Genomic DNA, 144,179 nt, shown 5'->3' with positions numbered 1-144,179 from the left:
ATGTATGCCAACTACTGCAGGCGTGTTTACCACAGAATGAAAAGATACTGATTTGGATCATGAACTGAGGAAACTGTTGAAGGCCTGCCAGATGTTCATCATTGACCATCAGTCATTTATTTTATGAGTGAGGGGAGTTCGAGTTCAAGAATATCTGAAGGACTACACACACAAACACTTGTCTAATGCTTCTTTTTTTCCCTAAGCTGATTGCAGTGCTTTAAAAAGAAGCAGCAACAGCACTCCTTAGATCCAGTCTGGTTTAATTCATTCTAAACTACTGGCTTTGTTTTAGTTGTGTGCCTTCAAGTCATTTCTGATTTATGGCCATCCTATCACAGAGTTTTCTTGCCAGAATTAGTTCAGAGGAGTTTGTTCTTGCCTTCTTCTGAGGCTGAGAGAGTGATTTGCCCAAGATCACTCAGTAGGTTTCCATGGCCAAGTGGGGATTTGAACCCTGCTCTCCCCAGGTCCTAGTCCAATAATCAAATCACTTTTCCTTTGTCCTAAGTCCTTGGACAAGAAGAGAGGGCTACCCAAACAGGAGTTTCCCATTCCTACCCATGTGCTCCCCAGTGCTGCATCCTCCACCTTTCCCAGTGGAATGGGATAGGAATATTATGGGCATATGTGTTTAGTTACATATTTATTTTAATTTGTGTTGTACTGCCTCTTGAGCCTTAAGAAGATGTAAGTAAGAAATATGTTATTGTTGTTATTAATCAACATCATATTTTATGGCTTTTTTATTTTTACAATTGTCTGCTAAAGTGGCTTGCATCAAAAAGAAGCACAGGCCCTGTCCCCAAGTTTCCAAATGAAAAATCCAAGGCACAGGATGCTGAAACAGATGGAAAAGGTAGGAGGAGTTTGTACTTGCCAAATTGACATGAATTGCCACCAAGCATAGAGGTGGCATTGGGCCACAACTTGGAAAAAATAACATTTTTGGAGTACAGCACCCAGAATCCCTCTGCCAGCATAGCCTGGATGGCTGGGGTGTTCTGGGAATTACAGTTCAAACCATTTTTTATTTAATTTATTTTATTTTGCCAGGTTGGTCTCAGTCTTGTTATGATACTGTTCTTGGAAAGAAGAGGATACCCAGCAAGCCTAGTTAAAGCTCTCCCCCTGACTTTCACTTCTGAACCTGGTTTTCCACTTTAAAAGCTAAAACCAACACAATGTTCCTTGTACACGCAAGTAACATCTAGCATAACCCCAAGAGGCCAATTCATAAAAGTGTCTTCAAAATTTAAAGATACTAAATCAGCTGCACTCACTATGGGATGGTTTTCTTTGATGGAGTTAAAGGTGGGGCAGTAATCACTCAATTTTTTTAGTCCAGCTTTTAATGCAAAGTAGTGGCTGCACTTTCAATGGTTTTGATGTGTTTCCTTCTGCGTGCACATGCACAAGCGTTCCCACTTCTTACAAATCTAATTAAATACAACAGCAGCTGACAGTTCTCCCAAAATAGCAGCATACGCTCTCTGTCTGGATATACAAAGGAGAGCTGACCTAATTTTGGCCCCAGGCATTGGTGTAACTGTTTTAAAATTGGCATCTTTGTCATAGATGGCATTGATGGCCAGGTTGAGTCATGATTTATGCCCACTGAAAGAACACTTTGAGCTTGCAAAACTTGACAGTAAATTCCTCCAGATTTGGTAAGATTTACATGACTCTTAGAAGTTCTGCCTGTATCAGTGTCTTGCTGTAAATCCTAAAGGCTACTTGCAGCAGCCATTAGGTTGTTGGAGAACAGACATTATCTGTCAGAACAGGGAAGTATGCCTCATCCAAGTTAAAATCACAAAAATCCAGGCTTGTTTTGACACAAGTATTAGAACACATACATCTATACATACTATGCCATTCCAGTTTTTCTTCTATGAAAATAAATGTTCATATTACCCTATAGCAGAGGTGCAGAGATTATAGACCTTGGTCTGGTTCTATACAGGGCTGTCATTATCCTACCTACTTAGAAAACTTTTGGTTCTGGGGTCACCCATTCAGAGTTGTGGCCCTAGCTGATTTTAGGTGTGGCTCATTGCTGGAATACTGTTCCTAGAAGTTTCAGTCAAGATAATGCCGACCTCAGGTGGAAGAAATGTTCCACTTTCCTGCCCTGCAAGAGGATTTTCTATCTTGTGTTCAACCTCTCCCTTGTCCTGAAAGCACACCAAACGCTTGATCCAACTGGAGTAGGCAAGGAACTGCTACCCAAATATCCTTTACAGTGTGACTTCTGCCTGCAACCCAGTCTTTAATCTATCACATGAGTATATAATTTCCAACGGCTATCTGACTTTTTAAATGGGAAATTTTCAGCCTCAGGGTGAGCAGAACAGCTCCATCATGTGTGGGCCCAGAGACAGATGAAAGGTCCTCCCTCCCTCTTAACTGCTACCACCCTGGCCTTGGAGGGAGAGAAGAAGAGGCAGGCAAAGCTCCACCATGCCTAGGCCTAGAAACAGATAGAGAACTCTCCTCCAGTACAACTGCCACCACCCTCGCCTTGGAGGGAGAGTAGAACAGGCAGTATCTGCTGGACTTGATCCCCTTCTCAACTACCATTTCATTTTCCTTTTGTGTTATGCCCTTTTAGATTGTAAGTCTGAGGGCAGGGAACTGTAAAGTTTGATACCCAAGAGCCGCATGACAGAGTGAGCTTCCATCACTAGTCCCAGCTTCTGCCAACCTAGCAATTTGAAAGCATATAAAAGTGTAAGAAGATAATTAGGTACCACTTTGGTGAGAAGGTAACAGTGTTCTATGCACCACAGCATTTAATCATGCTGGCCACATGACCACGGAGTCATCTTTGACAACACTGGTTCCCTTGGCTTAGTAACGGAGATGCCCCCTACACAACTAGATAACCTTGTCAAAGGGGAAACCTTTATCTTTACCTTTAAGCCACTCGGAGAGCCTTTGTGGCTGAAGAGTAAAGTATAAAGTATAAATAAATACACATACAGTACAGTGTATCAGGAGAGGTACTACAAACCATCCTGACTCTCAAAACTATATTCTTCCTGCAAAAGCACTTTTGAGCCTCATAGTGGACAGGGACAGGTTAAAGTTTCCAAGGAGAGTGCTATACATTTTCAAATGGAGGGCCAGGTTTTACTGTTTTTCTATTACTGTCCTTGTCTCCAGTCAGTGCACAGCTATTGATAGTATGGCCTGATAACCCTTCTTAGATAATTTCCAGACCATTGCTCCCTATGCCACCTCAGAGCAACATGTATACTGCATGAACGTAATATAATTTTTTCTCTGCCCTTCCGTGTATGCTTTAAAAAGCTGATAAAGAATTTTGGTTTGGCCTAATGAAGGTATTTATTACCACAATAATGGACTATAATTTTTCTTATGTTCACCATGGCTGGCACTGCATTTCTAAGCTTTCTAAGATGATGATGATGATGATGATGATGATGATGATGATGATGATGATGATGATGATGATGATTTTCTTATATCCCGCCTTTCTCCCAATATAGGGACTCAAGGCAGTGATATAGGGACTCAATGTGTAGCTATAATAACTGGTATTGATGCTAGAGATTTGCCTCCCCAGTTAGAGTGCATCTTTTATGCATCTGCAAATGAGAATGTACTGATTTGCATTACATTTATTTCTATTCATTTCTAGTTGTAAGTGTGTGCTTAGAAATAACTTGTTAGTTGTAGTCATCTTTAAGCTGACTCCAGTGCATGCTGACCCTACCCTAGGGTTTTCTTGCAAACATTTATTCAGATGAGGTGTGTAATTCTGCTTGTGGTCTTAGACTTTGACTGACAGAGTGGAACTTACTAAAGGGTAACCAGTGAGTTTCAGTGGCTGAGCAGGAATTTCAATCCTGGACTCCCAGAGTCCTAGTTCAGTAGCTTTGTTGTTAACTGCCATCAAGTCAGCTTTGACTTCTGATGACCCTATGAATGAGAGATCCTATGAATAAGGGATCTCCATGTGATCGTGGCCTCCACTGGTCTTAGGGCTGTAGCTTCTTTGGTTGAGTCTATCCTTTTTTCCTACTGCCTTCTACGTTACCAAGCTTTATTGTCTTTTCTAGTGAATCATGTCTTCTCATGATATACTCAAAGTATAACAGCTACAGTTTAGACATCTTGGCTTCTAGGGAGAGTTCAGGGAGAACTCTTTAAATAGCTACTTTAATTTAAATAGAGATTATAATAGAAATAGAGGGGAGGCCCACCAAGGCCTTTGTGTACTTATGTGTTCAGCCTACCATCCAAGTACTAAGTCGAGATGGGAATCCAGTGTCCCGTGGGCTGCATCCCTAGAAGCCCCTCAACATGAAAGAAATCACCCCAAATAAAGGTTTATACTTCCAGGCCTCTAGCTAGCACAAGTCCTTCCCCATACCTCTGCACTATGCACAATGAATAACACTTTCTGTTTTACCTAACAGATTTTGTTTTTGCTTTCTTTCTGTTGGACCATGCTGCTACATCCCTATACATCACAGCACCCTCCAGACGTTCTGTACTACAATTCCCATTACCCACAGCAATGCTGCTGTTGCCAGTGGATTACAATGGGAATCATAGAATCGTAGAGTTGTAAGAGACCACAAAGGTCATCCAGTCCAACCCCCTGTCATGCAGGAAATCTCAATCAAAGCATCCCCGACAGATGGCCATCCAGTCTCTGAAGACCTCCAAAGAAGGAGACTCCACCACACTCCGAGGGAGTGTGTTCCACTGTCAAACGGCCCTTACTGTCAGGAAGTTCCTCCTAATGTTGAGGTGGAATCTCTTTTCCTGGAGCTTGCATCCATTGTTCTGGATCCTGTTCTCTGTATCAGCAGAAAACAAGCTTGCTCCCTCCTCAATATGACATCCCTTCAAGAATTTAAACAGGGCTATCATATCACCTCTTAACCTTCTTTTCTCCAGGCTAAACATCCCCAGCTCCCTGAGTCATTCCTCATAGGACATGGTTTCCAGACCCTTCACCATTTTAGTCGCTCTCCTTTGGACATACTCCAGTTTCTCAATATCCTTTTTGAACTGTGGTGCCCAGAACTGGACACAATATTGTAGTAGTTGTAGTCTAACACATGAAAGTAAAGAACCAGGTTGTGGGAGGCTGTGGAACTGTGTGATCACTGAATTGTACCTAGATAGTAGATTGTACAAAAAGACTAGGTTCTACAGTTATAAAAAGTTTTATTACATGTTTGTGTTGTGTGTCTATAATATACTTGATTTGCTTTCACTCAGTGTTTGAAGACATTTAGGTGAATGAGGGAATGACCTCCTTTGAACAATATTGTGTTGTATTGGTATTGATATTGTTGGCATTTTTCCTATGATGGTTCATTTACTTGTCATCATTCAGTATCATCGATTATCACCAATTGATAAATGTGCATTTGTACATCATCCTAAGATATTCAGTAAACATTCTGTCCTAATGGACATCATAATGAGTAAGCAGCCCACAGCAACAAAATTTTATATATTTTGCATCGCATTATTGTACTTACATATATTTTTTCAGTTCCATCCTATAAAGTATCAACAATGAGAGTCTAATCTTATGTTACGAATATAAGAAGGATACTGTTACTATCTGGCAATAATGCCTGTAAACCCATTTTATTGCTAAGCCTCCAATGTCACCATTTTAAATAAATCAGAATAAATAACTTTCTGGAAACTGATCACATGACTTTTTGGAACACCAGTATTCAGCAAGTAAGAAACGTTAAAATAAATTCATCTCCAAGTCTTCAATGCATTATTGAGCATCCCATGAAAGAGTCTGGGAGTAACCCTCTAGTGCTATATAAACTCCTAATTGAAGAAAAAGGAAACCATTAGATTTGGTTCTTCCAACAATAAAATATGTAATTGCCAAACCTGGAAGGCGTCGGCTCCTTCAGCATGGCTAGAATGGCTCCAGTTGTTCAGCTAAAAAGCTTGATTTAGAAAAGTTATTACCAGAAAAGGAAATGGAAAAAAAGCAAGGAGTAAACGTACCCATATGGATGATTGGAATATCCATGGCAGAGGCTTTGAGAAAAATACCAGAAAATTGGCCGAATGAACAGTATCAGAATGTACACTATGCAGGAAGACACGTATTGTAACACATAGTTCTGCTCTGGTTAAACAATAAAAACAATGTTGATAAAAGGGAATCTTTTGTTCTGTAATTTGGCCACCTAATAGAGAGGGATGTTGAATCAGACCTGTACCCTTGTTTTTCACTTCCTTCTTCAACAGCTTCCATTTGTCATCCAAGCTGAGGGTGTTAGTGCGGGTGGGAGGGAGGGAATCTGCCTTGGCTTTAAAGCATAACTTCTTTATATTTTTCTTGACTGCTGACATAATATGATCAGTATGGTGACGGAAACCAGATACAGCTGCAATAGACGTTTGCCTTCTCAGTAGCTGGACTTGTATTTAACTGAACTGCATCCAGTCTGGCTTATTTTAGAACCTGTTTTCTTAGTTGAAATAAATGTTGATGTTGTCATCAGTGAACTCTTGTGGTTGCTGTTGCACAATTTTACAGCCTCCCTGAATGATACAAGTGTCATTCAAGGGGGGGGGGGGGGCAGAGTCCCTGTTCGTTTCACGTGGCTCCAGCATTCGCCTTAAAGATGGTTGGTGGGGAGGGAGACATTCCTTTCTCCTGACCTCTTCATTCATTAAAGTTCTGGTCCATCCCCATTACAAGGACTTCTGTAAGGAGGTATTTCTTGAAAACAACAACTATTGATCACTGTTGTCTGAGACAGCAAAATAACACAAACAGCCCAGCTGCACTTTTTACAAAACTAAGTTCCTAGGGACAGGTCAGCTTCCTTCAACCTGGTTGCTCCCATTGGCCATGCTGGCTGAGAATGATGCCCAGGAGGGCTCCGGCGGCGGCAGCGGGCCTCTGGGAGGCCCGATGCCATTGCTGGGGTCCCCCAGGAGGGTTCCGGCGGCGGCAGCGGGCCTCTTGGAGGCCCTATGCCGTTGCTGGGGGCCCCCAGGAGGGGTCCGGTGGCGGCAGCGGGCCTCTTGGAGGCCCTGTGCCGTTGCTGGGGCCCCCCAGGAGGGCTCCGGCGGCAAAGAGGGGGAGGCCTCCAGCGGCAAAGAGGGGGAGGCCTCCAGCGCTGGCGGCCCCCGCCGGCTCTTTCCCAGCCTCTGACAGGGCCTGGGGCCCCGTCAGGGGCTGGCAAAGAGAAGGAGGCCTGGCCTTCGGAGGGTGGAAGCTCCGCCCCTGGCATGTGGCTCCGCCCCGGAGGGTGGAAGCTCCACCCCTGGCATGCGGGCCCGCCCCCAGAGGGTGAAAGCTCCACCCCTGGCATGCGGCCCCACCCTCGGAGGGTGGAAGCTCCATCCCCCGGCTTCGGCCCCCCCAGTTGTCTGAGGGACAGCAACCCGGCCCCCGGCTCAAAAAGGTTGCCTACCCCTGCTCTAAACCTTTGGTCCTCCAGATATTTTGGACTTCAGCTCCCCAGAGATCCAGTCAATGTGGCCAGTGATCAGAGTGCCAGAGTCTAATATGTCTGGAGGGTCAAACAGTGAGAACCACTAGTCTAACCAAATTGCTTCCTTTCTTCCAATTGCTTTCTAGAGGTATTGCATCCTTCAGCAAGCAGTGCTCTCATTTCATTTGGGCTCTCCAGTTAGGTCCCATAATCCTTAAACCTGATGGGTGAAAAATATTTGGAGGCCCAGAGATAAGTATTCATGAATGACAGGCAATAGCAGACTTTATAGCTCCCAGAATCTCTGAGCCTGTTGTTCTTTTGAACTATCACTCCCAGACAAATGACTGGAGATGAGAGGCAATATGAAGCCCAAGCATCTGTTGAACTACAGTAGGTCTTGCAAGCTGGGAACCTGTTGCATGGATCTGAGCTATGCTTTCCAGTCCAGGAAGCTTAAATGAGGGGCTTACGTCTGAGCAGAAATGCATGGATTAGAACTATGCTTTGCACATTTGATGGGGAAATGTTCAAAGTAATAAAAATTCTATTTGGCCTCAGTCTGGGCACTTGGGTCTTCCTACTCTGGAAAGTGTAGATCCTTCTCAAGATCCTCCTCAAGCTAGAAGAGATCCTCCTCAAGCTGGAATTAAGTCAAGATTCTTCTTAAGATGGAATTAACTTTCAAATAGAAAAAGTTTCTCTGCACTCATATAGATGAGACAGACAGTACAGGGCTAAATCTTGTTGTCATAGTCACTTTATCATGTTCATTTCGTTTTTATGCATTTATAGTACGGATAGGGTCAGTTACTATTCTCTCACCTGAAGGAACTCAGCACAAAATGGTTTGTAACAGCTGCTACTACTACTACTAATTGTTATTATGCAAAGAGATCTTGAAGCACCTTTGAGGTGACTTGTGCAAAAGAAGTTGTATCATAAGCTTTTATAGACTTGGTCTACTTCCTCAGGTGCATGGAGTGAACTGGTGCCCAGGAAGGACCTTGATAATCAGACTATATGAATAGCCATAAAAATGCAAAACTTGTGGGTATGGTGATGCGATGACAAGTTCAGATTTATTTATGGTCATTGAAGGACAAAGGCAATAGGAAAGATGTTGTCTAAGGCCAGGGTAGGTGAATGTCCTTATGAATGGTGGAGAACGTTTTGGAATATGGGGTGTGCAGGTTGGGAACCAGAAAGGAGATGTGATAAACTGGTCAAGAGTGCACTGGTGAGGCTGGGGTGTTAACCAGTGTTATAATAAGTATAGCGTGCCAGGAAGCCATTGTCTCTGTTCAACCCACTATTGATGGATTGTAGTTTGTGAATATATGCTAATTCAATGGTTTCTCATTCCAATCTTCCTTTGTAGTTGTTGTAGTAGTAGTAACAGTAGTAGTAGTTATTTAAATCAAACTGTTTTAAGGGGAGAAAAATGATGTAGTCTGAGGGAAGGAGAGATAAAATTCTTCCTTCCCAATTTGAAAACTCACAGATTGCTACAGCTTGGGGGGGAAGCCTCCGGTGGCCCAAATGGGAGGCCAAATAGCCAAATGGGGATTTTATTTTGAGGGGAGATAGCAGCATTTTGATGGGAGACAGCTGTGAGCTCCCAAACCTTCCATTTCTTAATTTGTACAGGAACTGGAATTTAAAAGTTTAATTTTGCATCAACGGAAGGCTTTTCTTTAAATATCTAACTGCTTCAGGGAGGGGAGGCTGGGGAGGCAGACTGCCAATTCCACCTCTGTACTTTGCCATCTCAGACCTAGACTGCTGATCCTACTACATGACTACAATCAAATTTTGAACAGGGTTGGCAAAATTGTAGGTTGGGCCTGAGAATATCTGTGTGCATTGATTTCTCTTCCATGCTGAAGAACTCAGAGAGTAGTTGGGTTTACTCTACATACTCTACAGGGTATAGACAGAAATGTCATCTCCAGAAGCTGAGAGCCTTTTTGGGCTATAATTTACTCCTTCTTCCTATGTTTCAGCTGGGCATTTAGGAATCACAACAAAGTGGGTATGGTTTTGCATAAAATTTACATAACCTGGTGTATACTCATAGATGATATTTAGAAATGCATAGAAACACAATGCATATCACCATTGAGATAAACACTATGATCAGGTCAGAGGTCAGAAGTGTTACTTCATGGGAAGATATGGGCATCAATATTAAAATCTCTCCTCTGGCTGCCAGTTAGTTTCCAGGCAAAGTATAAAGTGTTGGTAATTGCCTTTAAAGTCCTACATGGTTTGAGTCCATGTTACCTATGAGATTGCCTCCTTCCATATAATCCACCCTGTACAGTCAGGTCCTCCAGGGGGCATTTACTTCAATTGGCCAGAACTAGATAGGCAACTGGCAGCCAGAGATCATTTTCATTGGCTGCCCCTAGACTGTGGAATGACCTGCCAAGAGAGACATGCTGTCTGAATTTATAACAGTATTAAAGACCTATCTCATTCAGCAGCCTACCAGTCAATTTTAAACTTTTAATTTTAAATCAGTATTTTTAAATCTGGATGATTTTCATGTGCAATGGTCATTTTAATCCTATGTTTATGTGTTTTAACATATGTTTTTAATGGTTAGTTGTATTTTAAGCTGTGTTGTACCCAGCCTTGAGTTGTCATCATCTACCTGAAAACATCATCTGTTTGAAGAGAGGTGGGTAAGTCATTATTGCTGTTGTTGATACCAAAATCCCATGTCTGTGCTGGCATGAGGATGTTGAGACTTTTAGTCCAACAAATTAACATTTTCAAGTTCTAGATCAGATGACCTGCCTGCCTTTTTGCGCGGCCCGCTGTCAAGTTGCTAACTATTGATCATTCCTGCTCCCTTTTCTGGTGGTTTCTTATCTTTACATTAGACTGGCAGCCCTTCAAACAGAAGATGTTTTCAAGTAGCTGATTAAACTGAATACATTTGTTGTCTTCTATAAACGGGGATGCATGACCATTGTGTTTTAGTTTATGGTTGAGTATCCAATGGAACTGAAACAGCTGAAGGGTCTGAGCCCTGGCATAGATTGGGATTGAGTGCTTCTGTCTAGATGAAATGCCTCCATCTGGAATGTTGTGGTGATGGAAAAGAGTGGAATAGAGACCAGACCTGTGGTCTTAGTATGTTTTTAATAACTGGTTTTGTATATTATTAGCAAGATACCTCAAGAGATCATATGAAAAATGATATAGAAAATAATTGGGTTTGTATATTAGCAGAATGCCTCGAGAGATCATACGTGCATGTCACGATTGCTTATTTAGCTCATTTACTCAGCTAAAGTCTCCATAAGCCTTTGGTTTTCTACTGGTTTCATCTCTTCTGTTTCATCCTATTCCAAGAGAAGCAATGTAGCTCTTAGGAACAGCCACAAATCCAAATGCTGAAAGGAGAGAGTTACATATTGTTTACGTTGAGGTGATCACACAGATTTCAATAAGACCATAAAAGGGTCCATTTCTGCTAATCACCCCATTAAGAACGGAAACTAATCCTCTTTGGCCATTTTATTTTTCACCTGATGATTTCTCTAGGGCACTTTATTCTGTGAAATATGTACTGAAGCAACTGTCTGTCTAAGGCCAAAGCAAATACAGCCGCAGAAGTGAGAAGGTAGAAAACAAGAGTGTGATGCTATTCCGATTTTGAAATGTGTGCTGTCCCTTACTTTTATTGGTTAAGCTTTCACTAAATCACATTAAGTCTTGGATTGTATGCCCAACATTCCCATCTGGAACCCATTTCTAGAAGTGTCCTGCAAAATCTCCTTCCCTGTCACTGTGAAGAAAAGCAACTGCTGAGGTATTATTAATCCTCAATTTATTATCCCAAATATCTTGTCTCACTCAAGGCAGCCCTTATTCTTCTTGAGGATTCCTGAGAGCATCATCTCTTGGCCAGACAGCTTATTCTGAAAATGGGATATTTTCCCCGTCACACTGAATCCTATCCGTAAGGGCTTCATTTCCCTTCATTTGCCCCACCCTTCTTAATTCACAGCTCAGACCTTTAGCTGTTTGGTGCTCAGTCTTTATAGCATGGTCTAGTCCAGAGCCGCATATGTTCACCTAATCAAAACAAGTAAGCTGGGAGCTTTGTGTTTTTTGTTCTTACTGCCATGATGGTCAGGGATGTAATATCTGTTTGGATACTTCAGAATGACACTGGTTTTGGAAACAATCTTGACTGTTCCTAATAAATAACTTACAAAGTGAAAAACTGGAATTAGGTCAATTCTCAAGGAACAGAAAATACTGTCTCTAGCTGGAAAATGTCAGCTGAAGCTTGTAAATAATCCTTTCCTGGTCTCATACCCGATCTCATGGCATGGGGTCAAATTCACACTTTTTTCTTGCTATTATATACCCCACACTTTTTTTTTTGGTTTTTGAAAAAGCTGTCCCACATTCTTTCTTTTGCTTTTTAAGCTGTCCCACTTTGCAAAATTATAGCTACACTTTTGTCTCTTTACACATGGAAAGGATAAGTATTTGCCTCAAGCAGGATCTGCCTCAAACAGGATTCTCTCTGAGATGAAGCGAGGAAGATTATGGCTATTGGTTTAGGACAGTAGTAGGCAAAATGCAACTTGCTGACTCCATGTGGCTCCCTAGGACTGTTTTTATGGCCCCCAGGTGTCAAAAATGCCAAAGAGCAAAGGTTGATAACAAAAGCCTCCCCTGGCCCTAAAAAGGCCAGGAAGACCCCAAAACATGGTATCTTTAGGGGAGGAAATATTTTGATCCCCCCCAAGAGGTGGATATACAGGAGGCGTGTGGCCTTTCAAGGTCTTCTGGGGAACCAATGTGGCTTCCTAGCCTTTCACAGTTGGCCATCCTGGTTTAGGACTGCGGAGGTAATCTGATTAATCATTTTTAGTACTGTGGATATTAGATTGTTGCAACACTTCAGAAATCCTTCGGTATATTTTAGTATTATTATTGCATCTGGAGACAATAATTGTCTTCGTGAAGTGGATTATGTTGTTGGTATGTACTTGCATGTCATTTCTGATTTTTGGTGACCCTAAGGAGGTCCTATCACAGGATTTTCTGGCACTGAGACTGTGTGACTCACCGAAGATTCACCCAGGGGGGTTCCATGGATGAGCAGGGAATTGAACCCTGATCTCCAAAGTCATAATCCAATGCTCAAACCACTAACCATACTGGCTCTCTCAAAGTGGATTAAACCATACATATATACATTAAAAATGAAGTTTATGTGCATCTAGGAATAGAGAACATGCAGCAACATGTTAAGATATAGAATAGAGTGCTCTTGTTCAGGATTCCAGCCAACCAGCAGTGTCTTCTTCCAAGATATGCCATTCCATTCCCTGTTCTAATTTTCCCCACTAACAATCAATAGGTACGCCATGCTCACAGAGCATATTCAATCTGCACTGCTTCCCACCTTTTGGTTTCTCTCTACCCATTTTCCTTAGTTTCCCCATTCAAGATTTGGAGGGGGGTATTTCTACCAATCTTAGGATTCATCCAAATCTTTTGCTACCTTCCTCTTGCCTCTAGATGATGCTGTTTTGGCTATGTAAGGATACATAGACAAGGAATGGTTTTGCTATTAGTAACTAGGATAGTTATCTGTAGTACCATCTCAACCTACCTAGTGCATTTAATGAAAAAGATGATTATGTGATTTATTACACTATGAACTTTCTGTAGTCATTGAGGTACATCCAGATGCTAGGGCTTTTGTTGTTAAGTTCTGGAAATACTATGAACTCTGCATTCAGAGACTTTAGTACTTTGCTTCTATTGGGAAAGGAAAGTACTTGCCTTCTGATATGCATTATTAGTGGGATGAGATTTTGGATTTTTTTGTAATGTTAAAACTGTTTACTTCCAAAGGTTGGTGCAACAGGAAAAAAGCACCTTGTCCATAATATTATATGCTACAGCTGGGGAGGACCTAAATACTTTAAACCTGTCTGATCTCAGAAGCTAAGCAGGCTCAACCTTGGTTAATACTAAGATGGGGACTACCATCTAATACCAGGTACTGTAGACTATATTTTAGAGGAAGGAACTTGCAAAACCACTTCTGAGTAACCCTTGCATAAAAAAACTCTATAAAAGTAATGGGATTGCCATAAATTGATAGGTGACTTAAAGGCACACACACATGCACACATACAGAGGGAACCAAAGGCTTTCCAGACAAATAACAGGGTAAGCAGATGTCCTAACTGCAAAGGAGGACAAGGCACCGCAAAATATAAAATGTAGGATATGACCAAATTAAAAAACCACTCATATAAATATAAATTCATGCTTCTTAGTCCTGCTCAAAATGGAGAACATTTTGGAATTCCTCCTGGACAGAAGGCTGGAATGGAGTGCACATCCCAGAAAAAGGGGACGTCTGGTCACCCTGACTTGATGGCAAGCTGAATAAACCCAATGGCTGTCATGATTTTGAAGAAATGGAATGAAACTGATGGGTTCACATGGATGCAGTCACTGCATAAAGCAGACTTGTGTTGGGACTACACCTCTGGAGACCAGTGTTCGAATTTCTACTCAGTCATGGAAAACCACTGGGTGACCTTGGGCAAGCAATAGTCTCTCAGCCTCAGAAGAAGGCAAAGGCAAACCTCCTCTGCAAAAGTCTTGCCAAGAAAACCCCAATTTTTAGTTTCACCCTAGGGTTGCCACATTGGAAACAACTTGAAGGCACACAACCACATCAATTGTCTTATGTAGTTTATGTACTTTTGAAGAATTTTTAATTTTTTAAATACACACACACACACAGAGCACAGCATTTTAATTTCCAGGGTGTCCTGTTATATTTTAATTTACTTTAGAGCACACAATAAAATTATTACTAACCCTTATTTCCTTTTGAATGGAGACGTTAGACCAAAAAGGCATGGCTTATTCAACAGTGAACAGCAGCAGTGGAGCTGTGAAATACCAGTGTGGACCACACTAGTTCACTTACAACATCAGGTCTGTGTCTCTGTACAAGCTGTTTTAAAAACAGGTTGTAACCTGTGGTGTTCCACTGCCTGAATGCCTCAAAGAAAAACATCAAAACTAGCCTCTGGTTCTGAGTTAAAAGCCTCCAAGTACAACTTTACTCACAAACAGATTACAAGCCAACAAGAAAAACCTCATGCTGTTAATTGATATATACATAAACTGCCTAGCAAGGAAAAAAGACTTGCCTTCTATTCCCTTTTTTAATAACAGAAGTCCAACATTCCTACGAATTCAGCCGTGCCCTATATACAGGCAAAATGAATGCCAATAAGCGCGTCATCTTCTGAGCATAGTGAATAATAAAATGGATTTCACTCAACACTTGTACCCTTGGAAAAAACTTCTGTAGCCCATTAAAGACAGACTGGTTTAATGGCATCTAGCTTTTCGTACCTGTAACTTACTTCTGCAGGACAGCAAGGTAGAGAAAACAGAAAAGAATTGGCTGTCTGAGTACACTATAAATTCATGTGCTACTGAGGTTATTGTTTGTGTTTCAGATAATGTATCATTTATCTTTGATTATTTTGAGGTCTTGGTTATTTTGAAGATTATTTTAAAGTCTTGGCAAAAGGTAATCGATGAGTTCATGTAGAATAAAAACAGACAGAATTACAGTTTTATTGTTGCCTATGTGTGCATCTGAATGAGTGTGTATACAGAGATGTGCAAGTAAAACTGGGGAGGCAAATATTAGTTTTCATTACAATGACACACTCAGGGGGAGGCAATGGTAAATTCCCTATGAAGACACTTGTGAAGAAAACTCCATAATAGGGTTGCATTAAGGTTGCCAAAAGTCAGAAACAACTTGAAGGCATGCAACAACAATAACAAATTACAATGACACACTGGGGCCCGTTCTACACTATAAGGCCCTTCTACGCTATACCATTATAGCACTATGATTCCAGTTTAATTGCCACTGCCGCATTCACTGGAATCCTGACATTTGTAGTTTGGTGAGGCATCCACAGCTCTCCAGCTAAGAACTCTAAATTCCCCTCCCTAAACTACAAATAACAGGGTCTCATAGAATGGGATTATGGCAGTTAAAGTGGAAGCATTGAACTATAACTGTAGTGGCAAGTCCAATACTAGAAACATAAAAAATGATGGATATTAGATCGCAATTAGATCTAGATGCACTGTCTTCCATAAGATCCCCGAGATGGTTAGCAGGGGCCAAATCTCTTTTTCGGGAAGAAAGATATTTGTCTTTTGTGGCTTTACACAGCTCCAATTTGAGCAAATGGAAACCAGGATGTTGCAAGGCCGCTATCAGGGTATTCCTGTTCAAGACAGAATTTGCATATGTGGGACAGCTGTCATTAAAGATCTTGCCCACTACTTATTGCACTGTCAGATATAGGTTAAAATCAGAAACCACTACTTCACCCATTTCAAGCTAGTTTTGTTTTGTATATTATATTTTATACTTTACCATTTGTCGATGTGTTTCCTCGTTTACATTGTTTTTGGGCTTTTCCCCATGCTTTGAATTTTGCTTCTTCTGTTTAATTGTTTGATATAGTCGGCAGACTGCTTCAATAAAGATTTACTACTACTCAGTGTAGTGGCCAGGTAAGCAGCAGTCAGAACAACCACTGAAGCAATTTCAGATGAAAGAACAAAGAATAAATTTCACAATATTTCCATGGGGGGAAATATTCTTATTTCTAGAAAGAAATAAGCTACACACTCATCTTGTCAATAAACAGTACTTAAAATATGAGGAAAGCAATTACTTAAGATTCTTACAGGAGTGAAATCAGAAAAAGTTTTGCGATGCTAAGCAATCAAATTTATAATATATGAGAAATAAACTCATGAAGCAATATAAATTAAATAAATAGCTTAACTGAATACATTAGGTTTCATTCTTCCAGTAAATACAATGACCCTACATATTTTTTAAATTAGGTAAATAAAATTTTGTCTAGGTCTGAGCTAGAGGCTGCTGCCAAGGTTTTGGTTTTAAGAATTGTGCAAATGTGTTTTGCTGGGTACATTTGAGAGAAAAAGAAAACGCCTTTAAACTGAGTGAAGAATTTAGAAATGACAGTAACTACAGAGAATTGGGCAGGTATGCCAGCGAAAAATGCTTAAGTATTTATCTGAGGAATGTCCGTTTCTTCTTCGTGGTCTCTGCGAATCATACAAATGGGTTTCACTGCGCCTGCGCAGTGCTGCTCAGAAACTTCTGGAATCACTAGGCAAAGTTTACTTTGCAACATATAGAAACTTTTTGGCGGTAACTCCGCCCACCCGTTATAAGGCCCCTGCCTTCCCGCTCTTTTCCCCAGTTCCTTTTTTCCGCCGCGCTAGCTGCTTCAGGGAACTTTCGCTTGCTTGGAATCACTTTCGTTTTTGACCTCGGATTGTACTCTTGACCATTCTTTGTCTCCCGCCCCTGGTAACTTCGAACTTCGGACTGTTGATCTCGTTCTCTGGATTCTCCTTCGGCTGTGTCGTCCTCTCAAGATGCCTGCACCCTTCAAAAAGTGTGACATCTGCGGGGGAAAGGTGCCCGTCCAGGACCCGCACTCTTCCTGTCTTCTGTGCCTCGGCAAGGACCATGACGCTAAGGCCTGCCCGCTCTGCAGGTCCCTCTCTTCTCAGGCCCGGAAAAACCGTGAGTCCCGGCTCACCTTGGCGATCGCCCTGGGCAAGGTACAGGAGGGAGGTTCCCGCTCTTAATCCGTCCCGCCTTCCGCGCCCCCGGCTTCATCTTCCAGGGCCAGCGTGTCCAGCGTGACATCCGTCAGAGCCACCGTTTCCAGCGTGGTGTGTGTCCCGGCCGGGACAAGGTGGAGTCTCTCTACAGAGTCGTCCCGGCGAGCTGTCCCTGGTTGGCTGACCACCCCAGGCCCAATTAGGCTATTGTTGAGGGAGCTCAACACAGCTTCATGCCGAAACAGGCTACCTCCCCTGTCGACCGGGAGGCGAAGAAGGTGGATGGCCTGGCCAAGAAGGCCTACTCGGCAGCGGCCCTGGCGGTAAAGGCCATCAATTATACCGCCTGCATGGGGGCATACGTCCAAACCCTCATGGAACGTATCTCCCCTCTCATCCCGGACATCCCGGATGACGTCCAGAGGCAGTTGGTCGAGGTCAGGGACGAGACTCACTCCATCGGAACCTGGCTCATCACCACTTCCAGAAATATGGCTGACTGTGCAGGGAGGGCCATGTCTGCTTCCATGGCACCCAGGTGACATGCTTGGTTGAGGGCCTCGGACCTCAACCCTACCGTCAAGGCGGCCATCGAGGACATGCCACTCGACGGGACCGGGCTCTTCCATGCGGAGACTGACGACCGCCTGAACAGGAAGTTCAGGATGAAGGCGGCAGCTAAGAAGCATGGCATGTCCTCTGCACCTGCTTCTCCATTTCAGAAGCGTCAGCGCCCATGGCAGCCGCAAGGTCAGTCTCAGGGGACCTTCCCTCGGGATCGACAGTCCCAACAACAGGGCTCCCAGAGACGTCGCTACCCCTTGCAGTCTTCCTCCTCCTCTGGCCGTCGTAACTTCCCGCCTCAGTACCGCAAGTCCCGCCGGCAGGACACTGACCAGGGGAAGAAGAGAGCCTGAAGGGACGCAGCGCACTTCGCCTCTCTTTCACCCCCCTTCTTTCTGGACATTTTGAGGCCCTTCGCTAACACCTGGGCCTCAATAACATCGGACTCGTGGGTTCTCAACATCGTCCGTAGGGAATATGCCCTCGAGATCGAAGAGCTCCCTCCAACTGGAGCCTTCATGTCCACTCCCTCCTCGGACACCCTTCTCGACGAAGTGCGCACCTTGCTGGAAAAAGGGGCCATCTCCCCTTTACCGCCTGACCAATGTCCCAGAGCCTTCTTCTCCAGGTACTTTACGGTACCGAAAGCGGATGGGGGCATCAGGCCCATCCTAGACTTGAGACACTTGAATTTGTTCCTGGAATACCGTCGCTTTCGAATGGTAACCTTGGCTTCCATTCTGCCTCTGCTCCACCAGGGCCTGTGGTTCGCGACTGTCGACTTGAAGGACGCCTACTTCCACGTCGGGATCCGGGAATCCCACCGGAGATTCCTCGCCTTCGCTGTCAGCTCCACCTCGTACCGCTACAACGTCCTCCCCTTTGGCTTGGCCACGGCTCCACGGGTCTTCACAAAGTGCATGGCACCGGTGGTGGCATACCTTCATCAGAAGGGCTTCATGGTCTTCCCTTACCTGGACGACTGGCTGTTTGCCGCCGAGTCTCCACACGAACTGCAGGAGGCAGTCTCATTCGCCCTGCACCTCTTGGACTCGCTTGGACTGGTCGTCAACAGGGAAAAATCCCACTTCGCCCCAGCCAGGCAGGTCAAGTTCATCAGGGCAATTCTCGACTCCGAAAGATGCTCCGCCTTTTTCCCTCCAGACCGTTTCCAGGCCTTGACTGCGTCACTCAGACCTTGCATCTCCCACAGAAGGGTGAGGGCCAGAGATGTCCAGGTCGCTTTGGGCCACATGGCATCAACGACGTTTGTCACACCTTGGGCAAGGCTTCGCCTCCGACCGCTCCAATCCTGGTTCCTCTCCGCCTTCTCTCCGATGGAGGACCCTCCGTCCAAGTGGCTCACGGTACCGAGACCGGTAGCTGCTTCCCTGAGATGGTGGTTGGACTTCCGCAACGTCGGCGCCGGGATGCCTTTTCATCAGCCCCAGTCACAGCTGACTCTGACAACCGACGCATCCCTGGAGGGTTGGGGCGCCCACCTGCTCGACTTGGTCGTCAAGGACAGGTGGTCCGCCCAGGACAAGCTCCTCCACATCAACGCCCTGGAGATGCTGGCAGTGGAGAAGGCATTAAGGGCGTTCGAGTTCGCCGTCACAGGCAAGGTGGTCCTCCTGAGGACGGACAACACCACCATGATGTATTACATCAACAAGCAAGGAGGCACCAGATCCAAGACCCTGCTCGACCTGACGCTCCGCATCTGGGACTGGTGCATCCAAAGACAAATCCTCCTCCAGGCGATTCACCTTCCAGGAGAGGACAACGAGCTGGCAGACCGCCTCAGCAGATCCCCGTCAGTGTGCCACGAGTGGAGGCTCCATCCCGAGACGGTCAGCGACCTCTTCGACCGGTGGGGAACCCTCCCGGATCGACCTCTTCGCGACCAGGTGGAACACCCACTGTCCCCAGTTCTGCTCCAGGAAGTCGATGGACGGATCCCTCGGAGACGCATTCGCCTTCCTCTGGACGGGGGAGCTTCTCTACGCATTCCCTCCGTTCCCTCTCATCATCAGGGTAGTGTCCAAGATGACAACGGACCGCTCGCATGCGATCCTGATCACCCCGTGGTGGCCGAGACAGCCCTGGCTTGCATCCCTTCTTCACCTTTCCAAGAGATGCTTTCTCCGCCTCGATCCTCGTCCGGACCTGCTGTCGATCCAGGACGGGAGGATTCTCCACCCGGACATCGAGAGCCTGCCGCTGGTAGCCTGGAGGATACAGCCCTGACTGCCCTGCCAGAGGCGGTGAGGACGGTGATCCTGGCTGCAAGGAAACCTTCCACCCAGCGGTCCTATGCCTCCAAATGGAGGAAATTTGGCCTGTTCCTGGACCAAAAAGGCTTGTCTCCTGCTCAAGTGTCCACTCCAGTGGTGCTGGAGTTTTTGATGGCACTTTTGGATGAGGGGCTATCTCTCGCATCCATCAAGTGCTATTTGTCTGCCATTTGTGCCAAATATCAGTTCGGGGGGAGGGTTTCCTTCTTCAAGGACCCCTTGGTGAAGGGGTTCCTCAAGGGTTGTGCCAACCTGTATCCTCCTGTGTTGGTACCGACACCGGCTTGGAGTTTGGAGGCGGTACTGTCCGCTCTCCAATCCAAGCCCTTTGAACCGATGGCCACAGCGGACTTGAGACTATTGACTTGGAAAACCGCTTTTCTTGTGGCCATCACCTCTGCCCGCCGTGCGGGCGAACTCTGTGCCTTACGGAGGGACCAGCCGTTTTTGAGGTTCCACAAGGACAAGGTGGTCCTCCGGACAGACATTACTTTCTTGCCGAAGGTAGTATCTGCTTTTCACATGTGCCAGGACATTGTGCTGCCTACCCTTGCATCCAATCCGACGTCGGATGCGGAGCGACGCCTGCACTCTCTTGATGTCAGGAGAGCACTGGCGTTTTATTTGGACAGAACTGCTGCCTCCAGTCGGTCCAAGAGACTTTTCCAATGCTACTCGGAGCCGAAGAAGGGGTTGCCCGTGTCTGCGCAGAGGTTTTCCAAATGGGTGGCTGGTACCATCCACCTCTGCTATGAACTGCTGGGCAAGCCTCTCCTGGGCAGGGTCCGGTCCCATTCCACAAGGTCAGTGTCGGCATCCTCTGCATTTCTGTCAGGGATTCCCCTGGAGGATGTCTGTAAGGCGGCTGTCTGGTCCCAGCCATTGACTTTTATAAAGCACTATAGGTTGGACACCAGAGCCATCCGAGACGCAGCTTTCGGGAGGGCTGTGCTGGTTTCAGGGTTGCATTGATTGCACTACTGATGGTTGTGTTTCAGCATTTAATTTATAATGCCTTCTGTTTCCATTCTGTGAATGTTGGTTTGCACTATTTCAATGGGATAGGTCTTGCACGACCTTATCTTCCCTTCTCAGGTTTAGCAATGTCGTTTGTGCAAAACAATAAGACTGACTCTTTTTATGGTTCAAGGTGTTTATTGTTGTAATAAATGTACCTTTGGTTTACCATAGCTTTGGCCTCAGGACACTCCCTCTGCCGCATACCTAAGCTTGTCAGTCTAAACCCATTTGTATGATTCACAGAGACCACGAAGAAGAAGGACAGGTTGCTTACCTGTAACAGTATTTCTTCGAGTGGTCATCTGCGAATACATACAAATCCCACCCGTCCGTCCCCTCAGTGTCCTGCTCTCATTGGCTCTCTCCATCGCCTGCTTGGCGGAAAAATTGCGAAACTGGGGAAAAGAGCGGGAACGCAGGGGCCTTATAACGGGTGGGCGGAGTTACCGCCAAAAAGTTTCTATATGTTGCAAAGTAAACTTTGCCTAGTGATTCCAGACGTTTCCGAGCAGCACTGCGCAGGCGCAGTGAAACCCATTTGTATGTATTCGCAGATGACCACTCAAAGAAATACTGTTACAGGTAAGCAACCTGTCCTTATAAGGATTTGAATAGGTGGTATGTAACATTTGTACTGATTCAACACAGTTGTGGAAATGTGCAGGGGACTATTGGAAAAAATGTGGGTAGAAAGGGACTCTTTTAAGCATATTTGGTGGTCCTGTTAATATACTGGAGAATTTTGGCAAAAAAGAGCAGAGTAGATTAAGTAGATCTAAGGCCATGATATTCCCACGTGCCCTAAATTAATCTTGATGAATAGGGTTTATAAAGATGTGGAATGTTATACCTATATATATTCATTAATTTGTAGCACAAATCAGGGTGGGGGGGGGAGCTTAGGCACCTAGCATTATATAATTGGTGTATAACTCTCAAGATATTATCGTCAAACAGTTGCTAGTGGGTTTTTCACATGCAGCTGAAGCTTTGTAGAGGAAGAAGACATTCAAGAAGATATTTCTTGAAAACAGAGCTCTCTTTTTGCCTTAATAATGCTGAAAATGATGAACATTAATTGCTTAGCTGTTCAGATACAGACTTTGTAAGTTAGTACCAGGGCAACAGACTAAGGGGATAAAGGCCATACACAGTCTATCCTACTATAGTACCAGGAGGTATTGTATCCTTATTTTGTTATGGTGTGTTTTGAAGTCATTTCCAACATATGGCGACTCCAAGGCGAACCTAGCACAGGGTTTGCTTGGCAAGATTTGTTCAGAGGAGGTTTGCCATTGCCATCCTCTAAGGCTGAGAGAGTCTGATTTGCCCAGGATCACTCAGTGGTTTCCATGGCCGAGCCAGGATTCGAACCCTGGTCTCCAGAGTCCTAGTCTAACATTCTAGCTACCATACCACACTGGCTCAGCAGCAGGAAATACTGTATCCTTATTTCCAGAAGACTGATTTTTAAATGCCTGGTGGACTGTGGGATTCTTCTAGTAAAAAAGGAAGTAAATTGTGCCAGGCCAAAATTTGCACCTCAACTCTGTGTTTGGGATGTTTTTCTCTATTTGACTGACTTTGGGGTGCAGGGAGCACCATAGGTCTGATAGGACCAAGCTCATGTGTGCTGCTGTCCGCCCCAAGGATGCCACAAGCCCTTCCTGCTTGTGCTACAAATGCCATCCATAAGTCATAGAATCACAGAATCATAGAGTTGGAAGAGACCTCAAGGGCCATCTGATCCGACCCCCCCTGCCATGCAGGAACTCACAATCAAAACAACCCCAACAGATGGCCATCCAGCCTCAGCTTAAAAACCTCATATATATATATATATATATATATACACGTGTGTGTGTGTGTGTGTGTGTATACAGAGAGAGAGAGACAGAGACAGAGAGAGAGAAAGCAGTGGAATGGGTTGCTAAATAGTGATGACAATTAAAATCTGCAAGAGGCAGTAGGTGTGTATGTATACACACACACATATACAACCCAACACTCAAACCTCTACACTAGGTCGTGTGTGTGTATATATATATATATATTTGTATAAATATATATAAAGGGGTGTGTGTGTGTGTGTGTGTGTGTATACATATATATATATGCTTGTGTGTGAAACACACACACACACATATAAATACACACATACCCCTTAATATTTGTGTATACACACACACACACACACACACACACACACACACTGGAATGGGTTGCTAAATAGTGATGACATGAAAACCTGGAAGAGGCAGTGTATATATATATATGTGTGTGTGTGTGTATATATATATATCCCAACACTCAAACCTCTACAACAGGTCGTGTGTGTGTGTATCCACAGACACACAGTGGAATGGGTTGCTAAATAGTGATGGCAATTATGAAAACCTGCAAGAGACAATAGGTGTTTATGTACACACACACTTTTATATATATTTGTATAAATATATATAAAGATCTATCTATCTATCTACCTATATATGTTTACACTGGAATGGGTTTGTAAAGTAGCTATGTCAATTATTAAAACCTGCAAGAGGCGGTGGGTGTTTGTTGTTTTATTTATTTACATATTTATTGATTATTTTTTCCTGGCGTAGTAATGGGGGATGGGAAGGGGGTCGAAGAAACAACAAAGTGAAAGCGCCAGCAGTGTGTGTGTGTGTATTTATATATGTGTGTGTTTCACACACAAGCATATATATATATATATACACACACACACACACTATATATATATATATATATATATATGTATGTGTGTGTGTGTGTATGTGTGTATATATATATATATATATATATGCATGCTTGTGTATATGAGGCAAGGGGCTGCCTTTTCCCCCCTCAAGGCGGCGAGGGGCCTTGCCTGTGGCGGCGGGGGAGAAGGCCTCCAACCCAAAGCAGGCTGGGGCTGAGAGGAGGGAGCGTCGTTGACGACGAGGGAGGAGGAGGCTCTTAGTGTCGGAGTAGGCCTCGCTGCGTCTCCATGGCAACCGGGCCTCTGCCTGGACTCTGAAGGGAGACGGCGAGGGAGTCCAGAAGAAGGGTTTGTGTTGCGGGGGTCCCTTCCAAAATCTGGTTTGGCACCGCTTTAACTTCTTGTCTGGCTCTTTGCTATGGAATTCTGGGAGTTGGAGTTTGTTGTGGGGCCCAGAGGGCCCCACAACAAACTCCAACTCCCAGAATTCCATAGCAAAGATCCTTAGCCATGCTTGGGCTGTTTTGAAGTAAAATGCCTTTTATTCTTTTAATAGCTGTATATTTTAAGACTGGACTTTATTATTATTAATGTTGTTGTTATTATTAAACGTTATTTATAAAGCTCTGTAGGTTTACACACAGCGCAGTACGTTAAAAAAAACAAATAAAGCGGACCTGCCAATGGTGTGCGTTCTAGGAAATGGAACACAACACAAAATTAAGACACAATTTCATTAAAAAAATGCAAACAGATTAAAATAAATGAAATAAACTTAATTTAATAAATTTAATTTAATTCCTGTTCTTCAATGCACCCCTTTTCTATGCTTTTCATTGTGTTGTTGTTTTCATATTGTGACGCTACTCTGAGTTCCAGTTCTGGGAAAAGAGCGGGATAGAAATAAATGTAATAATAGTAGTAGTAATAATAATATTTTTCTTTTGCAGTCATGCTAGTCGTCAGTCATCCTTCCCACATACAGCTGAATGTCATGCTAAGAGTTGTTGTGATGTAAACAGCTCGCTCGTACCTTCAAACAACAACATCGTCCACACAACCTAAATGTATTTACATATAGTTTTTTGTGTGTTTATTGGGCTATGTGGCCATGTTCTAGCAGAGTTTTTTTCTGACGTTTCGCCAGCATCTGTGGCTGGCATCTTCAGAGAATGCTTTGCCTGGAAAAACTGGGTGTATATATATATATATATATATATATACTGTGTGAGCCTGGGAATGCAGGAGTGATTTGCATGTGTCTTGTTCTGTGCTGATGGCTGGATGCACAGGGAAGCCATTGAAATCCACAAACACCTGGACAATTTCAACTGGAAAGAAGAAACCCTTAAAATGAACAAAATTTGGCTACCAGTCCTGAGGAATAGCAAAATAAGGACTCAGCAAATGCAAATGGGAAACCATTCAGAGTCAGGGGCTTTCCCAGCAGATAATGATCACCAATTAGCAGACATTAATCCTCGTTTGCATTAGCCTCCCAGGCTGAGGCTGGCCATCAGCACAGAACAAGACACATGCAAATCACTCCTGCATTCCCAGGCTCACACAGTATATATATACCCACTTTTTCCAGACAAGCATTCTCTGAAGATGCCAGCCACAGATGCTGGCGAAATGTCAGAAAGAAACTCTGCTAGAACATGGCCACATAGCCCAAAAACCCACAAAAAACTATGGATGCCAGCCATGAAAGCCTTTGACTTTACATATTTACATATACATTGGAGAGTATCACAAGACGTCGTTATTATACCGTTCTTACTGCGCAGTTGCAATAAGATTTTACAACACAATCATGATAAGCTTTTCAGTGGTTATCAACACTATAGAAAACAATAAAACAACCCAACATAAATGTAGGAGAATTCCAAAGAAGTCACAGTTTCTAAAACAATTCACTCTGGGAAAGCCGGAGTGAAAACACAAATGTTTAATAAACACCAGAAACATGGCAGTGTTGGGGCTGACACTTCGTGAAAAGAAAACCATTCCACAAGAAGGAAAAGCACATCTCCATGTCACTGTGAAGTATACATCATGTTTTATATTCATTCATGTGGAATAAATTACATAATGCTTATACAACATATACCTATGAATTTGTAAGCTCTAGTCATGTAACATGCTGGGACTGTGATTTTTGTTCTTGCTTTTCTCCCTCCATTTGTTAAGGCCTGTGACCCTGGGATGAGCCTTTGCCATGGGAGTGGCACTGACAAGAGCAGCTCAGTGGACTGCTGCTGGTTCTGGAACTGGTCGACTTGAAATCACACCGCTGAATGAATCTCTCTTGAACGAAATCATCAAGTTTACAGAAAGCTTTAGCAACAAACATCCCCAAGAAGCTACATTTGTCTTTAAGGAGCCGCTTCAATGGCAGACAAAGCTAGAGACTTCAGCATTTGAGTTGGGCTATGACGTCAGGTAAGACTAAGGTCAAATAATAATAATAATAATAATAATAATAATAATTATTATTATTATTATTATTATTATTATTATTTTCCTACCCACTTCTCCCCATGGATCAAGGCGGGGAACGACAATTAACAAATACATGATGTCAGTTAAAACACACATCAGTTTAAATGGACAAATAAGCTGTACACATATTGAAACAATCCACATTTAAAATTTACAGTTTAAACATCAGCTGGATAAGCCTGCTGGAAGAGACTGGTCTCTAATGCTGTTTTAAATAAGCATTTATAATGCATGTGTTTATTAAACATTAAGCCTCCTCATTCTGATGGTTGCTCTTTATTACTCCTAAATTACATTTAAAGATTTCATGCTTCTTCGGGGCTGAGTCCAATGTTCTACTTAGGGAGACCTATTTAATCAATGGGAACTTGGTAAGGGAACATCAGTCTAAATTTCATTGATTGAATGGGCCTTTATCAGTAGGAGCTAACAATTTGATTTAGACCATTGAATTTGGAGCAACTTCAATTAGTTGTGACTAATAAACCCCATTCATTTCTGTAAGTCAAGTCTAATTAGTGCTTACATTGAATTTAGCCCATTTACATTTGTCAGGTCTGACCAATGCAAAAAGGAGATTATTCCATTAGCTAAAGCTATGTTGTGTTTCTTCTTGAAGATTCAGTGTTTGGAGAAGAAAACAATAGGTTATTGAAGAGGAACAACATGATAGGGCGTTTATTTTTATACGCCCAGAGCATTTCAGTTATGAATTAAGCTCTTATAGGCATTAAACAGTAAATATGTTAGAGTAAAGAGTAACATTTGTAAAAATAATAATTCAGAAACAAAAGTTTAAAATGGAGTTGGAAAATACCACAAGGGGATCCAGTCCAACAGCAAATGATAGCAATTTAATCTTCAATATTTTATTACATAAAACATCATAGTAGATTGTCATGCTTTATTTTAATAGCACATGCTTTAAAGTCTTTATTTGTGAATTAATGTTAAACGTCCCTGACATAGGATTTCATACCAGAAACACGCTGGGCTGTCATAATAACCAGTTTTCCTAGATCTTGTTGCAGTTTGCTTTCGTTATTTTCAACCTCAAGGCCAGAAATACATATATAATACAATATTGTAACACTCTCTCTCCCTCCCTCCCTCTCTGGATGTGTGTGTGTGTGTGTGTGTGTAAACAAGCACATCCACACATGTACAGAGAGAGAAGTATGTTGTTACTGAAATATGGCAACTTATAAATATGACAACTTACACAATGTATATGTGTATACACACACACACATACGTATGTGTGTATACATACATATAAAATATACATGAGAAAATATGATGCCTACGGGGCTGTGCAGACCAGCATCTTTGGCCAGCCTGGGGCCATAGTTGGGGCATGGCATCTACACAATGCATGGCCTAACTCTGCCACCAGGCCAGTGTGACGCTGTATGCTGCACAACATGGCATGCAGCGTCATGGCACTCCTCTGGCGCTGTGTCTAGATGACACAGCGCCAAAGGAGCACCGTAAAGCTGCGGTGCTGGCAGCTATGCTGTCCTTTCCCGGCTGCAAAAAGGAATTGCTTTTTGCGGCTCCTTTTTGCGCTGCGGAAAGGCCAGATTGCTGCCACAGCATGCAGTTGCCACGACCCCGATCTGGTAAACATGGAGGTGACTGCCAGCCACCCCACCAGACCTAAAAAGTTGTTATGCGTCAACCCAAAAAAGTAAAGTCCAGAAGGACACTCTAGTGTGAAGCAGTTGATTTGAAATTCATACAAAAATTTGGCACATAGCATTTGAGTCCAACAAATCATGGGCATGTCTAGCTTATTATTATAGAAAGCAGTTGTCCCCTCCTCCCCCCTTCTTTAACTACTTACTTTATTAATTTGGTTGTATCTACATATAAAACTGGCTGCTAATCAGAAGTGGGTCATGCTGGTTGGATTTCATTCATTACATTGGATTTTTATTCATTTGTGCTTAACTGTCCACTGTTTTTAACTCAGGAAATTATCCTTTGCTTTACTTGACCCTGTAGTCTTACCTTTTAAAAATAAAATAATGAAAACAAGCACAAATTTATTTTATTTTCTTAGTACCTTTCCAAATTCCAATGTAGCATACTTGGGTAGAGTTCTATGCCAAGAAATTGAATTCAGAGCAGGACTAGACAAATTATATAGATACCAGTGGATTTACATAGGTAAATTGGAATTTACAAGACTAGGGACTTCTAGAAGACAGGGATTATTAAAGGGAAGGTGCTAGTTCAGCTTTCTAAACAAATGCTGTTCCCAAGTGCAACCCTTCTGTTTTTTTCTCATATGAGTAAATAACTACCATTCACTCCCATGAGAAAAAGAAAAAAATCTGTACTACTCTTGAGAAACTGCCAAGATGGGAACTGACTCCTTATACTGGGTGACCTAGTCTCCACATAGCTCCTTCTGTGCTCCTCCCACATCTAAACGTTGAGTATTTCTTTTTCTAAATGCTGTATTATTCTTGTAACAAGATTCTGTTTGTAGAATCTCAGCCATTTAAAAGTAAAGCTAGCTTTGCCTCCAAGCTTGTGTTCTTATAGACGAGAAGGTGACGAGAACATGCTATTTAATTTCAAGCCCCCACCCCCCTACCAGGTTTGTGTGAATATTTTAATCTTTTTGTTGCTCCGTTTTCTATTATTCAAATATATCACAATTTTAGATCTCCTGGCAAAATGTTTGAATTCTGTATGCTTTATTAGGAACGACTTTCAACAGTATTTTCATAGCTGTAGTCTATTCAAAAATTTTCCAGTTATGAATTCTTGCCTATTAAGGTCTTATTTTCTTCCTCCAGTGAAAAAATGGTTCAGTCTCAAGAAAGAGACAAAGATGGGCAGCCACTGCTACTGATCAAAGGATCAACTATCAGCGTTCGCACTTTTGGGCAGCTGTCTCGTTTGCTTCGTGTGGCTGCAGAGAAGAAGCTAAAGGAAGCACAGGCATGCCTTGAAGGTATGCCTTCTGTCTTTGGCCATATACCACAGTGCCTCTGAATTATACAGGGAGGCAGATTTCCATCCTCATACTTCATGCCATGCAACGGGATTTTGTAGCATCTTTGAGACGCTGAAGCAGACAGCCCAGAAGGAGCAGCCAAAGGCCGCTCTGGCTGCGATTGAGCTGGGACTGCGGCGACTGCATAGCCCGCTTTCAAATATGGCTGGTGCCACAATCCTGAATGGGCCGCTGGCAAAAATGAATTAAACCACTCCAGAATAGTCTAGTTCCCGCTGCCTCAGTGTGGCTTTGGAATGACTTCTGGCTGCTTTGGGGATGTGCGTCATCTGAACACCATGTCCCCAAAGTGGCCAGAAGCTACTTCTTTTGCACATCTGTTTCAGGCCTGAAATAAAAAGTTTATCACATAAGCTTTCATAGATTGGGTCCACATTGTCAGATGCAACTCCATGCCATGTTTTGTTTCACATATACTTTAACAGTCAGAGTATAACAACATATACTTTAACAATGTAGAGACAGAATTTTTTTGCTTCTACACTCTACATCCTTCATGTGGCAAGGACATACAGTACCACTAGGGAAACCTCTCTGGGAAAGCAGGTTTTTTCTTGACTCAGAATTAGAAGCAATACGTTAAAATTAGATAATCCTTAATGATAATTAAAATATTATGATCTCACAGGGCATGCATAGCTATTTTATGATTAATCAGGCCCATGTATTTCCTAACATGGTGTTTATCTGAATTTTTTTATACAAATACGAATTACTTGTAGCCAATAGAGATCCCATTGTGAACATTCTTGGTCCTGGATATGGGACGGTCGAAGGAGAGGATCTGTCCATGCTTCGCTTATTAGACAAAGTGAAAAAAGATGATGCATCTGATAATGAAATGAAAATGAAAATTTCCCTGCTCCTTCAGCAGTTGGATATGCAGCTACTCAACAGCTCTTTAAAACAGATTTCACAGTGAGTATATTTCAGAACTTTGTTTGAAGTATTGCATCCCACTTTTGTAGGTTCAAAGGCTCTCAAAGAGGCTAACATTAAACTTTCATTTTAAGGAAATGGAAATATACTTTTACATCTGCTAATTTAAAACCTAAACAGCAGAAATAAAGGGCATAGAAATATCTGTACTGTTTATGTGGAAGTAATGTTGAGTTCTTTATAACTGTGCTGTAAAGATACCTAGACTTTGATCCTAGAATTAGTGGACATATTTGTGCTCCTGGAAGAGCTTAGGTATCTTAGGAGCACAGGAAAATCAAGCATGCAGGAATATTCCTGAATAAAAGTGCCCGGCCACAGAATGACTGCCCCCCACATCATGTATCAGCCCACCGCTCTGTCCTCGCTGTATTTTTATTGTGTTTTTAATAGATGTTTTAAATTGTAACTTGTTTAATCTTGTTTTAAGGGGGGGGGGGAATTTGGGATATAAATTTGTAAATGTGGATTTTAACGTGTTGTAAGCCGCTTTGATTGTCTGGTCACAGAAAAGCGGGATATAAATAAAAGTTTTATTTATTTATTTATTTATTATATAGGAATGTCCATGAACACAAATACACGAACCATGCAAGAACATGAGAATACCAAGGAATGGCAAGAGCACTGGTCACTTAAGACCAGAATGTTTTGGAATGTTTCCCAAAAGGGAAAGCTGTACTTGTACTAGATACATTTTACTTCTAGATCATCAACTGAGAATCTAATCAAGCTAGGGGTGCCTTGCCTTTGCAGGTTAGCTGTGATTGCCAGATGCAGGATACTTTGGAGGAATCCAGCTCTTTGATTGAATGTATTCACAGTGGAACACACTCCCTTAGAGAGTGGTGGAGTCTTCTTCCTTGGAGGTCTTTAAGTAGAGTCTGGATGGCCATCTGTTGGGGATGCTTTGATTGTGCTTTCCTGCATGGCAGAAGGTTGGACTGGATGGCCCTTGTGGTCTCTTCCAATTCTGTGATTCTATGATTCTATGACTATTCAATGGGGAGAGAGCCAGCATAGTGTAGTTGCTTTGTGCTTTGGACTACGACTCTGGAGACCAGGGTACAAATCCCTGCTCAACTGTGGAAACCTGTTGGTTGAACTTGGGCAAATCACACCCTCTCATCCTCAAAGGAGGGCAAAAGCAACCCATCCTGAACAAATCTTGTCAAGAAAATCCTGTGATAGGTTTACCATAAGGTGAAATCGACTTGAAGGTACACAGCAACAGCATTTAATGAGGAAGCATAATAAAGGCGGGTTATAGACCGCCGCTTTGAGGCGGTCTGCCGCCGTTTGCTCCGTAAGGGAGCCGTCGCAGCCACACCGCGCGGTTCCCTTGCGGAGCAAAAAAGAAGCTCCAAAATGGAGCTTCTTTCTGTGGCGCCCTAATGACGTCGCAAGGCGCCGCACAGCGTCCGATACGTAAAGATGGCGCCGGCCGTGTGGAATGGCCAGCGCCATATTGTATGGACAGAGTCCGTATTAGAGCCAGGGGCGTCTAGAAGAGACGCCCCTTTTTTAAAATGGGACGTCCTGCGGACGTCCCAAGTGCCGGTCTGTAACCGGCCCAACTTTGACATACACTGTTGGGGATATATGTTGTTATAATTGTATCATTTATGTTGTAAACCACTATGCTCTATATAGGAATAGCGGTATATAAATAAACTGTCATTCATTCATTCATTCATTCATTCATACAGAAGTCACACCATTATTAGAGAGAAAGGCTTTTTCTTAGGACTTTATCACACCTGAGGAATTTCTCTTAATTTCGAATGAAAAGAAAGTGGGGCCAGAACACATTCACGTGAATTCGCTAATTCAGAGAATTTATATGAATGCGGATTGCGTTCGAACTGGCTTCCCATTGCCTGAAAATAGCGTGCCATTGCCCAAATTTTGCGTGTGGTAGTCTACCATGCAATAACGTTAAACCCCATGATTGTGTTCAGATTGCCATTGGATTATACTTCCAATTTCCCTTGTCTGATAAACTCCCTAGAGTACAACAAGAATGGTTTGAAAATTTAGGTTTGCCCTTCAGTCTCACCCTCAGTATATAAATATTTTCCCTGATCATAAGTCAGCTGAAGCTTCAGTCTGCAATCCTGTGCACATTTAGTTGGAAGTAAATCCCATAGACCTCAGTGGGACTAATTTCTGAGTATATATGCAAAGAATTGTACTGTGCAACTGTAAATCCTGTCTTTCTGAGGAAAAAGGGGAACTGAATCCAGGCATTCCACTGCTATGGATAAGAATCTCTGAATTGGGTCCAATGAGCTCTTGTCAGAAAGAGACACATGCCCAATAAGCCTGGACAATTTCCATAGTTTTCTTTTTCTGGGGCATGGTTTAAGAAAAAAAAGGTTTTTGTTTGTTTCAAGTTAACTGTGCAAATACCTTCTCAGTTACTAGAATGTAACTAATTTATTCTATTTACAGAGAAGTGAGGTTAACCCCAGCTGCTGTGAAAAATGAAATAGAATTGCTTAAACATTTCTCTGGGGCAATAGAAGATGCTGTCCTTGAATCACTGGAATATACATCAGGTCCAAACTCTCTTTTTATTTTTACCATATATTTTTTTTAAATCAAATATTTGTAGTAAATAATAAAGCTAGAACAAGAGTTCTTAACCTTTTTTGGTCCATTGGCACATTTGGAAATTGGAAAAAAAATGTCATGGAAGTGTGTTGCTAATTATAAAATGCCTGTCTTGTGAGCCTGCTGGACAGAAAGACAAATAACCTGCCCAAGAAATGGCATGGGAGGCTCAGTCTAAGCACGATATACCAAACCACATATTTGACCTAACAAACCACAACAAAATACACATTTCATGAAAGGACTACTGAGAAGGCAGGCTGATGAAGTCAGGCAGGGCTATGGTTTAATGCTAAGCTACATACAGGACAAGATAATACTCATTTCACAAGAAAGTGAACCAGTTGATTTCCCCAGATCAAGTCTAAATGAAACAAAATCCTCTAAAATGAATGTATTATCCAGTAAACAGGTCTCCCATAAATCTGTTTTTCCTAAAATCATCACCCAAGTCAGTGGCTCATTACTTAACACTTCATGGACTTATTTTCTCTCTGCCAGGTAACTCAGACACACACATCCTTCATGAATCTTTTTCTCTTTTTCTCCCTCCCAGATAATTCTCTCTAAACAATCTTTCTTTCCCCACCATATACAGCCAAATGCACATAAACAACACACCACCTTCCTCCTGCTCTTTCTTACTATGCTCCTCCCCATTCCTTCTCATCTCAGCTCCATTTGCTCACTGTTGCTTTTCTGTCCCCACTGTACTCTGTGCACTCTTGTAACTTTTCACTCTGGCCCTAGCTGCTCCCTAAGCCCCTGTACCTCCCACTGTATTCCCTGCCCAAACTCTCAACCCCACCTCCTGTCCTCTAGTTGTCCTGTAGCCTTCCCAAACATCCCCATAGTGTTCTGTATCCCTCCTCCAGATTGCCAGGAACCAGGAAATGCATTATATTTTTTCTCTAGGGCAATTAGGTGTTCTGTACAATGTAGTTTTGGCCCAGATTCCAGCTGCCCAACTATTTAATTTTGTCAAAGTGGGGAAATTAACATGACAGACCAAGGGCAGGGAAGGGTGCATATGCCACAGGAGATGTTTCTGTCTGTTTGCACTGCATTGTGGAAGCACAAGGAGAAGTATGTGTAGAGTCAACATTCTCAAATGGCTTTCTGATTCACGTTAGAAACCTCACATCAGCTATGCCCTCATGCCTCTCCATGGTGATTTGGAAGGTAATGAATAAGGACTTCGGGTTTATATTACTATTAAAATGGAAATATATTTCATGTTGCTTTGCTTACTTCATTAATAACAAACATGGACCAAATTATTGCTCTTAATTATTTACAGACTATGAATTTGCCAATGGATGCCGTGCCCCACCTTGGAGACAGGTTCATGGGGAAATTTGCTATTTGACTATTAAACCACGTGACGCAGATCTTATGTATGTCACTTGCAGCACAGCTGGAGTATTTTTAAATGGAGTGAGTAGTACTTTATTCAAGGGCAGAGAGTAAAAAATTACACTACAGTGATGCCTAAATACAAGAAAATGGCTTATGTTAACTTAGGCTGGATCCACACTGCATAAATAATCCAGTTTGATACCACTTTAACTGTCATGGCTCAGTGCTGTGGAATTCTGAGAACTGTAGTTTTGTGAGGCATTGAGCCTTCTCTGTCAGAGAATTCTAGTGACTCACACAACTACAAATCCCAGGATTCCATAGCAATGAGCCATAGCAGCTAAAGTGGTGTCAAACTGGATTATTTCTGCAGTGCGGATGCAGTCCTCGATTATAGATGAAGAGCCTTGTTGGAGTGAGGGCCAAATTCCCTTCACCTTAGCCCTTGCTGGAATGGATGGTCTGATTGAATGGGACTGTATTCCTGACATGACAGAAGAGAAGTTTGGCTGATGGCTGGTTTCACTGGACACAAGCTTTCCTCATCCTGGTTAAACATGTGCTCAGAGAATCAGACTGTCCAACCAAGATGCCTGATAGAAGTAATGCTTTCCCAGCATGAACCTTATTTGAAGCAGTTTTGCCTGTCCCATACTTGCAATAGGTGAAGGGAATCTGGATGTGTGAATCACTGAGTACACTGCTGGCCCTCCCAGTTACTGACGATAACAGTAGCAATTCTCCTTTGTGCATAACTCACAATCTTAAATGGGAAGACAAGCAGTGCAGGAGGCATCCCTGTTTTTATTTCATATTACTGATCAGAGACAACTACAGGGATCCCCCTCCCTGTTAGCCTTGGTTGTGAGGTGCACAGGTTACTTGGAGAGGGGTAGTGTCTTGGTATGAGGCTTTGCAGGTCAAATGAGAAACGTCTAACAGCCAGAGATTATTTGTTCCTGATCAAGACATTACTGCTTTTTTCAACTCTTTAACCATACTGTGAAGTGGCTTCACTGGAAAAAGTGCTCCTTGACTTTCTCTTGAAGCAATATTTCATTCTCAAGCAATAACAGAAGGGTACAATTCTCTACTACCAAACCAGTGTAGTGGTAATCTACACTGCCTCATCAGTAATGTAGACTCAGATCAATTGACTTGGACATACTGTAAGTTGTACTCAAATAGCATCAATGACTTGGCATGGACTTTGACGTGACAAAAATGTCATACTGACTTGACTAGAGACTTGTATATTTTTAGTGACTGACATGCTGGTGTCATTCTCTTTGAGAAGCAGGCAAAACCTACCTCCAAAGTGTGGGACGTATTTCTTGGATGGAAACAGCAAATGTGTTAGGCAATGGGCTTGAGGCAGAAGGGCCCTTCTAAAGTTTTTGAAAAACTTAAAAAGGCTTCTCTGATGTGCAGAAGGGACAGGTTGCCAAGCAAAGCTTAACCTCCACATCAAGCCCATTGATTATCGCATTTGCTGTTCCCTCCGAGAAATGCACTCCACCTCCTTTTTTTCTGTTAAAAGTTGGCTTGCAGACATGAGCTCGACTTGAGACTTGACTTGAAAGTATCTTACAAGGACTTGAGACTCAGCTTGAGATCTGAAGGTAGAGACTAGTTGAGACTTGACTTCAGACTTGGACTAAAAGTCTTGAGTACATCACTGCAATTCTTTACACTTTTTACATGTTCTTTGCACATGCTGTCTTTTATGTTGTGCATTAACCTATCCTGTTTATAATCCAGTTTATGAATCAGGAAACAAATAGTTCTCCACTATGATACTAATGATGATGTGGAATGTATCAGTATTATTGGTGAAATAATATAAGACTTCATGGTGAAACAGACTGGCAGGAAGAAGTTGCCAAAAGCTGCTCTGGAGCCACGGCGAACACACCCTGAGGGCATCCGCTATCACAATCCCAATGGACCACATTTGGAAAACAGATGTTTCTTTGGGGGCCACCTTAAGCGACCTTGGCACAACCCAGAGGCAGCTTCCAGGTGCTCTAGGAGCGTGTATCATTTAAATGCCATACCCCCGAAAAAGCTGGAAGCTGCTCCCTTCTACCTGTCTGTTTCAGGCCTTCATGATGTTTAAGGGGAAGATATAGTCCTTAATAAATACTGCTGTTTTAGAAAGCAAAACTGCTATGAGACAATAAACTGGGATTATAAATTGTCTCTGAAATAGGTGAAAAAAATAATGTTACAACGAGTTTCATACTGGCTGAGCACTTGCACCTACTTTGATAAACGTCAAGAGAAATTACAGAATAGGATGGATTGAATCACGCTCTATAAATTCAGAACGATGTTTGCAATCTGTGGACCACTGGAAGTAAAATCCCAATGACTCTGTGGGGTTTACTTCTGAGTATACAAAACATTACCGTGCACATCTGTGTTCCTGAACATGAATGAAACTTTTGATATGTGTGACTAGGCAAGACTGGGAAATAACCTCATGTTTGCTTTTCTTACAGGGACGGGAAAAAGAGAGGGATGAAATAAATTATGAGAGAAAGAGTGATATATATAAAGACCTTGTTTCATTTTTAAGAGAAAGATCACCAGTGTTTGTAGACAATATGGCTAAGCAGGTATGCATTTTTGTCTCTGATACTTATTCCCAAATGATCTGCCTTAAGCTAACATCCTGTTGGTGCATTATGCTAATATAGGTGATGCAATGATGTAGCAGTTATGGGAGTAAAAAGGCCATGGACACAACTGTGGTGGAGGAAGGCAGAGAAAGTTGCCAATGTTAGAAGAGAGATCTCATGTGCAACGTAAATCTGAAAATCCTGGCATCTGGGTGGGTTGTCAAAGCCAGAATGTTCTGGGAAGGATGGCTTGAAAAATCACCAATGCCACGAAACTAGCAATTTTCTAACCTAGCCTTCCTAGAACAAGCTGGCTTTGAGGGCATACTCATAAGCTAGGTACTGCAGAAATGACCTGCTTGAGAATTGACAGCTTTTTGTACTAATGGCGGTAGCGATTATTGTTACTGGGCAAACCTTCAGAAACCGTAATGGTCCATTACACTAGACACATAGTGCACCAACATGATTTTGTCCATAGTATAAACAATTTGCACCTTGCACATTTTTATACAGACGTGGCTGTGTTTTTAAGGTGATTGTGGTTCATTCTGTTTATATCACATACTTCTGCAGTCACTGAGATATGTGCCATTAAAACATAACAGTAGAAAAAGGAGTTTAGCTAGCTATTTAAGGTACCATACCAATATATGTGCATTTCAGGAATAATTAATGTCTGGTTTATTGTTCTATTATAAATCATGGCCTGAATTTTGTTTGAGGTCTCAAGAAGAGGAGGCTCACTGAATTACTTGTTCAGTGCACTTACACAAATCCCATTCATTTGTGGAGCTACTCTAGCAAAAAGCACCAATAGGATTCCCTTCCATAAAAGAATTTGCCTCCTCATGGTTACTTTTATTCATTCCATCCCACCATTCCTTTATCTATATCCCTAACCCTAAGTATGGAGGCCAGTGTGGTGTAGTAGTTTGATTGTTGGACTACAACTCTGAAGATTAAGGTCTGATTTCCCACTTGAGCATATAAAAATCCACTGGGTAACCTTGGGCAAGTCACACTCTCTCAGCTTCAGAGGATGGCAGTGACACCCCCCCCCCCCAAGAAATATGTCATGAAAACCCTATGATAGGTTTGCCTTAAGGTCGCTATAAGTTTTAAAAAATGCCTATTATTATTATTATTATTATTATTATTATTATTATTAGGTGTTAGCCAAATGTGATGAAAAGGTTTATTGCAAAAGAAATTGCTAGAATTTAGTGCTATGGATAATGTTTGGTAATCTCGGTGTTTGGTTTTTTACTGAAAACTGAATGAGGCCATATTAATGTGACTTTATGGAAACTGAATGTGACCATTAATTATGGATAGTTGTAGGACTAAATCCAGTGACACTCCCATGCAGTCCTCTGTGCCACTCCAAAAACAGCTGTGGAAAGTCTACCATCTTTTCAGAGTAGATAGTAGGATTGCATGTGGGGCTGCAGCAGAAATACGGATTAGTCCCCTCCTGATTCCACTGACAGGAGCAGTTCCACAGTGGAAGAATCCCATGGATCCTGGTCATATCTAATTTGTAAAAGATTTTTCACCAAGCATTCGTTTGCAAGTTATGCTCATTTTTGTGGAACTAACATTCCAAGGAAGCAAAGCAAGTTTGGGATTGCTGCAGTTGGCAAAACCCATCTGCTCCTCTTTCAACCTTCTGCAGATGGTTTTCCTTTAAGCACTGGTATAATTTTTAAAGCAGGAAAATATCATATTTTAATGAAAAAGGTCAACTGTCTTTGACAATGCTTTAAATAATCAGAACCATTCCTCTTGTTAACTTCATCCCTTCTGATTTGAATAAAAGGAATATTCCTTATTTTATAAGAATTGTCTTTGATTTAAGCCTCAGACACAAGTGAGGTATTTCCAGCTCATACAGCCATGTGTTGCCAGTATGCTGCAGAAGCTTTAAAATTTAAGTGTTATTGGCTAGTCAGAATAAGAAATATATTTTACTCCTTAGAATAAAGTTCACACAGTAGTTATTAATTAAAGTTATAACATAGTTCTCATAACAAGCTTTTGCTTTTTTGAGAGTTTGCACGTTGGAGGAAAATTCATTTTAAGGGACCTAAAAATCAGCTGTGCTTTGAAAAAAGGGGAGCAAACTCATTTACTCAAGGGTGGTGAGCTTTGGGCTGCCTCTACAGTTACTCTACAGTTCCTTCTCCACCACCACAAAAGGTGCTGTCTAGTTTGGGAACATCATTTAGGCAGCATCCACACTGCAGAAATAATCCAGTTTGACACCACTTTAACTGTCATGGCTTAATGCTGTGGAGTTCTTGGAATTGTAGTTTGGTGAGACATTTAGCCTTCTGTGTCAGAGAGCTCTGGTATCACAAGAAACTACAGTTCCCAGAATTCTGTAGCATTGATCCATGGCAATTAAAGTGGTGTCAAACTGGATTATTTCTGCAATGTTATTGCATGTTCAGTGCAACAGAAAAGGCTGCAGCAGGAGAGGAAATCAGAAATGTCTTCAGACATACGCAGAGAACATATATGTCTTTAACGTGTACTAGGGGGCTTTTGGAATGCAGCTGTATTTAGGAAGAAGTTGTACAAACTTCTCAATTTTCTAACTATATAAAAATAATTATATCTATATGTAGATTACTTTTTATTTGAAGAAGTCTTTATGTATTTCTACAGTGCGCCCGCGCCATACGTGGGCGCGCCATACGCGGCCTTGAGCATATGCGCTTAAGCCGCGGCGCGCGCGCGGGGCAGAAGGGGCGGCGCGTCCCATTCAGTTGAATGGGCGCGCGCGCCCGTTGTGGCCCACACTGCCGCACCGCCGCGCACGAGCCCCATTGTTTGCAATGGGGCTCGAGCATAGGCGGAATTTGCCTTACGCGGAGGGATCCGGAATGGATCCCCCCCGTAAGGCGAGGATGGACTGTATATCGAAATGTTATGATATTATAAAAAAGATTTGGGCCTAAATCCAATTTGCTTATCAGAAATAGAGCAGAAGCACTGAATGATGTGGTGTTTACATTCCCCAGTGCAGAGCAATTGGTTCATGGTGTTTATCATCTAGTACATGAATTTAGGCTTATATGTTCCAAATAATTTGAAATTATTTAACTGGGATTTTTTTTAATCCTAAAGGCCAGTTATGTAGTTAATTAAACTTGTGTTGTTCAGTGTAATTTATCAGAACAGTTTGAGATTTGGAATTGTGATTTCACCAGATATAATATAGCTTCCTTGTTAAATTGGATGACCTCAACCAAAACACAAGCTTAAAAGTATGGAAGCTGCTTGTTGCTACTTGTTAATTAAACCAGACTAAATTGGCTTTCAAGCAGTACTTGCTACATTATGTGCACTACAATAATATTTTGCTAAATGTTCCCCTAAATCTAGTGTACTTTGGCTGTTTAGTGGCAATCATGTTTGCTTTCATTATCGCTACAAAAGATCATGCTATAGTCCTCTTGTTATTTTGTGAATATGTCTTCAGGATCATCTGACTACTCTAGATATGATATCCAGTCTGCAGATGGTAGCTTAGATCCTGCATTGTAATATAAAGTTCAGCAGGTGGAACTACTTTACATCTCTCCTCTGAACTCTCTCCCCTAGACTCACCATTTGGCTGTTTCAGCCCCTTTATGGCCATTCAGTGGCTAGGGTGGGGAATCTGAGAAGCATCTGGATATGTTCCCACAGCCAGACACAAACTGATGTCAGCTGCTGAGATATGCTAGGTCCGTATCTTCTAGAGGTCTCAGCAGGTGATGTCCTCATTTTGCATCTGGCTGTGGGGATTTTGGCCCGGAACAGACGATTCAAATGTGCCATGCTCGCACCGATTTTAGGCTTAGGGACCACACACCAACTGCACGGTCCCTAACACTAGTACATGCCGGTGGTGCAATAATGGCAGTGTCCAGTACATCGCGGCACATCCATTACATCACAAGTGCACCATGGCGCACCCGTGACATAACAATAGCGGTGCAAAAAGAACCCGATTTTTCTGGGTTCTTTTTACTCCGGAGTGACGGCACGTGGTTTGGGGTCTGCACCGTCCCTCCAGAATAAAAACAGGTGCCTGAAAACCGCAGTTTCTCAGTGGTCTGTACTCCCCCTTTGTAAGACATTTCTTTGTTTCCCTGTCCCACTCTCCACCAGCCACTGAATAGCCATGGTGGTGCTATTATTATTATTATTATTATTATTATTATTATTATTAACCTTTATTTATAAAGCACTGTAAATTTACACAACAAAATTGTGTAAATTGCACAAAATTTTTGCAACTATTGCAAAACTATTGCAACAAAATGATGAACCCTGGGGAAACTGGTTATTGCAGAGGTAAAAACAGAATACCAACCTCTGCAGTGACCAAAAAACAAACCAACCATATGTAGCAGTTTGTTGGACTTACGCTGAGACAGGTTGGCAGTATTAAAATGCTTTAATATGCATCCTCATTTCTTCGGGGAATTGTAAGTTGTAGGTCTGTGAGAATTTGGTGATCTATTATTACCAAATAACAATAGATTCCTAGGGTGCTTTTAAACTGGTATAAAATCAGTGTATGTTTCTACCATCTTGTAGCTGTAATAGCCCTTAAGCATTCTTATGTTTTGTTTTCATGAAACTCAAACCACTGGTGAGAAAACAGAGTAGCTGATGCTTCTGTTGGGTCTGCTATAAATGCCTGTTAAACTTTTTTTTAAAAAAAGTTTTACAATGGGAAAGAGCTGGAGTGTTTTTTGTTGTTGTTACTGAAGCCTAGCATATTAAGTTGCTTGAAAATTATATGTGGTGGAGACCAGAACACTTGAGAGTCAATCCAATATGTGAGGTCTGGAATAACTTGGTTTTATAATGTATGGTAAGGAAACCATGTCCAAACAGTTTGTACATTTCATGCTCTTTAAAGAGGAACAGGAAGCAACCTTCTAGTGTCTTAAAGAATCTCATCTTTTAAGCTGTATGTTGCAAATGCTCTTCATCTGAAAATTTCCATGCTCTGGATAATATCTGTTAACTTCCTGAGCATTTGAAGGACTGTAGTGACTGTGATTTTAAAAACAACTGTTTGTCCAGTTTATACATTCATCAGACTAATTTGCTCTCATCCAAGTATGTTTGCGTATTATTTGCTTGGTAAATTCACATTGCTTTCTCTACATCATGCCACAGATATGTAGGAATACAGTGTAGGGAGGCAGGATGCAGCCCATTTCATCGGTAGGCCCATTGGAATCATCACTGTTAGGTGTGATCAGAGATAGCTGAAGGGATTCTTCAACTTCATCTACCCTGGACCTTCCTTGAGTAGGGATGGCGGAAGTGTCAACTGAGTCATGTAGCAATACTTCTCAAGGGCACATGGCTTGGTCACTGTTTTACTTGCCCTGCATCTTACCTGGTAGGGGAAGACATGGGACATGTGAAGCCAGATTCCTGGCCAAGGTGCTGTGTTTTGTTCAGGACTCTCAATGGAATACAGAGCTTCTCCCTGTATTCATTTTTTTCTTTTTCATCCTGTCTGTTTTTAATGTCAGCAATTGTTCAGAAGTAAATGAAGATACATTGTGTGAAATCCTATGAGCTTTCCAGACTCAGCCATAAATATTAACAAGAGTTTTTCCTTTCAAGCACACCCAGAGATCAGGTAGTGCTGATAAAGACAATGTGGTGGTGAACCCTTGCCATTATTAAGCTCGCTTTAAGTCATTCCATTTAGCTTTAAACGTCAGCACTACACTTTCAGAAAATGGTGTAGATGGATGTCTGTTGGAGTAGTTGTGTGGTTAGAAGAAAATTGGATAAGCTATTCAGTTTCTTATAATCTCTTTGCTTACAATGTGATTATTAATATTTTTCTGCATTTATCAGATGACTAATGGTTATATGTTTACAAGCCAGTTCATAATCAAAAAGTAGAATTTCAAATGTACAATTCAAATAGAAATCCACTACTCCTTTGTTACAAGGAGTTATTTTGAAAGAAGATCACCATACCCCATTTCTTAAACCCCAATTATAAGCTGTCAGTCAAGTGTGCTGTTTTTGCAGCTTCTAGAAGTAATAACCATTTTCAGCTTTTCACCTTGGTATTATAAACAAACTCCAAGGGGAGAGCAGCTATTTTCAAGGACTATAGTATTCATTTCTTCAGTCTGCCTTCCAAAAAGTCAAAGGCTTATGGTGAAGCTTGTGTAAAGTCTCCCACAAGAGTCCATTCAGATCTATAACAGCTCTCATGCTTTTTCTTGCACAAGGGTTCAAGCAAGCTCCTTTTTTAATGAATGACCTAGACTTTGTGTGTTGACTCTGGATCCTGCTTACCTGACTTGGATATTGATGAACTCTCTTGCCAGACACGAAGCTTGTGAATGAACTCTGTTTGAGACTTAAGGCTTGTGTATATTAAAGTAAAGTAAGTGCTAAACTGTAAGCTGCTGTATTACTTTGCTTGCTCATTAGTATCAGCTGTGTAGCAACCAGCCTTTGGCTGGTTGTTTGGACTGTGTTTGGGACACTACCCTCTCCTGGCAGACCAAGCAAAATACAGACAGACAAGAGCAAAAATATTGTCCAGTCATTCAAAAGATTTCCTTTATTTGCTGCTTTAAAAAAGCAGGCAAAAGGAGTGCGGTGCACAAAGGCCCAACAGACCACCCTTTGCACTAAATTTCCTAACACCTCCCTGTCTTTCACAGTGCTTTACTTTCAATGCTTTGGGTGCCTCCTGTCTCCTCATCTCTGCCACAGGTGCAAAATGAAACAGACACAGGGAAGCAAATGTGTGAGACTGCATGGACAGCTGATTCAAAATCACCCATGATACTTGTGCTCTTTTCTTCAGTGATTTCTTCTCTTACCCATCCCATTTGATCTTTTATGTTATGGATTATGTAGAGAATGTGTGTTTGCAAAGAGAAATGAGATGAAATATTCAAGAGGGAAGGAAGGAGGCTACACTTTGGAATGATGACTCTTCTCCCACCTCCCGCCCCCCCACCCACCCCTGTTCACTTAAGAAGCAAGTTCCAGGCACACATTTGAGAAAGAAAGTGTCCCTGCTATGGTGATACAAGTTGAGAAAGGGGAATCCCATTCCACCTCCAAATGAAGTGCTGTAGGGATTTTGGAGGGGGTGAAACTTAACTTACAGCCTCAGTTTTTAAAAGGAGAATGCAACATATCCTTCTCTTGGATATGCAGGACAAGAAGGCAGGGAAGCTGTCACACACACCCTTCCAATTTCACAAGACAGGAGAGATTATCACAACCACTTCCCCTAACTCCTTAGAGAAAGAAACTCCACTTCTCCACCTCATCCTGTCTAACTGATGAGAAGCATTCAACTCAGCCTGTGTTCTCTCAGATATCACCCCACCCCCTCAGTAACATCCCCTCCCATTTCCCCTATGTGTTTAGGGAATTTCCTTCCGGATTGTATTCGGGCAATGCTACTTTTCCTATAGTACTTTCCTGGAAGTAAGAGCCATTTAATTTAGTTGAACTTTTAGCTCTCCAGAAGATTGGAATATACAATGATGTAGAAATAGTGGTGGAAATTTTCTTTACTTTTTGTGGAGAACTACAGCTTTAGAAGAAATTCGCTGAGCATGAGAGTCTTTCTCTGTAGGGGGGGGGGATAATACAGTATTGCAACCTTTTGCATCTGGAAAGGCTAGTGACATGCAGAATGCTCTCCCCCCAAATTATATCTGTTTGTATCATTTGTCTTGTGGAGTAGATTAGGCTGAGGAGCTGTGATTGTGTTATGGTGACAGAAAGGAGTTTATGGGGAAGCTAAGGTGTGCCCTTAGTCTGTTATATGCATTGGACAGTGGGCATCTGGTGGAGGGATGAGAAAAGAAAGCAGTGATCCTTCCTCTAAGAGAAAGTTGTAGGGTTTTTGGCTGAGTCTGGCAAAGATTTATTAATTTTTGGCTTCCAAAATGCATACCAGTGTAATAGTGTTAGGACAAATAATGGGCACACAAAGGTGAGCAAACATTTGAGATCTCCAGAGGGTTTATTTCAGACAAGATGCAAAGTAAGATGAGGAAAGAGAGCGGTGTAATTTCTGGAAGGGTAATTTTTAAAAAATATTCTTTATTAGTTTTAAAAAGACAACAGTGTAAAAACATAACAAATAAACAATACAGACGTATATATCCCATATCCTATGTTTGAGCATTAACAACAAAAGAAAAGAAAATTTTTACAAAGGCATACAATATTATCTTCTCTTTCTTCCTAATAGGATTGTCACCTTATAACTATTACATTTTGATCACCTTCAAATATAATTCTATAAAAAATGTAAAATTCTGCAACATATGTCTAGATCATAAATGTACTTCCGATACTTTGAAGTACTTGATTTTTCTACCTTGCATGAGTATATCATCCTTGAATCAAGTGTGAATAAAAAGAAAAAAAAAACTGTATTTACAATTATTCTATAATAAATGTTTAGTCCAGACCCATCGTGAAGTCTTTACCCCATTTTACTGCAAAATATTTTATCAAGAGACTCCATTGTTCTTTAAATTTTGTCATAGATTTTTTTTTAAATTAAGAAAGTTAATTTATCTCTTTCAATGACCTCATATAATTCCATTAACCATTCGTATGGACTCAGTATAATTTTCTGTTTCCATTTCCTTGCATAAACCATTCTTGTTGTCGTGATCATATAAAACAACAATTTACCATATTTATATTCCAATTATTCATCCAGGATTATGTTCAACAAATACGTTTTTGGGTCTGTATCAAATATTTCCTGTAGTATAATTTGCATTAGATTATGTATTTTATTCTAGTATTTTTTTGCCACTAGACATTCCCACTACATATGAAATATGGTACCGGTCTTTCTACCGCATTTCCAGCATGTCTTTTTAATTCTTTTACACATTTTTGATTTAGTTTATATGGAGTATAGTACCATCTTAGATATGATTTGTAGTAATTTTCTTTATAATTGACATCCAGAGTGTATTTTAGCCTTTTTACCCATGTTTTCTCCCACTGATCCAGGGGTATATTTTGCCCAATATCCTGTGCTCATTTGATCATTTGTGTTTTGATTTGTTCACTTTCGAGTTCAATTTTTAATAATACTTTATAGAATTTACTAATTTTGCCACCCTCATTCGATGTGATGACTTTTTCTAACTCAGCTTCTACGCTTCCAATTTTTGGAGTTTTAAGATCTGTTACAAACCTCTCTCTAATTTGTCTGTACATAAACCATGTGCAATTACACCCTTCGTCTATTAGTTGTTCCTGGGATTTGATTTTCATTTCTTTAGATTTATTATCTAATAAATCTTCATAGGTTAGCCATTTGTCTTTATATAATGGAACCCTTTTATATAAAGCTTCATTTGGGGACGCCCACCTTGGGATGACCGGACAACATCTGGATTTAGTCTTTAGCCATATTCTCAAAAGTGCATGCCTAATATAATGGTTATTAAACTCTTTGTTCACTTTATGTTTACTATAGAATAAATATCCGTGCCATCCAAAACGCAATTCCGGTTCTGGAAGGGTAAATTTTGAGTAAATGTGTTTTCGTTTTTGGAATCACCAAGGTGTTCTAGCACAAGACAGGCTTTTGGGACTAGCTGTTCTTTTATTAAAGAATAAGCTGAATATTCCAAAAAGTATTGCTACACTTGCTCATCTCAAAATTAGAAGGAATTTTTCAGCAGTAATAGAAGACACGTAATTAGATATTAGTATGTTCAAACTAAATTGGGACACCTCCTGTCCGGGAAAGCAGCCAAAGGGCTGATAAGGCAGCTAGTTCTCACACAAACAAACCCCCTCCCAGCACAGCAAAGTCAGTGTAAGCTACACAGTCCTGGAGATTCACAGTAGTTCTACCAAAAGGGATTACCAAGAGAATTGTCAGACGGTCCGAGGTTCAGGGCAACAGATAGGCAGGTCGATAAAGCAGTCCAAGGTCAAGGTTTCCGGGTAGTCAAGACAAGAAGCCAAAGGAGCCAGAGACAGAGTCTTTCCTCTAAAAGAGTCAGATATCCACTGGCAAAGAACCACACATGCTCCAGGTGCTTAAGAAGGCAAGGAGCCAGCCTTCAGCTGTGTCTGATTACGAAGACGCTTCTGATAAAGCCTCCGAGATCTTCGAAGGCCCTCTCTTTCTACTCGACGCTCATTGAAGGTAGGCACACTGCCCAGATCCTCCTCCATGTCCACAGCCTCGGCACCAGGCAAACTTGACTGCTGAATCTCTGGAGGGGCCATAGACTCTACTCCAGCAGAACTAGGGCCAGCCTCTGGCTCCTCCATTACAGGTTCAAGCCCCAGGGGCTCTGGCTCCTCCATTACAGGTTCAGGTCCCAGGGGCTCTAGCTCATCCTCTGAGTCCTCCAAGCTGTCCTCCAGGCTGGGCATGACACCTCCCCAGTTTAGTTTTTATCAGCCCCTCTCAAAAAAGCTATGGCTGCCATTGGACCTGGATGGAATCAGATACTGTTATATTTGATGGAGTAATATCATATGAAACATAATTCAGAAATCACTTGAGTATTTTCAAAATAATCTTACTTGTCAAGTTCCTTTAGGAACAAAAGTTATGAGTTCATATTAGTCTCTATAGTTAAACATGTAAGCATTTTGCAACGTTTTGCAATCAAGAGGAAAAGAGAGATTATGAGGTATGGTTATCAATATTAGTGCTATATGATTTAAAGATAAATGAGCAAGCAATAAGAAGACTTCTAGATGATTCCCTTGTTTAAAGGGGGAATTTGACTGATACAAAATACCAGAATACTTAGATTTACCATGAACCAAGTATCAAGGTTAATATTTTTCAGTCATTGCTTCCCACTTGCTCTTTTCTCTAGAAATGCAATCCTTTGTTTATTCATTCATTTTTAAAGAAGCGAAAAGCATTTCAACCTTGATTGCGCTGGATTTGTTTATTGAGACTTGATTGAGCAGGCAGTGTGCTATTGAGATTGTGAAATGATCCAGTGTTAACAACAACAATATTCTTTTATTTCCTACTTACTTCTCCTCAAGGCTTGAGGTGGGGTACAACATAGATTAAAATACAATATATAATTAAATACATGGAATCATTTAAAGACATAAGTTAAAACACATAAACATAGGATTAGGATGACTATTACACATTAAAATAAGCCAGACATAAAATTGAAAACATATCAATTTAAAAATTCATAGTTTAAAATCGACTGGGTGTTGTCAATTAAATACCACCTGTTTGAATACTCAGCACATTGTGTTTTTTCCTGACAAGTGTGGTGTATGTTTAGTGGCTATCCCCAATGACTATCCTAATTCTCTTTTGCACGTGCCAATGGCTTTGCATGAAACAATGGAATAGCACTGTTTTAATATAAACATGGAAAAAATAATAATGGGGGGGAATTCAGTAATAAAGGCTTCCACACACTTCTTTTATTTTTATTGACAGAACTATTTATTGATCCTTTTAAATTTGTTTGATTGAATTTCTCAATATCTCATAAAAGAAAATTTCAAAAAAGAAAAAGATAAAAAGAATAGAGATGGCTGTAGCATGAATATCTGGGTGAAGAACTGTAATAAGACCAGACTTGGTGGTCTCCAGACATTTTGAGAGAGGGTTCATTTGTCAGATAAGAACACTTTCTGGGAAGATGGAGTAACACAGTCCAGTAGCTCATTGTTAGGAAATGTTTAAGCATCTTTTGACATAGTGATATCATGAGTACGAAAAAGGAAAGGAAACATAATGCAATAAATAAAATACAGTGAATTATTTACTATACTTTGGGAGGAGGAAATGAGGCATATATATGTATAAAACAAAAATATTTCATAGATTTTCCAAACAAAAGTAACTACTGTTAACTTCTCAGTGCTAGGAAATATAGTTCCTTCTGTTAATATCTGAAAACTCCCTAGAGACAGCAAGCACATAAAAACTTTTTGGCAGTTGCTAGATATAGGTTCTAGGACTGTATCTACCCCCTTGCTATCTCTACTGTCAACCTAACTTGGAAGGAAATCCCTTCTGTTTTCCTTCTGTTCCCTCTCAAACCCAGTTCTTGGTTTGAACTACCGTATATACTATTCTATGTCACCTCATGTATAAATCGAGGGCAGGTTTTGGGGCCAAAATTATGGATTTTGCTATGACCTGTGGATAAGTTGAAGGTAAAACTTGGAGGCTCCTTCAGTGTGTGTATATGTGTGCTCAGCAAGTGTGACTCTAATTGAGGCTTTTTGCGTCAGTGTTTTGGCTTTCATTTTAGCCTTTACTCCCCAGACAGCGGTAGTGCAGGCGGGAGAGGGATTCTGTTTGTTTGTTTAACAGCAATGGATCATCCAGGACTCTCTGCTCAGCTCAAGAGAGAAAGAAACTGGACTCCATACCACATGGGAAATCTGAAAGAGCTGCTATCACATTACCATACTGACCTGTAAATAAGTCGACCTGGGATTTGTGGGGGGGGTCAGTTTTTTGGGCATAAATTTTTCAACTTACAAACAAGTATATACAGTTTATTCCAACACTGAACCCATGTTTCTATTAGAATATCTTAAGCCCAATGTTCAGGATTCACATCAGATCAGGGTGATGTTTAGGAATGGCATCAAGACATCACTGGGAGCTCTTTCACTGAGGGTTGTTGTAGCTACACACAGTATTTTGGGAAGAAGCCTAAAGCTGAAGGCAGAACAAGGAAGTAATATTGGAAAAGTAGGCATTTTTGCTTGATTGGTAATAGAATGGCAAAACCCTTTTGAACCAGACTATAATTAATCAAATTGATGAATGGGTTTTAAAAATTATATCCTTAATCATTCCTTTCAGGGCAACTTACAGATAATTAAACAGCACAGTAAAATCAGAAAACAATGCAGCTACAGACCACAACATATTGAGACAAAACAACATTGAAACCACAGAAAGAAACTAGACTCTGCTAGCATTAAAAATGTCTAGGAAATTTTTTTATCTATCAAAAATATTTTTAAGTGCATACCAAGGCAATGTAAGAAAGTATGACCAAAATGTCATACAAGAAGCAGTTAACTTGTTTCCTATTAACATCTGTGGTTATCATGTTCAGAAGAAGCCAAGAACTTAACCTACTCTCAAAATATACTATATTTTCTGGCGTATAAGACTACTTTTTAATCCAGGAAAATCTTCTCAAAAGTCAGGGGTCGTCCGAGCCAGACTGGAGAATCTGTGGACTTTGTATACAATCCAGTCCAAGCAGGCTTTGTATACAACAAGTTTTCCTCCTAGGTACCTGCATGTCATAAGCATTTGAATTAAAATTATCATATTGAAATCAAATCTTATGTCTTTTTAATTTTTATTTGGTGTGCGTTGGAAGAGAGGTAGTCTTATATGGCGAGTGTATCCCAAACTATATTTTAACTGGAAAAGTTGGGAGTCGTCTTATACGCCCAGTCGTCTTATACGCCGGAAAATACGGTAGTTTAAAATGTAGTTTTGTCAGCAGTGGATCCACTGTCAAATTTTTCACTGCCTGTTGAGACAACATTGCACCATAGATTATTTTGTTCTTAAATGCTTGTTGGCAATACAGTCCTAATGTAAAGGATGTGCTGAAGAACAAGAATTGGTCTTCTGCTAACAGACTTTCCCTCTGCTAGAAGAATGCTATTCTGCTAGCTCATCTCTGCTATGCTGGCAGAAAAGCCAGAAACCGGTGAGATAAGGGAGGAATCAAATTATGTCAAGTCCTGTTCTCTAACCTAATGACCCACTCCCTTTGCTGGCATATAGTTAGACCAGGGCAAGGGTGATCCTAAACAATTGTATTTATTCATTCATCCATTCATCCATTCATTTATTCATTTCAAGGTTTTATATCCTGCCTTTCTCCCACAATGGGATTCAAATGCCACTAAACTGAAGGGGATTTGGATTCAGCACAGCTTCACCTGGCCTAGTGCAGGCTCATCTGACCCTTGGCTTTGATCACCACTTGGGCTTCTTCGCTAAGATTTTAATTTTTAAAAAAATAGTTCAGTAGGGTTTCCTTCTAAACTATGCATTTTGAGTCTGTAAGTAGTCCTTGGGCTATTTGAATCTAGTTCCCCCACAGGAAGGAACAGGACAGAGGCAAGTGGAGACAGAAACTCCAGGTGAATACTCCTGGTCTGCTGCATTGTTAGCTGCCTTGATTCCAATTTGGGAGAACAGCAGCATATAAGTAAAACAAATAAATTAAAATAAATAAATACAATAAATTCTTCAGATTTAAAATTAATTTTGAGCATATTGCTTTGAATGTATGCCTTTCATTTTATCAACATGAGCTGCTTTGACAAGTTTTGTTAAAAAGTTGATGCTGAGTGCAAACAGGTCAGAGATGGAGAATGTGTGGGTCTCCAGTTTTAGCTTTTGTAATCCAAAAATATCCAGAGAACCATGAGTTACTGGTTCCTAACTTAGATAAATAAATATTATGTCACACTGTTATCTTAAATTCTTAGTAGCTAGTGTTATATCCAGCTTGATATTTTCAGCGGCAATCTTAGTTAATAACTTTGTGTCTTAGAAAAAAAAATGTTTATAATTTAACCAAAATTTAACCACTTGCTGATTAATATGGAGTTGTCATTTTTTTCTAAGCTAGAGGAATGTTGGATATTTTTGTATGCCAACAAAAGAAGTTTAAAACCAATCTGTCTAGATTTCCTCTAGCTTACTAATTTCTCAGCATGTTTTATTCATGTGGAAGTGTAATTTTTCCAAACATTTTCATCTCTTATTAGAAATACACTTTTTTTGATGAACCAAAGTATGAAAAACATTATCGACATATGGAAGTGGTTGAGACAGAAGAATATAGCCAAGCCCAAAAGTTTTACGACTATGGAGAAAAGAATGTGATTGAGAAGCCTAAGAGTCCTCTTGTAAAAAGTAAGCCTACTGACAGCAAGAAATTAGAACCATCTCTTAAGTGGAAGACTACACCTGGACCCCGAGAGTATGTAATTCTTTTGGGTTTTTGACAGATAATGCTAATTAACTTTAACAGTTTAAGAAGTAGTTGTTATTTTTCTACTTTAAAAAATGCAATTTATTAGTCCCAATTAGAGTACACCCACTGAATAAATGACAATAACAGCAGCAGCAGCTTTCCACACAAAGTGTGATTTGCCTACTGATCCTGAAATATATATTTGAATACTACTGTCTTCAGTTTGTGAGAGCCAATGTGGTGTAGTAGTTTGAGCATTGGAATACAACTCTGGAGACCAGGGTTGGAATCTCTACTCAGTCATGGAAACTTGGGGAAGTCACACTCTCTCAGCCTTAGAGAAAGGCAAAGGCAAACTCTGTGAACAAATCTTGCCAAGAAAACCCTGGATACGTTTGCCTTAGAGTTGTCATAAGTTGGAAATAGCTTGAAGCAACACAAAAACAACAATAATTAATGGGAAAGGATAACAAACTTTAATATATAAAGTATATACATTATTAAAATTCCAAAGCTAACATCCTTTTATGCTCATTTGTTATGACATCTGTAGTAGCCTTTTATGTCCTTAGAAATAAGCGCTGGGATTTAGTATGTGACTGCAAGAAATACTGTAGAACTTAACAGTTTCTCAACATCTGTATTCAGTAAGAGGTTGCTATGGCCTTACTATGTGTGGGAGCCAACACAGTGCCTATTGCACATCAGAAATTCCTGATATGCATAGGGACACCAGCTAGGGAATGCTGATGCACATCAGTAGGGTCCAGTGTACTTTGGGACACTGATTAGGGAATGGTGATGCACACTGGCACATTGGACACTCCTGCTGATGCCCTGATACGTGTCTTCACAATTCATGAGGGTTCAGTAGTACCTTCACTGCATAGCAAAATATATGTAAAGATCTGCAACATTGACCATGATATAAATGGCAGCCAATTTTTTTTTCCAGTCTGATGTGACATTAATCAGTTTAAAATACTTCAGTGATAAGATTAAGTCTTAACGGGTAAGTGTATGCATGCAAGTGTATGTAACAATAAATGTCAAACAACAAAAACCAAATCTTTCCAGAGACAAAGGAGCAAAGACAGAAAGCAGAGATGAAAAGGAAAGAAAACCTGGCCCTCCCGAAGGCAAGAAAAAATCCACTACAACATCTAGTGGCTCAGTTAAAGGGTACGTAATTATTTGACCCTTCCCCAAAATGCAGATGTACCGTCTTTCAGTGCAAACAGTATTTTAACTATAAATGCTTTCCAAATGGTAGAGACATTTCATATGAGGACAGTTAATTTAATTATATAGTCTAAGCAGCCTCTCACGACAGTGTACTCCATGCATAATTTTACTACAGCTCTCTCCACTTGCCAATATGTCCATTGGCCATGTTGACTGGAGGATGGGAGTTGCAGTCCAGTGCATCTAGAAGGGCATGATGAGGTTGGAGAAGCTTGTTTGAATACTGTTATTCTCAGCTGAGAATTTTACTCAGTAGGTTTTGGAATGGAAAGTTCCCCAGTTATTCCCACTCCTGTGCATGACAGAAGAGGGAACTCCCAAACTGAAAATACTGTATAAACCTGTTGGTTCTGGCAGCATTGTCTTATGCTTGCATCTGCTACCATTTTTCCAATCATAGTCTGAAAGAAGATGATTGCTGGCATATTGTACCAGTAACTTGGCCTTTAATAGACATTTCCTTAACTCTCGTTTCTTAAGCAAGGTACAGGGATAGATCTCATATTTGGAAAGCTTTGCTCTTGAAATTAAAAAAAATCTCTTTCAGGAGAGTTCCTTTTATTTTTATTTTTGGCTCTCTCTCTCCCCACTTTTTAAATTTTGCACAGCTAAGTTGATATTAGAATCGGAAATGCAATCAAATCATTCATTCTAAGAGTTTTTATGGTTACATTCTTTCTCTGATTGTACTGACTTCGTAAACATTTGAGTCTCAACGACTGATTTTAAAATGTAGTGGTGGGTTTCCCCCAAAAAAATCTGCCACATGTGGAAAGACATCAGTAGATTATGTAAACTAGATAGCATTTGGTACTTACAGAACCTAGCTAACTTGAATATAAAATGGATATAAACTAATACATATTCAAGGAGAAATTTGTATTAGATTTTCAGTGCTAGTTTTATTAAAGCATTAGCCTAGTCACTAGGCAAAAGTAGGTATGTTATCAAAGAAATTTGAACATCGTCTCATGGTTTTTGTTTTCACTTGAATATTACTACTCTTGGCTTTGGATTTACTTGAAAATTGTTCTCTCCCATGCACACTGTTTTTCCACACATGAGGGAAATATACTTTTATCTTTTGCCATCCTGAAAGAAAATCTGCTTAGATGGAGAAATCTGCTTTGTCTGTGAAAAACAGGTAAACCACCCCTGCCCTCCAAGTTCCAGTGAAAGTTGGAACCTCCTGTAGGTATAGTACCATAAAAATTAAAACCTAGACAGCATGGAGACTCCTGTCTCCGTTCCTTATGTGTATGAGTTGAAATCACAATTCACTCTTTCTCAGACTTAGCTTAACATGTGGAAATTGAAAATAATAATTATGACCTATCATATAGGGTTGTTGTAAGCATTGAAGAGGTAATGATGTGGAGTGCTTCAGTCATCCTGAAGAACTTTATGCAAGCCTATGCCAAATAAAACTTGTTAGTTTTCAGATAATGTTTTGATTTTGTGGCATTAACTATGGTGGCTATGCATCCCAGAGGTTGACATAGAACAATGCCTCCAATAATAAAATATAATACAATACAATATAATAATAATATAATAATAACTTATTTATTTATAGCCTGCCCAATCATGAGGAATCTGGGCAGGTTACAATAGTAAAAATACATGGAATACAATAAAATCCAAATTTAGTCCCTTCCCAACTCCCCTCCCAATACTAAAATTACAATTAAACTATCACAATTTAAAAACAGTTAAATACAATAACTTAAAAAAGGGAAAATAATAGGTAGGCAGCCGACGTAGATCATAGTATGTGGGGAGAGGAATCAAGTTAGGAAGGCCTGCCATAGGAGATCCGTCTTAAGAGCCATCTTAAAGGCTGCGAGAATGGAAATGTGACTGAGCTCCTCCAGCAGGTCATTCCATAGCTTTGGAGCAGCAGTAGAGAAGGCCCGCTGATAAACTAATAAAGCCTGATGCTTTCTGTCACTTTGGTGTTTAGGCTGAAGTTTTCCAACAGCTATGTTACCTTAAAACTCAAGAGTTTATAAAAGAAATCAAAAACTATGCAGATGGATGTCAGCATAAGGCTTCTGTATAACCATGTTGAAATGAAGTTGCACACCAGCATTGCCTGATTCATTGTGTGTGTTTTTCTTTGCATTTATACACCTAATCAGATGTGTAAACCCCAATTAACTTCAACATGCAAGTGCGAACTGAGGCTGCACTTTGCAGTTACAGTATATTGCCTGGTGTTCTAAATATGTTGGTGTCTCCTTCCCCAGCATCCATGACTTGGGGGTTCTGGTTCACCTTGAAATATCTACCCTTTATTTGTGTACACATAGATAGGCTGTCTCCTGCCAAATGATTTTTTTCTGTATGTATGGATGCTGCCAGAGCCTACTTAGTCTTACAAGCTTTAGGGCAATCCCACTTTTGTACTGAGGTACTGTATTTTCTGGTGTATAAGACTACTTTTTAACCCAAGAAAATCTTCTCAAAAGTCAGGGGTCGTCTTATACATCATCTTATAGGCTGGGAAACTTCCAAGCCGGACTGGAGAATCTGCGGTTGCCGCATATGATGGGGGGAGCTAAAAAACGGCTGTGACCACACCCCCACCGTATGCGGTGACTGTATGAAAGCAGCAAGGGTGGCGCTGTACAAGTACGGTAGAAGAAAATCCACTCACCGGGATTCGTGGAAAGAAGTGACTTAATGCAGTCCCGATGACGAGGTGAGGGAGCGCCTCACCAGGAAGGTGTAAGTGAAGGGCAGAGCAAGCTGCAGGCGTCCGGGACGCCCAGGGTATGGAAAAAAGAGCCATCTTTGCGCTACCACTCTGATAGTCTTGGAGACAGGGAGGGCTGGACAGGCAGGGAGACCTGACCAATCCAAGCAAGCTTTGAATACAACAGGTTTTCCTGCATGTCATAAGCATCATCTCGGCCTCAGAGGGAGTCATCAGGCAGACCCAGCAACATCTTGGACTGCCTGAAGGAAGAGGCCCCTCCCTCCTCAACTGTCATCTCGGCCTCAGAGGGAGCCATCAGGCAGACCAGCAACATCTTGGACTGCCTGAAGGAAGAGGCCCCTCCCTCCTCAACTGTCATCTCGGCCTCAGAGGGAGCCATCAGGCAGACCAGCAACATCTTGGACTGTCTGAAGGATGAGACTTCTCCCTCCTTTAACTGTATTTTGTATTGTATTACGATTTTACTGTACACCGCTATGATCATCGCGGAATAGCGGTCTATAAATAAAACATATTATTATTATTATTATTTGAATTAAAATTACCATATTGAAATCAAATCTGATGTTTTGTAATAATAATAATAATAATAATAATAATAATAATAATTTGTTTTATTTATATACCACTATTCCAAAGATCATAGCGGTGAACAGCAAGTAAGCTAATTAGCAAGTAAGCTAATTTGCCCCCAACAGTCTGGGTACTCATTTTAGCGACCTCGGAAGGATGCAAGCCTGAGTCGAGCTTGGGCCCTTTTGCTGGTCTTGAACTCACAACCTTGTGGTTTTGAGTGAATGGCTGCAGTACAGGCATTTAACCACTGCGCCACCAGGGCACCTTTAATTTTTATTTGGTGTGTGTTGGAAGAGGGGTAGTCTTATATGACAAGTATATCCCAAAGTCTATATTTTAACTGGAAAAGTTGGGGGTCATCTTATACGCCCAGTCGTCTTATATGCCAGAAAATAGGGTAAATCAGGTTTTGCATGTGGCCCATTTTTATTTTATTTTTTATTTTTTGTACTTAAATTCACAGAAATTCATGATTTCTAGATGCAAGTAATTTATAGTTTATTTTCATTTAGGAAATCTTCCATAAAGCTTGAAGATGAAATTGAAAGTTCTTCAGAAAGCGAAGAAGATGAAGAACAACCTGAGCGCCATCAGGAAATTAATACAGATTTGCCTTCAGAATACTGGCAAATTCAAAAATTAGTGAAATATATAAAGGTAAATAACTTTTTACTTTTCTTTAGAAGACTGCATACCAGCCTTTTCCCTAATTAAATTATAGAATTTAATTTTCAGGTTTCTTTCTTCTCTTGCTTCTGAATTAACTTGCATTTTAAAATCTTTTTGAAAGTTAAACTTGCAGTGTCAGCTGGTGGCACCATGTCAGTGGAGTGATAAACTTGCTCCAGGCTTTAGTCCAAACCTTAAATGAGCTGTCCAACGTGCTGAAACATTTTGGGGGGTTAGGTTTCAGCATCTTGGATAGCTCTTTTAAAATTTTGCCAAGAAAGCATCACTGGCATCCTCTTGAGTTGTTATGAGATTGTCATTTGGAGTTACAATCACATAACTGCTAGGATTCATGTTTGTAATGGTTAATGACCAAACATGACCCCTTTTCAGACTGGCAGGACTCAAACGGAATAATTTCCAAGGCACTACAGATGAGGGCAGTGAAAATGATATTTGTAGTGCTATCCAGGTTATAGATATATTGAAAACAGGCAACTTGGAGAGACCCCTCTGGAGCCTGTTGCACCTGCTTCTTTGAATCCACCAGATGCAGATTTGGCCCCTCATCTCCTCAGTCAAACTCTCTGATCACTACACCACATTGGCTCCTTAATTTAACTTCATAAACTTCTAAATCAATAACCATGATTATCCTAGCAGTCACACTTTCAGTGCACTATTTTGTGGATCATATCCTTAGTCTGTTAACACTGAAATATGGTGCTTTGAAACTGGAATTTAAAATATACATAGAATTTGCAACATGTTGTTGGAAAGTTGACTGTTCTTCTTCAGGATTCTAACCAATCAGCCTGCTCTGCCATTTTCTAGGTTACTCCATTTGTAGAATATTCCATTTCTGGGATACTCCTTTTATCCTGTGAATATTGTTTCCTCCTCTAGCAGTCAGTAAGCATTCTGATGCTACTAATGTACTCAGTCCTTATACAACTTTTTTTTAGTTCCCATCACACTGGAAAAGATTTCTTCCCCACTAAAAGATTTTTATTATTATTATTATTTCTGCCACCTTGGGCCTACGGATAACTGCCTTTACATGTGTGAATGGCACCATTTTGGCTACTCAAGAATTTGTGCTCAGAGTTCATTATTAGCATAATGGTACACCTGCAGGGAAGGTTGTAAATCCTTGTCTGCCAAACAAGTGACATACTTTTACCATATATATTCGTCTATAAGTCTAAAAATTTATGCCCCAAAATTTGACCCCAAAATTCCTGGTTGACTTATTTATGGGTCAATATGGTAATGTGATAGTAGCTCTTCCAGATTTCTCCATGCAATGAGCAGTTTCTTTTTCTCATGAGCCAAGAAGATAGAGTCCTTGGTGACTGCTGTCCCTCTCCCACCTGTGCCTAGCTGTCTCGGGAGTGAAGGTGAAGGCTAAAACACTGAAGCCTCAGATTGATTACTGCTTCCCTCTTGCTGCTGGCATACATACACACATTGAAGGAGCCTTCAAGTTTTACATTCAACCTATTCACAGGTCATGTCAAAAATCCATAATTTTGGTTCCAAAACTTGACTTCGACATACATGAGATTGACTTATAGTCGAATATATATGATATCCCCATTGTAGGATAAAATGAATATTTCTTGGCAAAATTTTGGTTATATTTGAAAGCCCCTAAGGTCCACAGAGAAATATATCATGATCTGGTTTAGAATCATAGAATCATAGGCGCGTTACAGACCGCCATAAGGGACGTCCTCAGGACATCCTAGGTTTAAAAAGGGGCGTCACTTCTTGACGCCCCCAAGCCTAATACGTCCTGAGGATGTACAAGATGGCGACGGCCCATCTACATGGGGGCCACAGTGACGGCGTCACAAACGCACCGCCTCCAAACGAGGCGGCGCGGATGTGACGCCGTCGCGCCCTTTCATGGGTGCAGGAAGGAGCTCCTAAATGGAGCTCCTTCCTGGTCTTGCATCGCTGGCGCAGCCTTTAGATGGCTGCGCCCAGCGATGCAGAGGAGAAAGGGGCCAAGTGGCCCCTTTCTCCTCCTCCCCACCGCTGCAGGGTGTCCTTGGGGCTTGAAGCCCCAAGGACACCCCTTTCCAGGCCTCGGGGAAGCGGCCTTTTGCCGCTTCCCCACGGCCTGGAAAGTGGCGGATTGGGGTCTCAGCAGCTGCCGCTCTGGCCACTGAGGCCCCGAACTGGCGGGGAAAGGGGCGGGTGCACGCTGCCGCTTTTCGGCGGTCTGTAACGCGCCATAGAGTTGGAAGAGACTGCAAGGGCCATTCAGTCCAACCCCCTGCCGTGCAGGAAATTTAAATCAAAGCATCCCCAACAGATGGCCATCCAGCCTCTGTTTAAAGACCTCTAAGGAAGGAGACTCCACTACACTCCAAGGGAGTTTGTTCCACTGTCGAACAGCCCTTACTGTCAGGAAATTCCTCCTGACGTTGAGGTGGAATCTCTTTTCCTGTAGCTTGCATCCATTGCTCTGGGTCCTAGTCTCTGGAGCAGCAGAAAACAAGCTTGCTCCCTCCTCAATATGGCATCCGTTCAAATATTTAAACAGGGCTATCATATCACCTCTTAACCTTCTTTTCTCCAGGCTAAACATCCCCATCTCCCTAAGTCGTTCCTCATAGGACATGGTTTCCAGACCCTTCACCATTTTGGTCGCCCTCCTTTGGACACACTCCAGTTTCTCAACATCCTTTTAAAATTTTGGTGCCCAGAACTGGACACAATATTCCACGTGGGGCCTGACCAGAGCAGAATAGAGTGGTACTATTACTTCCCTTGATCTAGACACTATACTTCTGTTGATGCAGCCTAAAATCACATTGACCTTGTTAGCTGCCACATGGCACTGTTGACTCATGTTCAATTTGTGGTCTACTTGGACTCCCAAATCCCTTTCACATGTAGTCTCATTTAGCCAGGTGTCACCCGTCTTATATCTGTTCATTTCATTTTTCTGCCCTAAGTGCAGTACCTTACTTGGGGAGTAAGCTGCTTTGCCAAGTCACAGAGGAGAAAAAGCAGATGTCAGATGTGCTTACAACAGACTGCCTCCAAGCAGCAATTTCATGTTATACTTACCACATACTGCAAATTTGTCTGCTGTAACCATGGTGGAATAGCACCTGGAGATCTTGGAAGAGGCCTGTTCACAGCCAGTTTTGCCCTGGCTGGTAATCAGTAGGGTTGTGTTGAACTGTAGGGGCTGGTATTAGGGCAGATCTTCCTCATGCACAGATAAACAAGTAAATAAATAAAGCACTTCAGGAAATAAACCAAATACCCATGCTGCTCAATTATTATTTCTGATAGGGATTTCCAACTGTTGCACAACTTATTTTTGACTAGAAAATTAACAATTGGGATTTTCCTTTCCATCCCCATTTCTGCGCAATTGTGAATAATCTGGAGACTATCCTGGATGGTCCTTCATCAGCCACTCCACCCCTGGAAGTGATTGGAAGCCTGTTTCAGGGCCTCAGAAGACTCCCCTATTGCATTTTCTAGGGAAGCAATTGTTCATTTTCAGACAGATATTTTTCCTTACCAGTAGTTTTGGGGCTTCTAGGAGACCCCTGTGGGGCTTTGTGAGCTGCACAATTCCAGCTCCTGTTTTATAGGATGAGTGAAAAATAGGTTTTCACACAGTTTGGAATAACATATTAACCAGACTGGGAGCAGTCTGGAGCTCTAATCTCAAGCCCTGAAGATGCAAACAAGTGTGGCTTGAGTTGTTTGATGCATTAATAAGTGTTTAGGAAGTAGCAGCATTTTCCTTTGAAGCTTAACATTGAGCTTTGGCCATTTGCCCAGTGAGCTATGAATTGTCTGTACAAAGAAAATGGGCAAGTAAAAGTATTGTATGCTGTGGAATATGATTCTCACTAAGAATCAGATAACTGTTTGCTGGAAAGTTAGTTGGCAAATTACACAGTGTTGGCAGAAGAAAATCAAACAGCATTTTGAGGTTAGGCAAAGTTTTGTGCAGAACCAAAACATTAAAGAAAAAGGAAAAAAAGGCCAGTCACAATTTATCCCTCTGAAAGAATTTTGGATGCCTTGTCTATCCCCCCCCCCCCCCAATATTGATTTTATTCAGTTTTTAAAAAAACAAAACACAAACCTAGCCACCAAAAAGGGACGGATTTTGATTAGAACATTTTCCTGTTCAAAAGATTAGTTCGAAATTAGTCTGACTAGACTTGGGTTTATTTATAATATATGTCAGCTTATATCTTGCACAGTTTATCCAGTAATGATGTCTCCCCTTTTTTAAATGAACAGTCATTGACTGTATAGCAGTTTAAGTCTGCGGTAGGACTTACTTTTGAGTAAACATGGTTAGGATTGCACTGTAAATGTGGTGTAACCCTAATATAGCTGGAAGATGTACTTGTTTTCAAAACCTGTTCTTAATCAAATTGTGGTGGAAGATTTGAGTGTATGTCACAACAAGGTGATTGACAGTTACACCCAGTTTAAAATTTAATTATGATTGGAGCATGCCAAAATAAGAACGATAAATTAATATCCATTACATTTTAAACATATATTATAACAATGGCTGTTATTTTCATTTGCTCAGGCAAAAAGTTAGTTATGGATTTTTGAAACACTTTCCTTTAAAAAAGCAGAATCCTGGAATGGGGTAATGATTGAAATCCTGATATGATATATCAACCTTCACAAGCTGGGTGTGATTCAAATGTGATGAATCTGGGAATTGCAAACACATCTGGAGGGCACCAAGTTAGGGAACACTGATTTATATAACATATTTTGCATTTTAAGAGAGAATGGAAGTAAAAGTATCCATGTCTGCTAGTATGCATTTAGAATAATGCAATCAGGACCAGTTCTTGATCAGAATCTATGGTATATTCCCATCCAGACATTTCCATTCATATGAGAGCAACTGTCGTTGCTGGACAGTTGAAAAAATTCAAAACAAGACTGAGGATTTAATAACTTCTCACTTTCTTCAGGCTACCAAATATTAGCAGAAGTGACTTTATCTCTGTGCTTCTCATTTCTGACATGGCTGTTCCACAAACATTGGGTCTATATACCTGAGTATGGTGCATTTGTTTGTACCTCTGTAAAGGAAAGAAACTCTGGAAATATAACACCAGTTATGTAATATTTGTACAGGCAAGAATCTAAATGAGGAGAAATGATATTTTCCCTATAAAAACAAGTAAGCTACATACAGTATCAATTTTACAGCTACAGCAAAAATACCAAAAGAATGTATTGTGCTTTTTGGAAAAGTGGAGGATCCTTAATTTATTTCAGTTTATTTCATATTATCTGTGACTTGCATATGAAAATGCCATAGAGGAATTTCTATTAAAATAGTGTGACATGTTATCACCCATTTTTGTTTGGAAGATTGGAAAGAACAGAAAATTCGGTTTTATCTGTACAGATGAAACATGTATAATTAATACCAGAACACTACTGCAAGAATATGACAATCATATAAAGAAATATAAAATAGCATTAGGCTATGATTCAATCATTTTCTGATAGTACACACTGTACTGTTATTGTGCTGTTTTTCTGATAGCAGATGGAGTACTGTTAATAATAATAATAATAATAATAATAATTTATTTATTTATATATATCCCGCCTCTTCCCATGGATCGAGGTGGGAGAACAACACAAGTATAAAATTACAATTAGTTAAAATACATTCTCAAAATAAAAAGAAAAAATTAAAACACATCAAAAACCTGTACATGTGCAATATCAATATCTGATTTCCCATACATGTTCCGAGTGGAGTATCGTCTTAAAGCTGTTATAGCACGTCTGGGGGATAGGCTCGCCAGAAGTGATCCATCTTAAGTGCCTTCTTGAAGGCATCTAAGGTGGTAATAAGACGGATCTCCTCCAATAAGCCATTACACAATTTGGGAGTCACCACAGTGAATGCCCTGTGGGATGTAGATCTTAATCCGGTCCTTGGGTAATCCAATAGATTCTTCCCTGTTGTTCTGAGAGTGCGGGTCGAATTGTGTAGGGAGAGGCATTCCTTTAAGTAACTCAGGCCCAAACCATGTAGGGCTTTAAAGGTAATAACCAACACTTTGTACTGCGCCCGGAAACTAATCGGGAGCCAGTGAAGAGATCTTAAAACTAATGTTATATGGTCAGACCTAGGTGTACCGGTGATCAATCTGGCTGCCACATTTTGTACCAATTGAAGTTTCTGAACTTGATACAAAGGTAGCCCCATGTAGAGCATGTTACAGAAATCAAGACAAGAGATTACCAGTGCAAGTACCACTGCTTCTAGGTCCTTTTAGTCCAGGTAGGGGCACAGTTGGCATATCAACCGAAGTTGGTACCAGGCGCTTCTGGCCATTGCATCTATTTGAGATGATAATTGTAGAAATGGATCCAGAAGAACCCCCAAACTGCGAGCTTTGTCCTTTAGGGGGAAGTGAGACCCCATCTAGGACTGGTTGACAAATCTCCATCCCTGGACTTGGGGAACCTATCGCGAGTACCTCCTTTTTCTCTAGATTCAGCTTGAGTTTGCTTGCCTTCATCCAGCCCATTACTGACTCAAGACAGGCGTCCAAGAAGAAATGCCTTCCTTAGTCACTGCAACAGTCAGAGGCATAGAGAAATAGATTTGAGTGTCATCAGCATACTGATAACACTGCACCCCATGTCTCCGGATGATCTCTCCCAGCGGTTTCATGTAAATGTTAAACAGCATGGGGGACAGAATGGCGCCCTGAGGGACACCAGATGTCAGCTCTCTTTTAGAAGAGCATGAGTCCCCCAGCTTCACCATCTGGAATCTGCCCAAGAGGTAGGAACAGAATCACTGGAGTGCAGTGCCCCCAATACCCAACTCCCTCAGGCGTTCCAGAAGGATACCATGGTCAATGAGCACCAACAAGGTCACACTTCCCTTGTCGATGCCCAGACGGAGGTCATCAACTAAGGCGACCATGGCTGTCTCAACGCCATATCCCATCCTAAAGCCGGCTTGAAATGGGTCCAGATAATCAGTTTCATCCAAAACAGCTTGGAGTTGGAGAGTGACTGCCCTCTCTATCACTTTGCACAAGAATGGTAACAGGGAGAGTGGTCTGTAGTTATTTCTTATCAGGGGAGCTAAAGAAGGGTTTTCGATTCAACTATTGCTTGTTTTAATTCTGATGGAAATGTTCTCTCTTTAAGGGATGTGTTAATTATGAGATGTAATAACATTTTCATCACATCCCCCCCGAACGGTCAACCAGGATGGGCAAAGATCGAGAGAGCACGTCGTCCTCTGTTATTGTGATGTACTTATCAAATTTTGCAATATTGTTTAAATTATGTATGCAACTCATCAGTGGCCTGTATTTACTCAAGCAGAATCCTCCATGGGTGACCATTTGTAGCCATGTGGGTATTGCATCACAAAAGCAAGTGTTGGTATTGAGTACCATACACCCAAGGTACATTATATGTGGATACTGTACATGGAAATGTCAAAGACTCATGAGGAATGATGAGACAACTTTGAACTCCAATGTCCTATTCTCTGTTTCTAGACTACTACTGAGAAATAGACTCTAGACTTACCCTCTGGGAGCAGCTGTAGATTCATGGTAGACCACACTGCTTTGAATGCGAAAGGTCTAAGGTTCAGTCCCCAGATCTTCAGGAAAGACTCCTGCCAGAAACTCTAGATAATCACTGCCAGTCAGTGATGATAGTAGCTTTCTGGATGACCCAGTAGCTCAACTAGATTTAAGATGGAATTCTGTGTTCCTGTACACCTTAAAGTCAAGAATTAGAAAAGTTTGCACTGAGAAATTTCTTGACCACTGCTTTACACAAGAGTTACAAAATTAGCCTAGAGAGTTGATGAAACCTCTTTTCTTTTTCCTCCAGCTCCCTTACTACTTCTGCTCATACAGTACATGTACACTATTTTCCATAAACACACAAATGCATGCTTTTCTGTAGGTGCTTTTTCACAGACAGCATCCTCAGTTCCATAAATATGAGAAAAGTTTTATTGTTCTTGTGTTCTGAAAGCCTAGGAAACACAGCAATTATTACTCATACACCAGTTTCCATAAATATAAAGACCATAAAGTCCATACCAGTTTCCCATGACAAAGAGATCAAAATATGAAGACCCATTAATATTCTGAAGATGGAAAGCAACAATTCCTAAAGGCTAAAGGCCCGCAGCTTTTGTTCTCCACCTTTAACACTTTGCTTAAACCTCCCTCTCCTCTATCTCGTCATCATTCTCTCCTAATGATTTCGCTAACTATTTCATCTCAGAGATTACCACAATTCACTCTGAGATAATCCCTCACGATTTTTCTTCTACCACTAATCTTCTAACACTCTCACTTAATAAAATTTCTGTGTTTCCTCCTGTTTCTTTGGATGAACTTTCTACACTGCTGAACTCTTCCAAACCTGAAGCTTGTTCTCTTGATCCAATTCCTACTCATCTTCTAATTTCTATAATTTTTATTCAGAGGTTCTCTGGTGGAAGAAAGGCTGGAAAAGGCTGATCTAAACAACACAACTGCAACTGTAACCGAGAGTTACACCAACATAATATAAGCGCCTGAAGAGACAGGCCAAAATAAAGCTGCTTCGGGGTTACTTTTGAGGTATGCTGTTTAAATGACACACGCATCTTAAGGGGCCAGAAGCTATACCAAAGCTGTGCTCCAGTCCTTAGGACTGGACCGTGGCTTTACTGCGGCTTCCAGCCTCTTAGGATGCATGCATCATTTAAACAGCATACCTCCAAAGTGACCCGAAGCAGCTTTATTTTGGCCTGTCTGTTCGGGCCCAAAAGAATTCCAGCCAATGTTAAATAGTAATTTTGCAGGTCTCCGAATCAAAGAGAAGAGTGATGAAAATCGTGCTGTAATTTCTTCAAATTCTTGATGTGTTTCTAATTAGGCACTATATTCATTACAGTCACTTTCCAAAATAAACACTTGTTCGCCACTTATCTGCTTGGCTTTTAGATGCTCATAATCATAAAGGAAAAAGTTTGATTGCTTTATAAAATAAAATAAAAACCAGAGACTCTCCCCCCCAACCCTCCCATAAATGTCAAAAGTTATAAAAGCCTTTATAATTTGTTTCATGTTTTTGTTGGAAGAATTAAAAAAAGTATACAATGTTGCTGAATCAAATTAGGTACAGAGATAGCTGGAAAATGAGTTATGGGCTAGTTATACTGCAATGGTTTTTCTCCTTTGCATGAGCCATTAAATATAGATGGCAATATACTGTAATTGTTCATACAAATAGCACTCAAAAGGGGAAAAGAGGGAACTGTCCCAGACAGAAAAGGCCCAGAAGGGAGTATCACAGCTAATCACAGTAGCTAAACAGAACCTTTGTCCTCAGTGTCAGTATGCCACTGAAGTCAAGTTTCTGGGTAAAACCGAAGATTAGGAAGACTCTTTATTTTCCTGTTCTTCTTGTGAGCTTCTTGAAATAGCCTGGTTACCTGATAGACAATAGGATGCTTGACTAGATGGACTGCTGATCTAAACTGGGAGGACTTGCGTTATTTTTGCAGAGTCTAATATGAGTGTCCATCTGGCAACTGAAAATTGTTTTTCAAGGTGAGCTGAAAATGCATTCAGAACTCTGAGGAAGAGGGAGGCTGTGCTTAATCCATTTTCTTTTTTGTATCACTCTTAATTTATAAAATTATTCCATTTATAGCTAAATCAAGACTAGGTAATATTTTAAAAGTTGTTGTCATGTGGCGCGTATGGTTTTTTAAAATCACATATAGGCTTGTGCTTGGAAGAGAGCTGTCGTAAAAAAGAACCTCTCTGAGTTTTAGGATTTTTGTTTGCAAAATGACTTAATTGTTTTCCCCCAAGAAAGCATTGTTTCCCTTACATTTTAATGCTCTATTCATATGGTTTAGTTTTTCCTTGGAAAATCTGTTGGCTCTGATACAACTAAATTGCCCAACTTTTTAGTCAGGCTCAGCTGCTTGTTGTTTTCTTGACAGTACGGAGAGCAATGGGTCTTTCCCAGATTAGTCTTGTTAAATTTCTTTCACAGACACTGTGGCAGGCCCAGCCATGACCCCACACCCACTTGTGGCAATTGAAGCTCTTGCCAGATGCTGAGAACAGAGCTTTCCCCCATTACCCTCCCCACATCAGCCTTACTTTAAGAACCTGTGTGTAATGCTTTCTCTGGCATTTGACATCAAGGAGATGCAACAGTGGCTAGGCAGTGATGTATCTGCCATGGACATACCTGATGGGCTTCTAGGGGAGGGAGCAGAGACATTTTGACCTCTTACACTGTGCAGTAGTCACCCTTGTGCAATTTCTGCATGTCTGCTGCCACAGTTTCGATAGCTGGCAAAAAGGACAAGGCTTTTTTAAAAAAATAAATACATTTATTTAGGTGTTTCTATATCACCAGATCTCAGGTAAAATCTATAAACAGATTAAAATGATTTAGGTTGCATCCATACTGCAGAAATAATCCAGTTTGACACCACTTTAATGGCTCAGTGCCATGGAATTAAGGGAATTGTAGTTGTGGCACCAGAGCTCTCTGACAGAAAAGGCTACATGTCTCACAAAACTACAGTTCCCAGAATTCCATAGCATTGAGCCATGACAGTTAAATTGGTGTCAAACTGGATTATTTCTGCAGTGTAGATGCAGCCTTAAATAGATGAAACATTATTAAACATGTCAGCAAGTTAACAAGTTAAGACAGGTTTAAAAGTTTAAAACAGTTTTAAACCATGGGCAAACCATTTTGAAGTAAAACATTTAGACCCAAAGTCATTAATAAATAGCCTTGCTTTTACTTGGAACCAAAATGATGCAATTGATGCAAGTTGGGTTTCAGGGGGGTGGGGGTGGATTGCACAACTGGGGTGTCATGGCTGAAAGTGACCTCTACTATATCCACATACTATACTGACCTCACTGACACAGAGAAGCCACCCCCAGCAGCCCTTAATCTTACGCATGGGTCTTGCTACATTGGGGGCAGAATGGGGCATACTTCCCCCAATAAGAATTCTGCCCCCCAATGAAATTTTCTTTCTATCCCCAAATTTCTACTCTTGCAGTAAATTAAAATTTCAGGTGAGCATTTAGAAATACAGTTTAGGCATCCAAAGAAAAGGGGATGCAAAGTTACTAAGGGAATGGGAAGATAACAAATGTAAGAGTTCCAGGTATGAACAATTTTCAGTGTCTCCCTCTGTGGTGCTAGAATTTTGTGATTGAAGGATAATTTCAAGGAGGGAAACAATTCTTATTTGGGGAGGAATGTTCTCGTTTTGCCCCTTTCCCCTTTGCTGCTCCTTGGTCAGGCGTATATAGGGGATGGCTTTAAATATTGCTTTAAAACAAACAAATTGGGTATTCTTGACACTCAGCCCCTTCTCTGATGTTCTCATCCCTGTGGCACTACAAGGATTACAGTAGGGTAAAGCAAACCATTGGACTATGACTCTGGAGACCAGGATTCGAATCCTGGCTTGGCCATGTAAACCCCCCAGGGTGACCTTGGGTGAGTCACTTTTGATCGTCCTCAGAGAATGGTAATGACAAACCTCCTCTGAAGAAACTTGCCAAGAAAACCCCATGATAGGTTTGCCTTAGGGTCTCTGTAAGTCAGAAACAACTTGGAGGCACAAAACAAGAACAAAGCAAACCAAAAGTAAGGGGAAAGCAGCAGAACCATATTTCACCTTTCTCAAAGTTTATTGTTTCCTTTGCCAATTTTTTGGATTTCTTCTCTATTTCTCTCCCTCTTCAAATTAGTACTGTATATGGCACTCAAATCAGAATACAGCACTCTTCCCCAATGATATGTTGACCTATAAATACCATAATCCATTGTCATTGTGCCCGTACTGGCTAAGAATGATCAGACCTGTAGTCCGATACATAGAGGTTGGCATAGACATTTGAGAAAAATGTGTTTGATGAAGTCAGCTTGATAAGCTTCTCATTTCAACCTTTTAAAAATTGACCTTTAAATCTGTATACTTTTCCAATTGTTTTTCCCCCTGAAAGTGATCTAACATCTTGAATATAAAGTAAGTTATAAAATAGACAAGCTGTATAAAAAAAGTGACTAACAAAGGGACCAAACACAGGTTATGGAGATTTTTTAAAAATATACTTTTACTGCTTTTTCACTCCCCCAGCAACTTTTTTTTGTGCAAGGTTTTAAAATATATTTTAAAAAATGCTCCTGTAGAGAGTTTAAGTTCCTGTGGTTCTGGCTGATGGGAGGAGTGAACTGCTAGTGTGTGATTTGGGGTTGAGAAATGGCAGGTGTGAAAAGTGTTAAGTACCATCTTTTACCTCACACTGCTCCTGTAGTTCTGATCACCTTTACAGAAGTGGCTTTTAACCACAAAAAATACCATTAAATGCTTTTACTTTTCTGTGTGATGTTATAATCTCTAAAAGATGAATTTCAGATGGCAGTGTTGTTAATTTTTGAAGTACCTTCCACCACAGTATTAAATCCAAATAAAATTGTTTTGGTACCAACTACTGATCTCCGAGATGCATAATGAAAGGTTCTTTACTGTGTTAGAGCTTTGACACGTCACTAAAAACAATTGGAACAATGGTGAGAGTATGGCACCCTCCAGAAGTTCTTTGATTGCAACTCCTATAAATCCTAGTTAGAATAGGCAGTGACGAGGAGTGATGGAAACTGCAGTCTGACAGCATTTGGAGGGCCATACATTTCTTATCCTAGTATTAGAAGGAGTTCTCTGCCCATTGTCTTTGCTGATACTTTATAATATGAGAAGTGGGACATTTCTTCAGCAAAGCAGGTGAAAAATGCCTCTGCCAGCAACATACACTCTTTGCATAGTGTTTCAGCCCTTTAATTTCCTGCCAAGTGGAAGCACTGACTATCACTAGAGAAAGAAGGTTAAGGCTGTAATTAAATCTTTTTCACTGCCCTCTAATAGAGCTAGTCTACATTATTAAAATACTCCTTGTTGCATTCAAATAGAATATGATCCAGCCACAAGTGATTTGCAGGAATTCAGACTTTTGCAGGGTGTGGGGCAAAAAATTCCATATTGTGGTTTTTACTGGAGTATCCATTGAAATGGAAGTGCACATTATTGCACATGTCCTTTGTTTGCCTGCCTGTTTTCGGCAGAGGAGGGTGAATAGATGCAAATAGATGCAAATTGGCACCTGAAAAGGTGAAGACAATAAGCCTTCAATGCAAATGTGCAAATATCCACAGCAATTCATGTGGACTAGCCCCTAGTTTCTGGAATGCCCTACCGTAGGCTAGTCTTCCTGTTCCCCTTCCTCTGACAGGGAAAAACCTTTATATTCAGGCAGTGTTTTTGGAATTTAAGATGGGCTGCAATAAAGAAAGAAGGGTTTTTTTTAACCCTTATGGCTTTTGTAGTTTTTGGTGGAGATTTTATTCTTCATGGGGGGGGGGGTTCTTTCTTGCACTGCATCCACATTGCAGAAATAATCTAGGTTGATACCACTTTAATTGCCTTGCTGTGGAATTCTGGGTACTGTAGTTTGTTATGGCAATCATGCTCTCTGACAGAGAAAGCTAAATGTCTCACAAAACTGCTGTTCCCAGAATTCAGTAGCACTGAGTCAGGGCAGTTAAAGTGGTGACAAACTGAATTATGTCTGCAGTGTGGATGCAGCCTAAGTATCTGTAAAAATGAAGAGATCAGCAAGTCATGAAGCAGAGAAGATGCCTTTAATACCCCACAAATTAAAAGTATAAGTATCAGCTCTGCTCTCTCTAATTGTGTTGCTAGTTTTTGTTTTTAGTTTCAGAGAACCTGGTAACAGTTTTAATCTGAATTTTTTAATCTGAATTTTACTGCAGGCACTCCCTTGTTACTGAGACATAACAGGCCTGATGGTGTCAGTACTTAATTAGCTCTTAAACAATAGTCATTTTCCATGCATTACAGACATGTAATGTGAACATTATGGAATCTGTGATTTTATCATGGTTATGATTTTCCACTGGCCCTGGTTATTTTAATCTGTATGTTTTATTCACTGCCAGGCTGTAGCCCAAGAACTCCAAAAGACTCAGGAAATGGGGCAAGGAATTATTCCATAACTCAGTTATACTCGTCCATAACTCATCTCTAACAAGTTGCAGCTTGACCTGTGTTCTGTAAAATAGAATGAAAAGTTGGAACAGAAAATGAACATTTAGGAGCATGCTCATGTTTTTTGAATATCCTACAGTAAGACCATAACCGAAATACTTATACGTGCATTTCATCAAGTAGTGCAACCATATATATACTTGCTTAGGTGAAACCTATGTAGGACATCTAAGCAACTTTACAAACCAATCAGCCAGAACTTTCAACGCATCTCATTTAGCAACAATACTTTGCTTAGATAATGTAAACCCAGTCACAGAGAGGCTGAACTGTACAGCCAAAACACGACTCTTGGGCTATTTTGCAAGTTAATTACAATAACAGTTGCTAAAGATAAGCGGCTACATAGGAAACAGCAACAACGACAACAACTGAGATCTAAAGTCTTCCCTTCTTTGCTGGTATTCTAAAATCTTGAATCATATGTCTTAAAGCATGGGAAAAATAAAGTTTGCTTTATTCATTGGAAATTAATAAAATGTTATCGTTATCTGTCTAGATTTTTTGGTTTTAGTTTCATAACGAAATATCACCGGGTAAGGGATTATTTGTTTCTCTTTGGATTTTCAAAAGGTAGCAGGTGTAAAAAGTAGGAAGAATTCATCAGCTATTCATAATACTGTACAAAAACAGTGTACAAAAGCATGCATGCATATTTGTGTGATTGGTGTTCTCTTTCATTGCTTTTCTTTGGTGAAAGCTAGCATATGGCTGATTATATAAGCTTCCTTTATATCGGGGAGAAGAAAGGGTGAAGGTTAAGTTTTGGGAAACAAAATGTGCCCTTCTCCTTTGGGTGGGATCTGCATTGAAGATAATGCTCAGAACTGGGTGCTTCAAGAGCCATATGGACTCCAAGGAGTCTGTGGAGTTTGTGAGCTAATCTCCTTCTGCTAACCAACTAAATTATTTCTATATGGAATAGTAGCGGCTTTCCCCCCATTATTCTACTTATTTTGGCTTACTGACTAGACAGGGTATAAGGCAGACAATGTTTCATATTTTTAATTGTTTTGTATCAACAGTTGTGCATGCGGTTGGATGTGTACTTCCCTACATTTGGGATGCTTTTTGGTACTCTAATTGCTATTATTCCTTTAAACCCATCCATTAATAAAATATAAGATGTTTATGCATCTTATTTCAGAAATGTGGTTTTATTTATTTACAGCTGACTGTCATTTGCCTTAATGCTGTGCTTCAGCTGGTGCCCTGAGATTGATTAGAATTTGTTTTTCTCAGAGCACCAAACACATTCCTTTAAGAATTCATATTCTATTTTCATTTAAATTTGTGGATATTTATGCTGAACCATCCTATAGGAGGGGCTAGACTTTTAGAAATGAAATCTGCCTTTAATTTAAAGCTTTAAAATTGATTGTTGCAATGCCAGTAGAATTTATTTTGTATCCAACATGCTGTATCCTATTTCAAAGGCTGTAACAACCTGATGCAGCTTTTGTGTACATTTAATACAGACCTAACTATTTCCATCTTGGATACAATCTGTCCTCGAAAACTTTCTTTAATAACTACTAGACAGAAAAACAATTGTTGTGGCAACCAGTAGTAATGGTTATGCTATAGAACTAATGTGTCAGAGCATATGAAAAATATTTTACTGTGGTTTTACTTTAAAAATCTATATTAAACTGTGTAAGCTGTTTTGAAAGCGGGGGGAAAACCCAATGCTATATTTTCATATACTTTTTATTTGGAATTTATTGTGGGTGAATAAGTAGTTTGGCTTTAAACTATTTGATGAACATAAATATTGTATGTCAGCTATACATATTATAAATAGACGATATAGCATGGGGATGGGAGTGTGTAGCCTTCCAGAAGTTGGTTTGCAACTCCCATCATCCTTCACATTGGTTTTCTGTGGTTGATGAGATTTGTTGTCTGACATAGTCTTATTCCCCACCCTAATGTAGTATAGATTTACATGTGATACAAGAACATAATCTAAGTGGTTTGATATACCATTAACTTCTAGCGATTAGTATATGTTATGGTAGCAATATTTTGCTTGTGTAATGAAATATATACTCCTCAGTCAGCAGTGGCATGTGCAGTAGTGATGGCAGGGTTTGTGTACAGTTAGCTGCTATAACTGGGCAGTCTGACATAGAGTACCACTCAGGCCTGTGTAAGTGAGACTATGCATAGCAGCCTATACAGGAATTAACCCTTATTGTTGATGTAAGTCAGTGCAAGTTGCTAAAATTGGTTTAATTCTGTTATAAAGCTATCCAAGCTGATAGCTATTAAATGCATCTTACAGTAGCAAAGTCTGTAGTTTCAGTAGTCACTGCAAGCAGCTGGTGGAGGAAGACATGCTTGCTTTCAAAAAGAAAATTAAAAGAGCAAGCTACTCTGAACAGTGCCAAGTTTTGCTTTTACTGATGCATGTATTTCAAACATTTGTGTTACATACATGTCATAGTTTAAGATTTTAAACAAATCTTCTTTGTTTCATTCCTACAAATATAAAAAAAGAAGTCCACAAATCAAAATTTTTCCCCCTTCCATGAGTTGATTCAGTTGCTTTGTTTTAGCGACAAATACCTATTGAAGTTCTAGGGCCAAACATGTCCCAACCTACACCAGCACCCCATGGACTGCACTATGTGTGATTTTACTTGTGTTTTTTAACTTGTAGGTCACTTTGGGGAAAGGTGGGGCAATAATAAAGTGAGTGATAGATCTCTGATTTACTGTGCCATCAGCAATAATTTAACAGGAAGAAATGCTAACAGCCAGAGTTAAAATATAGGAAATGCTCCTTTTCATTTTGTGTATGCACTATGCATTAGTTTGTCTCCTTTGCAGCTATGTCCATTTCTTTGCCAATATGTACAGTAAAGTAGTATATTACCTTATGGGCTATTGATTATTCTATTCTCTAGGCAGGTAACCAGACAGCTACAGTAATTGCATTATGTTCAATGAGAGATTTCAACTTGTCTCAAGAAACATGTCAGTTGGCAATTCGCGATGTTGGGGGGCTTGAAGTGCTGATTAATTTGCTTGACACTGAAGAAATCAAATGCAAGGTAAGTTTGTTTTGGGAGTGGCTAGCGTTTCATTTGGCTGATGACTGTCACACAGAGATAGCATTTAACACTGGGTCTCTCACCCTTTGTACAGCTGAAGCTCAGGATGATTCTGAATATTTACAGTAAAACAATTGGGGGGGGGGGGGGACAAGACAGTGAAATAACTCCAGAATTCCTACAGAACTGTAGAAAGAATTCTCAGACTTCTCTTCAAATATGCTTTGTTTAAATGTTGCAAATAAGAAATTAGGAAGTTAGCTAGAATTATCGTAGTTCAGCTGAAACAAAAAAATCTTTAAAGGTGAGTGGGGTTTTGCTGCAAAAGGTCTAGTTGTTTTACACAAATGTGTCTTTCCCTCTTTGCCCTACAAGTCATCTCTTTTTCCATTTTCTGTACCATGTAAAGACAAATAAACTTCAGAGTAATTTAGGAGATTATTGCACTGGTTTTTATCCCGTTGTTTTCCCGATGGAATAAACACATGTTTAAAGATAGGTCTTACCACATTCACCAGTCTTCTGCCCATCTGCAACCTAGGCTTATTCCGTGGTTTGAAATGCCAATGCTTGAAAAACTGTGGGACCAGCACAGGTTACATATGGGCTGCAGACAGGCTGCAGATGGGAGAATATAAGACCCATCTTTAAAGTTAAATGCATGTTTATCACATCAGAAAAACAGTGGGATAAAAGCCCATGTGATAATCTCTGTAAACTGTTAATCTGAAGCATTTAGATTCTATATGCCAAACTGTTTCTTTTCTTATTCTTTTTTTTTTTTGTAATTCACAATATAGTGATGGCACTATATAAATAAATAACAACATCCATTAAAAAAGCTTACTATGGAATTTCTTCCTCTGAATAGATTGGTTCATTAAAAATCCTGAAGGAAATTAGTCAGAATGCTCAGATCAGACGTACAATTGCTGATCTTGGAGGATTACAGATCATGGTGAAGATACTTGATTCTGTAGATCAGGATTTGAAATGTCTGGCTGCCGAAACAATAGCTAATGTGGCCAAATTCAGGCGAGCAAGAAAAACAGTTCGAGAACATGGTGGAATTAAAAGGCTTGTAAGTAGGCTTTATAATCGGTATTAGTTTGAGTATGAGATTTTTCACCTTGAAACTGACTTCTTTTACTGTTTGAAAAATAGAAAGATATTTATGTGACATGATATTGCTCTCACTTAAAAAACCAAATTTTAAAGCAATCTATTGATGGCTTACTGTGGTAGAAATGACCACTCCATTGGTCTGTGCAGGTCAGGTCCCTCTGTTGAAATAAGTATTCCTTTGAAAATTTCTAACCTGCTCTTTTTAAGTAATAAAAATAAACCATCCTTAAGGTTGTTTGTAGAAAATAATGAAAAAAAAATCTAGCATAATATAAGTAGGACATTTCTGATAACCAACCTAAACAACTGATGAGAACAGGACTTTATTAGTGCCAAATGCTGGATGAACTAAAAGTATATTTACTACCATCCCAAATGGAAGTTGAAATAGATCACCAAATCCCCCCAAACTGGGTTGGGCCTGGCTAGTGTTTGAATGGGATTCCATCTGGGAGCTCCTGGAAGGGCTAAGAAAGAGTCCTGCCTGAAACTTTGGAGAGCTACTGCCAGTGAAGAGTTGACAATACTGAGCTAGATGGGTTTGCGGTCTGACTCACTATAAGGCAGCCTCTTGTGTCCCTATGAATACAGGTAGTGTTTCATAAGGAAGGAATTCCAGACTTTGATTAACCATTGAAAGGCTCTAGTCAGTCATTAAATGCTTCTCTTAGAAAGCGGGAGCATGCCACCCTGCCCCGATAAAATTGTAATGGTCATCCATATTTGTGGAAGTATTCTCAGAACAATCCCAATAGCTATCAGATTCTTTTAAATTAATAGACACCTTCTTGAATTGGGTTCAGAAAGTAATTGACAGCCAGTGTTCCCTTCATTCATCTCCCACACTGTTGAAGGCAGAGCAAAATCTACCTTGTCACCCCAGGGCCCATAAAACAATCTGTGGTTTGGTGTGTATGTAGTCACCTTTATTGCTACGTTCATTAAATGCAATATGTGATCTTTCCTTTCTATCAGGTTGGACTGTTAGACTGTTCAGCAACAGGATCAGCAAGTCCCACTCAGGGAAAGGAAATTGAAGTAGCACGCTGTGGGGCTTTGGCACTCTGGAGCTGTAGTAAAAGTGCCAAGAATAAAGAAGCAATACGTAAGGCTGGAGGCATCCCGCTGCTGGCTCAGCTACTCAAATCTCCCCATTCAAATATGTTAATACCTGTAGTAGGAACTTTGCAAGAGTGTGCATCTGAGGTGAGAATGTCAGTAACCTGTGGAACTGCAGGTGACAAAATACTTATGATCAGTTATTTATCAAAAACTATATAATTTGGATATCCAGTAAATATATATGTATTTAATTGACAATTAACAAATATTTCATGATGTAGTTTGATTGAACATAATAGCATCAAGCAGCTCGCATTTCAGTTTCAGTAATATGTTTAATGCAATCATGAATGAAACATCCAAAAGCATTTTATCTTGTGTCAGTGGCCATAATTAAAAATAACTAAATGAAATAGAAAATGGAATTGAAGATTCAGTAATATGTTTAATGCAGTCGTGAATGAAACAGCCAAAGACATTTTATCTTGTGTCTGTGGACATAAATTAAAATAACAAAATGGAATAGAGAATGGTTTCTTCTGGCAGTGTTCTGGATGAGATCTTACTCTAGGGTTGCACAGTGTAAAGCTCCAGAATCACTCATTATCTGCTATGCAACCCTTGTGTTGAATGGCAACATTGTGCAACTAAACCAAGACATTTGATGTGGAACTGAATGCACAAGCTAGTGCTCATGCACATTGTTGTGCAACATGCAGTGCTCTTCTTTGTACAGAGGCATCTGTGTACACATCAATGTCCTATTGGATTGCATACACTTTTCACAACCTTGAAATGAATGGATCTGTCTCACATCAGACTGAAATGTTCAAGTGCTTCTGTAGGAGAACTTAGTCATGTATAATCTTCAACAGCATTATGACCATGGATTTATGCTGATTTTACGTTTGATCCAAACTTGAGCACCAGTGTGGTGTAGTGAACCAGGGTTCAAATCCATGCTCAGCTATTGATATCCACCTAGTGACCTTGGGCAACTGAACAAGCACTGAACAACTCTTACCAAGAAAACCCCATGATAGATTTGCCTTAGGGTTGCCATAAGTCAGAAATTACTTGCAGGCACATGACAATAACAACCACAACCAAACAACTTGGTATTGCCTGTACCAGAGATGGGGAAATTTTGACCCACCAGATGTGGTTGGAATGAAACTCCAATCAGCACTACAGTATACAGTAGTCAAGGCTGATGGAAGTTGGAGTCTAAGAACTTCCACAGACCCATTCCTCATTTCTCTCACATATAATAAAAATATATCCATTGTCTGTCTGAAAAACATTAAATATTACCACCAGTTAAAGTCCTGTGATGCATGCCAAAGTACTCAAGACCATCAAACAGTTTCTGGAACAGTCTCATCTTTTAAGAACCATTGTCCCAATGCTAAATATTATGTTTCTGTTGTTCCCAGTGGCAGATTAATATTTTTGCAACATCTTTTTAGCGTCATAGGGGGTAGCTTCAGTTAAGCCCTTTTAATTCTCATTTACTTTTACTTTCAATGCAAGAAATTTCAAGAATAATCCAGGAAAAATCATTTTTTGCCTTTCCCCTGGGAATATTGACCTTTAATTACATTAGACAGGTATCAACTTACAATGTTTAGATCTTTGATAAAATGAGAGAAGAAAGACTGTATAATGAATAGCTCAAGTTTGAATCTGAGTGCCATTTCACATCTTTTGCTATGTTTACACCTTGAGCCATGGGGTCATCTTTGAAGTGGATCCACATGTTGTCATTCCAACCTTTATAAGAGTTTTGTATAAACATGTTTTGGGCAGTATGTAGTGCTTTTGCCTGTACTCCAGATGTTTAACTGTATTGCTTTCTACTCCAAATATACTCCAGTAGCACTTTGTCTTTTGAATGATAACAGTTTGTTTGCTAGTGGAACTTTATATATTTCTTATTTCTTTACCAATGGAACATAATACATAATGACTTGCCTTTGCAGCCAAGCTACAGAGCTGCAATCAAGCAAGAGAGGATGATTGAGAACCTTGTAAAAAATCTGAACAGTGACAAAGAAGAGCTTCAAATGCATTGTGCCAGTGCAATCTTTAAGGTAAGGAAGGCTTCCAGGAACAGAACAAGTTCCATCCATAGGATGTTCTGTGATAAATGGTAGTACTAACTGGACAGTTATTTGGAAAATGGAACTTCTGAAAAATTCCATAACTCATGAGTTTATACATTGTCTGGGATGTATGGAGAAGTGCAGTGATCATGGGCTGCAGTTACATGAGGAGGGACTTCTTGCAACGGATGGGTTGCATCCCACACCAGTTGGAAGAAATGTTTTTGCCAACAGTCTCAAGAATTATCAGGAGGGCTTTAATCTGAGTTTCATGGGGGAAGGAGACAATATTAAGGAAGGCAAAGGGGCTGGAGAAAATAGTCAAACTGACATAGAGGAAACAAGACAAATAGTGCAAGGACCCAACAGTGGGAGGCAAAAAAACTTGCACAGGCAGCAAGTAAAGAGGACCCATGGTCTGTGATGTCTCTATACTAATGCACAGAGCATGGGAAATAAGCAAGATGAACTCGACTTCCTAGTACAACAAAGCAAATATGATATAATAGGCATCACTGAAACCTGGTGGGATGAGTATCATAAGTGGAATGGAGAAATAGAGGGGTATAACCTTTTAAAGAGAAATAGGCCAAACAGGAAAGAAGGAGGAATAGCACTATATGTCAGAGATATTTACACCAGTGAAGAGATCCACTGGTCTAGGGTTTGATTTTTAACTTCATTGTAATTGATGTATTTTATTGTTGTAACCTGCTCAGATTCTTTGTGATTGGGCGGCTATAAATAAATTATTATTATTATTATTATTATTATTATTCAGGAAATCAATACTGGCAGCCAGGTGGAGAGCATCTGGATAAAAATTAAAGGGGAGGGAAACAACAAGGATGTTATGGTGGGAGTCTACTACAGACCCCCCAGTCAGATGGAGGAATTGGATGATGCCTTTCTAGAACAGATGACTACACACTCAGAAAGGAGAGATGTAGTAGTGATGGGTGACTTCAACCATCCTGATATTTGCTGGAATTGAGCAAAATCCTCAAGGTCTAGCAAATTCCTCAAGGTCTAGCAAATTCCTCACTTGCCTCAAAGACAATTTCATTGTCCAAAAGGTGGAAGAGGCAACAAGGGGGTCAGCTATTTTAGATCTGATCCTAACCAACAGAGATGACTTGGTTAATGGTGTGCAAGTGGTGGGATCATTAGGTGGAAGTGACCACGTTCTCCTGGAGTTTGTTATACAGTGGAAAGGAGAAGCCAGGCATAGTCAGACACGCATTCTAGACTTTAGGAGAGCGGATTTCAATAAACTTAGAGAAGTATTGAGGGTGATTCCATGGTCAGAAATACTAAAAGAGAAGGGAGTTCAGGACGGATGGGTGTTTCTCAAAAGGGAGATACTGAAGGCACAATTTCAAACAGTTCCACTGAGGAAAAAAATGGGAGATGTCTCATGAAACCAGGATGGATGACTAAGGAACTAAGGAACTTTGCAACTAAGCTAAGTTTTAAACGGAACATGTATAAGAAATCGAAAAAGGGGGAAATCACGAAAAAGGAATTCAAAGAAATAGCAGGCATTGTGTATGGGTAAAGTCAGAAAAGCTAAAGGGCAGAATGAACTAAGGCTTGCTAGAGAGGTTAAAAACAATAAAAAGGGCTTTTTTGGATATATCCGCAGCAAAAGGAAGAAGAAGGAAACGGTGGGGCCACTACATGGAGAAGATGGTAAAATGCTAACAGGGGACAAAGAAAAGGCAGAATTACTCAACACCTTCTTTGCCTCAGTGTTCTCAGAAAAGGAAAAGGGTGCTCAATCTGAGGATAATGGAGAAGAAGACAGAATAGGGGAATGTTCCAGAGACTAGGATCCGGAACAATGGATGCAAGCTACAGGAAAGGAGATTCCACCTCAACATTAGGAGGAACTTCCTGACAGTAAGGGCTGTTCGACAATGGAACAAAGTCCCTCGGAGTGTGGTGGAGTCTCCTTCCTTAGAGGTCTTTAAACAGAGGCTGGATGGCCATCTGTCGGGGATACTTTGATTTAGATTTCCTGCATGGCAAGGGGTTGGACTGGATGGCCCTAGCAGTCTCTTCCAACTCTATGATTCTATGAATATGTTACTATTTGTTTAAGCACTATAATGCAGGGGGCAGAAAACTGAAGGGGCCAGGGGCCAATTTCCCTCCTCAAACCCCTCCTCAGGCCACACTACCCTGACAGCACTCCCAATCTCTATTTTCATCAAAGTTGATCCCAATATAGTGACTTTAATAGAAGTTAAGCACAATCTATTTCTTTGGGTTGCTTTTATTTTCATTGTAAAAGGAAATAAAATTTGGTTCATTAGAATTAGATTTATCCAGCATAACTTTATACTTATAACTGTTTAATAGGCCTCTCCCAGGCACACTTGTAATTTTTTTTCTTTTTCTAAAAACATTTAGTGTGCTGAAGATCAGGAAACACGTGACCTTGTTAGGCAGCATGGAGGCCTAAAACCTCTTGCTACTTTACTTGCTAATTCTGAGAATAAAGAACTTCTTGCAGCAGTGACAGGGGCAATCTGGAAATGTTCAATCAGCGAAGAAAATGTGACCAAGTATGTTTAGCTTTTACAAATATACAGAAATACGTAAAAGTTAAGATAATTTGATTTGGTAATGAAATACATTATCTGAGCACAGTTAAGCATTTAATATAGCTCTGTATGATCAAAAGCATGTTTATTAACTGCAAATGTCTATGCATGTTTACTTTGAAATGAACCATACAAACTCAGCTGTTTATCATGCTGAAATACAAAAATGCTAACATAATGATCTGTGTAGTTGACAGTTCAATAGTGAAAAACATGTAGTTCCCAAGGAATGTTTGTGTGTTTTATTTGGTTATTCTAGATTTTTTTTAAAAAAATTATTGATTTTATTATAGAGCTAAAAACACATATATATTTACATTTTCACATTACAGTATATCACATTCCTTCTCTTCCAACCCCCCCCCTTTCCCCTCGCATATCATTCTTTACCATCCTAGATGTCTCTTACACACATCTTCTCATATCACTTATTCAGCTCTCTTCTTTGTTCCTCCTTCGATATCTATTCCTTAGAACCATCCTTCATTTTTAAACATAATAAGCATATATATGTCAACCATATATCTATAATTTTTCCTTTGTACTAGTTGCCATATGTCCCTTTCACCATCATATTTTTAACTTAATTTTTAACTGTGATTTTATTTATATTTATGCTTTCCATCTCTTTTCACAAAAATCAATAAAGGGTTTCCAACTTAGGTTATCTTCCTCATATACTTCTTCTTTCAGCAATTTTGTCAGGTTGTCCATATCTATAACCTCAGCGGATTTTATTAACCATTCATCTATTGTCGGGACTTCATTATCTTTCCATCTCTTTGCAATTATTATTCTTGCTGTAGAAATTAAGTATAATATTTGTTTCAATTTCTTTCTTGCATTCACTTCCTCTACTATATTCAATAAGCACAATTCTGGCTTTAGGTCCATCTTAATTCCCAATATATCTTGTATTATTTTGTGGAACTCTATCCAAAAATTTTTAACCCGTGGACATGTCCACCACATATGATAATAGGATCCTATACCATCATTGCATTTCCAACATCTATCATTTTTACCTTTATTCATTTTCGCTAATTTTTCAGGGGATAGGTGCCATCTATAAAGCATTTTCACAATGTTTTCTTTAATATCTACACAAGATGTAAATTTCAAGTTTCTTCCCCATGCCCTTTCCCAGTTTGTTAATGAAATATTTTGTGTTATATTTCTCACCCATTGGATCATGTTACTTTTAATTGTATCTGTGGCTTCTAGTTGTAACTTCAAACAAACCTTATAGAATTTTGAAATTAATCCATTTCCCCCTTTTCCCCAGATTTACCCAATTCCGTTTTTATTTGTGTTATTCCCTCTTGTTTCATATGCATCTTAAACCTAATTTTGAGTTGATGATATGGAAACCAGCTTATGTTTATTCATTCCGCCATTAATTCCTCCTGGCTTTTCATGGATATTTTTCGATTTTCCATATATATTATATCTTTATATTTTAGCCATTTCTTTTCAGAAGCTTCAGTTCTAATTAAAAAAGCTTCCTGAGGTGATACTCAGTCTGGTATCTGTGAACATATTTTCTTTTTATATAGTTTCCATACTCTCAACAGGGATCTTCTAATTATATTTTCATTAAATTGTCTATTTTTTTTCTGTTTTCCTGTACCCGTGTCACCCATAGATGTTGTTGAAACCCTCCAGATCTAACAATTGTTTATTCTCTAATTGTATCCATTCTTGAATCCATGCCATACAACATGCATAGTAATATGTTTTTAAATCCAGCATCGCTAATCCACCTCTTTCCTTACTGTCAGTTAAGGAATTCCATTTTATTCTTACTTCCCTTCCTCCCCATATAAACTTGGCCAAATCCTGTCTCCATTTTACAAAGCTTGAATCGTTTAAAATAATCAGTAAATTTTGGAAAATAAAAAGAATCTTCGGTAATATATTCATCTTAATTAGTGCTATTTTCTCTAAGAAGGAAAGCCTTAATTTTGACCATTTATTTAACTTCATTTTTATTTCTCTCCAACTCATTTCATAATTATTTTTAAATAAATCAACTGTTCTTTTTGTTAACGTTATGCCTAAATATTTTTTTTTCTCTATTCGTATTTCCAATATTTTTTGAAGTTGTTCTTGCCGTTGTTTTGTTGTATTAAACGTCATGAGTGCAGACTTATTTTTATTAATCTCTAACCCTGCGCATAAACCATATTTGCATATTGTTTCGTAAATACTTGGTATTCTCTGTATGGGATCCTCAATTATCAAAACCATATCACCTGCATAGGCCCGAATTTTAAATTCTTGCCCCCTTATTTTAGCCCCTTTGATTTGGCTATTTTCCCTTATATTATTGCATAATATCTCCAAACATATTATAAATAAAAGCGGAGATAGTGGGCAGCCCTGTCTGGTTCCTTTAATAATTTGGGAAGCTTCTGTTTTGACCTCATTTATAATTATGCTTGCTCTCTGGTTAGTATATATTTTCTCCATCCAATTTATTATATTTCCCTCCATATCTAAATTCTTTATTAATTGTATTATAAATTGCCAATTCACCCTATCAAATGCCTTCCCAGCGTCTAAGAAAACCATCGCTGCCTCCTTTCCTGGGCTTTTTTCATAATATTCTATTAAATTTATCACTGCTCTCATGTTTTGTTTAATATGTCTTTGCGGCAAAAATCCGCAATGGTCTTCTTTTATCCAATTCTTTATTACTTTTTTGATTCTTTCAGCTAATATAGAGGAAAATATTTTATAATCCAAATTTAGAAGAGATATTGGTCTATAATTTCTTGTAGTTGTCGAATCTTTGCCCTCCTTTGGAATTAAAACTATGTTTGCTTCTTTCCACATCTCTGGAATTCCATTACTTTGTATTTCGTTAAACATATCTTTTAATGGGCCTATTAATTCCTCTTTGAAGTTTTTATAATATCCTTTTGAAAACCCATCCGGTACCGGGGCCTTTCCCTCTTTCATTTTATCTATAGTCTCATTTATCTCTCCCACCGTAATTTCTCTATTCAACATATTCAGTATTTCTTCATTACATTTTGTTTTTTTGATCCCCTTTAAGTAATCTATTACTTTCTCATTGTGTTGTTTTTTATCTGTAGTCTCTCTGTACAATTCCTCATAGTATTTAAAGAATATATTTCTAATTTCTTTCTGTCCTGTATAGGTCACTCCTCCCTCATGAATAACATTTATTATACTTTTTTCCTTTTTCTTTCTAACTTTGTAGGCCAACCAATTTCCAATTTTATTTCCCCATTCGAATTGCTTTTGTTTTATAAATCTTAATTTTTTACTCAATTCCTCTGACATTTTACCCTCTAATTGGTTTTTTTAATATCTGTAATTTGTTTTTTGCTTTACTACTATCTGGATGTCTAACTAGTCTCTCTTCCTATTCCTGTATTTTCTTTGAAATTTCTTCTATTTCCTTTTTCTTTATTTTATTTTTCTCAGCTTTTTTCTTTATCAGGAAGCCTCTAATGAACGCTTTTGATGCGTCCCATATTGTTTTCATCTTTACTTCATCGTCTTTATTTATTTTACAGAACCAAATTAGTTCTTCTTTCACTTGTTTCCTTATGTTTTCATCATTCAGCAAGTTCTCGTCTAACTTCCAAAAATATTCTTGTCTTATGTGTTCAATGTCCAGTAAAATTTGATTATGATCCGAAATTTTATTGGGTTTTATTTTAACCTCTTTAATTTCTTTTATCAGGTCTTTTGAAATAACGAACATATCTATTCTTGACCTCAAATTTTGGGGACTTGAGTAAAAAGTGTAGTGTCTTTCATCTTTATGTTTGTATCTCCATGGGTCTATTAAGGAAAGAAAATCTTTAAGTTTAAAGAAAGAGTCTGGTAATTTTCCTTGTTTTTCTGAAATTCCTTTCCTGGAGAATCTATCAACTGTTGGGTCAAGTACACCATTCCAATCTCCCATGAAAACAAACTGTTCATAATTCCGGTCTTTAATTTTGTTTAGAAGTTTTTTTGAAAATTTTACTTTTCCCTTCAGTAGGGGCATATACACTTAAAGTTTTTGTTTCTTTTAAACTAATTTCTATACCGATTACTCTTCCCTCTATGTCATTTATAATCTCTTTTGCTGTAATGGGATTATTGACATATATTGCCGTTTCCCCCTTTCTTTTATCCCCCGCACTTATAAACACTTGTCCTAATTTAGGGTTTTTCAGGTATTTTTCCTCTTTTTTCTTTATTTTTGTTTCCTGAATGTCAATTACATCCACCTTTTCTTTTTCTAATATGTGAAAAATCTGGTTTCTTTTATACCCCTTTTACGTTACAGGAAAGGAATTTCATTTTCTGTGTTATGTTATAATTTTAAACTTATATATCAGTCCTCTTATGATCCCAACATTGGGTCTTCTTCTAGGTTTACCTCCTCATTGTCATCGTCAATCACTGCTTCCATCTCTAAACTCGTTGGCAGGCAAACTTCTCTTCCCCCTGTTGCGCCAATTTGGGATTCCTGATCTTTTACTTTGTCTATGTCTCTATCCTTTTCTCTGTCTCTTTTCTTTTCTTCCTCTTGTTCCTTCTCTTTTCCAGTCTTATCCTCTCTAAACCATCTATTATAAAACCTTTTGGCTTTTTCAATCGAGTCAATTTTATACAGTTTTTGCCTCCAATTAAATTACACTCCTTCACTGGGTTCCCACCTGTATCTAATATTTTTCATCTGTAACATTCTCGTCAAGGTCATGTACTCTCTTCTTTTCCTTAACATTTCACTGGGCACATCTTTGTAGATCATTATCTCTTTTCCATCAATTACCAATTTCTTCTTATAATTTGCTTGAATGATTTTGTCCTTGATTCTTTCTCTGATGAAATAAACTACTACATCCCTAGGAAGGTTTCTGTTTCTTGCCGCTGAAGAGTTAATTCGGAAGATTTTATTGATGTCCAAGTCCAGATATTCAGGGGTGCTGTCTATCATTTCCGCAAGAGCTGGCACCAGACATTCATACAAGTCCTCATTCATCTTTTCTTTTAGACCTCTAATTTTAATACTTTTTTCCTGTCCTTTATTTCTCTTAACATATTTGAGGTTCTTTCCTGTTGGCGTTCTTGAATTACTAACTTTGTCGTCTTTTCCACTTTGCAAGTTTTCCTACTCTTCTTTTCACATCTTTCACTGCTTCTGATATTCCTTTTATTGCTTCTTTTACCTCCTCTATGTCTTCCTTAAAATCCTGTCTCAGTTCGTTTCTTGAATCCTTGATTTCTTGTCTTATATTAATTTCAGTCCTTTGAATAGCTTCTAACAATTTAAAATTTGGGTCTGATGGTTTAAATTCTTGAGAAACTCTTCTTATTAAACCTTGTTTGGGTTCTTGCCACTGTGGTGACTTTTTATCTTTCTCTCTGTTAGACATCCCTCTCATTATTATTTATGTAAATGTTGACGTCATATTTTTGCACTAAAATTGACTTTACTGTAATTTTGTCCTCCGCCTTTACGGTGGCACTGTTGCCTTTACTATAGTCTTCCCTCTTATAGTTGTTTCTTATTTTTCTTCCTCCCTCTCTTTTACTTCTTCTTCCATCTTGCCTTTCTTGCGCACTTCCTTTATATTTTATTGTTTATGCTAGATAACATGTGCTTCCTGACCTTGAAAATGCTCCACTGTAAGTCTTTCTCCTTATTTTAATTTTATTTTCGCTCCTCTTTACTCCGTCTTTATATCTTCCTCTTCTAATCTCCCCCAACCTTCGTGTCTTCACCCCAATCTCTCCACCGCCTCTATTCTACTTTTCCAAACTGTCCCCTCTTCCTTTCCAGCCTCTCCGTCTGCTTCTAATTCTTATCTGGTGTCGTCTGCTTCTCCTCCTGGCTTTCCTTCGTCTACTTCTCCTCCAGGTCTACTGTCATCTGTTTCTCGTCCTAGACTCCTTTAGTCCTCTTCACCTCCATAGCCAACACTTCTATTGCCGCCTTCATCTCCTTTCTTTCTCTCGCTCTCTCTTGCTCCTCTCCGCTCTCAGCTCCTCTCTGCTCCCTGTCGCTCCTCTTTTGTACACTCCCCTCTATGTCTCTTTAATCCTTGTGTCTTGCTCTTTACTTTAAGAGCATAGACTTCTCTTCATTACCAGTATGGATTCAAAAAATTGAGGATCTTCCCTTGGTAACAAGTTCTTTCAGGTCTATCTCTCTCCCCCACAACTGAAAGGAATAAAAAGGAGCTTGGTAGAGCTTTGCTGTTTCCAGCCTCACTCTGCGAACGCGGGTGCCTTCATCCTTTATTGTCTCAGAGGAGATGTCTCAATCCCTTCTGGAATCAGACTCAATCTTTTTCCTGTAAGGACCCCAGATGGCCCATCTGAACCCCCCTTATCAAGGGGATTAATAGCCAGTTATTCAAGCCTCAATCTTCCAAAGAGACAAGCTGTTTGCCCACAGATTGATGTCCCAAACCACCCGCTACAGTAGTTTGCGACTCACTGCTCCACCATCTTGGCTCTGCCCTTGGTTATTCTAGATTTATAAGAATACCACCTTGTCTTGTTTTGTTAAAACATACTGCTAACCCACATGAATGTAGATATATATCTGGAAAAAATGGCAATTATAATTGTGTTGTCTGGACTATATATACCATATATACTCGACTATAAGTCTAAAGATGTATGCCCCAAAATTAACCCCAAAATCTCAGGTCGACTTATTTATGAGTCAGTATGGTAATGTGATACCAGCTGTTTCAGGCTTCCCCATGCGGTCAGGAGAGAGTTTCTTTTTCTCTTGAGCCATGCAGACAGAATCCTGGGTGATTGATTGCTGTTAAACAGAGTCCCTTTCCCACCCGCGCTGGCTGCTGCTGTCTAGGGAGTCAAGGGTAAAACCAAAGTTGAAACACTGAAGCAAAAAGCCTCCATTGCTGCGTGTACACATAATACCCTGAAGGAGCCTCCAAGTTTTGCCCTCGACTTATCCATGGGCCATGGCAAAATCCATCATTTTGGCACCAAAACCTGCCCTTGACATATACATGAGGCGACTTATAATCAAGTATATACGGTATGTGTGTGTGTGTATAGTCCAACTTCAGCTCAGATTAAAAACTGTACGAACTGAAAAATTCTTGGAATGGCAGAAAAGTCTAAGAAATTTCTGCTGAATTTCTCAGTATCTTTAGAAAAAAATAGATTTCCTGGGATTTTAAGGAAGTAATGACAGTTGAACTTTTAGTGTAGATTTGCACCTAGAAAGTATAAGAGAAATACAGTCAAATGTACAACTTTGATTTTGGATCCATATTTAGTCATACTTAAAGCAGACTCACTGAAATCAGTGGGATCTCATTTAGCCATGACTTCTTGATTTTCTATTCTAACTGTAACTAGGGCGACATATGCACTACAGAAATAATCCAGTTTGACATCACTATAACTTCCATGACTCAATTCTGTGGAATTTTGGAAACTGTAGTTTGTTGTGGAACCAGTGTTCTCTGACAGAGAAGGCTAAATGTCTCATGAAACTACAATTCCCAGAATTCCATAGTACTGAGCCAGAACTGTTAAAGTGCTGTCAAACTGGATTATTTGCAGTGTGAATGCAGGCTAAGTCTGGATTCGAAAAAAAATTATTCCCAGTTTGTTATTTTTGGAACGTGAACAATGTTTTCTGGAAATATACTTCTAATGAAACAATATTTTATCATTTTTTAATTAGATTCCGGGAGTACAAAGCTATAGAAACTTTAGTTGGGCTACTAACAGATCAACCAGAGGAAGTTCTTGTGAATGTTGTTGGAGCTCTAGGAGAATGTTGCCAAGAACAAGCTAATCGGAGCATTATACGGAGATGTGGTGGCATCCCACCACTTGTTGCTTTACTCACAGGAACCAATCAGGCTCTTCTTGTGAATGTTACTAAAGCAGTGGGATCGTGTGCAACAGAACCTGAGAATATGATGTAAGTTTTTCTTTTTTTTAAAAAAAAAAAGTTGTGCACATGGTGGTATAGCCTATTTATATATACACACACCCATATGATGCTTAACATGCTTATCACAGAACTGAATACAAGTATACCTCAGTTAGCATAGTTGATGTGTTCCTGGGCATTACTTCTTTAAACAGAAAAATCTGATACCAGAGGTAGAAATAGGATGAGAAGTATCAGGATAGGGTCCCACACCACAAATAATAAGAGTAGTTCAGCATGTTTCAGCAAACCTTTTATTCAAAACTAACAATATGCACATGTTGATCAGGTAAGCCTTCTGAAACAACAACAGCAGCAGCATGTTGAAGCTTTTTCAGACCACCTGAAAGAATTTTTCCAAAAAAATGCATCAGGGATGATATTTTTCTTTCCCCCGCTTTCACTTATGATTTCCATCATAAGAGGGCCAGACTTAAAGATCTATGCGTTTTGATATGCTGGATGTAGCTGGTGAGGCAGGGTAATCTGAGTTCTCCTTTTCTCTCTGTTTTCTGTTCATGCACACTCACTAAAAGATTTTGGAGAGAGATTCTGTTTACCTGTCCTAGTAGATAAACATTGGCTGTTGTACAACCCCATTCCTGTCCAGTTCAGGCTTTGAACTTAAGCAGACAAATGGCTTGGAGCAGCCTCTAGTAGCTCCAGTCATGAGCGAGCCCTGATCGGCATGGGACCACGACTGTGTTTGGGCCATGTTAGCTGGCCTCGGTGCAGCTTCTGGTCAACCTGGGGGTATGTGCCATCTGCATGCCACACTCCTGAATCAGCCTGAAGGCTCTGCTTTTTACCCATCTGTTTCAGGCAAAAATTGCATTGGTTATTGCAGACACACTTATATAACCCAGAATCAAACAATATAAGCATTAGAATGAAACTTCAGTAGTTTTACTGCTTTTATGTTTTCACAGATTCTCTGTCACTGTTTCTTATAAGGGAATAAAATGGCCAAAATCTAAATAGCACCTTTAGCTTTGCCTGGTAGAATTTTTTAAAATGTTATTTAAATGGCATGCTTTCATGTGATGTCAGAAACTGCTTTGTAAAATTCCAGTGTTTCAAAAGCATTTTATTATGTAACGTGGGGTGGGGTGAGGGAAAACTATTGTTTGAAACACAGAGCTTCAGAAATCCAAGCTACTTTGTATCTTGGCCTTTTTATCTATCCAGAAATACTTTTTTTAAAAAAAACTAGATTAAATAGAGAGATATTATTGGTAAGATCGTTTGTTTCTATTAATTGATGTATCCGTACACCACTCAGCGTCTGACACTTTTGGGGATTAAAATAACAATCATATTTTATGTGGATGTCAACTTTCAGTTTCACAGGGAGTTTTTAAAAATAAATAAATTACTGTATTTAATTCTTAGATAAAAATAGTAACTTTCAAAATTGAGAAGACTCAGGCCTGATAAACATATGAAGCTGCCTTCTAATTAGTTAGACCTTCAGTTTGTTTAGCTTAGTTCTGTTTAGTTTAGTTCGTTCTGCAGTCTTTGCCAACCAAATTTGTTGGACTACAACCTCCTTAATCCCATTCAGCATGACCATGATTGCTTCCTTGATGGGAGTCATAATGCAATATCTGGGGAGGGGGTGAGGATATAGACAGTTTGAGAAAATTTGCTTTAATGGATCCTGCACACACCTACAAATCAAAAGTACTCAGGGATTGGACCTCAACACTGATGAATCAAACCTAACAGATACCTGTGGTCCTGTCCACAGATCCACTTTAAAAATGTTACTATATTTATCCAGGGAATACTTCCAAAGGTAGGCATAGCCTGCTCCAGTATTCTCTTACTTGGTGCCATGCAGATGTGCTGGATTATAACTCCCATGAACTCAAACCAGTGTTATCAGCTGGAGGGCACCACACTGGTGAAGGCTAGCCTACTCCAATCAGAACAGGAACAGCTACTTCTTTCAAGATCTCAAGGGAGACATCTATTTCAGGCAGAGATGGCAGACCTTCTGCATGCAAATTCCTGTTCTGCCACTAAATGGGCCCCCTGATTCTCTCTTAGATAATATCTGAATCTTTCTAAACTGTATTTTATATTTTAAGGTGCTTTGGGGTGAAGTATGTTTTCTAATGTTTCTGCACATCCAGGTTTTTTTTTAAAAAATGGTATACTTGGCACTATAAGAGTGCTCTCCTGCAGTACCAGTTAAACTGAATGTTTTAGTAGTTGTACATGGAAACTAAACAAATACCAAACTATTTTTTTTTGCCAGCACTGCACACTAAGAGTGTGAATTGAAGAAGCTGTTATTTTATTAAGAGCACTATTGATGTTTGACTTGTATAATGTAAAGCTTGTACAGTTTGAGACCTCAACATTTAAATTTCATGAGAAATGTTCCAGGAAAATGTTCAGATCAGCACTTGCTTTTACTCTATCTGGGGGGAAGCCTCCTCAAGGATGTGATACAGTTTTTTGCTTATGTACAACCAAGGTTGACAGGAGATAGCGATCTCCTCCTCTACCTCCTCCTCTTCCTGTTCTATCTTGCCTAAAACACTTGATATTCATAGAATGGCACAGTGACTGATTCCACTTTCTTGAAAGGGGTGCTTGTTTCCATGTTTTGGCTGTCACCCAGTGGCAAGATGGGGCAGGAGTGTAAACTTGGTGTATGTGAACAGGGCCATTTGTGAATGGGGCAGTGGTAGAAAGGCATGCATAGATTGAATTGCTGCCACATCGTATCTCACAAAGTATTGAAGGTTATCAGATGTAATTTTTGTATTAGCCTAACAGTGATGCTGGATCATAAATCAGCAAAGAAATCCAAACAGCCAGTTGGCAGGAATAAAACCTCAAGAGTACTCCACTGCTCAGACCCTATTGCTCCTGTATCCAGCTTCATACTAAAATGTGGTATGAACAAAAGCACCAACATCAACACAAATTAAGGTTTAAAACAAAGGTCACCTTGTTTAAGAGTGACAAAAGGTGCTACTGATAGATTGGGATGAAATACTGCCGTTTTTGGCAATTCTTCTCTAACTGAATTGCACTTTTGATCTTTCTGAGTTCTTTTCACTGTAGGAAGTATTCTTGATATTAGTCTGAAGTCCAGAGCCAAAAAGTACTCTTTTAAGGTTTTTAAAAGGCAAGTGTAATATTTTAGAATATTTGATCTGTGATTGAGTTCAGAAAAATGAATTTCTGGATAAGAAAAATCACTAGCCTTTTAGTATAATTTCCCATCTTCCTCCTTTGACTAGGAAATTTTTCTCCTTTTAATGATGAACATGAAGAAAGATTGCCCCCCTGAAAAACTGACAAGGATCCAAAACACACTGCTGAAATAATCCAGTCTGAGACTGCTTTAACTACCCTGGCTTAGTGCTAGGGAATCTTGGAAATTGTAGTTTATTGTGGCACCAGAGCTCTGTGTGAGAGAAGGCTAAGTGTCTCACAAAACTACAGTTCCTAGAATTCTGTAGCATTGAGACAGGGCAGTTAAAGCAATCTCAAACTGAATTATTTTTGCAGTGAGTTTTGGACCTATGATGTTATTAGAAAATGTTAGCAAGTTAATATTCCGAAGGTATCCAAATTTACAATAAATGCTGTCTCCCTATAAGGATGTTAACCTCCAGTATACATGGTGTCTCATTAACTATTTCAGAGTGCTGGAACTATTATTAACTCTCAGGGAAATAAATTAATTTTTTGCACTATAATTTTAAATTAAATAGATGGGCTGGTAAATCTTGCTGAGATGCCTCTCACCATTTAGAAAGGAGAGTTTATCAGGTACAGCAGCACAAACGAAACAAAAAAGATAAGCTTCACAATCAAGGAAACTAACATTTCTGTCAAGAGTTGCCCAGTAAGTTGAAGCATGATTTCCTTATCTCAGTGTAAATGCTTCTTATAACAGTCTGCTGCTATTGTGTGCCTTTGAGTCATTTTTCACTTAAGGTGAACCTGTCACAGGGTTTTCGTGGCAACATTTGTTCAGAAGGGGTTTGCCTGCCTTCCTCTGAGGCTGAGAGAATGTTACTTTCCTAAAATCACCCAGTGAGTTTCCATGACTGAGCTGGGATTTGATCTCAGGTCTCCAGTGTCTAGTCCAGTGCTTAAACCACAACACGACCCTGACTCCTGATCTGTTTCCCGTCTGCTATTCAAATTTTTCAATGAAGACACCAAAGCTGTATGTTTCATGCAAATTTCTCTGATTAATAACTCAAAATAATTATTTCAATAGGATAAGGTTTTTTTTTACAAACGTCTGTTATGAAACCCATCCATTTACATGTGTTTGCATGAGTGTATACTTGTACATTAGTGATCTTGTACAACTGCCATAATTCATATTTTCTTAGATTTTCCTGTTGCCTTTTATTTGACTTCAAATGTAGCTTTCTTTGTTAAGACTTTGAGTCTTATCCACTAAAATATCATTTTTTAAGAAAATGAACCAGATGTAGCTTGAGTCCCTGATTTACAATACTATTTATTGAAGCAGTTTGTAACTTTTTTAATGCTTAAGTTTAAAAGAGTTGAATTGTGGTTTTCAGAAAAGATGAGATTGTGCTTTGTATGACTTGAAACCTGTAATCTTACCAGGGAGCACAATAAATATAGTCAGTATAACAGTGTTTACATTTGTGTATGTGGTCTCAGTTGGCAGGAGATGCAGTCAGACTTTTCAAGAGCCCTGGCATATTGTGGCGTAACAAAAAGGATGATAGATATAAGAAACAGATGTTGAGGGTGTGTGCATGTGTCTTTGAATAAGTCTGGGGTTTGTTTACCCTGGAAATATTCAATATCAAATTATTAGAGTACAGAAATGGCTTGCTCTAGATTAAGATTGTTAGCATGTAAAAGAGAGACTTCATTTAGAATTATTATCTCGGCAACAAAGCAGATTTAACCCTGGTAGCCCAGGAGATGTTTAAAATGATCGCTTGTATTAAAACCTTGTTGGTTAAACAAGCAACTGCCCTAAACAGTAATCAAGGTCTAGAAATATATTCCAGTATAAATTACACAAGTAATCAGTTTTGTAGGAGACCAAAATTGGCTTACATACAACAGTGCTTTAAGGAACTGCTAGAGTTGCTCAGAAATGATGCCTTGTCAGGGGTATAGTGGTCTGGCGTATAACTGGTTTCAAGAACATAATGGTACAAGGCAAACCCAAGAAGCAAGAGTTTTTGCAGAATGATGTCCCAGCAGCTCTTAGGTAAACCTTTCCAAGAACTCTCTAGGAAAATTGTGATGAATACTGATCCAACTGTTTAGAAAGGAAACAGGCAAGGAAGTCACATGAATTGGACAGAGAAACAGATTAGAAATGAATGAATAGCTGCAGTTGGATTTCAGAAAGCAGACAGGAGAAACACTCAAACTGGAGAAGCCTGCAGTTTCAAACCACTGACCTCCCTTGTACTGGGACCTCCCAATGCAAAACCTGCAAGGGTTTCCCAAGAGAGTTATTAAGGAGTCCAAGCAGCTAGCTATAATCACAACACATAATACAGTTATACCAGGTCAAAAAAGAACAAGATTTTGTAAATATTGATAGCCCCTATGTGATCACACAAGTGATCATAAAACAATTTCCCACAGCCTAGTCAGATTCACAAGGAGATTACTGTTGTCTGTAGAATGCATACATGTGGGAGTTTCCTCTCCTGTATAGTCACAGATGCTGGACAGAACTAAAGAAGAAAATGTCTTAACTACTCTGTCTAAATTCTCCCCTAGTCTTGTGATGGGAGTATTACCATTCTTGTGAATAGGGAAGGCCATACCGATGCTTCCTGCGTTTTAGCTCAGATGGGCCCAGGAAATTCTGCAGGTTGTATACACACCTCCCTTGCTTCCAGCCCAGCTTCTGTGGGTGAGAAACTCATTTAGTCCTTGAAGTCTTAAAAATCAGCCTATGGGAGCATTTCCCCAATACCAATGAGGTATGATTACTCTACAGGATTTAGACAAAATACATAAAAATGTTTTAGACATTTGTGCAATTTTCTTAAGTGTTGAAAAGGTTCTTCCAGCATGTGGATTTTGATATATAAGCCCGAACTTACAAAAATTATCTCAGATATATTAAATATATCAAATATTTACTTGTTCAAGATACTATCAAAAGTAAAATTACCTTATGTCAAATAAAATTTGATTTAATCTTCTCTGGCATTCTCCTAATTTGACCACAAATAAATAAGGCCTTTGGCCATTTTTATTAAGCCATCCTTAACTTACATACTAACCTCATAATGTCAACATTTTGACTTAACATCAGTTAAGAATCTATGACCACAACAATGTCTAAAATGCTAAGCATGAATGGATACAAATTTTGATGCCAACAAAAGTAAATGTGTTAAAAAAATTCCAGGCTGGGTCTCTTAACTGTACAGTACAATTCTTCTAGTTTTCAGCTACGGCTGAGAAAAAAAATCTGCTTAAAACAAATCATGCCGTACAAACCTATGCTCATTTTCAAAGGGAATGTTCCCTAAGTAACAGTGCACTTTTTAAAAATAAAGTTTTGCCCTCTTGATTTATTTTAATCATTCTGTTTAATTGGATTTTTTTCTGTACATGAAACTAGTAATTGTTTATTTCTCTGTCATTTTCTTTTAAAATGAAAATCACCTGAGAACAACAAGAATTTGTTTCTTCAGTTCTATGCTTTTCTGCTGGACAAGAAGGCATTTAGCATATTTAATCCTCCCCTTCTGGGAACCTCTAACAGTGAGATAGCAGTTGGGAAGATTCTCAATTTTATCTTCTGGCTTCTGTCACGGTCCGTTTGTTCGTGATAATTTTGGAAAGCCTGGACTGTGGCATTTTGAGCTGCTCCCTCTTCACCTTGGGCAGCATATAGACTTCTCTCTTGAGTCAGGATGAATGGGTGATTACCCAGGCAGCATGAATCACAGGGTGAGCCAGTGCTGTATAGTGGTTTGAGTATTGGACTATGACTCTGGAGACCAGGGTCTAAATCCTCACTTAGCCATGAAAACCCACTGGGTGACTTTGAGCAAGCCACACTTTCAGCCTCAGAGGATGGCAATGGCAATCCCCCTCTGAAAAAAAACTAGCCAAGAAAACGCTGTGATTCATTCCCCTTAGGATTGCCATAAGTGGTAAACAACTTAAAGACAAACAATACACACATGAATCATAGTTTTTGTGCCAAGCAGAGGTTCCATCTTCACCTTGCTAGTTTTGCACTGGGTCAATATGCTTCTCTTTTCCTCCTCAGGTATTCTAGCTTTTAGGAGGCCCAAATGAATGACACAGCCTCGCTTTGTCCCTCTACCACTGGTGTTAGCGTCAGGGACGTAGCCAGGATTTTAGGAAGGGGGGTCCAGACTAAGTGCCACCATTATAATGGGGCTTGGGTGCGGTGGCACAGCAGCACACACCATTCATTTTTCTAATGGAAGGGGGGGTCCGGACCCCAAGGACACCCCCTTGGCCACGTCCCTGTTAGAGTGCAACTTAAAGCCACTTTTAAATATCCCTGTTCTAAACTCCAGGCAAAGCTGAAACCTCACTTCTGCTCATGGAGATCCTCTGTTCTTATGAGCAGCCCTCAGCCAGGATGTACCGCATCTATAAGTTGGGAAATTTATGGCCAAAAATTGGCCTCAAAATCCTGGGTCAACTTATATACAGATTGATATAGGAATACTGATGATGGAAGCTCATTCAGTGACAAGACACACACATACACCTTCCTCCCCACTTTCCCTCTGTGCCTGGGAATGGGCTGCTGGAAACAGAGAGAATGTAGGGCAAGTAGGTTTCTTGGTGGGATTGTAGGGCCAGACGGCGCCTGTGACTAACACCACTCCAAGGAAAAATAGCTGTCTTGGTGCTTCCTCCCTGTGACAGAGAAACAGCCTCTGTCTGCTGCTGGGGAAACACTGAAGAGCCACCATGGTCCTGAGGAGGTTCAAAGTTTTACCCTCGACTTACCCTTGGGCATACCAAAATCCCTAACTTTGCCCCAAAACTTGCCCTCGACTTATACATGAGATCAACGTAAGGGCGGGATACATACCGCCATTTAGTACGTATAGGATACGTACTAGGGTTAGGAAGGGGCGGTGCTTCTGCACCCCCCTAACCCTAGTACGTATTCAATACGTACAAGATGGCGGCGCCCCTTCTACATGGGCGCCGCCATCTTGACGTATCGGACGCTGAGCATCCGTACGCGTCGCGGGCGTTGTGACGTAGCGAGTGCGCCCCTGGCGCCTCGCTACGTCGCAAACGCGACTCAAGAAGAAGCTCCATTTTGGAGCTTCTTTTTCAGTCTGCACGGGAGCCGCGCCATGTGGAGGCTCCGGCTCCCCCGCAGACTAACCGGCGGCGGCGGCAGACCGCCGCAAAGCGGCAGTTTGTATCCCGCCATAGTCAAGTATATACGGTATTATGCAGCCTTTAGCACCAAAGTGGAGGTTTGTTTTGCTTCTTGAAGCTTGTGCTCTTCTGGTCATGGCTATTTTATTGCAGGATCAAATAATTCATTGACTGAAGGTGGTATGTAAGTACCAAGAGACAGGCAAGATTGGGACAGTAAGTAGGGATGTGTAAAAGCCAGGGTTCAAAAAGCCAACAGACATAAAACCATTTTTGTCTGGAATGATTTACCAAGGGAAATGGCATTTCTCAGTGGCCTGACTGTGTGTCAGGGACTGAAGCCAGCCAATGCAGATAGATTGATACAGAGGCAAAAGGTATGGGTAGAAAGGAAGACAGCTGGGATGAGCATTATAGGTTCAAGCCAGTGTAATGGTGATTCAGCCACAACATTTTTTAAAAATCCATATTTTGAATTCAGATACAGCAGACTGGAGGGTACACCAAAAGACAACCAAATTTAAAAAGTAAGACTTTGCTTCCTTATTCCAGTCACAACAAAAATCCACCAAACAGTGATACCTTTATGGGGACAACCAAAATGCATAAGCTTCACTGGCTTCTTCATCAGGCAAGGCGTTACAAATCAAACAGGAAGAAAAAATGGAAGGTGTTATTCAAAGGCCTGCATTTTGATGTTTCTCTTCTTAGTTAAGATGGTATGAAGGGGCAAATCTTGCAGGCATGTAGCCTCACAAAGGATGAAGACATGCAGGATTCCAAAGGAAGCATTTTCTTTGTGTTGAAGATGGATGTTCAATTTCCTGGATTTTGAAAATGTCTCAGCTATCACATGGACAGAAGGAGGAGGTGCCAGATTCTTGCTATGACATATGACCAACACAGCTACCTGGATGTTTTTTGCTTCCTTATGTGTATAATGCAGGAGATGCAGAGCTATGATTTGGAAAGAATGGTCTTAACTCTGAGCCATGCACAGTCTCATTGTGTAGCCTTGGTTAAATTACTGTCTGTCAAACTAACTCTTAATCTGTACAGCTCCTATTGATCTGAAAAACCTCCCAGGAAGGGATTAGTTTGAGAAGCCACACAATGAAAGCTTTGAGATACTCTGCATAAATGTTCTGCAGGTGATGACAGAACACTGCAATAGTGGCTCTAACTTCTGAATTCATTCAGTATAGATTCTGCAGAACAGTGACTTATATGCCTCTTTTATATATACTTGTGTGCCATGTTGTGACTTCCCACTTTTGGCCCAAAATGCTGAGGGTTTTTTGTTTTGTTTTTTTGATCCTGGCGTTCTTTATTCTGGCAGTGTAAATCTGCTTGCCTTGTTTAATGTTTCAAATTGTCCTTGCTCCCCTCCAAAATACCTGGAATATTGGAAGCAAAATTATATAACCAGGTTGTATCCATTTAAATAAAGCTATGGTTACTTAAGACAGAAAGTTCATATTCTAAATCATTCCGTCTGCATCAAAATAACTGTATGATTACGTATTGGACTGATTTTCTACTTAGTTTTCATTCCTGGCAAATTCATTTTATGTAATGAACAGAAAAGAGATGTTCCTGTTTGATTTGAACATGGGTAAAATCTGTACTTTATTTTATTTCCAAAATAAAGTATTCACAATTAAAGATTTGGACAAACAGTGTAGAATTAAACATTTGAGGTTATAAATCAAAGTAGACCTGATTTTCCTTTATCTTCACCTCATCTGCTTTGAATTTTATATATCTTCCTGAACAAAGCCATGTTTGTAAAGGATATTAAGTTTTGTTTGGTATTCCTCTACATTTTAAAGTACTCGGTGGACTTTAATATGATGTTATGATCCCCTAGACTGATTGATATATAAACATAAGACAGATGGTTTAAAGATGATTCTGATGATAATTCATTTTTCAGTTAGACATGAAGATGGTTTGATTACAGTATGTTTAAGCAATTATAACACAGTTTTCAGTGTTAGTCTTGTTGGTAGGGAACACATGGGAAACAAGTTGCACGTTCTTCATGTCCAACAAAGGGTGCACTGTGGTGTGACCCATTTTAATTCTGAATGTTAGGTTAGCAACATAGAAATTTAAAATATGTCATACAGCAAGGTAAATAAATTAAACATAGACTCAATATAGAGTTAAGTACATAGTTTTTTGGCATAAATATTTGTTTTGGAAAGTATTTGTTGCTATATGAAAGAAACCAGTATGTTTGAATTTCAGTTTGACTTTTCATGCAGCTTGTTAAAAAGTCACATGGCTTATTTATAAAGTTTACAAGAGCCCTAGCTATATAATGCAGTTTTCAAATTTTATTTTATTTTAATTTTGAGAAAAGATTTTTAAGGCTAAGTGCTATGGGAAAAATTATGCTCAACACTCAGAAGAATCACTCAAAGAATCTGTAATGTTCTAAATCACTTTTACAATTAACGGTTGATAATTCTGTGTTTTTCAGCAGAACGTTTTCCATGTCTCTCTTTAATAGGATAATTGATCGCTTGGATGGTGTCCGTTTGTTATGGTCTTTATTGAAAAATCCTCACCCAGATGTTCAAGCAAGTGCAGCTTGGGCTATCTGCCCTTGTATTGAAAATGCAAAGGTAAGAAAATAGTTTCAGTGATTCTTACTGCATGTGAAAACAAAACAGAAATGGAGCCAGAGATTAGCCCCTTTCTCCATCCCTTACCACATGATATCATAGTGCTTCAGTTCTCCTCCCACGGAAGATGGTTGTAAAAGCATGCCTTTTGTTGAATAGATTTTTCTAGCTAGAAAAAACACACACTTTTACAACTGTCTCCATGGGAACCGAACTGAAGCGCTACAGCACCATGCAGTAAGGCATTGAGAAAGCTGCTATACTCCAGCTCCATTCCCACTTTGTTTTCTTTTATGATAAGGCTCTAAATCTTTCTAGACTATTCGCAATACATCTGTCAAATGGTGTGAAGGTAGACTGGGCAAAAACAAGTGTTACTATTTGCTGATTTTCATGCCTGTTAAGTATTACAGTATTTCCCTTTTCCATACTTAGATGTGTTGGTACAGGGGTAGGCAACCTGCGGCCCGCGGGCCGGATCCGGCCCGCCAAGGCCTTCCCAGCGGCACCCGAGCAGTCCTCCCGCCGATTGCCGCCGATTTCCCCCGTTTTTCGCCGCTCCGGGCGCCATTTTGTTTTTCAAAATGGCGGCCGAAGTATCGCGTGACCTCAGGATGTCAAAGATCACACGAGATTTCGGCCGCCATTTTGAAAAACAAAATGGCGGCGCCCATGTAGGAGGCCCGGTGCAGCCCCTGGAGCACTCCAACAGGGCTCCAGGAGCTGCAGTAGGCCTGCAGCAGGCTCCACCTCGCTCTCCGCCCTCCTCCTCCTCCTCCCTAAGAGCAGGGAAAGGAGGAGGAGGAAGCAGAAGGAGTGCAGAGCCAGGGAGAAAGGGAGCCAGAGCGGCAGCTGCAGCCACAGCAAGGCGAGAGGTCGGTTCATTGGGGGAGGGGCTTAGCTGGCTGTTCATTCTGCAAACTTCCCTCTCAGCACCCTGTGGATTTTCTGGGTTGAAACTGTGTGCATGCTTGCTGCAGTTTATTTTCAGTTGCATTGTAGTAATTTCCTTGCTTGTAACTTTATTCTTAGTATTATTTATTATTATTACTGCTTGCCCTGGGTGTTCTTTGTGCAAAATCCCCTCTCAATGAGAAAGAGGAGGAGGAGGAGTGTGACTTTCCAAAGTGCATTTCTGTGTATTTTTGGTGCATTTATTGCTGAAAGGTCTGCTGTAACAATGATAGTAGTGGAGGTGGTGATGATGATGATGATGCTTCAGTGGAAGCTCCGCCCCATAGGGTGGAAGCTCCACCCCTGGCATGTGGCTCCGCCCCTGGAGGGTCCCACCCCCAACATGCGGCTCCACCCCCTGGAGGGTGAAGCTCCACCCCCCGGCTTCGGCCCCCCCAGTTGTCTGAGGGACAGCAACCTGGCCCCCGGCTCAAAAAGGTTGCCTACCCCTGTGTTGGTATTATAGATGCAAATAGGTCCAGGTTGAAGGTAAGGATCAGTGAAATGACTGTTGGTGTTACAGGAGAGGAGTTTGGAAGAGGAGAAAGTATTGGTGTCCCCCGTGTGCATTTGCTAGCCAGGGGGGTAGGGGTGGGCATGGGATCAAGCAACTTCTCTATAGAGAAAGGTCATAGGCTGTCCTAGTTCAGTATCTTCAGTATCTTTTCCAGATCTTTCATAGCTACCCTGCCCATTCCTAGTCTTCTTCTTGTTTCTTGACTGCAATCTCTATTCTGGTCAATGTTTGATCCTAGATGTGGGAATTCTTTATTTCAGTTTCCTCGTTGTCTAGATTCAATTTGTGTATTTCTTCTATGATCATTATTTTTGTTTGCTTTGTGTTCAGCACCAGACCTGCCTTTGCACTTTCTTCTTTGACCTTTCTTATTAACTGTTCCAATTGCTGAATGTCTTCTGCTAATAATATGGTGTGATCCACATATCTTAAGTTATTAATGTTGTTTCTTCCTATCTGAATTCCTCCTTTTTTCTGATTCTAATTCTGCTTTTCTTATGATATTTTCAGCATATAACTTAAACATGTAGGATGATAGGATACAGCCTTGCTTGACCCCTTTGTCTATTGGGAACCACTCTGTTTCCCCGAATTCTGTTCTGATGGTGGCCTCTTGTCCTTCATACAGATTCCTCATCAGAACTATTAGATGTAGTGCCCCCCCCCCCCATGTCTTTAAGTGTGTTCCATAGCTTTTTGTGATCTATACAGTCAAATGCTTTGCTTAGTTTATGAAACACATGCTGATTCTTTTTTTGAATTCTTTGGTGCGCTCCATTAACCATTGTATGTTTGCAGTGTGGTCCCTAGTGCCCCTTCCTTTAGCAGCAGAGAAGGGGCCGAGCATCCTGACTTCGGGTGGCTCCGCCCACTTGGCTCCTGGTAGGCAGGTAGGAAAGAAAGAACAAAGAAAGTGACCGGGGCCCTGGCCCCCTCGCCCTTGCGGGCGGAGCTACCCAGGGACCCCAGTCTTCTTCCTGCCTCGCACCTGGTAGGACGTTTCTCATCCAGCTCCAGAGTTCTCAGCTCATCGCTCCCCGGACCCGCCTGGCTCCTTTCTTTCTCTTACTCAGCTCTCTCTTTCTCTTCTTCCCTCAAACTCTCTTAAAAAAAAAAAAAAAAAAAAAATCCCATTTCTTTTTCTTCCTCCCGACTTGTTCCTTCCCCCCCCCTCTCCTCCCCCCCCCCAACCGCGGGAGACATGGCTACCGACAGGGATGCCAGAGCCACCGGGGAGCTCGCTTCCACTCTGCCCGGGCCAGCCCCGGCTTTGCCGGCTGCTCGCCGAGCGGCATCTCCACCAGCGCCCCTGGAAGTGGAAGCGCGGCCACAGCGACCGGAGGAAGCCCTCCCTTCCGCTGTCGGGTCAAGGGACTCCCAAGCGGCCCAGGTGTGGTCGGAAGAGGGAGAGCCCTCACCTTCAAAAGCCGGCGAGGACGTGAGTAACTCTCCCCCGCCGCCACAACTCTTAAGGTGGTTCAGGGCCTTCCTAGAGCAGGAAGCTCCCTCCATCACCAGGGCACCCCAGGGAGGGAACGAAGGAGCAGGCTCGCGCTCTCGCGAGGCCGGCACTCCAGCTTGGGGGACTGCTGCCTTCCCAGGGGGGGGGCCACTCCTGATGTGGCCAGGGGCCATGCTCCCTCAGGCCTATCTCCCCAGCGACTCCCTACCAGGGGGGTGGGGGATGGCGCCGGGATGCCCCCAGAGCAGCGCGGACCTCTCTCCGGAGGCTCATGGCGGCCGCCATGATCGCGGGGCCGTGTCCCGCCCACTTCCGGAGGACCCGGAAGTACCTGGACGGCACCACGCGGCCGCTCATGGGCGCCGCCATCTTGGCCATGCGGCTGCCGATGGGCGCCGCCATCTTGGCCATGCGGCTGCCGATGGGCGCCGCCATCTTGGCCAGCCCGAGGCCAACGACCACCGCCACCGCGGGCACGCGGCGGCGGGGCCACATGCAGCAACGCGGGAGGGCGGTGTCCCCGGGGGGGTCGGGGGGGTCCCCTCCGCCGCCAGCGAGCCTCAACGCGCGGGCCAGCCCAGGGAGCGACAGGGACGCAAAGCGTCCAGGAAGCGGAGTTCCCCGGCACGGGGACTAGGCACCAGGGAGTCCTCCCCCAGTCTCACCCCCTTAAGCCAGACAGGGGCCCACGGTTCAGAAGAGGAGGAGGAAGGAGCTTCATGCTCTTCCTCCGGCTCAGAGCGCTCCTACCTCCCGCCTACCAAGCGCCCCCGCCACGATAGGTCCTCTGGCCGCAAGCGCCCACGCACCACGCTTCCCTCTGACGACGACATCTCGGAGGACTCTCGCAGCCCTCCAGCCTCAGAGGCAGAGGAGGGCGAACTCTCACAAGATGAAGGAGAGCCCAAAACAGACGCACAACTGTCCTCGCGCCTATTTAAACCAGAGGACTATGTGCCGCTCATTAAAAAGACAACTAAGACCCTAGGCATAACCCTACCCACAGGACAGGCCACCCCATCCCCCGACTCAGACCTCCCCAAGATGAGCGAGGATTTGTTTCCAGTGTCGGTCTCTCCAGTCCAGCAAATTCCCTGCCCGCTTAACATCATGCAGATTATTAGGGACGAGTGGGCTAAGCCAGCCTCCGCTAGATCCAATCACGGCATCACCCGCAAGTACTACGTACTGCAACCAGCCGTCATGGACAAACTCAAGATTCCATCTGTCGACGCTCCTGTGTCGGCGCTTGTCTCATCAGCCGTATTCTCTAGAGATGGAGAGGACACCCTCAGAAACCCAGAGGATCGTAGGGCTGAGGGGGCACTTAAAAAGGCCCATGAGGCCCTATCCATCGCCGTCAGGGCAGCGTCCACCGTGTCCATGGTGATGCGGGCTAGTCTCCAGTGGTCCCGCCAGCTTTTGGACCTCCTGCCAAGCCCAGACACCAAGGTTAAACAAACCATTAACAAAATTGCCAGGGCGGCAGCCTTCGCTGCCGATGGCACCCTTGACACCATCCAACAGTGTGCTCGAGCCCAGGCAGCAGCTGTGGCGGTCCGCAGGCAATTCTGGCTTAAGAACTGGAACGTGGATTCCAAGTCCAAGCAGAACCTGGCCTTTTCCCCGTTCCTTGGCTCCAAGCTGTTTGGAGAATCTCTAGAGCCAGTGCTAGTAGAGGGAAAGGACAAGAGGAAAGCTCTTCCCACTGCTAAGAAAAGGGACGATAGGAGACAATATAGGAACCGATCTTCCTTTCGCCCCAACCAATCCTCCTACCCCTCTTCCTCTAATTCCTTTCGAGCCAGGGAGTCCAGGCCCAACAGGTCGCATTGGGGAGATTCAAAATTTACCAAACAAGCTAAACCTCCCTTCCCCTCCAAAGAAGGAGCGGGGTCCAAACAACCCCGCAAAAATAATTCACAATGACGGCGTTCCCCCAGTAGGAGGCAGGCTGCAGGGGTTCGGCCACATTTGGGAGACATCCACCTCAGACAAATGGGTCCTAGATACCATCCGGCAGGGCTACAAAATAATATTCCATCGTACGCCTCCCGACAAGTTTATACCGTCTCCCAGATCAGCCGATCCCTGCAAACACCGCCTTCTACTGGAGGCCATCGAACGCCTACTACACATCAATGCCATCGAGCCCGTGCCGAGGCAGGAGAGGGGACACGGCTGCTATTCCACCTTCTTCCTTGTTCCCAAGAAAAACGGATCCTGGAGAGCCATATTGAACCTCAGAGGGGTCAACCGGTTCGTCCTAAAGAAGAGATTCAGAATGGAGACACTCAAGTCCATCCTAGACAGTCTCCAGCCGGAAGACTACCTTTCCTCGCTGGACCTCCAAGATGCTTATCTTCATGTTTTGATTCACCCTTCCTCAAGAAGATTCCTCAGATTCAGATATGGCAAGCGCCACTACCAATACAGAGCCCTTCCCTTTGGGCTAGCCTCTTCCCCCAGAGTGTTCACCAAGATCATGGTGGCACTTGTCGCCCGATGGAGAACCCAGCGATTGCATGTCTACCCCTACCTCGACGACCTGCTAATCCGGTCATCTTCCAGACTCCAGGGGGTTCGCGACATCAATCACATTCTCAGGTCCCTCCAGGATCACGGCTTCCTCCTGAATCTCGAGAAGAGCTCGCTCGCTCCAGGTCAGCAGATCCACCATCTGGGAGCCATTATAGACACCCGGGCGGGGACGGTACGCCTACCTCCAGACCGCATCCGGTCCATACAGGACGCCATCTCGAAGGCCCTGCAGTCCACGCGCCCCAGCCTCCAGCTCTTGGCCCACCTCCAGGGCCTCATGATAGCAGCCATCCAGTGCCTTCCCTGGGCGAGATTCCACGCCAGGCCCCTGCAATGGCTCCTTCTCCCTCACCAACGGGCCATCATCCTCAGGAGACACAAGAAAATACAGCTCTCCACCGAAGTAAGACAGTCGTTTCGTTGGTGGAGGTCCGAGGCAGTCCACCGAGGTCGCCAAATTTGGAGGCCCCCGAGTGTACAGATCACCACGGACGCCAGCCTCCGGGGCTGGGGAGCGATATGCGGAACACAGCTGGCCCAAGGCAAATGGAGCCCAGACGAACGAACCCACAGCATCAATTGGTTGGAGCTCCGGGCAATCCGCCTTTCTCTCCTCGCCTTCAGTCAGACGATTCACCACAGGTCAGTCCTCATCAGGACGGACAACACCACAGCCAAGGCACATGTCAATCGTCAAGGAGGAACCAGATCCAGGTCCCTGATGAGCGAGGCTCAATCCCTCCTGTCATGGGCAGAGGCCAATCTCATATCCCTGGAGGCCGAACACCTTCAAGGATCCCTAAACTCAAAAGCCGACTGGCTGAGCAGAATAGATATCGACCAAGGGGAGTGGAGTCTCCACCCTCAGACCTTCCAGATCATCACAGACAGGCTCGGCCAACCCATTCTGGACCTGTTCGCCTCCCCCGCCAATGCCAAAACTCCCAGGTTTCTCTCAAGATTCCAAACGGAAGGGGCCGAAGGAATGGACGCCCTCAACTGCCCCTGGCCACCAGGCCTCCTCTATGCCTTCCCGCCGACTCCGTTGCTCACGAAGCTCCTAGCCAGGATACGCAGGACCAACGCGCAGGTTATCCTCGTGGCTCCAGCGTGGCCGCGGAGACCCTGGTTCTCGGAGATTCTCGCCATGGCAACTCAAGGATTCGCCCTCCCGCTCAGACCGGACCTCCTCGCACAAGGACAGATCCACCATCCGGACCCAGCCTGGCTACGGCTTCACGCCTGGAAATTGAACGCCACATGCTGAGCGGATACGGCTACTCCCCAGAAGTGGTTGACTCCATTCTCGCTTCGAGACGCCAATCTACAAACAGAATCTACGAGTACACCTTTCGGACATTCAAAAGGTGGTGCAAGGTCAAAAACAAGGATTTCATCAAGGTCTCTGTTCCGACAGTGCTCCAGTTCTTACAGGATGGCTTCCACCAGGGTCTGCGGCCCAACACCATCAAGAGACAAGTGGCAGCCATCACCTCCATACTGCCCCATAAGGTCGCAGCCAGGATTTCCCAACACCCCCATATCCGCAGGCTACTCAAAGGGGTCGCCAACAAGGCGCCCCCAACGAAACATCGGTTCCCGTCCTGGGATCTGCATACAGTCCTCAAGGCCTTGACCATCCCGCCCTTCGAGCCACTCAGGGAGGTACCCCTCAAGTTCCTGACCCTCAAGACGCTGATACTGACGGCACTCACGTCTGCCAGGCGCATCTCCGAAATCGGTGCCCTGTCCGTCCGCAAGGAATTGTGTATCATCAGACCGGACTCTGTTCTCCTGAGGCCTGACCCAACCTTTGTCCCTAAGGTTAATTCCGTGTTCCACACCTCCCAGGACATCGTCCTCCCGTCCTTCTGCCCCCGACCCACGGGAGACCTAGAAAAGTGCTGGCATACGCTTGATGTTCGCAGAGCCATAAGAGTTTACCTCAAGAGAACAGCCACCTTCAGGAGATCGGAGGCGCTATTCGTTTCCTTTCGACCTAACTCCAAGGGCAAGAAGGTGTCACGCTCCACCTTAGCAAGGTGGATCAAGCAGTGTATCGTCCAATGCTACAGGTCGCTTAAGCTTCAACCTCCAGCTGACATCACCGCTCACTCGACGAGAAGTGCGGCTACATCTGCGGCCTTATCTACCAATGCTCCGTTGGCTGAAATCTGCAGGGCGGCCACCTGGAAGTCCCCGTCTACATTCACCAGACACTATAAACTTGACCTTTTCCAATCGGCAGAGGCGGCCTTTGGCCGGAGGGTTTTGCAACAGGTGTTTTCGGATCCGCCCTCCGCGCCAGCCAGCCCTCCCTGTACTTGATCTGCTTTTCTAAATCCCGAAGTCAGGATGCTCGGCCCCTTCTCTGCTGCTAAATGGAACGTTGGACTTACCTGAGAGACGTCCCTTTACAGCAGAGAAGGTACGAGCATCCTCCCCACCCTACTTGCCTACTGGCGCGGGTGGGCGGATTTGAGTTCGTCAGTACCACATTAATATTAGGCTTCTCGGCTTAAAATCGACTGGGGTCCCTGGGTAGCTCCGCCCGCAAGGGCGAGGGGGCCAGGGCCCCGGTCACTTTCTTTGTTCTTTCTTTCCTACCTGCCTACCAGGAGCCAAGTGGGCGGAGCCACCCGAAGTCAGGATGCTCGTACCTTCTCTGCTGTAAAGGGACGTCTCACAGGTAAGTCCAACGTTCCATTTTCTGAATCCTGCTTGCACCTCAGGAATTTCTCTCTCCATGTGTGGTTGGAATCTATGCTGCGAATTTTGAGCATTATTTTGCTTGCAAGTGAAGTCCTGATAATTAATCCATAATCTATTACTTATCCCTTCTGCTTAGTTTAAAAACTTAGTTTAAAAACAGCTTGTCTATAGCAACAAATTAGTTCAGATAGAAAAGACAGACAGTCTTGCAGAAATATGAGACATTATTTCCGATGCTTTCTATATGTTAATTTATCATTTGGAATCAAATCTCATTTGTTTTACATCTTTATAAAGTAAGTAAGGGTATAAAGACATGTTAGGCTGGATTTTATCATCCTTAGAGTATATATATTGAACTGAGCAAGACTTAAGTTAAATAGTTAAGTCCCATCAATTTTAGTGGGTCTACTCTAAGAATGACTAAATCCAGAACTGTCCTTACTATTTAGTATGCTTCTTTTTTCTAAACACACTTTTTATATGCAAACATAATTTTAAAATTTATTAGAAAAATACAAAATATAGAAATTCCTGGAAAAAAATGCACAGTGTATATAGGGTTGCCATAACCCTCCTGCCGGCGGGACATTCCCAGTTTTTCACCACTAGGGGGCATCCCTGCACGGTTTCCTCCTTGACTCCCGGCCTGTTGCCAATCTGGTGACTTTCACACCAAAATGGGTACTTTTCAGAGCCTTTGGTGTGATTTTGGTGGTTGGTTTTAATGGTAATTTTGAGAGTTGAAATAAGTTCCAATTATTTTTATTCAATTAGGGCTACGTTTTATTGCCATATTAACATTACAGGGACTTTTCAGGGATTTTGACTGAATATTTGGTGAGATATGGGGGGGGGGGAATTTGGTGAGTTTTGGCCAAACGTTTGGGGAATTATCTTTGAGGCTTGTTGGCAACAGGAGGTTGCCAGATTCAGAAAGAGGAGCTCCTCCTTTGGTCCCAGCAAGGCAGCAGAGGGGAGAGGGCCATTTCCTTTGGCACCAAGGCGAGGATGATGATGAGGAAGAGGAGGAGGAGGTGCATGGCCATTTTCAATATTTATTTTGTTTGATCACCCTCCCGTCGCCGTGCCAACCTCAGTACTGACTTGGGGAGCACCAGGGCCAGAATAGCACAGGCTCAGCTTCTGCTATTCTCACCCATCTGCTCAGGCCCCATGATCTTGAATCCACAGGGATAAAGGATTAATCAGAAAGCAAGGGTGTTGCAGAATGGAATCCAAAAGTTACTGAATGCTGAAATTAGATTGTTTGTAGTGTCATTTTCTTAGTTTCACAATATGATACAAGTCATGATCCATAAAAGTGAAACTCTGGAGATTATCACAAGCATCTTAGAATCATAGAATTGTAGAGTTGGAAGAGACCACAAGGGCCACCCAGTCAAACCCCCTGCTATGCAGGAAATCTCAAAGCATCCTCGACAGATGACCATCCAGCCTCTACTTAAAGACCTCCAAGGAAGGAGACCCCACCACACTCCGAGGGATAGTGTTCCACTGTCAAACAGCTCTTACTGTCAGAAAGTTCCTCCTAATGTTGAGGTGGAATCTCTTTTCCTGTAGCTTGCATCCATTGTTCCGGGTCCTGTTCTCTAGAGCAGCAGAAAACAAGCTTGCTCCATCCTCAATATGACATCCCTTCAAATATTTAAACAGGGCTATCATATCACCTCTTAACCTTCTTTTCTCCAGGCTAAACGTTCCCAGCTCCCTAAGTCGTTCCTCATAGAACATGGTTTCCAGACCCTTCACCATTTTAGTTGCTCTCCTTTGGACACGCTCCAATTTCTCAATGTCCTTTTTGAATTGTGGTGCCCAGAACTGGACATAGTATTCCAGGAGGGGCCTGACCAAAGCAGAATATAGTGGCACTATTACTTCTCTTGATCTAGACACTATACTTTTATTGATGCAGCCTAAAATTGCATTGGCCTTTTTAGCTGTCGCATCACACTGTTGACTCATGTTCAAACTGTGGTTCACTTGGACTCCTAGATCCCTTTCACACATAGTTTCATTTAGCCATGTGTCTCCAATCCTATATCTGCATTTTATTTTTCCGTCCTAAGTGCAGTACCTTACATTTCTCTGTGTTGAATTTCATTTTGTTAGCTTTCAAGTCTATTCAGGTCATTTTGAATTTTGATCCTGTCCTCTGGAGTATTAAGTATTCCTCCTAATTTGGTGTCATCTGCAAATTTGATGAGTATGCCCCCAATTCTGTCATTCAAGTCATTGATAAAGATGTTGAATAACACTGGCCCCAGGACAGAGCCCTGTGGGACCCCACTGGTCACTTCTCTCCAGGATGAAAAGGAGCTATTGTTGAGCACCCTTTGGATTCAGCCAGTCAACCAATTACAAATCCATGTAATAGTTACCTTGTCTAGCCCACATTTTACAAGCTTGTTTGCAAGAATGTCATGGGAAACCTTTCAAAGGCCTTACTGAAATCAAGATATACTATATCCACAGCACTCCCTTCATCTACCAACCTGGTAATTTTATCAAAGAAAGAGATCAGATTTGTCTGGCATGACTTGTTTCTCTGAAACCCATGTTGACTTTTTGTGGTTTTGGAATTGCCTTCTAAATGTTCACAGACTCTCTGTTTAATAATCTGCTCTATAATCTTTCCTAGTATTGATGTCAGACTAAATGGACGATAATTGTTAGGATCCTCTTTCCCCCCCCTTTTTGAAGATGGGGACAAAGTTTGCCCTCGTCCAGTCTGCTGGGACGTCTCCTGTACTCCAGGAGTTTTGAAAGATTATTGTCATTATTGGCTCCGATACTACATTTGCCAGTACTTTTAATACCCTCGGATGTAGTTCATCTGGTCCTGGAGACTTAGGTGTGTTACAGACGGGCCCATGAGGCACCGTTTCCTGACGCGCCTTGCCCCTCATGCGTAATGACTGTCAAAATGGCGGCGGCCGTTCCACCTGGCTGCCGCCATTTTGACATAGCGGACACTCTGTGTCCACATGTCGCATGGCGGAAGTGATGCCGTGAGTGCGCGACTAGCGCCTCACGGCGTCTCTTCTGGGGCCGAGGAAGGAGCGTGATTTTCGCACTCCTTCTTTGCTGCGTCCAGGAACCACGCGGTTTGGATGCTGCGGTTCCTGGATGCAGCAACCAGCAGCGGCGAGAGACTGCCCCTTCTGGGCCGTCTGTAACACGCCTTCAATTCATTTAGATTAACAAGATATTCCTGTACTATCTCTTTACTTATTCTGTGCTGAAATTCCCCTATTCTCTCCTCTGCTCCATTATCCTCAGGTTGAGCACCCTTTTCCTTTTTTGAGAACACTGAGACAAAGAAGGTGTCGAGTAATTCTGCCTTTTCTCTGTCCCCTGTTAGCATTTTGCCATCTTCTCCATATAGTGGCCCCACCGTTTCCTTCTTCTTCCTTTTGCTGCGGACATATCCAAAAAAGCCCTTTTTATTGTTTTTTGTGGGTTTTTCCGGCTATGTGGCCATGTTCTAGAAGATTTTCTTCCTGACGTTTCACCATCATCTGTGGCTGGCATCTTCAGAGAAATTGCCCTTTTTATTGTTTTTAACCTCTCTAGCAAGCCTGAGTTCATTCTGCCCTTTAGCTTTTCTGACTTTACCCCTACACATGCCTGCTATTTCTTTGAATTCCTTTGTAGTGATTTCCCCCTTTTCCCATTTCTTATACATGTTCCGTTTAAAACTTAGCTCAGTTGAAAGTTCCTTAGTCATCCATCCTGGTTTCTTGAGACACCTCCCATTTTTCTTTCTCACTAGAACTGTTTGAAATTGTGCCTTCAGTATCTCCCTTTTGAGAAACTCCCATCCTTCCTGAACTCCCTTCTCTTTTAGTATTTCTGACCACGGGATCACCCTCAATACTTCTCTACATTTACTGAAATCTGCTCTCCTAAAGTCTAGAATGCGTGTCTGACTATGCCTGACCTCTCCTTTCCACTGTATAACAAACTCCAGGAGAACATGGTTACTTCCACCTAATGATTCCACCACTTGCACACCATTAACCAAGTCATCCTTGTTGGTTAGGATCAGATCTAAAATAGCTGACCCCCCTTGTTGCCTCTTCCACCTTTTGGACAATGAAATTGTCTTTGAGGCAAGTGAGGAATTTGCTAGACCTTGAGGAATTTGCTAGACCTTGAGGATTTTGCTCAATTCCAGCAAATATCAGGATGGTTGAAGTCACCCATCACTACTACATCTCTCCTTTCTGAGTGTGTAGTCATCTGTTCTAGAAAGGCATCATCCAATTCCTCCATCTGACTGGGGGGTCTGTAGTAGACTCCCACCATAACATCCTTGTTGTTTCCCTCCCCTTTAATTTTTATCCAGATGCTCTCCACCTGGCTGCCAGTATTGATGTCCTGGATCTCTTCACTGGCGTAAGTATCTCTGACATATAGTGCTATTCCTCCTTCTTTCCTGTTTGGCCTATTTCTCTTTAAAAGGTTATACCCCTCTATTTCTCCATTCCACTTATGATACTCATCCCACCAGGTTTCAGTGATGCCTATTATATCATATTTGCTTTGTTGTACTAGGAGGTCGAGTTCATCTTGCTTATTTCCCATGCTCTGTGCATTAGTATAGAGACATCACAGACCATGGGTCCTCTTTACTTGCTGCCTGTGCAAGTTTTTTTGCCTCCCACTGTTGGGTCCTTGCACTATTTGTCATGTTTCCTTTATGTCAGCTTGACTATTTTCTCCAGCCCTTTTGCCTTCCTTAATATTGTCTCCTTCCCCCACGAAACTCAGTTTAAAGCCCTCCTGATCATTCTTGAGACTGTTGGCAAAAACATTTCTTCCAACTGGCGTGAGATGCAACCCGTCTGTTGCAAGAAGTCCCTCCTCATGGAACCGCAGCTCATGATCAAAGAATCCAAATCATTCTTGGCGGCACCATCTGCAGAGCCAGTTTTTCATATCCGCTATTTTCCTCTCCCTTCCTGGACCATGCCCTTCAACTGGCAGAATAGACGAAATGACAACTTGTGCATCCATTTCTTTCAGCTTCCTACCAAGAGCCTTGTAATCCCTTCTGATGTTCTGAAGGCTGTGTCTTGCAGTATCATTGGTTCCCACATAGACCAAAAGAATGGGGTATTGGTAGGCTTGACCAGTCCTGTCAGCCTCTCTGCCACATCATGGATCTTTGCCCTGGGGAGACAACACACCTCTCGAGACATCTTGTCAGGCCTACAAATCACTGCTTCTGTACCCCTCAGCAAGGAGTCCCCCACTACGCCCACGTGCCTCCTCCGAGGCTTAGCAGCAGCTGTTCCCTCTGGTGGGACTCTCAGGCTCCCCTGCTCTGTCCCTGAAGTCTGTCCATGCTGCTCTTCCTTGTCCTGCTTGATAAGAGAAAGAGCTTCGAATCGATTTTCTAGCTGCAAGCTCCCAGAACAATCTCTTCTTGGCCTACTTCTCTGTGTGACATTCCTCCAGTTGTCTGCCTCATGTGTATGTGAAGTGACTTCCTCCGCCCCAGCAACTTGCTCTGTGTGGTACTCGTCCAAGATTGTTAGTTCTGTTCTGTCCAGGAAATCCTCTTGCTCCCTAATATGCGGAAGTGTAGCTACTCTGGATTCCAGCTGCTGTACTTTCTCCTCCAAGAGTGCTACCAACTTGCACTTGGTGCTTGTGAAGTTCTCCACTTCTGTAGGCAAGAAGGCAAGTCCCTCAGTGTCCATACTGCAAAGTCTTTAGTAATGACTGAAACAGGACTGTGGGCTTCCTCCTCAAAAAATCCTCTGGTAAACACCAACATTAAGGCCCCTGATCACCTGGCCTTTTCACCAGTCTCTTGACAACGAGCTCAATCTACTGGGAATATAACTTTATAGGAATGTCCCGGCTGCTAGCTTGTACTTAAAGGCAAGATTCTGACTCAAGGTTTGCTTCTCACCTGCTGCCTCTGCTGTAGATTTCTTTGGATGAAAAAAATTGTGTGCCATTAGCGAGGGGTTATATAGCGTCTGGGAGGAGTTATATAGCTCCACCGCCTGGTGACTCACAGATATGACTCACAGAAGCTTAACTCCCTCAGCAACAAGCACACTCTCCCAGAGTTTTTAAAAAAATTCAACCACTCACCACTCAAAATGGCTTCCCAGCTCCTTCTCTCCTTCTCCTCTCTGTGGCAGAGCCTTATCCCGTCTTTTCCCAATGAGATATACGCACATTTAACTTCAAAGACTGGTCTTATCGCATTCTCCCATATGCAGCCTGTATGCAACTTGGGTTATCCCATGGCTTTTCAAGGACAGGATTTTTCCTTCCTTGAAAAGCCATGTGATACCCAGGCTGCATATATGGGTTGCATAGGGAAGAATGCAATAAGACTCATGTTTGAAGTTAAATGTGCATATATCCCATCGGGGAAAAGACGGGATAAGGCATGTGCGATAATCTAATCTGTTTTTGTGCAATTCTGGCCTTTTCTTCACCACCACAGGCAGCCAAATCCAGGTATATCTTGGCTGCCTGCATTGGAGTAGGGAGGGGAGAGGAGTTGCATAAACACCTCAGAGCACTTTGGTGTATTATGGAATGCAGTATGTTAGTCTTTCAGCATGTTGATAACTACTGTGAGGGTGTAAATAACATCTAAGCATACTTGTTTTGCTATCTTTTTTATTTTAAAAAAGAGCAGCCCATGTAGGCAACCCAGTCATACTAACTCAAGTAGATTTAGATTAATTAGCCAGTTAATTCAATAGCTGCAAACCATAACAGTAGAAGTAATTGCTGTGACAGAGTGGAAGTATTTTAGCCAATCAAAGCAAATAATTCTGAAGAATTGCAGTGAAAAGTGTTCTGAGCACTGTTGATATTGGAAAGTAATTTTGTAGCCATGATACTACTTTATTCCCTATGGTGATTAATGTAAACATAAAAAATATCCAGAAATTACAAAGTCTCCCTTGTTTAAGCACAGTTGCCATGTTGATCCCAAACAAAGACAGAAGATCCACAATTATTCAGATATTTTTAATCGGATAATTGTGGATAACAGTGTGTTGAACTAGCTTGAACTTCAGCAAGCAAAAAATCTTCTCTAGTTTCACAACATTTACCATATAGTGTAAATAAGGCACTGGTTTTCATACATAGTTTTTTCACACTGATTTTCATACATTTTAGTTGTATACTTAGTTTGATTAAAAATAACATTCACTTAACTTTTTGTAGTTTTTGGAAATAAAAGAATGTTTAAGATTGTGTTTGTTTAAGAGTAACTACTTTTCTTTGTGCTTTCATATTTCAATATATTAAATTGTGAATTAAGCCACTATGTGTGAAAAGAGGAGCAATATACTGGAACCTGAGCCCATGGATATGTCCATCATTTGTTCTTCTCTCTGCATATTATGATTCCCTCTCATAATGATTAAGCATTATGCAGGAAATATGTTCCATCTATTCTGATTCATATTATCATACATTTTAAGCCTACAGTAAATCTAGAGCTAGTTTTGAATCCATGGTATCACCTTTGAGAAGTGCAAATAGCTTATTCTCCCAAGTACAAATAGTCCCATCTATATGAAGAAATAGGTTTCGGAATGTGCAGTGGCATCACTGAGAGGACAAAAGAATTGTTGCAGAATGTAGGACAATCTCTGCCTAGCTATAAAAGTCAGTGTGACAAGCCAATCAAAAGAGAAAATCTGGTTCTGAAATGGGTTACTCAACTAGAGGATGAGAGTTGGCGTGCTAGGAACAGATTGCAAAGAACAGAACAAAACTCAGGTAATTCCTGGATATAGTAACAGAACATTTTACCATTCTGAACCATATTAGTAATCAAACTGATTAGATCCAGGGGCAGCTACAGATGTCAAGACCAAGGACACAGAGAGACCACAAGCAATGAGTGTAACCAGGTTGAGCTGCAGCAAAGGGTACAGTAGAGGAGCAGGAATTGTATGTATGTACATATGTATATGTATATGTGTTATGATTTAAATAAATGTATAACCAATCCAGTTCTATTAGCTCAGTGTGACAGCAGTAATTTAGACATATATGAGATGAATAAATTAAAATATGAAAAAACTGAAGAAAAATATTATGTATCCCTATATATATATACAGTTGTCCCTTGCTATCCATGGGGGATCAATTCTGGACACACACACCCCACGCGCGCCCTTTGAAAAAGCCAGGCCTTGCAGTCCACAGAAGCTCATATCTGTGGATGGCAAGTGCGCAGTTGGCATGGGCATACTGTACATCTTTGGCATTGGATAACAATAAATGCTCATGCAAATTATTTTATAAGTATAGCAAGCTGTGGGTTTGATCTTAGCTGCTGCTGTCTGAGAGTAATATTTCAGTGAACAAGGTATGACCATGGGTCAGACAAAGCCAGTGGAAGATTCACTGGATCTTAAATTGTGGTATACATTTAATTATAATCTTAAAGAGGTCACTGTAAACTGAAGAATGCCAGTCCAGGCATTCAGATTGTATCACCAGAACTGTGACTACTCCATATATAGGCGTTGACTGTCCCTCATCCAGTCCTTTGCTAAGATATTTGGCTCATGCATTCATCATTTACCATATGCTATTAGTTTTCCTTTCTACTATAACATTATCTTATCCAATGCAAGCAAGGTAAGGAGAAGGTTGTCCTCTCTGCTGTCCTCCTGTAAATAGACAGCATGGTGTGCTTTAAAAATGATAATCCATGGAGTTGGACAGGGACAGTCCTCCAGAAGGAAATGTAGTCCAGAGCACTGTTGGTAATTCAAGTTTATTTGCACAGCCACACCGTCACATTTTTGGGCAAAAGCAACCAGAGTTGATAAATTGGCTTTGACATTTTGGATTTTCTAAGATGTTCTAAATGGAAAATACTACTGATTTTTCTATTAGAAAGCTTTTATCTATAAGGGTAGAATATTTATAAACACAGAGCCTTTTCAGAGCAGTATTTAGTTTACAGTACTTGAGACTAAGAAGAGATTGTGGGTCTAAGACATGAAAAAGCCTCAAATGTTACTATTTGGCAGACAAGTGTATGTGTCATGGGATGACGATATGAAAACCAACAAATGGCAAGACCTGGCCTCACAATTCACATGTGGCCCAAAGAAGTGATTCCAGAAATCCCAATGGTTCCAGTGTTACTGTAGACTCCTTCAAGTATGGTTTCTTCTGTGATACTGAGAAAGTTTGTTTCTTTTATCTTATTACTTTTAAATTAGCCCAATCAAATTCCTACATTGTTAGAAGGAAACCTATTATGAAAATAGATGTGAGAAATTAACAAATATAATGTTGGAGTTTAGGATCACAAATATAGTCAGCAGTTATGTGTGAGATGACAGTGACCTGAGAAATTTAGTGCTGAAAACGAACATTGGATGGAATTGCTCCTGCATATGCTCCTGCATAGCCTAATTCATTCCTACTTTATATTCCTCTGTATGAGTGCATATCTGATGTGGGACAGCAAGTACTAATGCCATTCCTGACACAACAAAAATGTCAAAGGAACTGTGTTACTTTGCAGTACAGATCACATGGAATAGTTGCAGGTTGGCTTTACACTCTGAAGCAATAGGACATACACATTTGTTGTGCAGATAAACGTGATAGAACCCTTATGCAAGTTGGCCCTGCACTTCCAACCCTTAGGCTCCTAGCACTCACCTTGCTTTTTTACCCTTTCTTGGATCTAGTACTGGCCCCCAAAATAACCATTACACTTAACAATTGGCTATGTTGATTGGTGGGTACGTGTGGTAAAATGTGATCAATTGTCCTTCTTAATTATGAAATTAAAATATCCAGACAGAGTTGTAAAAAAAAACACCCTCTAAACCCCTATCCATTCTCCTCTTCATAACTGGCACTGTCTCTGTTTTTACTGGTCCTATCTATTGTTTTACAGACAAGCTTCTAGGTTATATCCCTTCTCCCATAGTCCCCCCTCACTGTATTCCATGAGCTGCAATTGCCTGGCTACACTTAGGCTAATTATTATTATTATTATTATTATTATTATTATTATTATTATTATTATTATTATGTATAGCCCACTTGGATTCAGAGTGGTTCCAGCAGTCTACAAAGTCCTTTTCCTGAAACAACAGCTTTGGAAACAAAAGATAAGAAGAAATGGGAAGTGGAATTGGCTGCAAAATCCATTGTTTTCATTAAATCACATCGTGATTAAGCCATTTTAAAAATTCTGTACTTATTTTGTTTTCACTTAGGATGCTGGTGAAATGGTTCGTTCATTTGTTGGTGGTTTAGAACTGATAGTGAATTTATTAAAATCAGAAAATAAAGAAGTCCTGGCTAGTGTGTGCGCTGCTATCACCAACATAGCCAAAGATGAAGAGAATTTAGCAGTTATAACAGATCATGGTGTTGTCCCTTTGTTGTCCAAACTAGCAAATACAGTGAGTAATACTTTTCTTCATAATATACTTTAACATCTGTTAACTTATTGAAGTGTGCTATATGATTCCTTCCTCTTGCTGCCAGTAAGTGTTGCTGTAGAAGGTGCTTATTTTGATGTAATAAAAGGAAAGAAATCACGTTTTAAAAAATGGAAAATTAGAGAGGGAGAGAATAAAAGACTTCGTTGTGGGCTTACTCTGAAGCAGGAGGAGGACACCAAGTCTTTATGTCTTTAGGGACTGAAAAGAATCACTGGATAATGGTGAAACAAGTCAGGGTCATGATGATTCCTTAGAAAAGTGTAATTCTTGGGGTTCTGTATTCTTGAAATTATCCATTTTCTTATGTAAGTTCTTTTCTTGCTTATTTAGTGCTTTTAAATGTGGGGTTTATATACAGCTCCTTCTGTCTGTGCCCATATTTCTCTATATGTTGCGTCCGCTCAATATTTTTATATATTTGTGCAGCCTTCTGATATCCAGTGTGGCCCTCAGACCTTGGCTACTTGCCCAGTTCTGTTATAAAAAAGATATATTTGGGGGGCAGAAATGGCTGTAATTGCCGCTGTTCATCTAGTTTCAGCATACAGATGGTTGCCTCTGTTGTTTGGAATCTTTTCTGCTATAACAGCTCCTAAGCTTCAGATGGAGCCATGCTGAAAGTGGGGAAAACGTTCAGCGCACTTATATTAGTTTTTTTTAACAAAGGCTAAATCCTACATGTGTATATAGTTCTTCTTGCAGCTCCACATTATCCCATCACTCAGCAATTATCAGTTGCAATTATCACTCAGGTGGGGTCCTTGCTGCTGTTCCTACAGGGAGGAAGAGGGTATCTAGTTCAGACCATAGAGAAGCAGAGTTGGGGGAAGGGGAGAGAGGAGGGTGTGAACTCAAATAGAATGCACCTGCTTTTTTCTTACCCCAGAAGCTTAAAGCAGCCAGATCTTCATACACTGCAGAAATAAGTCAATTTGACACCACTTTAACTTTCATACAGTAGTTCAATGCTATGGAATTCTCTCTGACAGAGAAAGCTAAATAGCTAACAAAACTACACTTCCCAGAATTCCATAGACTTGAGCCATGGTAGTTAAAGTGGTGTCAGCCTGAATGATTTCTGCAATACTGATGTAGCCATAGTCTGAATTGCTTCCTCCCTTCCCTTTCCTCCAGTAACAAGTGGTAGCGTCACTGGGAAGGTGCAAGGGCTGTGGAATGCACTAGGTGCCACTCCACAGGAGGGGTGACACCTTGGTATGGTCCTCCTCCCATTGCTGAAGAAAGACAACCACGGCCCTCGTGGCTTTATCACCACCCCACCTCTCCCCCTGAGAAGGACCTGGGCCAGTGACAAAGCCATGAGGGATGAGAATGGGAATGGGGGCCGCTGTCACTACATTCCCCTTAGCAGCCCACCCCACACATACCAGGTGTCACTAAGCCTGGTAACAAATAGAAGCAGCAGAAAGCTGGGCATGGGACACTTTGAATAGAGCTTTAGGGCAAGAAAATAGCCCACAGCACCAAATCCACAAAAGGACTTTATGCATGCACACGTTACTAACAGGATGCTAGTCCATATCATGTGACAGTGGTTTCCATTCAAACATCTGGAAATGCATTGCAAGGCTCACCTATTTTTCCTCTTTCCTTAGAACAATGACAAATTAAGACGTCATCTAGCCGATGCCATTTCTCGCTGTTGCATGTGGGGAAGTAATAGAGTTGCCTTTGGTGCCACCAAAGCTGTTGCTCCTTTGGTACGTTACCTGAAGTCAAGTGACCCAGCAGTTCATCGAGCTACAGCACAAGCCCTCTATCAACTGTCAGAAGATCCCAACAATTGCATCACTATGCATGAAAATGGAGTAGTAAAGGTAAGCAAAATAGTTTTTCATTAATCCAGTGATAAAATGTCTAAACAGTTGGGAATTTGAACTTACAGAAGTGGGTGCTTGGGGGAAAGTGATATGATCCTCATTTTCAAAGTTAAAAGTCTGGCGATGGCTAGCTGTAGGTGGCAAATCTGCTATTGATTCTATTCTTAACTTTGAAGGAGCTATCCAAGACACCTTGGATTACTCATTTAAAATTCAGAGTAAAATGTACAGCAGGTTCACTACAAGACTGGTGTAGACACCAGCAGCTGCCATTGAGCAAGATTACATTATTTCCATCTTTGTCTTCATGATAGGAAGAGAAGTAATTTCTGAGGTCTAATGTCAATCTTCTGAAATTCTTCATTCCTGTTGGAGAATGGATTTTGCCAGTTCTGCTTTGCTTTTTTAGCTGCCACTTAACAGGGTGGGAAAAGCTGGAATGCAATAACTTCATGTCACATGTTTTGTTTTCAAGATGAAAGTGTGGGTTTTGCTACACATCCCTCATGTTATTAGAATTGTTTGCCCTAACCATAATATTCATACCAAGGATATTATGGCAATCTTTCTTGAGTTCTTAATAGCTCTAAAACATTGCTTAAAAACCTCTAGATACATAGAGCTAAGGATAATTTTATAATTGTGTGAAACCTTTAATCATAGAATCATAGAATCATAGAATCATAGAATCGTAGAGTTGGAAGAGACCACTAGGGCCATCCAGTCCAACCCCCTGCCATGCAGGAAATCCAGATCAAAGCATCCCTGACAGATGGCCATCCAGCCTCTGTTTAAAGACCTCCAAGGAAGGAGACTCTATCACCTTCCGAGGAAGTGCATTCCACTGTCGAACAGCCCTTACTGTCAGGAAGTTCCTCCTAATGTTCAAGTGGAATCTCTTTTCCTGTAGCTTGCATCCATTGTTCCGGGTCCTGTTCTTTGGAGCAGCAGAAAACAAGCTTGCTCCCTCCTCAATATGACATCCTTTCAAATATTTAAACAGGGCTATCATATCACCTCTTAACCTTCTTTTCTCCAGGCTAAACATCCCCAGCTCCCTAAGTCGTTCCTCATAGGGCATGGTTTCCAGATCCTTCACCATTTTTGTCGCCCTCCTTTGGACACGCTCCAGTTTCTCAATGTCCTTTCTGAATTGTGGCGCCCAGAACTGGACACAATATTCTAGGTGGGGCCTGACCAAAGCAGAATACAGTGGCACTATTACTAGTAAATCATGCAGTCACCTAAGTTTTTTTTGAGGGGAAAGAACAAGCAAGCCTATTGCTCATTATTCAAATAAGCAAAGTGAGGGTGGGGGGGTTCACAATGTGTGTGCTGATAAAAAAATATTTAACTTTTAAAGCTCAGAGCACCTTCTGCATAGCAGTAAATAGGTATTTCACTGTATTTTAACTGTTTCACAGATAACTGCCAAAATGGAGTAATTTATTTTAATTTCTCAGTTTCCTTTTGGTGCCTACATAAAATCTGAGTATTCTATTTTTAAAATATTAATTTACATTTACAATCAGGTGAGTAAATCTTGTAATACTTAGTTACTGGTATATATTATTTGAGAAAAATAAAGAAAAGACTCTTCCAACTCTACGATTCTATGACTATATGAAGTAATAATTTTCGTAGTTTTCTTACTCAGAAAGTTTTAAAACAAAATTTTGAATTGTGTAAAATGGCTATGTGCAACAGTATTGAACTAATTTATTACTGAAGCTGTTTGCTCTCACATGCTCAACTGAAAGTCAGTGGTTGATGAAGCAAAAAAGAAAACAGAAAGAAAAAATAGAATCTGAAATGAAAGTATAGATTTTAAATTTAGATATTACATTATAGCAAACATTTCTTTCTAATCATATTGAAAACTATCATCAGATTCTAAGGAGCAGTTTTCAATAAATCTGTTTCACCCAACTTTACCAAAATATAAGGAAACAGAAGAAAAAAAATTCTTGTCTACAAAACCCTTTCTCCTTACCATAAGTTCAAAGGTAAATCTGGTTAACCTGGAACTCCAAGCTAAAAGGCAATCCCACGGGCACAGATATAATTTATAGCAAATGAATTAGCAGGATAGTTCAGATGGGGTTTGCCTTTGCCTTCCTCTGAAGGTGAGAGAGTGTGACTTGCTCATGATCACTCACTGGATTTTCATGGCTGAGTGGGGAGTTGAACCATGGCCTCCAGATTTGTAATCCAATGTTCAAATGGCTACATCATGATGGCTCTCTCAGGGGATCATACCCTGTAGCAATCTGTCAGATGAAACATGCTTCTCCTTAAGATGATAAAGCCACTGGATTCAGTCCTTACCAGACATCATTGCTCTGATCTAGCTAAAGGATGTATAAAGCCAGTTGCTAGAGTCATGTATACAAAATTCTCTTAAAACAACTGTAAATTCATTTGTTGGGGAGAAGGCTTCAGAGGTGCCTCTGTGTGTTGGGATTTAATCCCAATTCTACTCTCTCCCCCCCCCCCCCGACTAAACAGCCAGATGGAACTGCTACTGACTGGTTTCTAGATAAGGCTACATATGCACAGATGAATCAAGGCCATTGACTGCCCCATGGTCATATTACATGATCTTCTTTGGTGAGAGGGGAGGTTTTCCAATGCAGGTCCTACATGCCATAGGCATTAGTAGACTAGACTGAGAGTCACTGGCTGACACATTAAATAGGTATGAATGGTTTATCAGTGGTCCCCAAACTGTGCTGTTTAAGGGATTTTGGACTTCAGCTCCCAGAATCCCAGACTGTTGGCCAACATGGCTGAAGCTTAATCCATGGATGCAGAATCTTTGGGTACTGACTATATAAATGATTGGTATCATTCTCCTTCTCAAGGTCTGTTTCAGTGTATTTACCCCAAAAGAGAGGGAGTGAGGGAAAAGACCTTTCAAAAAATTAAAACACCCTAGAGTTCATCATATTATGAGCAGACATTTTATTTGAGCTCAGTTTTACTCCATTTTTTGTAAACTGGCCATTGTACTGATTCATAAACAGATGCTGATTTGTTCAACCTAGATACTTCAGTTTTGATTCTGTGGCGTGGTCAAATTCATATAGAATACTCAGCAAAAGCTTTTGGGGCTGCTGCATCCTGACATCACTTGGTGGTTTTCTTGTGTGAAAATTCCAGAGCATTCATATCATCCCTTGCTCATTCTACAGTAAATAAGGATTTTCAGTAGCGGTGTTAGCAGCCCCACATCAAGTATACAGCAATCACTGTGCATTTCAGCTAACCCATTGTCACTCTGATCCCAGGTAAGAGATGGTCACTGAAATGGAGATGAGCTTATTGTTGCCTCGAAGCTCTACTTCAGTAAGTTTCTAATTTAGGAACATTTGGATAACAAATTGGGACCTTGGCATCCTCATCTTGGCATGTTCTGAATATCTTTTAGTCTTATAAAAAGAAGCTTGTCCCACTAAGCTGTAGGTTTTCTGGAGCAGTTCAACAGAAGCTGTGCCCTGCAGCTCTTTTGGTGATAAATGAGCCGTTTCAAATAAATGGAGCTGCAGCCAATTTGTGCAGAAGGAATCATTAAAACACAGTTTTGAAAGTTCAGAATGTATAAACAAGGTATGCTAAACCCAAATATATACTGCTCATTTTAATGGAAAAGGTTGCTGCTCGTTGACTCTTCCAACTTTTAACAGGATTTGCCAAAAAGCCAAAGAATCTGGCACAGGCCGTAGATAACAGTTCCATCTTTCATCTAGGTTTCTCTTCTGTATTTATCTTGCTTCAGAGAATGCAGGGAATGTCCTTTTCCTCTGACTTGGCACTTGTTCTAAACCACAGAAATACACTGAGCAGCTTCTTGCAATTGTCTTAAGACAAATGTCATTTTAGGAGACTTTCTGAAAGGCAGGGATCCAGAGAGCCCTGTATACAAGTGGAAAGCATTTTTAGGCATGCAGAGAGGAGTCACTGATTTTCTGTCCTGTGTGTCTGCTCAGCCTGCACTGCATCATGTATAGCTCTAGAAAGTCCCTGGATGCACACAAGTGGATTTTCAGGGGATGTAATTATGGTGTGGGACCTTCATCTGTAAGGAATGCCAAAGAGGTCCCAGTGCTCAGTTGGGATGCCACATGTGGCTTTAGATCCTGACCAAGGTCTTTTTAATCTGGTGTATCCTGTGGGAGAAAAAAACAAACTCCCAAGCAATAATAAACATTGCTATCTTAAGCAAAAATTAAATGTAAAGTTAACAAATTGAGTTTTTTTTAAACTTGCAGATATTGGGCTTAGTACACTGAGGCAAGGTGCCAGGTAATTACTTTTGGCAATGAGCTGAGTAAAAATACTTTCCTTGCAAAAGAAACTATTCACAGGAGCTGAACATAAGAAATAACAATAAAAATGGTATTTCAGACTTCTTGACTAGTCTTTTTGGCATTCACTGAAAATATGATACATTTCTGCCTGAAAACAGCAAGTTTATTTTTACCAATTAGATAGGTTTTTATCTATTGAATGAGAACACTCTGGATTATTTGCATTCATTAAATGAAGTATTTGCATACTTCCTTCTCAACACAGGAGGATCATTACTATATTGGGGGTAACTTCCCAAAGAGTCTTAAGTTTATCCATTTTGATGATGCCACAATGAAATATAGTAAGGAATCTTAGCAGGATTGGAGGTGTTTGTGTGCGTTTTTATGGAATGAGCAGCTGTTAGACACATTTACTTTTATGAAAGCAAACAAAGAGAAGGAGGATCTTACATTTACAAGAAAGGTCTTCGTTCATGTCTTTGTAGATACAGAGGAAAGGAATCTGTTTCATTCTTTCCTCTGACTTTGCTGGCTGGTTGCTTGGCAGGCTCCAGGCAAGCGGTGAAGGTTATATATCTATTTGTGGTCTCTGGGTCACACAGCACTTTTAAAAGTCTTATGTCTTGTTAAAATTCTGAGGTCCAGCAGCTGGTGGGGCAATTTAGGACTATATAGGGTCCTGAGGATGAAAGTTGCGAAGCTACTGTGCCAATCTATGCTACAGGTGAGCACACATTTTTTAAAAAACATTTTTGATGCTTGTAGTCTTGTAGAAATGTACAAAATTTATGAGTTTGACATTTTCTTCAATGTAGATCTCATGCCTGAGCTTGAATTAAAGGGCACGGTTATTTTTTACTTTTGGTAATAAGACAGTATTAGAGTTTTTATTATGTAGTGAGTTGGATGGTCACTAGATGCTCTCCCATTTCAATTGTAATTTACTGGTTATACAGAAAACACCTGGTATTTCATGCATTTTGTCAACACATATTATTTTAAATAGTAACTCTAACCATCTGGGATTTTCCAGGATGAATCTTACCCCTCTCATTAAGGTTACTTAGAGTGCAGTTCTATACATGCTATATTGCCAGTTACTGACACTGAACGCAATGAGACTATAAGTGGATGATACATCTGGCTGAGAGGTACACCTCTCGCCACTTCAGAGGGAGTCCCACCAGCTTCAGTCCACAAGCTGAACAGGACTTACTACTGAACAGACATGTAGAAGACTGCATGGCTACAAGCTTTTCTGGAAACAGGAATGGATAAAAGGTGAACTCTGTTTTTCCTTTCCTTTAAGCCATCTTCAGCCTGCAGTCTGGATCCTTTTCTTATTTTCCTGCTCATATTTCTCTACTTTCTCACTGTAGTAGGACAGTCTAGTTTGACAGTTGGCATGGATATGTTGTGCACCTGGCGGTTATCATTTGTAAAGTACTTAAGTTCTGCTAAAAAGCCTTTGTGTATCTGTCTTCAAGTTACTTGTTGACTTACAAATGACCCTCATGAATTTCATAGGGTTTTCTTAGGCAAGGCCTTCATAGATTTAGAAAATCGATTTAGGCAGTCCCTGCCCAGAAACTCCAGTTGAATAGACCCAATACATGAAGAAGCAGGAGAAGAGCAAATTCAGATGTTTGGGGAGTAGTCATGTCACCCCACTAGTAATGCTCCTGCTCCAGATACACTCTAAATAATGTCAGTCAACTTGATCCAGAGACATATATGTGTATATATGGAGTTTCATTTCTGCTTCCCTCCATAATATAAACTGTATGTCTGGATTTCCCACACTTTCAAAAGTGTTGAATTTAGGTGAATATGTTAAAACCATGTTCAAAGACTGAAGGAGAGTTAATAAAATGTAATATTTATCACCAAAATATTTCAAAGAGTACATAAAGAAGATGACACCTAAAATATTACAAAACAATCTTTAAAAACTCAGCAACGTGTTGAAGGAATCAGAGACCTGAGAATATTTACCGTTAACTTAGTACCCATCATTAAGAGAACTCAGCTTAGCTCATCTGATCCATCCTTATAATTCTGTTAACACTCAAGAACAAACGTCATCAGAATGACATCATGGCTAAGTCAGTCATCATAGGACCTGAATTAAGAGAGCTTGCATGGTGTAGTTGGGAGTGTCGGAGGCCAATGCAATTTTAGCCTGCATCAATAAAAGTACAGTGTCTAAATCAAGAGAAGTAATAGTGCCACTATTCTGCTTTGGTCAGGCCCCACCTGGAATATTGTGTCCAGTTCTGGCAACCATAATTTAAAAAGGATGTTGAGAAACGAGTGTGTTCAAAGGAGGGCGACTAAAATGGTGAAGGGTCTGGAAACCATGTCCTATGAGGAACAACTTAGGGAGCTGGGGATGTTTAGCCGGGAGAAGAGAAGGTTAAGAGGTGATATGATAGCCCTGTTTAAGTATTTGAAAATATGTCATATTGAGGAGGGAACAAGCTTGTTTTCTGCTGCTCCAGAGAAGAGGACCCGGAACAATGGATGCAAGCTCCAGGAAAAGAGATTCCACCTCAACATTGGGAGGAACTTCCTGACAGTAAGGGCTGTTTGACAGTGGAGCACACTTCCTCAGAGTGTAGTGGAATCTCCTTCCTGGAGGTCTTTAAACAGAAGCTGGATGGCCATCTGTCGGGGATGCTTTGATTGAGAGTTCCTGCCTGGCAGGGGGTTGGACTGGATGGGCCTTGTGGTCTCTTCCAACCCTATGATTCTATGACTCTGACTCTGAAGACTAAGGTTCAAATCCCCACTCAGACATAGAGCTGAGTGACTTTGGACAAGTCACATTCTCTCAGCCTCAGAGGAAGGCAAAGGGAAACCCATTCTGGACAAATCCTGCCAAGAAAGCACCATAACAGGTTCATCTTTGGGTCACCATAAGTCCAAACAACTTTAAGACACACAAGAGCCAGGGTGGTATAGTGGTTTGAGTAGGGCACTGAGAGACCAGAGTTCAAATTCCTGCTCAGCCAAGAAACCCATTGGGTGACCTTGGGCATGTCACACTATCTTAGCCTCAGTGGAAGGCAAGGTCAAACTCCTCTGAACAAATCCTGCAAAGAAAGCCCCATGAAAGGGCCACCTTAGGGTTGTCCTAAATCAGAAATTATTTGAAGGCACATAACAACAAATACTTAATTGGTAGTGTGACAAAAAAGAGAATTCACATGTGGATTATATATCCATTTTATGTTTGGTTTTGTTATCTAAGGTATCCACTAAAGACTGAACCATCTCAACAATACTTTAATGAGCAATAGTAGTAACCTGTATGAATTAAGTATAGGCAGCATATGCACTAGAACTTCTATTCTTGCATTAAGTCCATTGACAAAGTTTTTTTTGTGCAGTTATTGAGTATTTCAGATCTTTATTGTGTACTTTTATGCTGTCTATAGATAGCTATTTTAAATATGGGCTGGAAAAGCATTCAGAGTAATAAAATGCTAGTAGAAAGTTCAAACTTGGAAAAGAAGAACTCTGCTCAGTACGTATTCTGCAAATTTGCCATACCTTGTCTTTCCCTACATTAATCTGTGTGCATGTGTGTGTGTGTCTGTGTGCCAAGCATAGTTGAAATAAATATTAAAAAGAGAGACTGGGGCAGAAAAAAACTGAGTGAAGGAAGAGAGATGGTGATGGTTGGAGAAGGTATGTCCCAAGGGGAAGGTTCAAGCAAGTTAGACTGCATGAAGGAAAGCAACAGGTCTGGCAAAATTCATTCTCCCTAATGCCTATTACATATGGTAAGTAACCTGGCTCCTCTTTTAATCTTAGTAAAATGAGTTTCCAGTGAACTGAAACAAGTGTGTGATATATATATATATATATATATATATATATATATATATATATATATGAGAGAACTTTGTCAGGCCAAATGCTTCCTTTGTATGTTAATCATCTCTCAAAAAATACAAAGCTTAAAATAAAAATTTAAAAGCATTTCAGATGAAAGTATGCTAAAAGACTTTTGGCTTCACATTCTCCAGATTATCAGTACTGCCTTTTCAGGGGATGAATTTTATATCCCTTAAGATTCTCTGTACTCTCTGAACGTTTCTGGTGATTTGAGTTTTTCTAAATATTGTGCCAAAACTGTTAGAGCCATATATAGACTCCAAAATTCTGGTGTTTAATGATGTAGACTAATGGTTCTTAAACTGACCTTTAGCTGAACGCTTACTCCTAGTAGCACTTTCTTCCTCTCTCTGATAGATCTCCAGACTGCAGACATCTCCCCTTCTCCATCCAAGCCAATGGCTTTATTTGTTTATTTATTCATTTACTTATTACTCCATTTGTGCCCCATTCTATTTTTTAAGAGTTTTTTAAGAGTAGCTAAAATCTCCAAACCAAGGTGAGTGTTGATGGATTGGAAATCATAATTACGACCAATCTTTTGAGGATCTGGTGACCAAACTGTATGTAGTAGTTGATTATCAAAATGCAGTACTCACTTTATTAGGAATAAACACCATTGAACTCAGGAATATACTTTTGAATGGGCATACATTAATCAAAAGGTCTTGGTGCTTCAGCCCCACAAGTCTTGGATTCGTGATAGCACTATGAGTAATACCTAAAGGTTGGACTGAAACAGATTCTTAGTTTCTAGGATCCATTTGCCATCATCCTCACTGCTGCCACCATGTTCCTAACACAGTCACTATTTTTAAAATACTGCAGTGTCTACTGATAACTATCAGTTATTAATCTACACATAGATAGTTAATTAAATTAACAGTTATTGTGTTCATCTAATGGTGAACTTTTATCCATAATAGACCAACTGTGATAATAGTTTCATGCAACCACACATTAATTGTTCTGTTACCTGGCATTTGATGGTGGATTTTTTCCTTTTCGGCGAGCTTTACTGTGAGCTTTAGACAATGTCTTTCCTTCCCCTTTTAATGTTTTTGCCCTTGTGCTTATAATGAAAAAAATAATCTTGAGCTCTTCCTTTTTTGTTACCTAGAGCAAATTCACACCATTTCATTTTCATTTATAGGAGCTTGGTATACACAAACAACATTTTTACACACTGATTTCGATTTAACTGAATAAAAGGAATGTAAATACTACATTTGGGTTGGTTTTAAAATTTTCCTCCATGTCCTATCCTGTATTAATAGCATTCACAAATAACATACAAGAGGCCCAAAGACCTCACCTATGGGAAATACTATTAAAGAACCTATACTAGAGGTCATATATTGATCATTTGTAGCATCTGATTTTTAAAAATAAAATTGATTCATTCTACTTATTAATACACCACATTTATCCAATTATTAGTACCAAATAATGTGCAACATTTGACACAAATTGTGTTCTGCTTTCCTGATCTCCAAAATCTTTAATCTTAAGGTATCTGCTTTTGAAATGTTTCTACATTTAGTACCTGGTAGTTTTCAATTATGCCAAGTAGCTTGGCTGGTAGTTTTAAAATATGCCAGGGGAGTCCATCCTGTGGTAATAGATGCTCAGGGGAAAGTAGAAATAAAAACAATCTGCCAAATCAGTGCATCTTTTGACATCTTCATTTTGTTCGGGGGTAAAGGATTAGCAAGCATTTTGGTTTAATGCATCCTCTGATTGGGTTAGGTTTCACTCCAAATTGAAATTTCCTATTGTCCATTTTGAGCTGGAATCTGCTCACTTTTGACCACAGTATCTGAGGCCAAATTCTCTAAGGTAGCATACGTATTCCAAATATTGCATTATTTTTTGGTCCACCAAGAAAAAAAGGAACTTTGCATTTTAGGAGCATTGAAATGGTAACTGTGTTTTATTATTTTTCAGTTCTACCACATGTTGTATTATTTATCATTTAATTGAATGAGAAAACTTAACGCAAGGGCAAATTACAACAGGCAGACCTAAGTGCCTCAGTGTTTCCAGTCTTTGATACTGTGCTGAAAGTAAATGTTGGCTGCATCTAGACTGATACTTTTTTGGATGCATTTCTACCATATGTTTTTATTCAAGGCAATTTTTTCCTTTTCGTGTTATACAAAAAGCATGTAAATGCTCTTTTTGGAGTACAGCTACTATTCCTATCCTCTTGCTAATTAGAAGATCATAGTACAAGGAATTTGACATCTTTTGGTAAAATAGCACATGGAAGAAGCAGGATACTAAACTGAAAAGAAAAATGCAGTCTAGCATCACTATCACTTAGAAATATTATACAACTACTGTGATAGGGAAATACGGCAGCCAGAGTAAAATGAAGGTGTGCATGTTTGTTTGTTTAATTTCAAGCAAGCAAATAAATGGCTCATTAGTCCTCCTGCAGATCTCTAGTACTGAATCTGGTTGCAGGACTGCAAAATTACTTCCATTTATTTTTGTTGAGAAGAATAAAATTATACCCTCCAACTCTTGATGAATTGTGATGGCATAATTCAGATAGCATTGTGACTCATGTTTTTGTTCATTGAGGAGTGTGGAATTCTGTTCTGATCACTACCCTCCAGCTCACCTTGTAAGCAGTACAGCCCCCACTGCAAACACCGCCAATTCTTGCTGATGGAGAAAAGAGAGATCAATGGGGATGCATCTTCCTATTTTCCTGTAGCTAGATGTGCTACAAGAACATCATTAGCAGACATCTCCCAAGGACATGCTGCACATCCAGCTACAGGAAAACAGATGAATACCTCCCCACTGACCTCTTTGCCCTTTAGCAACATAGAAATAGCCACACTGAAGCAGGGTTGTGCTGCTTAACATTGTGAGGGGGGTAGCATTGGGAGATGTAGCTACGGAAACATAGCAACATGATACATGTACGTCTCAGAATGGCAGGATCTCAGCTATCTTTAAGTGTCTAATGGTCGTGAAACTGGGTGTCCAGATGTCATAACTGCAAAGACAACAAGACACCACAAAATATAGGACAGTCAAGAAAAATGTAAGACATTACAAAATAAATTCATTTCATATTGTTTAGCTATATTATTTTTCTGATGAATATATCTTTGTTTAAAAGCATTTTTGGCTTACAATATCTTTTAACAACTCTGAGAAAAACAAATGCTTAAAATTGTAGTTTACTAGCTACAGATTCTTGACTGAATCTACGTTTAAATTATTACTTTCATTTATTTTTTCATTTGCTCTCTCATTCCTCCTGCTTCTTCCACAATCCAAATAGCACACTTTTGTTCCCTGCCTCACTGATCTGTTTTTAACAACCTAGATCCTTCTTTCCTTTCCACGTCATCATCAGAAAAAAACAAACAAAACTACCACATGGTCTACAATATTCTTCACCACCTGCAACTAACAAGCCTTTTGCAGCAGCTGGGGCAGTAATAACCCTGTTGAGGTAGAGGCACCAGATGACACAGGGACAGGTTTTATGACTCAAAAGAGGAGCCATTTTGCAACACACATAGCCAGAGGGTGCAAACATAAGACTGAAATACAGGGCATGTCTGGGAAAAGGAGGTCCTCTGGTCAACCCTTCCTGAAAAGGACATACAATGAAACAAAGGAACAAAGATTACTTGAGAGTCTAATATTTGGATTAACTTAATTGAGAAAAAGCATTTCTCTATTGCTTAAAAAAATTACACTGATTTGATCATGGGGTCTGGTGTAATGGATTACTGCTGTTGTTCTATGCCTTCAAGTTTCAGACTTAAGGCAACCCTAAGCTGAACCTATCAAAGGGTTTTCTGGGGCCGAGAGTGTGTGACTCACCCAAGGTTACCTAGTGGGTTTCTGTAGCCAAGCAGGTATTGCCTCCAGAATCATAGTCCAATGCTCAAACCACTACACCTTACCCAACCAAAGTCATACAAAGGATCATTGCTAGAAAAGTTATGTTTGAGGTTTCTCATTCAGAATCTAAAGGAAGGGAAATGTTCTACTGTGAACATACAGACTATAATTATAAATAGCCTATGTTTTCCTTGTTCCAGAATGTCAAACTTAAGGCTTTATTGAAACCACCATATGTACGCTATGTACATGCATTCTTTTGGTTTTGACTCAGGCACATGGAATACTTCTGCCTTTAACTCATCTGTAAGGTTCACAGGAAAATTGCTGCATGCCTCAGGAAACATTTTGCAATTAAAGTTGATCAGAGTTGCAGTTCATGGCTGAAACAAAAATAAATGGTGATATTTCAGGAGTTACATGGTGTAAAAAACTTCAGCAAATACAAATGGGTGGGTGGGGAGAAAATGTGCTAAGCAATGCAAACCCTTCAAAGCAATCCATCAGTGAAGCAGGGAGATGTTAAGATCCTGACCTCTGTCCATTGGCTGCAAAGTTTTAGTGTTCTCTGTATCAGTATAGTATTCCTGCTTGCAACGATGGAAAAATGTTGATTTCCTTGGAAACTGTGGAAATAACATGTAATTAATAGCTGTATATTGATCATCAGAAAGATGGAAAAATATTTTGGATGGTTCATACAGCCATGATTGGAGAGCTGATTCTGACCATAATGAAAAATGTATGAGTCCAGTTGCATCCGTTTGACAGGAGTCATATTGTTCAGTCCTGTATATTTTCCATCCATGCCACTTTCAGTCTTAGCAATGCTCTGTGATTAAGAAATGCCATCTCTACCAATGGATAAGGAATTTTTCATCTTTTAAACCTATAACTTGATAATCACACAGAAATCGGTTTTCTGCAGAGAGCCAGAGCTCAGAAATCAGACATTTGTGCTTTAATCCCCCTGAGAACACAAGAGCTATGTTGAATTAGTCCAAAATCACATTTAGACCAGTATTCTGTTCTTAGAGTTGTCAGCCAGATAGTTACAGAAAGTTTAAAAGCTCTGTCTCAGTGCAAGAGCATTCTTCAACTTGTGTTTCCTGGTAACTGATGTTTTGTATCATACTGCCTCTGATACTGGAACTGTATTAGCAGAAATCTTTGAAGGCCTTATTTTCTATTAATTTGTTGAATCCTATTTTAAAACCATTTGTGATCCAAAACACACTGCAGAAAAATCCAGTTTGAGACCGCTTTAACTGCCCTGGCTCAATGCTAGGGAATTCTGGGAATTGTAGTTTATTTGTGTGCCGGAGCTCTGATAGAGAAGGCTAGATGTCTCATAAAACTACAGTTCCCAAAATTCCCTAGCACTGAGCCAGGCCAGTTAAAGCAGTCTCAAACTGGATTATTTCTGTAGTGTGTTTTGGACCTACATTAGTGGCCATTATTAATCTAGTGAAAGAAAATTCCAGATGTTTGGTGAAATTATTTAGGATTTTCAGAGTAAACACCAGCACTCAGAAGAAAGTAAGCAACATACCCAGCTCTTTCAAAATTGGCGTGATGGGACTCCACTTGGCTGTAGCCCTTAACATCATGGGTACTGTATTCTATACTAGCTAAAGCTTCCCAAGTCATCCATGTGAAGGCATCTTGCCCCAAATGTTTTTCCTGTTGAAATTCTCCACTTCTGTATTATGTGAACTTTGTACTAAATTTGTGCAAAGAGAAGGAATTCAAACAAGAAAAGGGAATGTTTTTACAGTACATCTAGAGTTCAGAAGTTGGAAGGTAACTGGCAAGATGCTTATTCTGTGCATTGATCTAACACAAATACTTCCTGAAATATAAAATGCTTTGATCTGCATAAGCGTGTACCATATGCATGCAGCTGTGATCTCTCAACCACTGGGAGGTTAGGAAAAGGTAGTATATAGTCCTTCTGTCTGTGTTCAATTTCTGCTTTTATATTTAGCAGTTCATAATTTTATGTAATACTGTAACAGTTATGAAAAATATGCTCAAGAACTGAGTGATAACAGATTTTTTGGTGGTTTGATTCCATGTTGTTTGGTTGATTCAGAATACCAAGGGCTGCAGACTGGATTAAAAAACTGTTTTTTAATTAAGGCTATGTGCACTTCAGAATACCTGAGGCCATGTTAAAAATTTGAGAGGCCCTTCAAAATCTGAGGTTCCGAGGAGATCCTGTAAATTAAATGCTTATGTAGTTTTGTCACAGACTTGCTGCCACAAAAATACAGGAGAAACTGGGAATAACCTTTTTATGGCTGGAGAACAACAGTTTTAAGTAGGTTTTAGTGCCTTGTGGTTGATTCTGTACTTTCAGAGTATTTCCTTGGAGGTGGAGAAGGTGGACTGGTTATACAGTAAAGAGTAAAGCTGTACTGTTGTCAGAAAGTTGTTTGACAGACCAAAGTTTAAAATAATTCACCTTAAATCCCAACGTTCCAGCACTATCATTATAATATTTTTCAAGTGCAATTTTAGGCTGCATCAGTAAGAGTATTGTATCTAGATCAAGGGAAGTAATAGTGCCACTCTATTCTGCTTTGGTCAGGTCCCACCTGGAATATTGTGTCCAGTTCTGGGCGCCACAATTAAAAAAGGATGTTGAAAAACTGGAACGTGTCCAAAGGAGGGCAAGTAAAATGGTGAAAGGTCTAGAAACCATGTCCTATGAGGAACGACTTAAGGAGCTGGGGATGTTTAGCCTGGAGAAGAGAAGGTTAAGAGGTGATATGATAGCCCTGTTTAAATACTTGAAGGGATGCCATACTGAGGAGGGAGCTGACTTGTTTCCACTTGCTCCAGAGACTAGGACCCGGAGCAATGGATGCAAGCTACAAGAAAAGAGATTCCACCTTAACATTAGGAAGAACTTCCTGACAGTAAGGGCTGTCCGACAGTGGAACAAACTCCCTCGGAGTGTGGTGGAGTCTCCTTCCTTGGAGGTCTTTAAACAGAGGCTAGATGGCCATCTGTCAAAGATGATTTGATTTGGATTCCTGCATGGCAGGGGGTTGGACTGGATGGCCCTTGCGGTCTCTTCCAACTCTATGATTCTATGATTCTATGATTAAGCTTAAGTTTTGGGAGATTTCACCAATGTGGATGCTGGCATTTCCCATCCCAAGGATTAACATGATGCAAAATGGACATCATGACTAATCCAATGCTGAACATGGCAACCTCAAATTAATTTTCATTCTCTCTCTCTCTCCCCCTCCCTCCCCCCTCCCTCTCATTCCTTTTTACACAAAAACACACACACACATTTAGGCTGTCTTGCACATATTGTTTCCTCACATGAATCCACCCCACCAGCAACAACCAGTGATGTGAGGACAGGGAGATAGCAGGAAGTGATAATGGTATGGCACATGTAAAGCTGGTTGTACATTGAAGGGGGAAACTTAACATGGAGCTGCCATTTTGGGTGTTAGTCATATCTAGTTTTATCTTTAAGGGTACGTCGTGTTTTCTTGTTGTTAGCTGTCTTTGAGTCAACCTCAGCTCATAGCAACCCTGTGTGTGAGACATCTCCAAGCCTCCTTATCCTCCACTGCTCTTGTAGAGTCAGGCCTGTGACCTCCCTCATTGATTCTAGCCATCTGGTGTGTGGTCCTCCTCTCTTTCTACTGCCCTCTACTTTCTCTAGCATTATTTCTTTTTCAGTGATTCATGCCTTCTCATGATGTCACCAAAGTACAACAACCTCAATTTAATCATCGTGGCTTCCAGGGAGAGTTCAGGCTTGATCTGTTCAAGGACCCATTTGTTTGTCTTTTTGTCTGTTCATGGTTTCTCAGCACTATTCCCCAGCACCACATCTCAAATGAGTTTATTTTCTTTTTATCCGCTTTCTTCACTATCCAGCTCTCAAATCTGCAGATGATGATATGAAATACAATGGACTGGATAATTCTAACTTTAGTGCTCAGTGTCTTAGGCAGGGTACAGGGTACTGCACTCACCCCTTTCCCCTACAGATCAGGGCCTGAGCTGCCAGAGCGGCAGCCCCGGAGGCCCCGATCCACTGCTTTTCCTGGCCTCAAGGAAGCGGCAAAAGGCCGCTTCCCCACAGCCTGGAAAGGGATGTTCTTGGGGCTTTATGCCCCAAGGACACCCCAACAGCGGCAGGGAGAGAGAGAAAGGGGCCAAGTCTCTTTAGTATCGCTGGCGCAGCCGTGTAAAGGCCCCACCAGCGATGCGCAGCGCAAAAGGGGCTCCGTTTTGGATCTCCTTTGGGCGCCGCTGAAAGAGTGCCACAAGCGCCCTTCAGTGGCACCAAGACATAATGGCTGCACCACGCCGTTTGGATGCGACACGGCCGTTACGTCAAAATGGCGGCACCCATGTAGACAGGGTGCTGCCATTTTTACGTACTCGGTACGTACTGGGGTTAGGGAGCATCTAAAAAGGACGCTCCTGAACAACCCTAGAACGTACTGAGTACGTGCTTAATGGCCCATCTGGACAGGGCCTTACTCAACTTTTTTTCCCTGACACAGAGATCAGTTTCCATGTAATTGTGAGTTATTTTCTATTATGGGTAGACAAACTGGACATATGTGTGCCTTCACCAGAACATAATATCCCACAATACATATGTAACAAAATAAACACTTTTTCCTAAGTGGAGAGTAATCTCCACTTTGGAAAAATTGATGTGTGGGATGGCAATAAAATCAGGCTGAAAGAGTCTGACTCTGCAATCAGATTTATTTTGGTGAATAATTTTGTGGAACAAATGTAGGAATAGTCCACTGTGTCATACTAATAGGTTTGATTTTTTTTTAGCCCAGAATCCACTCTTTGTCCAGTGACAAGATCTGGATGCTTCAATCAGCACAATTTACAAAGGACAAGCATTCCCACCTTCCAACAGCAAAAGGCATACAAATATGAGATGCGGCTGAGCTTTCTGCCTCACAGCCATTGATATGCTTATCTTAAATTCATCTGTTTAGTCCTTTTTGGAACTCTTGTTTTGCTTTTGGCCACTGTACTTTCTCTAAATGGGCTGTTGAATATCCAGCCTTGAAATCCTAATTCCAGAGCTGTGGAACACATGGCTATTTTCATTCATTCCTGAATGTGTTTCTGTAGGCATGTTATTTTAAAATAATTTATTTTCAGCATAATGGTTTTGGTTTGGAGCTCATTCTCATTTCTTTCCTTTGCATTTTGTTGTTGTTTTTTTAACAAGCTTCTGCTGGGTATGGCAGGCTCTACGGATGAAACGCTTCAGGAAGCAGCAGCTGGTTGCATAGCAAACATCCGCAGGCTGGCTCTAGCTACAGAGAAGGCAAAGTACGGCTAAAACACCAAGCAGTTTTTACCAGTTCCTAAGAGGTTTTCTTTTTAATTTGGCATGGTGCTGGCTGAGAGGGGTAAAATCTGAATCAGAATGCTGCAGAAAAATGTTTTTAAAGAGTTGCTGCAATTTTACAACTGATATATACCTCCAGAAAAGTAATGGCAATTGAAATGAAAGTGAACCAAAAAGTGCATTTAATTTAACTTTATCCACATAAATGTATGTGTGTATTTTAGAATGATTAATGTTTATCTCTTCCAAAGTTACAGCAGTGAATATCCAAAAGAAACAACACTAACTTTAATAACATTGCATTTCCATGTCCTTTTCAAATAACATTTTTGTATGTTATAGACATGTAATAAATCTATTTTCCATTACTGTGTGTGGTTGTGCTATCATTCTTGGGTGTCTTGAATAATTCTTTTCTTGCTGAACCTGTCTAATCATTCTGTCATTATGGTTTTGCTTGTTTGAGTACTTACCGGTCTCCAGAGAGGACTTCATCCACATGCACCAGTTTCACATCTGGAACTATACAGTAGTGATGTATTCAAGCCAAGTCTCAAGTCCCTACATTCAAGTCTCAAGTAGAGTCTCAATTCCTTGCTTTCAAGGCAAATCTCAAGTTGAATCTCAAGTCTGGGAGTCAAGTTTAACAGAAAAGTTAGGCAAAGGACTGAACATCCTGGGGGGGGGGGGGGGAGGCTTGGAAATCTGGAAAGGGAGCTGGCAAAGTCGGTGAGGTAAAAGAAAGGGTGAGGAGGAGGAGATAAGGTTGCAGACTAGTTACAGAGATGCTAGTGCAGCACAATCTGACCATATCAAGAGAAGGAAAGATGCGAGAAGACTGTCATGGACCATGTGATTGTTTTGTGTGTGTGTGTGTTTCCAGCCGAGTGAGATTATTTCATCTGGGTTGAGGAAAACACAGGAGATATATGAGAGGAAATGGGGAAACTAAACTTGAGGCTGGACTTGAGGCGGAGTTTGAGATCTGCTCAGCGGCCTGTGATAAATGTTTCCTGCGTTCTGGGGGTGGGTCTTGCCTGTTGCTTAGGGAAATGCTGAACTCATTTGCTGTGTTCCCATCTGAGAAAACCTTCCCGCATTCTCAGGGGCAAGTCTTCTTGTTGCTAGGAAATGTTTTAGAAGATGACTCCAAGGCCAGCAAATCGGTAGCTTAAAATTTAAAAGTCTCTAGTTGAATCAAGTCCAGTCTATGCTTCATTAATGGCAGAGTCAAGTCCAAGTCACGTCATTTTGAATTGAGTCCAACTCCACTCCAAGTCAAATTCCTCAGGTCTACATCACTGCTATACAACTACTTTAAACAGATGGAATTCTCTGTGTGCTTACAAGGCTTTCACCAAATATCCCTTCTGTACTATCAGCACCAAAGAAATCACTCAGTTAGATGAGAAACAAATAATGACCTCAATAATCTTATCAGCTGCTAAACCAGATGGATAAACTGCTAAACCAGATGGATGAGATGAAATTAAAACAAATCAGTGGTGCTTGCATCTTCATTGGAACTATTCCATTGTAATTTCTCACTCCTGATTCAGGACCATCTACACTTTGCTCCATTCTTTTATTAGGGCAACTGCCATGGCTTTCCCCAAAGAAACCTGGAAGATGTTGTTTGCAGGGAATTCTTAGAATTGTTTGCTCAAAATCCCTAGCTCCACTCACCTTTTCAAAAATTCCCTGTGGCAAATGACTGGTAACCAGGTTTAATCTGTGGAGTGAATATGCTCCAATTTAACCTTCCTCTGGAGGCAGCTCCACTGATGTCTCTCCTGTTGAGAGCTTTGCTGTGTACTGTAGACATGGCTAGTTAAATCACTTTGTCAATCTGCATTAGTAAGGGCAGCATGGGGCCCTGAATACTGTAGCTTTAGTAAATATTTTACATTAAATGCAGAATATATTTGCAAGAACTGACCTTTTAGGTGTCAGTGGAGAGTCATGGCCTCATATACTCTGCCAGCAGGTTAATACTTGAAATATGTAAATACTTCTTCATGTTTCAAATGTGAGAGTCTTTATCAGGTCATGGATTTCTGTTACAAAATACATTTTATCTGGATTTTCTTCAGCAAAAATAATTTATTTTATGACAATGACAATTTATTTTCCTTCAGCATAGTAAAACAACAACCTGTGTTAGATGGCTTGCAAGATCAGATTCTGAGGTACATCAGTATCACTGTGTAAACCAGCTCTGACCAGTTGTTAGGGAAGCCATTATAAAGAAAATAGCCGTGTATTTAAGCCAAAAAAGATGAGCCATTTTCCATACACTACAGCAATATTACAGCACTTTAAATTAAAGTATGTGATGCTCTCAAAGAAGTTATCACTTGTCACCACACTTTCAAGATACTGATGTTACAAGTTGGCCAAAAAGAAGAGAAACTATGGCCTGGTACAGACAGGCACCCATCTTTCCCCCTCGTCGGTGCCGCAGCAGCCACACCGCACAGCACCAACATGCTGCCAAAAAGAAGCCACTCTAAGCAACTCTTTCTTGTGGCACCATAAAGAGGAAAGAATGCCGCCATGACACCACTTCCTGGAAGTGATGTTTGGACGCAGCATGGTGGCAACATGGCAGCTGCCGTGTGGACAGGAGGCCACCAGGATGACGGAGTCAGTATGGATTAGGGTTCCAGAGCATGTAGTTGGAGCATCCAGAACCCTAGAATTGGCATGGGCACGCCACTCCCTGCCCATCTGTACCGGGCCTATATTATAGAGTTGTCCTTCTAAATCTTAAAGCAATAATAATACAATCAGCAGAATCCTATATGAGCATTATATACTAGGTAACACTGTAACTACAGTGCTATATTGTGGATTCTGGCCAGACATATCCTCAATCCCACTTATGAGTAAGCAGCCTGTGGGATCAACGGGGGTCTGCTCCCCTGTCAATCGAGAAGCAACTGCCCAACAGTCCCACCCACACCAAGAGTGATCTACAGTGCAACAGGCAGAAAAAGGATCCCTGTTGCAAATCCCCCTTGCACTGAAGATCACTCGCACAAGGCAGGGTGGGAATGTCACACATCCACTTTTCCATTAACAGAGGAATGGACCCCTGTTGATACCAGTAAGTGCGATTTGGAAGACTTTCAAGGTCTCTACGTAGTTCCTAAACTAGGAGATGCGTAGGGATCATGAATATGTAGCAGTTTCAAATACATAACTATATTACATATTTGTAAACTGCCCAGCAAGATTCTGACCAATATTTTATTAAATGTCTATATGAAAGCAATCAGCACAAAATAATCTATATTTTTCCCACATTAAAAACAAAAGAGTTCTTTCTCTAACAGCCAGAATATGTAACTTTTCAACTTATATATTTGGAAACACTTGGGATTCATTACTTCTGAGAATTTTCCACATTGCTGTCAAGAAATACCTGTGCAATCCAATCTGCTAAGATCCATATGTTTGGAAAATATACCAAAATTACACAGATAAAAATGAAAACAATATATATTGTTCAAAGGGTCATGGTAGCATATTGAAATACTTCTTTGCAGAGAAGTATTATTATTTCACTGTGGATTGATATATTCACAGTGTCTGTCAGAAGGTATACTATTCCTCCACGTTTGCTGATTAAGCATGTGTAGATTTAATTATTCATGGATTGCTGTATTTGCCACCACCTCCACGGCTGCCCTGTGCCACTTTTAACAGGGACTTTGATAATGCCGGTGTCACTGGGAGGAAATCAAATTGGCCGGGTGGCTGGGCCCAGCTACATATGCGTTCCCTCACTCACTTGTGTGGGTGAGCAGAAGGGATGTGATGGGATGGGTGAGCCCTTTCTCCCTCCTCCAGCTCCATCCCATTCCTCTTCTTCCCTCCTACCTCCAGGGTTAGAATGCCTCCGAATAGCAAGTATATTTTTATACCGCTTAATGATATACTGAGCAGTTTATAAAGTGTAAGCTAATTGCCCCCAACAAGGTGGGTATTCATTTTAGCAGCCTACGGAAGGATGCCAGGTTGAGTCAACCTGGAGCCCCTGGCTGGTATTGGAATGCAATCTGGAGGGCATTTCCTCCATGTTTGGAGGCCTCCTTGAGCACCCAGGGGTCAAAAAGAAGTATTGCACATTGTTTCAAAGAAAGGCTTTGAGCTGAAATGCCCTCAAATGTCCACTAGGAGGTATGGGGCAAATTTCCACCACATTGTGCCTTTTTGGAAACGTGAAATGCACAAGAAATGCCTTCTGCTCATTTCCTATTGTTTAGATGGCCTATCCTGGGCCTAAAAAAAAGCCTGGGGAGGTGCCATGGTAAAAATGCCCCTATATTACCCAGAGAGCATTTTTTTTTTTTTTTTTTTTTTTTTTTTTTGTTCAGGGGGTTTAGGATCTGGTGCATTGGAGAGGTGCAATCATCCAAGATCTCCCAGGGAACTGATGCAGGCCCCTAGCCTTCCACAGTTGCTTACCCATGCTCTAGGCCAGCGGTTCCCAAACTTTGGTCCTCCAGATATTTAGGACTTCAGCTCCCAGAATTCCTGACTATTGTCCAAGCAGGCTGGGGCTTCCAGAAGTTAAAGTACAAAACTCTTGGAGGACAGAAGTTTGGGAATCACTGCTCTAGGTGGCATATTGGCATTATTTGCCTAGCTCTCAGAGCGATGACTTTCCAAATGTGCTGGATATTTTCCCCAATTTGTTCCTCCTCAGATGTAAATCAAGAAAACTCCAGTAGATGTCAAAACTGCTACACAGGTCTTTCATCTAAAAAGTTCAGGAGAAAAATATATTTACCATTCATAAAAACCATTATCTTAGGGAAATACAATAGCACTCTGGGAAGAGTGTTAACAGAGAGGACTTTTCCTCCTTTGAACTGAAGAGAAACACTCTAGCTTTCATTGCCAATGTCTATCAGTCAGCAGACAAGAAAACCTTTCTTTTATCACTTCCTGCCTTGTATGATTTATTACCTGGTGAAAGATAGTCATTATCAACTAATCAATTGTCCCATGATGCACAAATAGGCACTGAAATGTGAGTGTTATATTCATTTCTGCTTAAAGTTCAAGCACGTGAAAATATAAGTTATGGTCCACTTATGAGCAGTTTTATCTTTCATGTGTTAAAGAAAGGTCAGATGCATAAGTAGCCAGACCATGTTAACATTCCATCTTTCTTGTTCCATGTTGTCCCTAGAATTGTAGTTCTTGAAAAATAATGATCAGAAAGAGGTTCCCAGAATTTTCTGATAATTAAAAATTTTTTTTGAAGTGATGATATTCTCTTGTATCCTAAATTCCAAACATTATCAGTCTATGATAAGCTGCTCCATGGTCTTCTGTTGAAGTCATGTTATAGAAATCCTAAAACGAACAGGCAAGCAAGCCATGATTTCAGTGAAGCCTTTCAAGGCCGTGAATCCAGCCCCAGTGAGTCGAAAGAGATGATCCCTTTAAATCAGGGTAACCCACCAATTTCTATGGATGGTTGTAAAAGCTGAATAGTGGAGAAAGCTGATGGGAAGACAATTGACTCATTTGAAATGTGATGCTCAGAGAGAAATCCTCAGATACCATGGACTGCTAAAAATGGTGGAATAGGTCCTAGAAACAAATCTGGCCTGAACTCAGTAGAAGTGAAGATGACCGAACTGAAGCTGTCATAACTTGGACATACCATGAGACAGTGAGCCTTGTTGAAAAAAATAATGTTAGGAAAAGTCGAAGGCAGCAGAAAAAGAGGAAGACTGCATTGCAGGTGGATTGATTCAGTCAAGGAAGCCATTGCTCTGAGTTTGCAAGACCTGACCAAGTCAGTTGATGACAGGAGATCTTGGAGGTCTCTCACTCATAGCGTCAACTTTTGTTGATGTCTACGTGATGTCAAATAACAAAAAACAGAAAACTTGACTTCTCTCTCATCTCTTTTTTCTTCCTCACATCTCTTCTGTCTGCAGCAACACCTCCCCAAAGCATTATCTACT

General features: G+C 40.9%; 1 protein-coding gene across 4 annotated transcripts; it reads left to right on the top strand.

Moving 5' to 3' along the window:
• The first annotated feature begins 23,991 nt into the window (after positions 1-23,991).
• On the top strand, positions 23,992-138,557 carry LOC149309995 (outer dynein arm-docking complex subunit 2-like). Of its 4 annotated transcripts, none has more exons than XM_089533436.1 (20): positions 23,992-24,113; positions 25,959-26,210; positions 29,081-29,238; positions 30,024-30,219; positions 32,695-32,801; positions 34,157-34,293; positions 36,720-36,836; positions 51,657-51,871; positions 52,943-53,047; positions 56,921-57,065; positions 74,181-74,327; positions 75,199-75,408; positions 76,428-76,658; positions 78,497-78,607; positions 81,035-81,189; positions 88,934-89,176; positions 100,086-100,200; positions 118,658-118,846; positions 120,505-120,726; positions 137,658-138,050. In XM_089533436.1, the coding sequence occupies exons 2-20, from the start codon at positions 25,987-25,989 to the stop codon at positions 137,763-137,765; spliced, it is 3,135 nt and encodes a 1,044-aa protein (XP_089389562.1). In that variant the 5' UTR covers positions 23,992-24,113; positions 25,959-25,986; the 3' UTR covers positions 137,766-138,050. The 4 variants fall into 4 exon arrangements, with proteins under 4 accessions (XP_089389562.1, XP_089389563.1, XP_089389560.1 ...); XM_089533437.1 differs by lacking the exon at positions 137,658-138,050 and adding an exon at positions 128,658-128,840 and having other exon boundaries at positions 23,993-24,113; XM_089533434.1 differs by lacking the exon at positions 137,658-138,050 and adding an exon at positions 138,067-138,557 and having other exon boundaries at positions 23,995-24,113.
• The last annotated feature ends 5,622 nt before the right edge of the window (positions 138,558-144,179 follow it).

Source organism: Sceloporus occidentalis, unplaced genomic scaffold, assembly GCF_023333645.1.
Source record: "Sceloporus occidentalis isolate IW3139 unplaced genomic scaffold, rSceOcc1.0.p SCAF_7, whole genome shotgun sequence".
Taxonomy (NCBI): Eukaryota; Metazoa; Chordata; class Lepidosauria; order Squamata; family Phrynosomatidae; genus Sceloporus; species Sceloporus occidentalis.
The sequence above is the reverse complement of the archived record's forward strand: the minus strand, read 5'-3'. Positions and strand labels throughout refer to the sequence as shown.

Bases quoted from the DNA above. Each gene is read 5' to 3' on its own strand.
- LOC149309995 (XM_089533434.1), top strand. From the start codon at position 25,987: ATGGGAGTGGCACTGACAAGAGCAGCTCAGTGGACTGCTGCTGGTTCT. The intron at 32,802-34,156 runs GTCCAAACTCTC...AATTATTTACAG, and splicing joins ATCACTGGAATATACATCAG to ACTATGAATTTGCCAATGGA. The intron at 89,177-100,085 runs GTAAGTTTTTCT...TCTCTTTAATAG, and splicing joins ACAGAACCTGAGAATATGAT to GATAATTGATCGCTTGGATG.